General features: G+C 40.0%; 1 protein-coding gene across 1 annotated transcript; it reads left to right on the top strand.

Moving 5' to 3' along the window:
• The first annotated feature begins 3,351 nt into the window (after nucleotides 1-3,351).
• On the top strand, nucleotides 3,352-4,458 carry LOC124164104 (zinc finger protein 593 homolog). The gene is made up of 3 exons (XM_046541276.1): nucleotides 3,352-3,526; nucleotides 3,613-3,713; nucleotides 3,793-4,458. The coding sequence occupies exons 1-3, from the start codon at nucleotides 3,437-3,439 to the stop codon at nucleotides 4,025-4,027; spliced, it is 426 nt and encodes a 141-aa protein (XP_046397232.1). The 5' UTR covers nucleotides 3,352-3,436; the 3' UTR covers nucleotides 4,028-4,458.
• The last annotated feature ends 139,721 nt before the right edge of the window (nucleotides 4,459-144,179 follow it).

Below are 144,179 nucleotides of genomic sequence, written 5' to 3'. Positions count from 1 at the left end.
TGGCTTTCCTTCTTCTTCTTGCGCACTCAGTCGGTGCTCAACTATGCCATCGCCTCGATGCGTTTGCAATGTTACCGCGATGTCACTGTTAATCGGCTTCGCAGTTCAAATGTTATCATCGACGTCTTCATCAGTCAAGTTCTTAACGTCTGGCGGTATTACGACAACATCCGTGGCGTCATCCACAGAATCCAGGGTTTCCTCTAAAGTGGTCAAGATACCTTCTTTTATTATCCACCTACAGTAGTCTTGGCAAATTTGATGAAATGAAAAAGATAATTTTTTTCACTCCTACGTTGCCTGAAACGTTGATATTGAAGATGTAGGATCACCCAGTTACACCCGTCATACCTAACAAATGCGAATAGACCAATGAGACTAACTTCTTGAAGCTTTCTTCTTGCGCTAGAAGGCAAGATCCATTGAACTATACATAGCAGTGATCCGTTTCTGATTGACCAGCGCTGTTTGAGAAACAGTACATTACACACAGTTGAAAACCGATAGGTCTCGTGGCGGGTAATCAAGTTGCTAATTAGTACACAAGGCTAAAAGAAGCCACATTTTAGAAGACGACAGCTGTGAGACCAATAAGATAAGAAAGTACATTTTATGGTATTTAAAACCCAACAGGGATTAAATTGATTCACCGAATAATTACAGGGCGGCGTACAATAGTAGTGACCAAGGCTTGCTACATTTGTCTCTCGGTACGGTGCCTCAGTCCTAATCCGCCATACCCCCAAACGCCAAAGGTGCGAAAACGCACCATTATATACAAGTGTCAAAATTGTACATCTCTAAATATATTATTTGGTTTAAAAAAATCTGAGTAATTAAGCATTATTAGTACACTTATAATTCTAGTAATAATATTCATAAATATTCTTAGTGCTTTCGTAAAAAAATATTAACTTGATAGCCCTCGATGAGCATGAAATTTAGTAAACTAGAAAAATTATAACTAAAAAATCAAGTCAAAATTATTAAAGAAAATGGTTTTAAAAATAAGTTTACCATCTAAAGGGTAATTTACCGTGGAAAAACTATTAAATAACGAAGTAAATATTTTTTCACGAACTAATTAAAAAATGGTGCGTTTTCGCACCTTTGGCCGTAAATGGGTTAAAGCGACTACTAATGTGGACACTTTGGGGCACTTTTACCCAGATGACGTAACCCCACCCCTAGCCATGGGTGTGACCCAACCCAACCCTCGTGGGACTCTTTGGGGCACCCACCCCCACCCCTACCGCCCCCACCCCCTCCATACCACCCCCTCCCGCCCTAAACCATCCCCCTCCCACCTTAAACCACCCCCACCCATAGGTGTGTCGTCAACCCAACCCGCGTGGGACGGTTCAGGGCACCCACCCCCAACCCACCCAGAATGGACACTTTGGGGCATATACCCACCCCCCACCCATAGGTATGTCATTGACCGTGCGTCCTTACGCCACCCGCCCACCTGTCGCCGCCCCGTCTATCCCCTATTGTCGAATAAATTTTGATATTAGAATAGAATGACTTGTAGTGGCCTCGAACTCGGGCATCACCGCTTGGCGTACCCCACGGCTTCTAAATCTCTTGGATGAGGAAAATTATGAGGTTGGTATGGGGAATCGCTGTTCCTCCCGTATTAATTTATTAAAGGCTTTAAAAGGGATGATTTCGTTGGTTGGGCGGGTTGATGATATTGGATATTGTGACAATGCGACAATTAATACAAACGTGCCGTCACACACACACACACACACACACACACACAGAGGATTACAGGTATGACAATGGAAATAAAGAAGGCGGTTTATTTCCTTTTATAAATTATTTTATTGCAGGTATCACCGATACAATTATATATATATCCTGTTCATGAATACAGAAATAAATAATGAATCACTCTTTGAATTTAATATACATAACAATCAAGTCTTCATCGCTCTTCACCACGATTATTCTAAACATTATCTTTTTCAGTAACTAACCAATATTGATTCACTCAATGAAAATAATATACTTAATATTTATGTCTTTGCCACTTTTCACATTGATTTTTCGTTTACAGAGTCACTATTTTGTCTTATTGTCTCTTGAAGAATATCCTTTCCGTCTCGACTATTTAGGATAGATTTAATTTCTTCCGAGAGTGCTTGCACATTCAAGGAAGGTGGCGTACTGCCAAGCTCCCTGAGGTCTATTAGGGCACTGTTTACATGTTCCCACGGTACACATTCAATTTCACCAGCTTCACATTCACGTTCGTATGCAAGGATCACAGAATTCAGGTAGAGATTCAAAAGTTTTCGCGCACACGAGGACCACTCACTTCGCTCTTCCCAGCGGAGACGAATGCATTCGGCATAGTTCAAAAGTCCGAACCACGAAGATTCAGCTAGATACACGCAGGGTGGGTCACTTTTATGATTCACTTCCTCCAGCATCACTGACTTGACGCCGTATATAGTTTTGAATTTAAGAATGCACTTGCCAACGGGGATGCTATGTGGTACGACGTCGTTCCAAAAATATGATGAAATCAGTTTTTCACTTTTCACTAGTTCGCACCAATCTACGTATTCCAGTTTCACACATGACCCACCGACCTTGCCAATTGTGATGAAAGGGAGACAACTATTTCTCACATCCACTCCGACTGTAATTCTTTTCGTGTTACTGGGGTTCACTTTGAATATGCATTCAACGATGGCAAGGGGACCAGGGTGAGATCCATGCGATGGTTGGGCCGTAGGTTTGTCCTCTTCTTCAGCGGTGCGTTCGACGGAGGGTTCGTATGCCGGGCGACGATATCTCCCACTGGTCGGCGGTCGGGGTGAATACGGCCGTGTCGTGGCTGACTTGCCGCCGGTCCTTTTGTCGGTTCTCCTCGAGGTCCGAAAGTCCTTTCCTTTCACTTCCATGGCTGTTGATGTGGTACTGGCGGCGTGAAGAGGAGCGCTTTTAAATGCTTTCCCAAAAGGTGGATGGGGGGTGAGAGGAGAGGTGAAAGGGGCGGACAAGAATTTAAAATAACTCAAATCAAATATACGGGCTCACTAACAAAATCTGGTGTGTAATAATAATTCATAGTTCTTATTTCGGTGGGAAAAACTTTTGCGTAGTGCGTTTAATAGTGCGTTATCTCGTGAGCGCAATTTTAACTATTATGCCGATCCATGATTAGAGCATAAGGTGGAGCCTAAATATTTTGAATTTGCACCTACGATTCTCCTCATCATAATATTTCCATGGAAATATGAAGGTCAGTAATTGAGTGATAAAAACTTAGAAACGGCTAGAGCATTGGTGTATGATTTCTCCAAAAACCGGGTGATTCGGCCATTAGGATTCAAGGTAGGTGGCGTTAGCTATCAACTACCCATTTTAAAAATAGTTCCTAACACACACGTGGAAATTAAGAATTATTCTCCTAAAAATCATGCCTTATAGAAGGAAGAAGTATCATGATGGAGATACGCACTTGAAGAAACAATGGAGAACGAAAAGGAGAAGGAAAGATTTGGATGAGGTGCGTAACCTTAAATAGCAGACGAATCTTCATTTATGGGACAAAGAATATTTATTTTGTTAACTGACCAATTGTTTTCTCTTCAGATTGATGAGGATATGAAACCACAGAATGCTGAAAAGTTATTAAATCAAGTAGTACATTTAGATAAACCTGGAGGAGCTCAGTTTTATTGTCTTCATTGCGCGTAAGTAGAGCCGTGAATGATATTTCTCGATCCTTCACTTTTATCTACTGGCGCTTGGCTTAATGTGTGTTCATTTCAGGCGTTACTTCATCGATGATCATGCATTACAAGACCATTTTAAAACTAAAGTTCATAAAAGACGCTTGAAAGCGTTAGAACTAGAACCCTACAGCAAAGAAGAATCGGAAAGAGCAGCAGGGAAAGGAAATTATGAACCCATTAAGAGGAGGAGAGTAGAGACCCAGCCAACTGGTGGTATTGTCTCGGCTATGGACGCAATTGAGATGGAGAAAAAAGACGTGCTTTCGGACTGATTCCGGGTTTGTTGATTTGTTTGTGATATTGTCAAGAAAGCAGGATCGAAATGGCCCTTCGTACCATTTCCTCCGCGTTAGTAAGAACTAAAACCAGGCGTTTTGTTAAGATTTATTATGTTACACAAAGACGTTATTTAAGCTCTGCATTATTTATGACGGGAGATCAAGCGAAAAATAATTACGCATTCCTATCCCCTGTGCTAGATTTTGATACAAAATTTCAAAATATATCCCAATTAGAGAGAAATGTGCAGCTTAGGGGCATACCTGTGAATGTGCATTCTTTGAAGAGGATGTGGGATTTCCAGGAAGGCATTCGAATGACTAGGAATAAAATTGACCAAAGGCGCTCAGAAATAACGAAATCAATTAAGGAGCTACAGAAAAGTGATGACCAAGTGGCCCGCAGTGAAGTGGAAAAGTTAATGTTACTATCTCAAAAATTACGACATGAATATAAGGTTGTGACCGCGGCACTCTGGGATATTGAGGGAAAAGTAGTTCCCAAGTGCCTATCAATTCCAAATGTTTTGCATGATCGTACTCCCGACAGCGTTGAAGAAGAGATATATAGGTTCATGGAGTCAACTGGGAGGATTCAGGAGTTAAGTCATATTGACATAGGAAGTAGTATAGGTGTGCTGAAGTGCATTGGACCTCTATGTTGTTATTTGAAAAATGAGGCAGTTGAATTTGAGAGGAAATCAATCAAGTTTTTTGGATGTTTTATGCATTCCAATGTCCTTATGAATTTCCAAGGATTTTACTGTTGAATAAATGATATGATCAACTGAAATTTGATCGCAGAACCGTTCCCTCAACAGCCAGGCACTGATCGTAAATAAAACAATACGGGGGGAGAGTGCCTGGATGATGGCGGAATGTTCCTACGATCATATTTCAGTCATCACGTTTCAACAATTTTTCTTAGCATAGAACCTACGCATTGAAACACGGTATTTCCACTGTAGTAAAAACTCTGCACATTATAATTACAAAATTTCATGGATGAGCACGTAATATGCTTGAAGTGCTAAGAAAATTACTCCTGAGGAAATCAATAGTAAATTAAATGAACTCATGTTTGAAAACTGTCGCTTAGGAATCATCCTACGCGTGAGAAAAGCACGAAAAAATCCACAGAAGTAAGAGTTCATTAAATTAAAATTACACGAGAAATTTCATTGATGAGCACTTAATATGCCGTAAATTACTGAAACACCATTTGCTTTGAAATCTTCGTTTTCAATAATTTCGATCTTCAAGAATTTCGCTTGGCATTCTACCTTGCAGGGAAAAACACTGCTTCCTCCGAAATCACACCTCCACGTTTTAAGTGCACACAAATTTCCTTGATGACCACGTAATATAATAAAAGTTATTCAAACATTCTTCAACGAGTTTTCATAATCTCATTCTTCACAACTTTCGCTAATACTCAACCAACGCGCAACAAACACAAGAAATTTCCACCGAAGTTAGAACTCTCTAAAATATACCAGCTCACCAGCTTGCAATTACGAGCACGTAATATATTTGAAGTTACTTGAACTTTCTTCCCGTGAGAGTTTCAGAGAATTTCAATGATGTACGGCTCAAAAAGTTCATTCAGCATAGAACCGTCGCATGGAAAAGCACGATATTTCCACTAAAAATAAGATCCCTCTCGAGTTTAGATAAAAACGAAATTCCATTGATGAGCACAAAAAATTAGAAGTCATTATACATACTTCCCTTTGACATCAAGAATTTTCGGTATCTCACACTTCAAAAATTTCACTTGACATAGAAACTTGGCACGAAAACACGAAATTTTCGCTATATAAGACCTCTCTTAATCACAATTACGAACCGAGTAAATGATGATGACTGCGTATTAATATATCAGAAGTTATTCAAACGTCTATCTATACGAGGTGTCTGCAAGTCGCCATCAGGGTGCGTAGAACGGGTGATTCCACACCAGGCACGCAGCACTCCATCTAGCCTTAATCAGAAACGCGTTCGCTTGCCGAGCACAGGCCAAGCACATAGGACAACGGCACACGGTCAGACCAGAAACCATGAGAATGCTAAGGACACGAACGTGCTACCATGTGAATAAAACTATTAGCTAGTAAAAGAAATCATTGGCATGGTGAGTAACAATAATCATACACGTCTCGTAAAATAAATCCGTGTTCAAAAGGAGAAAAGAAAAAGCGCATCACTATTTTAAAATTAGATGGATACTCAGTGTTTAATAGAGACTGTGATACGTCGCATAAAATATGCATTAATAATAACTTCGATGGCGCCGGGCCATATCCTCAATGAAATTTGTTGATGCTGATAGAACGATTTGATGCCTTTTGAACTCAACTGAATCTACGTCATCATTTGCTAAATTCTGGAAACACAAGGCAGAAATGTATGCTCAAGTGATTCGATGAATCTATCATGTATTCCTCCAATGAAAACTTTGGATTTAGGAAGTGGTGCTTACTTTATACTTTACTTATGAATCCTTTCAGTAACAAATTGCTGAACGCCATTGAAACCAAAAGTCGTCGGTGAAGTGACGCAAATAAAAAAATCTTCTTACCCGCTACCGCGAGGCAGAATTTTGGGATCATATTAAGGTTATCGAATTTATAATTTGCGAATAAGCATTAAACTTCGTTTCGGTTGGCGAAAAACGCGCGCTATTTTCGCGTTAAGTGGAACCAAGCCACACAAGTGAGGAATTTTTCCGATTAACATGCTTATTTCTGCTCCCGAGGAAACACTGCATACAGTTAACGGCTACGTATACACATCGCACTGTTACGATGCCACGAAAGTTTCTAGCAGAAAACGAAAAGTGTTTACGGGAAAAAAAGTGTAGCGTGTAAGCGAACTTGTCGCATTGACCAAGAGTAGGATGAGGGCGCCGAAAACATGAGTTACAGGATTATTGCGAATACACCTTGAGACGCTAAGGTTGACAACACGTTTTGGCAGCAGAGAACCAGCACATGGTGAAACCACCCGAGTTTGACCATCGGGTATGAAAGAGACTTGAAGAGGGTCTACCGTTGCCTAATTAGCTGAGGACCGACGTCTTATAATAGCTTGACTGCAGTCCCATGAAGGGGGAGGCGCAGAGAAGCGAAGTTGAGGAGACAAAATTACCTCACCAACCGATAATCGCGAATTTTGAACGGAGAGACGAGGAGAAAGGGAAGAGTTTTGAATTGATAAACACGTAAATAAATATTGAGGAATAAGTTTTGATGGAATAGTGCTAAAAGGCCGGAACTTGACAAAATTGTAATGTCAATGCACCTAATATTTAGCGGAAATAATGACTCCGCCTATTTAAATCCAGAGAACCGAGGGTGAGATGGAGGGGGTATTAGTAGTCAGTAATATTACGTCAGGTAGTAGTGACTTTAAGGATGATAAAAAATTCCTCGAATGAGCCATTTTAATACATTGTTATACTTGTAATCGATATTTTCCCATTTTTCAATATTATGACACACTAATGTAACACAAAATTATTTACGTTAGCCATTACCGTCTCAAAGATACTCGTAAATCTCTAACAGAAAATAGCAATGCAGAAATTATAGTAGCTTCTCGCTAAGAAGAATTATACTACCGCCACTAATCGTGGATTTCATACATTCCCCCATTATGAATTCAAATCGTGGTGGTGCGAAATCAAACATCTCCATAGTGGTGCGATATTTACTCGTTCGCATTCCTAGCGTTTCAATCCATTGCGTACGATTTTCCATGGCGAAGTGCACTACGTATTATCCTCAGTCGTTTTACGCTGCTTGGGAGAGACATGCGAATTCCGAGCGGTAGAGCGAAACAATAATCTTTTCTCACTACTGCGACGAGACGAAACCTTACCCTACCCCTCCCGTGTTTGCAAAGCGTTTGCAAGGCTGGTAGGTCTTGGTCACTAATGAATGATCACTCGTCATATGGTGATGCCCCTCAGTTTTATTTCCCCCACTATCGTGTTTTGGTACGCCCTCCCCTTCCTCTGGAGAATGGACAATGGGACACGTCTCACTTGACGCTCGCTCGCTGGTCGGAAAATATCCATCTATGACACACAAAGATCACCATTTACTGCAAAGAATAGAAGCCAATCAGAGACTTACCCCTTTGCGGAGAAGTAACGTGAGGTTAGCATTCTGTCGTTTCTTTTCTTCCAATCAGTGTTTCTCATAAATCTTCGTTTCTGATGTTCATTCACTCCCGCAAGTCCTGAGTTTAAAATTTATGTGCCTTCATTTCAGATTCTGATAGTCGACCGTTATCGCAGGGATAATGACAACTTGGATATGGCGATTTAATAGCCCCAGCTAAAAATGAGGTACATTGGTTAACGCCCGGTATGGCAGGCAGGGAATTTCCATCTGGCTTCTGGTCACAGGATCACGAAGGGCTTACGATTCCAACTATTACGGAGGATATCAACTGTGCGGCGGAAACAGAAATTGTCAGCACTGCTCCATGAGCTGAGGCATTTTTCTCGGAATGAGTGCCGGCAGCCTAGCTAGTCTTCTACCCTCATTTGAGCTTTCAGAATCATTTCCCGGTGATAACTGTGTGAGTGTAGTCTCTGTAATAATTGTGCTAGGAATATTACGTGTGATGCTCTCGGTGACAATGCCGAAATAAATCAAAATTTCTCGGATACGTTTGAGAGCGATAAAACCAGACTCCTGGATTACCCTGAATGTAGATGTGTGCGTAACATGTGATAAATTCCTGAGCCCAATATTACGAAAAATAATTTTGAATTACAGAATTATTTTCATAGAAAGAAGCAAGTAATCCCTTAACTAAGTTTTCCTATGCAATAATTCCTGTAAATCTGGTCTCCATCTGGAATTTGGTACCAATAAATGACGATATGAAATGGCAATCCTCTAAAACTCTCACGGGAAGAAAGTTCAAGTAACTTCAAATATATATCGTGCTCGTAATTGCAAGCTGGTGAGCTGGTATATTTTAGAGAGTTCTAACTTCGGTGGAAATTTCTTGTGTTTGTTGTGCGTTGGTTGAGTATTAGCGAAAGTTTTTCCCACCGAAATAAGAACTATGAATTATTATTACACACCAGATTTTGTTAGTGAGCCCGTATATTTGATTTGAGTTATTTTAAATTCTTGTCCGCCCGTTTCACCTCTCCTCTCACCCCCCATCCACCTTTTGGGAAAGCATTTAAAAGCGCTCCTCTTCACGCCGCCAGTACCACATCAACAGCCATGGAAGTGAAAGGAAAGGACTTTCGGACCTCGAGGAGAACCGACAAAAGGACCGGCGGCAAGTCAGCCACGACACGGCCGTATTCACCCCGACCGCCGACCAGTGGGAGATATCGTCGCCCGGCATACGAACCCTCCGTCGAACGCACCGCTGAAGAAGAGGACAAACCTACGGCCCAACCATCGCATGGATCTCACCCTGGTCCCCTTGCCATCGTTGAATGCATATTCAAAGTGAACCCCAGTAACACGAAAAGAATTACAGTCGGAGTGGATGTGAGAAATAGTTGTCTCCCTTTCATCACAATTGGCAAGGTCGGTGGGTCATGTGTGAAACTGGAATACGTAGATTGGTGCGAACTAGTGAAAAGTGAAAAACTGATTTCATCATATTTTTGGAACGACGTCGTACCACATAGCATCCCCGTTGGCAAGTGCATTCTTAAATTCAAAACTATATACGGCGTCAAGTCAGTGATGCTGGAGGAAGTGAATCATAAAAGTGACCCACCCTGCGTGTATCTAGCTGAATCTTCGTGGTTCGGACTTTTGAACTATGCCGAATGCATTCGTCTCCGCTGGGAAGAGCGAAGTGAGTGGTCCTCGTGTGCGCGAAAACTTTTGAATCTCTACCTGAATTCTGTGATCCTTGCATACGAACGTGAATGTGAAGCTGGTGAAATTGAATGTGTACCGTGGGAACATGTAAACAGTGCCCTAATAGACCTCAGGGAGCTTGGCAGTACGCCACCTTCCTTGAATGTGCAAGCACTCTCGGAAGAAATTAAATCTATCCTAAATAGTCGAGACGGAAAGGATATTCTTCAAGAGACAATAAGACAAAATAGTGACTCTGTAAACGAAAAATCAATGTGAAAAGTGGCAAAGACATAAATATTAAGTATATTATTTTCATTGAGTGAATCAATATTGGTTAGTTACTGAAAAAGATAATGTTTAGAATAATCGTGGTGAAGAGCGATGAAGACTTGATTGTTATGTATATTAAATTCAAAGAGTGATTCATTATTTATTTCTGTATTCATGAACAGGATATATATATAATTGTATCGGTGATACCTGCAATAAAATAATTTATAAAAGGAAATAAACCGCCTTCTTTATTTCCATTGTCATACCTGTAATCCTCTGTGTGTGTGTGTGTGTGTGTGTGTGTGACGGCACGTTTGTATTAATTGTCGCATTGTCACAATATCCAATATCATCAACCCGCCCAACCAACGAAATCATCCCTTTTAAAGCCTTTAATAAATTAATACGGGAGGAACAGCGATTCCCCATACCAACCTCATAATTTTCCTCATCCAAGAGATTTAGAAGCCGTGGGGTACGCCAAGCGGTGATGCCCGAGTTCGAGGCCACTACAAGTCATTCTATTCTAATATCAAAATTTATTCGACAATAGGGGATAGACGGGGCGGCGACAGGTGGGCGGGTGGCGTAAGGACGCACGGTCAATGACATACCTATGGGTGGGGGGTGGGTATATGCCCCAAAGTGTCCATTCTGGGTGGGTTGGGGGTGGGTGCCCTGAACCGTCCCACGCGGGTTGGGTTGACGACACACCTATGGGTGGGGGTGGTTTAAGGTGGGAGGGGGATGGTTTAGGGCGGGAGGGGGTGGTATGGAGGGGGTGGGGGCGGTAGGGGTGGGGGTGGGTGCCCCAAAGAGTCCCACGAGGGTTGGGTTGGGTCACACCCATGGCTAGGGGTGGGGTTACGTCATCTGGGTAAAAGTGCCCCAAAGTGTCCACATTAGTAGTCGCTTTAAACTCAATTTTAGCCATTCAATACCATTTAACGGTATTTAGGGACTAGACCTAAACTAGCGGTTTGACAATGGCAACCTTGCATGCACATCCGATAATGGTATTTCCTTTTACTTGCCCAGGAATTTTGATCGTCTCCAAATATATATTCCAAATCGTAGAAAATAATGGCACTTTTGTTTGCGGGGGGAGGCAGTTTATGGCAGTAAATGCTACAGCCTACGTGCGGCTAACAAAGAAACTTACCGTGATCACCCGCCTCCACAAATTCGATTCCGCCCAAATTTTGTTGATTTTGACTGAGGCAGGAGTAAAATATATAAAAGAGATGTAAATGCTTTTATTGCATACGATCAGGTATTCAAAGCATTCCCCAAAGAAAAAACAAAAACAAATATGAGCAGAGCAAGGCTAAAAAAATTCACTCAGTATAAGCGAAGAAGAGCAAAATAATAGTTTTTAACAAGTGGTAAAGGTGGCCAAAAGTTTAATTTATATTAATATATATTATAGTATTCTACCGATTAAGGTAGGTTTCCATGGAGTATTCGAGAAGCGATCTGGGAGCCTCCCTTTCCTTCCAGCACTGCCTTCTTTAATTCACTGTAAGGCCTACTCTCTTTCAATCTATCTAAAAAACCTATTCTTTTCCTTCCCCTCCCTCGTTTACCTAACATTCTACCCTCCAACACCATTTTCAGCATCCCCTCACCACTAAGCACTAACTCCATCCATACCTTCTGTCTCCTGCGTATCTCATCTAAAAGCTGCCTCTCCTCGCCAACCATATCCAGCACTTCGTCGTTCCTTTTCCTCTCCGTCCATTTCACCCTCTCCATTCTTCTCCATACCCACATCTCGAATGCCTCCAATCTTCTCTCGTCTTCTTTCCTCAGTGTCCACGTTTCCGCACCGTAGAGAGCTACACTCCAAATCAAACTCTTCACCAGCCTTTTCTTTAAACTTTTACACAACGATCCTCTCAGAAGCTCCTTCCTGTTCATGAACGCCTCCTTCGCTAATGCTATTCTCTTCCTGATGTCCTTACTACTGTATCCGTTTTCCTCTAACGTACTGCCTAAATAGTTGAATTGCTCAACCTGCTCAAGTTTTTCACCACCCACCTTTATCTTGAGTCTCACATTCCTCGCTCGTGATGCTTTACAAAACCGCATAACCTTAGTTTTCTTGTGATTAAACCTCATCCCATACTCCTCGCAACGTTTGTATAACGCATCCACTAGAGCCTGAAGCCCCCTCGCTGACTGGCTGATCAACGCTTGGTCATCCGCGAATCTCACTGATTTGAAAATCATTCCTCCCACTTTTATCCCAGCTTCTAACTCATCCCACGTTTCCCTTACCATCTCTTCAGCGTACACGTTAAAGAGCAGCGGCGATAGAGGAAAGCCTTGCCTCACACCTCGGCCAATGCTTGCCCATGGGTTGACGACACACCTATGGGTGGGGGTGGTTTAAGGTGGGAGGGGGATGGTTTAGGGCGGGAGGGGGTGGTATGGAGGGGGTGGGGGCGGTAGGGGTGGGGGTGGGTGCCCCAAAGAGTCCCACGAGGGTTGGGTTGGGTCACACCCATGGCTAGGGGTGGGGTTACGTCATCTGGGTAAAAGTGCCCCAAAGTGTCCACATTAGTAGTAAAGCGAATTTATATATGAAAATATTATTGGCTAATAATTTTCACTAAAAAATTAACAAAAACATGAAGATAGTTCATATTTTGCCCAAATTTAGAAAAAAATATTTTTTTCCGCCTAGATTGGGTATTCCGCCCACTGAGGGGTGGGGTGAAAGTTATCGGCATTGCGGTTGCGCAGGTGAAGGCGGCGGCCGATGCGTGCCTGGCTGGGAATCGTCATTGCAGTTTTTGCTGCGGAAAACGCGATCGAGATGTTCTGACTAGTATGGGTGAGAAATCTGGTGGACATTTTTTTTATGAATGACTTGGATTAAAGCTAGAGTTTCCGGAATAATTATGTGCCAATCTATGATGTTTAACGCAGTGAAAGCACTTGTCTATTTCCGGACTTGAACCACTCTCAAGGGAAAAATGACATCATGTACCCAAACCTGGGTCGGTAGTATTAAAGAAGTGTTTAAATAGACAAGTGCTCTCGTTACTTTAAATTACATGAATTACCTGTTTTATTGAAGTAATTGTGAAACTGGTGTACGGTACAATCTTGATTCTAAAGTTAGCGCATTCGAGGTGGATTTTGCAAAAATGTCATTTTCTTCTCCTCCATGCCCGGAAAAAGTGGGATCCGTTTTATTAGGTATGCAAGTCGTGTTTCTCTCAGAAGATAAATAGTTTCAGAATCCAGCTAACATTTTCATTTATCTCACATATGAATCATTCTTCTGTTCTAATCAATCTATTTGGAGTGACTATTTTCAACTTGCTCTGTTCCATGAGTGTAGGAATAAACAATTCACGCTCCATTTTGCTGAGCACCGACCGAGTGCGTTCGTGTTCCGATATAACTTCACTTTTTCCCCTTACTTACTTTAATTTGGTCCTTTTTCCTGGAAAATCTTTCCGAAAGTTAGCTAATGTCCCTATAAGACAATCGTCTGAGCATATATACGGCCACTTAATCCTTTCAGATGCTTAAGATTGCCCCAGAGAATGTCGGTTCTACTGCTCCCACAGTGTGACTGAGGTTAGGATGGTCGAGAGAGTCCATTCCCGCGTGGAAATGACCGAGAAGGGGAGAGAAAAGAAAATTGGCCATTTCCCCTTCGTTTTTTCCTCCTCCTCCTTCAACACCTACTACTTCCTGTCCCCGAAGGAGTCTCGGTGCCGCCGACGCCTTCCAGCCGGAGGCGCCGCGGCCAGCGGAATGTCTCTGGTTATTTCACACCGACTTGCTTCCCGCCGCGAAAAAACTTCCGCCACGATATTATTCCCTCATTGGCACCCGAAGTGCGGATATATGCAAGTGCCCCCACGACGATGATGATGATGACGACGATGTGGTGGTGGACGGCGGACCGCATTGCCGTCGCTCCATCGGGAGGAAAGGGGGTGTCGTGTTCAAAGAATAATTCTGCAATTAATCTTAAAAAAAGCGTGCCAACGGGGAGAGGACTAACCAAGCAGGGATAGGGTGGGAGAGAGCAAGGCATACCGGAATGGAGAAAGAAATACAACGAGGGAAATTGTATGTTGGTGGTGATCAATAAAGGATGAAGAGTCGCATCACACGTAAATTTAACTTGCTGCTGGGTAAATTGTACTTGTAATTATAAGCAACGGTCCTAAAACATTAATATGTGACTCCAGGTGGAGCAAACGATCCCGTTTTTTCAAGGTTGTGAAGGGAATGAACGTGTGGAAGGTGAAAGAGACTAAGGTGAACCAGAGAGCGAAGAAATAGGAAGAGGAAAACAGTAAGCCAGACTGGCTTTCCTCGGTGGCTCACTGGAGGAGGTGAGGCCGGGTAGGAGCAAGAAGGGGATGGAAGATAAATATTTAATTGTTGGACGACTCACCCTTCCCATGAGACTAGACGCCTCGTCCTTCCCACGCCCCTTCGCCCCCTCAAACCACCAAGCTCGCACACAAACCTTAGCGTTGGTCAGTGGAATACGGCTTGAGAGGCCACACTCATATCACTCGGGATTCTGGGGCGGTCACAATGGAAGAGGACGACACATTCGAGTGGCATGTTAGACATGGACGGGGTGGGGGAAAGACCAGCTGAAAGAGAGCTAACGTGGCAGCTTTCAAGTCGAACGCATATGTTAAAATGAACATTTTTCCGAGAAAATAACTTAAGAGATGCATTAATATCGGTCATTGTAAAAAAATAAGATGTGCAGATTTAAAAAGCACAGCGGTTTTCCATTTCAATCACCTGCGTATGCACGTCGATTATGTTTTTTCCAATGGATTAGAAAAAATAAAAGCACAACCATAGCAGCAAATCACTAATATAACAAAAACAGTGCCATATCATTTCCGCCTGCTCCGCAAAATCTGGTATGAGAGCATGGATCGGCAGAATTCCAATTCTACATCAGAAATAGTTCATTGAACCCTTTAAAAATGATAGTTTAAAGGGTGGTGTAACACCCACCTGAATGGTTTCATTTGTTTTTATTCACTTCTCTAAATTCAGCTGCTTGTATTTTATGAGCATGGTTTTACAATCTCTAAAAATAGGTGGTGTGCCTTCCCTTATTTTCTTGTTTGAAGTACGACTTTAAAGAAAACTTAAATAGTTTAATCCATAATTTTCGTTTGCTTAATTTTTTTAACCGAGAATGTGTACGAGATGAATGAAGGAGGATGACTATGAAACGCAGGGCGGAGACGGGATACGGGTGTCCTTCCCTCCCGAGTCGAGAAGGAAAGTGAGCGTGCGTGGATGGGCGGGAGGGGAGGAGAGAGTAAAGAGGTAGAAGGGAATTAGAGGGAGCCAATATCTCCGAGGAAACGTCTGCACGGACGGTTAAAGCTCGGTTAGAGAAGGAAGGGAGGGCTGCGACGAGGGTTGTTGGGGGAGGGGGGAGGTTTTGATTCGAGGGAAAAGGGTTGGACGATGGAGGGGAAGAGGAGCACATTTATACGTAAAAAGAGGAGTGATGCAGCAAAGAAACACAATCGAAAAGGAAATCCGAGTGAGGAATTCTGATGGTTAATGGAACAAAAGAGGAAAGATTTCGAGGAGGGAATAAAACGGAGTAAACGTCACGGCGGTGGATATTGAAGGATACGTGCGGTCAAAAGCGATTGAGCGTGACCACCGCTTCGTATGGAAAGAAAGAGGGAAAGTAACTACACATCAACGAACTATGGACGGAACAACAACTTCGTGAAATTAGATAAGTGGAATGGGTATTCAATCAACTTTTGTAAACCTCACTGTTAAAATATTTATGAAAAACAACACTGGTTTTATAACCTAGTGAGTAAGATAGCTTTCTCTGAGGCCAAGCAATAAATTCAACTCAATGGTACCTTGCTTGAACAAATTGACATCTCTCGCTATTTCTGAATTAGGACACATTGGAAAAAGTTTGTACCGAAAAATTTCCATGTTTGTAACAGTGTAATACACACAGACTGAATTACTAATATAAAAAGTTTAGAAAGCAAATATAACAGAAATCACCGTGAAAAAACATAAATTACTATTTAATCAGGAAGAATCCTCGAAATGTAGGTTTTAATTTAAATTAATAAAGGCAAAGGTTATTTCACCATCTTCTGATCGAGCCACTAATTTGCGAATGGAACAGTATGGCTTGTATGAGTATTTTCCACTAGCTTGCACCAAAAACCTGGGTGAAATGGCAATGCCTTTGAACCTATTCATGTCAAAAAGCCAGAATATAAATATCGAAACAAATTTTGAAGAATTAAAGTTTCTCATGAGGCTACTCAAATGGTGAAAGATTCCATCCCATCAATCCTTCACCTCCGACAAATCGCTGGTATGTATAGCATTTCTGGGCTGGAAATAAAACGATGACAGGCAAGAGAAGTAAATACCAAAAGATATTGATACTCGACTACATGGGCCTATTTCTTTGGGATCATATTTCGAAGAGGGAGGGGTCACTAGAAAAATAGACCCCAACGGCGTTCTCATCGAACCTGAAGATGTGTGTGGGGATGGGGAACCTGATTGTCTTTTTACAAGTTGATTGCGCCACAGATGAAAACCAAAGGATGCCCCGAAAAGCAGAGGGTCGCTGGAAAAGGACAAAGGAAAAGGTGAAGGGTGAAAAGAAGCAACGGAGGCGAGTGTCTCGGAAAGGGTTATGCGGGCGGGGGGAGGTCGGGTAGGGGGGAAAAAGAGAGAAAGAGAAGATGAGAAGGAAGGCAGACCAGAGGTCTGAGTAGCAGCGTGAAGAAAACCTCGAGAACCCGCTGAATTGAAAGTTGGAAGGGCTACGTCGCAAACAAAGGGGAGTAAGTTCGGTGACGGACATAAAGCCAAGCGCATGGAGTCCCACGCTAGAAAGCGCAAAGGACGACACACGATCGAAGAGTCCAAGCCACGAAACTCGGCATTTTATTCTCTCGTATAGCAACTCGTTTCAATGAGGACTATTCCGGAAGTCTCAAACAGCAGCGAAGATGCCCATGCGCCTTATTGTCAACCACGCTTATCAAGGTGTGCTCACGGATGCCTATTTAACCAAGAATAACGACAGGTAACACGACAAGAAAGCATTGAAGAAAGTGTCACACAATTCCCAATGGATTGGGGAAAGTGAAGACCAATAGCATCCGCACTAATAGGGAGAAAAATATTGCAGATTAAGATTAGTAAAGAAAACAAGACTTAAATAATTGTCTCCTTCTGGAACTCAGAGATTTAAGTGGATTATCTATCCCAAGGAATTTATGAAAAAACAACAAGACTAAAACAGAAGCATTGCAATGCACAAAAATCCGAATTACACCTGACAATATTGACAAGAGGGAAATAAAGTTAGGACATTAATGGATATAATTCAAGAATAGGATTTATTTAAAAACCCTGAACGTGGATGAAGCGATAATAATAGACCAAAGATAGGAGGAGAGAAATTGAATTTGATAAAGAGAAGGCCAAGAAGTCGGTCTCTGCAAATAAAACGACCGGGCCCCGGCGGAATGCGGTGGATATTCAAACGAGGATGGGAGAGGGAACCAATAAGTGAGTGGCCAAACGGAAAAAAAGAGAAAATTACTCAAAGAGAGATACAGGCAAAAATGTGATCCAGAAAAAAATCTTTTGGCTCAAATGGCAAGAGAGGAAAGTGGCGATTAAGAAGCATTTGGGAGCTGTGGGGGTCGAGGGGAAAGACGAATGAGAGGCTATAGCGGAGGAGAGTGAGAGATGAACCCCTATTACGAACCCTTCAGTATCTTCACCCTCTCCCCCCCTCCCCCAAAACACAGCAGAGAGAGGAGAGTATTATTACTGTGGGGAGGGAGGAGGAGAAGGAGGGTGGGGAAAGCAGAGAGGGAGAAATCCTGCGAGAAATCTACTGCGGGGTGTGGTTCAGTTACAGGGTAAGTGAAGCGAGTTCTAAGTAAAAATGTTATTTATCTATTCCATTAATTACCCGTGCACAGTGTTACTTCAAAAAATATACAGGGTAAAATAGGTTTACATCGATAACAATGCACATGATTACCTATAATCACCACCCGTATCCGTCCTCATATGGCCATTCTTTTCCCCAGTTCCGCATAAGGTGTGTTACGCTCCACCCACAAACCATAGAAAGAGGGTTATAATTGTATCTCATTATCCCACGACTGTGAAATAAAGCAAATGTTGGCCCAAGCAATGAGTAAAAATTGATTTGCTTGATGCCGGTGTAATGAAGAGGACATTATAGTTCGAAAAAGTATTTTAATAAGCCGCATAATCAATTTCAAAACATATTATCAGAAAAAGTAGCTTCCATTCAGGAAAAAGACGGGAGAATGATAGCAAATCAGAAAGATTTTTTTCTTTGACGGGTAAAAGTAGATAATGGTAATACCTTCATTTAATAAAAGGTTACTACCAAATCCTGATCCGCAAAAGTCCAAGCTGGTCTATTTACAAGCCCGGGAGAATGGGATTTCAGGCCCTAGCTCTTCTGCAAACATCGCTTAAGACACAAATCTCGGTTCTCGGCGATCGATACTGGCAGTTGTTGACACTAAAATATATGAAATGAGGCCTCAATAACTTCCCTCCACGAAGGGGTAACACTCCTCATTCAATCGAGGTCACCCATTTATGCCAGATTAACTGATGTGATATGCAAAAGAAATCGGCAATGTGTGAATATCCCAGACAGTAATAACCACCTCACGGTCACTCGGTGCGCAAACCTACCACCCACCCACGGAGGAAATACTCATTTCTCACGGAGTAGGAAGACAATGGGGATCTGTTGACCAAATTTATACCCCTTAAATCGATAGATATTGGCGCATCACATGGTTGCACACACAAACGTCAAACACAAAAACAAAGCCACTGCCAAATGACCCTCTCTCCCAGCTGAGCTTTACGCGCGTTCACCTGATCCTCCTTATCACATACCCCACTTTCGATTCTCGCCGCTCCCACCGAGACAATGGTTCGCAGGGCGGAGTGAAGGCAGCCGGCGGGAGATTGGCAGGGGAGGGTTATATTACTGTTCTCTCGGTTAGGGATTACGTCCGTCTGGGATGATCGATCATCGCTCACGCGGACCCCGTTGCCCAAGTATGGGGATAAAAAAAGATCTATCGAGAGAACTGCTGGCTTTGGAGTGAAAACTGTGAAATTCGTCCATTCTAGGCACGTCAAGGACTTTTAAGGCGACACAAAAGGGACAAGAGGTCCCGGCTGTCAGACCGATTTGCTCCCGGAAGTGCTAGATTGTACGCTAGTAATTCTTTCGGCAAGCGGTAAAAATACCGAAAAGGATAAATACCGTATATCAAAGCGTAGAAGACAGCGCCGAGGGCATTATATTTCTTCCTATTACGCAACCAAAGTGGCGTAATAATCCGTGGACTGAGCTATTCAAATCAAGCAAATATTATTTTCTTTCGTAAAAGTACTTATCAGGTGTTTAACCTCTTCAGTCCGGAGGTCCACATTTGAGGACCTCATTTCACTATTTTTTCTTCCGAGCATTGTGCTACAAAGTAACAATTTTGACGCGTGTTCCGCTTCGACCAACCTTTTTCCTCAATGTAATAGAGACCGGAGTGCCATTCAGCTCACCGTTTTCAAAGTACAACGTGTTCTCTCAGTCTTGTCCTGGTCAACGTGCAAAATGGCTTCATCTTCCGGACTTCGTCGTGGCAAGTGCTTATTATTCAGCAAAGTAATTCAGTCTTGGTGCTTATGATTTTTATAATTAAAAACTGAATCATGTTCAATAAATATTCACCGCTTATTTATAGTTTAAATTATTTTCACGATCATACCAGCTGTTTAAAGAATGGTCCTCATGTGTGGACCTCGGGTCTCAACTGAGATATCCTTAATTTTTGAAGTGGATTTGTTTCAGGTCGAAAGTTACAAACTGACAAAGAAATACGTGCATTTTAGGACGACAGTGATGCTGATCTGTCAAGTGGCGATGAGATGGAATCTAATAGCATAAATAACAGTACCAGTGGGGAAGAAAATGGAGACGAAGACAATTTTTTAGGACATGAGGAAGTCCAAATTGAGATACCTTCATTACCTCCTGGGCGTAAGAGACCACTTTTATGGAAAAGAGCAAGGTGAGTGAGATTTTGAAATAACCACCGTGAAGATCTAAACACATTTTCACTTATTGGAGATGATTTTCAACTATTATTTACAGCAACAAATTTGTCCGTCAATTTTGAAATTTGAGAACAAGTCGCAGTTATGATATCAATGATATGCAATAATTTGGTTGGATTTCAATATCTGATAATTTTATATCGATTTTGATTAGATATTATTTTCACTTGGGGTGCGGTAATCCAAGTAACAATGGAACATTAATCTTCCTCTCCCTTTTACTCCTCCTTCATTTTCTTTGCTCCAATGTCCTCCTCTCCACCCTTACTTTGGTTACGGATTCATGACCTCTCCTTTGACAGACTTATTTTCCAATATTAATCCCAGGAGTTGTATTTGACAACTACTTTGTTTGTACAAAAACTGTTCTATGGGAATGATTGCCAGTTGAAATCAAATTTGATTAACGCTCTGGCTTCATTTTGAGTTATCAATTGAGTAATGGATGTACGAATTAACTAAATATGTTTTCCCTATATTCTCTCAACTTATTCCACCGATCAATACTCCTTCGCTTATTGCAAAATTTTCTTTATTCCCAGAATGCAAATGAAAGTGCCTCCCGGGGACGAAAGTCTTCTCACAGAACATGATGAAAAGAAAGGAGTATTTTCGTCTTTTCTGGAGTATTTGCCGTTAGAGTTTTGGGAAGATGCAGCAAAAAATACGTGTCTCTATTCTGTGCAGGAAAGAGAACTAAGATCTGTGAAGACTACCGCAGAGGAGTTGATGCATTTTGTTGGGATACATTTAATAATGGGGTGTCTTGGATATCCTCAGGTAAAAATGTATTGGCAGCGGGGCACCGAAGTTCCAGTGATATCTAATTGTATGTCAAGAGACCGGTTTTTTGAATTGAGACATTATTTGCATTTTGTGGACAGTCAAGGTGAGCACGACCACAATGATAGAATGTGGAAAGTGCGTCCATTTTTTGATTTTGTAAAAATTAAATGTGTAGCTTTACCCAGGCCAGCTCACATGTCATTGGATGAACAAATGGTACCATTTTCTGGCAGATGTTTGTTTCGACAGTATGTCCCTTCTAAACCGAATCCACTCGGATTGAAGTGTTTTGTACTTGCAGCCTCAGATGGGTTGGTGTTGGATTTCCATATGTATACTGAAATGACTTGAAAGAAATGGGTCTGGGATCTTCCGTGGTAAAGCTACTTACCCAAAGTGTACCGCAAGATGGAAGGCACTGCGTTACACCGATAGATTTTTTACCAGCATTAAATCCATCAAATACCTCAGGAAAAATAATATCTTTCAAGTAGAAACAGTAATGAGGAACAGAATCGGACCAGTGATAAACAAGTGAAACTGAAAAAAAACTCAAAAGAGGAGAATGGGACGAATTAGTAGAGGAGATGGATAGCACTTGCCTCGTGAAGTGGAAAGATAATTAATGTGTTTTAATGCTGTCATCCTGTGCTGGTAGTCAACCACTCTCTACTTGTAAAAGGTGGAGTAAGGAGGAGAAGAAAAAGATTGAGGTACCCCAGCCATACGTTGTAAAAATTTACAATGAAAAAATGGGAGGTGTAGATTTATGCGATAGGTACATGTCGTACTATAGATGCAATGTGCGCACTAGAAAGTGGCCCGTGAGACTTTTCAACCATTTTGTTGATTTGGTGACTGTAAACTGTTGGATCATGAACCAAAGGCACTACAAAAAGGAAGACACTCCAAAATAGGAAACAACATCGTTATTAGATTACAAAATGCATTTAGGAAGAGCACTGACCCTGTATGACAGAACTGAAGACACCCAGCGAAGTCGAGGACGACCACGATCACACTCGCCATCACCCAATGTGGAGGCTACCGGCGAAATAGAAGAGCCAATGGCTGAGCTACCGAGAAAGATTGTCTCGCATGCCATTCCAGACGTTCGGATGGACAATATTGGGCATATACCCACTTATATAGAAGCGAAAAATGCCTCCAAATGTAAAATGCCAGGCTGTACTTCTAAAACCAGGACGATGTGCAAAAAATGTCATTTGTATTTGTGTATAGTTAAAAATAATTGTTTTGAAAAATATCACAAAAAATAAATTGTTATCTAACGCCAGTTTAAAAAATAGTAATTATTTGAAAAACCCTCACAATGAACCATAAAGAAGTGACGCAAAAAATAAAATGGATGATTTTGCTTTGACCATTCTTTGTGTTATTAGAGCCCTGAGGTCCACAAATGAGGACCTACCATTATGCCGAAATAGGCTGGTGAAAAACATTTTTTTGTAAATTTGGTTTTCAGTACTCCTTGCATGGCCATATTTCAGTAAATAATATTTTTTAGGCGATACTTTGATCTCAGGTCTGAAGAGGTTAAGCGCGCACTGCAAATACGATTGCACAGTTTTGACTAAAAATTAAATTAGCCTACATTTCCGAGAGCAGAGAGCTCAATACTTAAAATCTTCATTCTTTTTCGCATTGCCATCAATATCCTTCTCTTATAAATCAGAGAATTATTTTACATTTCACAACTCTCTCCGACAGAGACCACATTCGGCCAACTATATACGGCTGTTCTACTTTCTTTGAGACTTCTACAATGAAGCGACTCGCACAGCAATTACTTCCTAACTTCACTATTATTCGACCAAAAAATACAGAACACTTTTTTTCATGACCTCTTGGAAATACCAACACGACGTTCTTGCAAGCGCGTGATGTACACCGTAACTTTGTAATATAATACTGAAGAAAACCTCATAAAAAATCAATATCATTCAAATCGAACAGGAAAGAAGATATAAAATAATTTTTAATATAATATTTTTAATCACGCAATTGTAACGGAATGTCCTCTAAGAATAGAGGTCAGTAAATGCTGAAAATATTTAAGGGCGAAAAAAAAATGTGAGACGGGATGTGCGGTCGTATTCAAGAAACTGCAGAAGACGAGGAGAGGAAATAGGAAGACACAAGGTCAATGGCGGTCAAGTGGAGAGGGGTGGGATGACGATAAAGTGAAAACATGAAGGGAGAAAAGCGCGCGGCGCTCGCATCAAACGCGAGAGGAGGGAAGAGATCGGAATTGAATCAAGTGATGCCGTCGCCGCCGCGGTAATACGAAACCGTAAAATTGCGGACTTAACGGATTAGTCCGGATGTACCCTAAATGTAAAACACTCGCTGAGGCGGCAGAGTCGTTTAGAAGGGTTCTACTTTATCTCTCCTCCCTCTCTTCCCACCTAAATACGCATATGATTCCCAAAATAAAAAAAAGAGAAAAAGCGGAAAGAAATGTGGACGGTAAAGATTCCGCCGAGGCGGGTGCAGACAGCGTGATTGGCGGCAATCCCTTCGACGCTCCCGGGAGAAAAGTGTTGATCCGGGGAAGGGAATGAGAGAGAGAAGGGTTGGAAGAAGATCATCATTTACCATAATCACTGTGGGCGGGGCTGCAACACAGGAACGCACTTATTCAGCGATATCGGAAAAAGGAAACACTGCATCGATTGAGTTCTCGAGATGGCTGCTTCCCTCCATGCGCCCCCACACTCTCCAGAGATTTCCTCCTTTTTATGCACATATCGTGGAGTACCAAGATGAAAATTTGAAACAATCAACAAAACGAAACATTTTTGCTCAATTTAATGCGTCAGTTCGTCATTTTACTCCGAAAAGTCGAAATGGGTTTCAAAGAGAGAGAAATAAAACAAAATCCAAATAAAAAACTTAAAAGTATAATGACTGGATTCCGGGAAATCCGTCAACGAATGACACGGCAGATTCTTGACGCTCAAGTGTCCTCCTCGTCGTCCATTCACCGAGCGCACCCCCTCCCTCCCCTCCGCTACCCACTCAAACTCCCGATAAGATGGCCGCCCGCGCATTCATCCTCGAAGAGCGAACATTTCTCAGCACCCCGTCGTCCTTCGCCTCCCTCACCCCCCTCCCAAACCCTGTTTTCGCGCTAACGGCTCGCGCATCCGCCTCCAGGGAAAGAGAAAGAGTGGCCCCATCCTCCGAATAAAAGCAAAAGAATCATTCTTGCCGTCATCTTGAGCCCTTTACCCAGCGTCCCCCCTTCGCTCCTCGCCTGCCAGCCGTATCCCCCTCCGACCACCACTCAGCACTAGAGGCAGCACCATCCACGAACCCAGCTTCCTTCAACGAGCCCAAAAAACACATTCCTCTCGGAGTCGGAGGATCAGCTTAAGTTATAAAATTTGCGATTAACGATTCCTTTCGGAGTGAAAAGTATACACACAAAATTAAAAAGGATTTTATTATGATGGAACCAAGCGAATACCGCCCAAAAAGGAGGCATCATCCCTTTGATATAAGCATAATTCCAACATCCCTTGCTGTGTGAGTAAACTCTTCTCGGGATTCCCACCGGGTTAATTTTTCCATAATGGCCAACTTTTCAAGCTCCGACTCGTTACTCATCCTCAGGGATAAATTACGTTGAATCCCGAGAAGAGTTTACCCACATCATTCGCTAGGAAAGCACCAAATCGCATTTCATCCCTTACAGTGGTCTATTTGCTAATTGCACTACGTTGGATTAGATTTGCGACATGAACATTGGGAGGGTAATCTAGGGTGCGTTCCGAATCACGCATCATGCGCATCAAAGCATGACCTTGATGCAGCCGTTCCGAAATTGCATCAAGGCATTGATGCGCTGATGCTGATGCGTGATTCGGAACGGCTTGATGCGATATGAGCGGGAAGTATTCCGCCGTTCAAAATACCCGCAGGCACCAGTGCTGGAAGATAGTTCGGGTTAAGCGATAACACAATGATTGATATGCCGAAATTTAATATGCATAGTACATATGATGATGAAAAACGTTTATTGATGCGGTCGTTCGCAAGTTCCAAGCCGTAACTTGCAACTCATTTTTACTTAAAATAGTGATAGACTGAGCGAATTGACGGGAATTCGTGCAGCTAACTCGAAAAACGGTCAATAAGGAAGCGTAGTGTATAGTATATCTCAGCCATCAGTGAGTTTTACGGGTTAAATTGTTTTGAAGAGACGATTTTTACGATCAATAGTACGTAGATTTAGCTGCTAGACATCAATTTATGGCTTTCCGATAAGATATACGACTTGAAAACAAATTTTTTCATAAAAACCGGGAACAAATACTTAAAAGCTCGGTAAAATTTTCACAAACGCTTTTTCATACTGCATATATAATGCTTAAAAATAAACTCCAAGACATTTCTATTTTAGTATTTTTGGTATTAAGGTAGGTTTGCATGGAGCATTCCAAAAGTCCCCCCTGCCCTCATGGACTTCCCTCCGGAATTAACAGCTTCACCCTTTTCATGCTATCTAAAAATCCTATCCTCTCCTTTGTTTACCCAACATTCTATTCTCTAATAGTGTTTTCAACATCCACTCCCAGCTCAGTACTCGCCTAATCCATACCTCCTGTCTCCTTTGAATTCTATCCAGTGCCTCTCTTCACTCAACATGTCTCGCACTTTGACCTTCTTTCTTCTCTCAGTCCACTTCACTTTCTCCTTACCAACATCTCAAACACCTCCAGTTTCTCCCATCCTCCTCCCTAAGTGCCCATGTTCCCACACTGTAAAGTGCTATACTCCAAATCAAAATGTTACAAATTTATCAACCGATGTACTGTATGTAAGCAAGCTAGTTAAAAAGACACAGCTGTCTTGTTTAATGAATCTGGGTACAGCTTATTTGATGCCAGATCTTTGGAAGTAAAAGGAGTGATCTAGTCACTAGTTTTGAAGAAAATGGCATATGTTGTCAAGATTTGAAACAATTCAGAAAGTAAAGGTAATGCAACTTGTTACGTAGGATTGACTGTCAAAGTAGCAGAGGAATGTTTACTAAGTCTGTGGCACAAGAGTAGCAGACTTGTTACAGAGTAACATGCAGGTTATAATGTGGTTGTCAGTGGTGTGGATTGTCCCCCTAATAATAAATTTCAGCCTTGTGCAGCATATGTTGATGGCAAGTTAGCAAAGAAATGATTCGAGATAAGTGCTAGAATGGAAGCTGTATGTAATAAATTAAGGCTGACCCTCTCATAATTGTGTGGTCTGATGGTATTATAGGTGAAAATATATGTCTACTATTTATGTAAAATATATGCTCACCTTCACCGATTACTGCACAAGAAAGGTTTTTGTTTTCTTTATTAAAAGTAAGGAGTCTCATTTAGTCCTACAATGCTATACAATTTTTAAGACAAGCATGGAGAATGAGACAGGGAACAATATGAAATGCCTGCATACAGATTATGGGGGTGAATATATGGGTCAGGCATAACAGGGAAGGTTAAGGGCATGAGCGATAAAAGATTAAACTATAAAATCTTATAATATTCAAGCAGAAATGATTAGCTGAGCAAATAGAAAGCTAGGTACAAACTCTCTGGCACCAATTTACTAAAATATTATTGGGTTGAAGCTTGTTGAGCAGCTGTATATCTCAAAACAGTACCATCCAAAGCGGGAGGGAATGCATTACCTGAGGAGAGATGGTCTGAACGAAAATTTAATCGAAGACATCTAAAAGTATTTGGATGTATTTTCTATGCTTACGTGGCTAAAGAGCAATGAAAGATGCTGGATGCCAAATCCAAAGAGTATTGGCAATTGTGAGGAGTGGTATCTTTTGGCTGACCCTGATATATCGGGAAGATTCATCGTAGCATGTGATGTAGTATTCTTTGTAAATATGTTTAGGGACCTCAAACTCTTGGTAACTCTTTTATTCTACCTAGGCTCTTAGGGGGATAAGGGATAATTAGGTACTAGCCTCAACCTGACAGTGGAGAGAATGGCAGTGCTGAACTCACAAAGGTGCCCAAGTAGTGAGGAGAATATCAGAATATCAAGTAATGAAGACTCCATCCCTGAATCAAGTTGTGAGGATAATGACAAAGTTCCAACTAATGTAGACACTAGTTTTGAGAGTAATCAAGAAAATGAGTTAGTGTTTGGAAGCGAGGGAGGAGAAGCAGAAGAGATGTTTTCTTTAAAAAAATGGAGTGGCTCGAAAATTACCAGATCACATAATCTCCTTGTCATCTACTAACTTGACCTGCAATCAACCTTTGTCTCATAGAAGCAGGTATTAATGTAGCTCCTGGTGACCCAAAAACATTTCCTGATGTTCCATTTCTAGTTTTGATTGGTTGTCTTACGTATGCAATGATTTGTACAAGACCAGATCTTGTCTTTGCAGTGTCAAAGTTAAGAAGTTTATTGATGATTTAACAATGCAATACTGGGCATATGCAAAGAGTATATTAAGATATTTGAATTCAATTGAATCCCTTAAGGGAACTATAAAGTATCTTATTTCTTATTCTTAATCAAGAAAGTTTTTGGAGGGATACAAAAATGCTGACTTTGCCATCGACAAAATAGATTGAGTGTCCTGTACTGGATATACGACAAGTTAGTTCATGGAGCAGTAGCTTGGGAAAACAAAAAGTAGTGCTGAGCAGTGGCCATGTATACAATAGAAGGCGAGTATGTTAGTTAGGCAGCTGGAGCAAAAAATGGTACTGTAATCTCCAGAGAATTATAAAAGAAATCATTGGAAAGAACTGCATTTAAAAACTTGGTACTGATGAGGTGCATGTATGCAATGATGACCAGTCTGCAGTAAAAAATACAAAGTGGAGATGGAAGGTCAAAGAACAGAGGTTAGACATCATTTTGTAAAAAACTCTGTTGCCAAAGGAAAAAATATTTTCTGATTACATGCCAAAATATACGGTAGCAAATTTGCTTTTAATTTTTATAATAATTAAAATTTAAATGTGCTTCCAAATGGGCTTAACAATGGTAAGCATTTGAACTGCATTAATGAATAGAATTTTGTAGCTGATGGAAGCAACTAGTTGAAGGGAGGTTGTTGTGCTTGTAACCTAATGGCAAAGTTAAGGAATAAATAGCTACATGTTAAAATAGTTCTTGGAGTGTAGGTCAATGTCTCATTTTTCAACATAGGTACATATTTAACTGTTCCGAGTCCATAAACAAGCCTAAATCACAATAAAATTAAGTACATTTTGTGGATTGGATAGTTGGGCACTGGCCATTTACGGAGTGGCATTCATCAAATAGAATTTAGCATTTCCTTCTGATCTTACAAAATTTTATATGGTGTAATTATGACTGAAAATTGAACGTAAACATTGAAAACCGGTAATCACTATATTTAGTTATGGCGATTTCCGATTTTCAATAATTTTGTTTACTTTCCAATGCTTGATGATGCAGCTTCTTAAGACAAATACCCAAGTTCAAGCGAGAACCATTTTGAAAACCCATTACTTTTGATATCATTGATAGAAGTGTGCCTTTAGTTGGATAGCATTTAGGAGGACACTGAAAATAAGTTGGCCGCGTCATCAATGCGTCGATTAAAGAGTATTTGGAGCCAATTTATAAACTAACTGCAGTACGTATTTATGCGGGCTTACCAAATCACACGCTATAAAAAATTATTGCACTGAATACTCAATCAACTCGATGGGATTCTTCAAGCACACATCACTGTAAATCAAGCACACATCCATGATCCTAGCACAAATGCGTAAATAAATTAATTGATGATGTTAAATTTATCACGGCATCATTACCCTGAGTGTCCCTTTACTTGTGGTACCATAACGTGAACTAATCTCTTTAGCAGGGGAAAATAATTTTAGTACCTACCGAGCAAATTCACTTGCAATGAATGTATAGTTTCGCATATTAAATAGCTAATAAACGTTTGGCAAAATAGCAATAATTTGCAACATATATGCCTTCAAATGATAGACCAGTGAGATTCTGCAAAGCGTAAGCAATTCTAATATTCCGACGAACAAAGTCTTATATAGCTATTTTGAAGATACTATAATACTATAAACCACAGTCTCTGTGCTATAAACACTCCCTGATGTAGCTTTTCAACTAATCTTCTCACAATATAACGTTAAAGTGTCGAAAATTTCCACAAGTTAGGGTACAGAAGCAAAATTACGGTTAAAACTACCACGCCTGCATATCAATGTGTGAAATTATAGATCGTATTTTGCATTTTTTACCACCAATTAAATTAATAACGGTTGTAAACAAGTTAAATACACGCAGACTTCAACGCATCGGATATAGGTTTCACCATTTTCCATTTTATATGGACATATTATTTCAAAAACTAATAACTATAACTCCTTCAACTCTTTCCTATGATCGTAGAAGCACAATAGAGTCGTGTAAACACCCTATACAAACACAAAACAACAGTCACAATTTTAAAAGTTGCGCCCATTTTCGCCTTCGCATCAACTGCATCAAGAATTTCTGATGCGAGCCGATGCGAGTTGATGCTTCCGAAACCTCGAAATATGCTCGATGCAGGGCCGCATCGATGCGCATCAATGCTTAATTCGGAACGGCCTGATGCGCATCGATGCACATGATGCGTGATTCGGAACGCACCCCTAGGGACCCAATTTGCGTTGCTGCAAGGATGCGCTCGGCGACCAATCCGAGATTTTTTAAATTGCTGTATTTTAATATCGACTTCAAGGACTACCCGCTGATGATATATTAGGGAGACACTCCGGTTCCTTCGGCTATATCTGAGCTTAGTGCTGTGGAAATTAAAAATCTATTGATGAACGCTCAAATTTGAATTTAAATATTCCTTTTATTACACATGCGGACAAGAGATTCGCGAAAGAATTTACCAAAACTTTGTTGACAGCAGCGAAAGACGAGGAATGACGCTGACATAAGAAATACAGACTGGAAAGTAGATAATTGAGTAATTCTTTCGTGATTGTTCCTCACCGGACGATGCTAAAACATCAAATAGTAGTAAGACTGACGAAGAAAGACGCATTTGGTGTGCATTTTGGTGCTCCTGGGGAGTTTGAGAGGGGAGGGGGCAGGGGACGCCGGCGGCCTTCACCCAAAATCCATTTCGTCAAAGCTGTTGGACAATACCGGAATAGAAGTGCATATCCTAAGTTCCCACACCTTCATAGCCGCTCGAGAGGCGTCTTCATAGACCGTAGGCTTCTTTCCTGCGCTCGCAGATCTAAAAATATTTCATCAATTCTCTAAAAGCCGTTTTACACGGGACACGTACTTGCACAATCTGACATGCGTACGGAGGCGCAGTCGAAATTGCGTCGTGTGAAGCGGTGAATCGCCAGAACACATGCGACAATGCGTGGATGTGAGACGGCATAATAGCCCCTGTTCTAATTTAGGGGCATAACTTTTAATGCCGTTTTACACGGTACACGGAATTGCGCAGGTTAGAGCTGCATGAATTTGTAAAATGGCGTGGAATTGCGCGAATACATGAACGAAATTAGAACAGGGGCTATTTTGCCGTCTCGCATCCACGCATTCTCGCATGTGTTCTAGCAATTCACCGCTTTACACGACGCAATTTTGATTGCGCCTTCATACGTAAGTCAGACTGCGCAATTCCGTGTACCGTGTAAAACGGCCTTTTAAGGCCATCTCATCCACTCGCGCCGGTGGCAGTTTTTATCTCCTAGAAAACAGTGCGGATACATTTTCATTTTGCCTGATACATTCGCCTCGCTCCGGGGGATATTCAATGGGGAATTTTTCATTGAAGATAACTGCCTCCTTTTCTCTCCCTCGATATAAAATCTTTCCCTTCTCTCCTTCCACCCAAGCGCGTCGCGTCGACCTCCGCCGTAAGTCCCACTAAGTCTTCCAACCAAATGCCCCTCTTATTCTGCCCTAGCCCCGAGCACGAGAAAACGATAATTCATTCTGTAAGGCTACGTGGGTTTAATTTCGCCAATGCCTCCAAGGTTTCAATTTCATTTCAGTTCATCTGAATAAGGTGGAAAAATAGATGTTGCCGTACTAATTTAACTAATGACTTTTGTTACCATCGATTTGGAAGATCAGAGCTCTTAATTGACACGAACCAATCATGACAGTGACGATACAACAGCGCGTGGGTGCATGTAGCCTTATGACGGACAAATCTTCCAAATATATTCAGACATAACTTTATTTAAAAGTAGGAGACACCTGAGAGCAATATAAGTTTTATATCGAGGAGAGTGTCTTGAAAATTTCAATGATAGAAATGGGCGGAATGGCTGGAAATCAATTTCATATTTTTGCACTATTGTACTGTTAACACCTTCAAAATGGTAAAAACTTCACTTACGTAGCCAAATCCATTTAGGTCCCACACACTTAATATCAATCCATACCACGAATGACAAATTAAAGCTGGAGATATAGACCAAACAATCCTTCAGAAGTGAAGTAGAGCAATTCCGAAGTACTGTGACCGAAATTACCAAGCTTTTACCCCCCCTGTCATCTTACTTTCGCCAGTACATTTATTTACTAAACTTTTTCTTCCTCATTCCAGGCAAACCTTCCAAAGCTTTCCCTCTAAACATGGCTGGGTGGCAGCGTTTCCTCCACGCGTCCCCTTGAGACAATCCCTCTTCCGTCGCGGCGGAATCACAAACAAACACGCAGGATAGAACACTCGGAATGAGTGTCTCTATGGATTCCAAAAGTTACCCTCAAAAGGATTCAGCAAACTTTATCCACCAATTAGCCCACTACCTCAAGCACTTCAACAAATATTGCACTTATCTTGAGACCCATCTCCCTAACTTACCCTGCCGAGGCAGTTTTGAGGACGTTGAAGATCTCCCTTGCTCTACGGGACTGACTGAAGAGCAGTGAGTGATAGGAGAAATCACTATCGTGGCATGAAATTCCCTGAATAAAAAATCAAAGAGAGCTAAGCCTAAGACCCGAAAAAGAATAGTTATCTTAAATCGGGTAACATGATTAAAACAAGGTTAGCGGGTAAAGATGGGTAAACGAGGGAGAAGAAGAAAGATAATAGAATTTTTAATAAAAAATAAAAGGGAAATACACGATATTGAAAGTTCGCCATGAAAAAATTTGACTTAGCCGGGATACGAACCCGGAACTCCCGTATTGCCATCCAGTTACCCCATGAAGCCATTTTCTCGGGGTTAGCTTCGCGTGACTGCGTACAAAGTCACTTTTTCCTGCAGTGCTTTGAGAATAGAAGGGGTGTTAGGTCTTACTATGAATTGATGTGGGAAGTTCAGGATTGAAGGTGGGACTGCCATTGTGCTTCTTAGATACTCCATGAAAACCTATCTTAATCGGTAGAACACTCAAATAATAATAATACTTTTATGACATGACTGAAATAAACTATGATAATGCCATCAACTATATTATAGCGTCTCACAATGGTAAAAGTACGTATGCGGTTCCCATTTGTTAGACATGTATTAATTTGGGGGTCCAGTACACATCAAACGCACCTGTAGTACTTTGTATCGACAAATAATGGTGCAAGAGGAAATTCTTTAAAAGTAAGATGTGATAATGCGCGCGTGAATTCACGTTGATCACCTTAATCAGAAGAACGGCACTCAGAAAAAAATCAAAACCCATTGCCATACTTCCTTGTTTTTAAGATTGAGAGCTCTAAACTACACGATTTTCTCATTCAAAACACACTGACTAAATGCAAAGAAGCTGTAAAAAAAGCCGGTGAAGGCCACCACGATTAAATGAAACACGAGGATTTATTTTAACGCGTTTTGTTCCATAAAGCCACTGGAACCCAATTTGTTCGGCGCGGCCTGGCTTTCACGATTCCGGGGACTTCTCCCCCTTCCCCCACCCCCAATGACCTGCAGAAACCAGTTCGGACTTCAATTCAACCCCTCGCTCCCGTAACGGACACAAACCGAGGCGACCCTTGGCGTATGCACTTGACAAATGACTCGCGCTGACAATAATTACGGACGTGGCCATTACGACGTGCATGGTATCTCTTGCTCCCGCGATTACGACATCGAACCTAATGGAACACAGAGGGAGTTTTTAATATGATGGACAGGCTAGAATGCCGATCACAATCTAATGCTAATTTCCAGCCGGCTCGAAATAAACGGTAGACCAGTGATGGAAGCGCTATGAATATAGACAAATCGAAGATCGTGAGATCACAAATAATCTTCAATTGTTGTGAAAAACTTACGATCACCAGCAAACCCTTGTGATATTCAACCTAGGCTGTGGGCATAATTTCCCATCATTACTCACCCGAAAAGAAAAAAAAAAACATTAGGTCCAAGGTTAAAAATGTTCAAAACACAGAATTTCATACCAAATTCGAATTATTAACGATGTTAACATATCAACCTAATAATTTAAATTGACAATACGTGCGTTGAAATAATAATTCAATGCCAAAAAATGTCTTTTAAAATTGACCTTATAATTCATAATTACGAATGCAACTGCAAGATAGCAGATTGAAAAAAGAGAATTGCATTACATACAATACTATGACTTGGCTATGAAGGATATTGAAGTGTATTAAGTTTCGCAGGTTCATAAAATGAAAAACATCGTAAATTATTTTCAAAAGGGAGATAAGGATAAAATGGAAATGAAAATATATGGAAATACGGCAACCAGGTTGAAGCTGAAAGATTTAGTGCTTCACCGGCGTAATAACTATGATTAATTCTCTCAGGTTTTTACCGGGGGATTCTTCTATAATTTCCGAAGTCTTAAGGTCCGAACCGAGAGGCGGGGGAGAGGAGATCAACCAACCCCCAGGGCCGGCGCTGCACCTGGCTCCTCGCCATGCTAATGCTAATTGTACCTTTAATTTGGACGTTAACGTCATCACCAACAAATCGCCTTGCCATGTTATTCGCCCATTCAACCGTAACGGCCAATTTTTATGTTAACTGCGCCGAAGATTGGCCGGCAAAACCGGAACGCATAATAAGGTATTTAGAGGCAATGAAATTAGCCTTTACGAATATTAGGCCCAATTAAAAAAATATACGGCAGCAAGGCATTAATTATAGCACTGCTCGATAACTAACAAGTAGATGATGGTGCCATTCCTCGAATAAAGAGTCTAAAATAATACTATCAGATGAGAAATTCATCCTTAAAATCAGAATTGCACAGGCACTTGGTATGTCAAAATTATACGGACAAAAGGTTCAATTACTGAACACGTACTCGTACAATACACGTGGATTACTAATTCCTCCTTCGTTTTGCACTAAGATTTTCAAATGCTTACAGGTTTACATTGTAATAACATCACTAGAGATCTCTTTTTGTATATTTTATAATTGTACCTTTGATAATACATTCTATTTTGTTATTCTATTCTGCGATGAAGTTTGTTATTTTTATGGACAATATAGTTTAACAATCCGCTACATAATTTAATTATCCTAAAGCCTTTGCTTTGTTTCACTTACGGGCCTTACTTCCTTGTTTATTTTTCAAAATATTACTTGAATTTAGCATGATTTTCTTGCTTCTACTCCACCAGCCGAAATGTAAGCAAGTGTACGGCAGGGCATTTTGGTGGAAAAAACATACCCCGCTAAGTCCGTCAAAGCCTCCGCTCCGCGGTGTCATAAAACGACCGTTTTCGCAGTAGGATCCTGGGGGTCAGAGAACGGAGAGTGAAGAAGGTATAAGGGTACCAGCTGGTGTCTTTATGGGAGGTCTTTTTGTATGAGTCCCAGGGAAACAACTCACTTTTTCGAGGTTTGAATGCTTTTAATAGAAGCATGGTCTTCGATCTTATCGAAAGAAAACTAAATGAACTTCAATGAAACGTGCGCTTACGTTGGCTGATAATTCTCCACTGTCTTCACCATAGACTAATTGAGAATCGATGTCTTGAAGCAAAGCTTAAAAACGGTGAATACTGAGCGTTAAAACCCATAAGTACACTTTAAAAAATCTTACCGCGTCGCGCCTATTCCAACTCCAGACGCGCGGAGACAAACCCGGCCGCGTGATCGAAAAATCAATGTAATTTCCGGCGACGCAAACTTAATTCAAAGATAACAGCTTAAAAACCTCAAGAAATCTTCCAAGAATGCTCTCGTATAAGTTACTTTGCGTGACTTTGCCGAAAACCCATTTGAAACCCTACCTAAAAGTAATATTTTGTCTTAAAACAGTGTTCGCCATTTTGTAACAGCATGGTAAGAATTTATCGATGATATTCTTTAAGATTACGCAAAATTGAAGAAAAAACACCATGCCAACAGATTGTGCGGTTTTTTGTTCCGCAAGAATACAACTATAACTTCATCATCTACTTACTTTGGAAGATTTTCAGAGAAAATGGAACACTGGCGTTTTAATAGAAATTTGTTCATGTTTGAACCTCTGTATCTCAGTAACGGGTAAAAACTATGTCAAACGAAGTACATATCTATAAAGTTCAATTATGTTCTAGTATACATGCTAAGTTTAAAGTTTATAATTCCAAATAAGACATTTTGTAATTTTAACCGGCTTTTTCCGATTTCCGCCCACTGTGGCGATGGAAGGAAATATGAAACATAAAAATGAACGCTTCCTTCCCCGCAATCTTTTTCGCCCGATTCTAAACCCTTACTTTCTTGACCCTCTTTAAACAAATGTTGTTCCTAATCAACATCAATAATGTTTAAATTTCAGCTCTATTTAGGACATATCTAAACTAAATATTATTTTGTACTTACCGTGAACTATAATGACTGACTCTAATTCAGCTGCCAAGATAATTATCATTGAGAGTAAAATTTTCAAGTTTTCAAAATGAAAAATCTTGAAATTTGATTTCTCCCAGAAACAGCTCTGGGTTAGAAAGCGTTAAGTTGATATCATCTCATCACCTTAAAAAAACCTAGCTTTTTAAACTTGAAGATCAGACTAAAAAAAGCTGAAATTTATACGATAAGGTCTCTAGTAATAGCTTTTGAGAAAGATATATCATGCAGCAGACAGCGTTAACGTTAGTCTCCACTGCAATTCGTCCTTTCGAACAAATTATAAATAAAGAACATGATGTATTGGTTATTAATACCAGACATTACTAATTATGGATACAGGCGGAGATGTCAATCACAGCGTTACTCTCTCTATCACTTCAAGCAATGGAGGTAGAGATAAAAACGATGCCCAGCTTACGGTTTCAGAGTCCAGAAATCATATATATTCATCCTTTTTTCAACTTTTGACTTACGAGAGGTAGAAATATGATGGAAGGTGAAAACGAAGCCTTCTCTGATTTAAACGCCTACGGAACATGCTCGAAAAGAATAGTCAATTTTTTAGCGCTTGACTTCTGTCTCCAATACTTCGCATTAGAAAGGGCACCGGATTAAACCGGGTTCGTTCCCATAAATCTCTCTCCAATATTCATAGGCGATGAAATATAATCGGGTGTTTTCCCGGCGTAGGTGTTGGATGAAAAGTTCTCGGAGAAGGATTTTATTACCCGGTGGAAAGCCCGAGAACTATTCATCTATTCATAGGCGATGATTACGGCGAAAGTGAAATGAGGGATTAATAATTAATTTTCCTCAATCCCAACCGATTGCAATGAAGAAGCCATTTCTTATCCTATGAACTATGGAAAGCTCACAAATATGAGCATCTTGACTGCTGGCGGTCGAAAAACTGACTATAGAACATTGCCAATCAGGATTGTGTTGAAACAGACACAAATGAAGGGGTCTACGAACTCGGCGGAAACCAAACCAAAGACCATCACAATAGCAATTCTCTTAGATTTACGCTGGTGAAAGGGCAACTTCAATTTAAGAAAATTTCTTCAAAAGTTCTCTACTGACGGCGCACAGTGGTCCCAAATCGAAAAAAGCTGGCCAAAATTAATTACGCCGTTGTTATTATGTATATATTTGACCTAAAGGTCTATTCTTATTGTTTTTGACCCGCTTATTCTGAATTTATAACTATTTTTTATGTATTTGCAATAATTTTATTGCTATTTCACATTTTGTTTAAACAATTAATTTTTTTAACATTGGAATTTGAGATTATACTGGTGATAGCAAATTAAAATTATACATATCATAAAACTGAATTAGGTATTTAAAACATACATAAATGCATATAAAATGACTGCATTGTTTATTTTTGGACAAATTTTGAACAACTTATTTTGAATGAACCAAGAGAACATTTTCTACTTTCTCATTTGTTTGATCGTATTTTATACGAAAAATAAGTTAATATTAATTGGAAATTTATATTATAAGTATATTATTAATATTATTGTACTGCATTAATTGTTTAAAAATTATAATATCTAATTCTAATTAAGTAGACAATTTTATAGTTCCTTGTAACGTGCCAATGGATTTGGAAGCAATTTTAAACGGGGTTCCGTATTTCACAAGTTTCAACGGAGGCATAATTACAATCATTAAAATGTTATAAAACAATATTTCATAACTCCTATAACTCAAGTTAAACGCCAAATTTATTGATACGCTTGCAATAAGCTCTTTACGAAGGTAGGCATCAATTTAACGAGCACATGATTTGGTACGAAAAATTAAATGAGATTTTCCATTAATTTGGGCTTTTTTAATTATCAAAAAAATAAGTTTATATTTCTCCTTATCTTTCTCAGTCATTGTTACGAAAAAAATTTAAATACATTCATGATCACTATCCGACAAATCCTCATCACAGTCGTCATCCACTCAATTCTTCCAGGATTAATAAACTCTTTACCTCGACTGGTAATTGAAGTAATTTACTTCTTTGAGCCTTAGAAATACTTGATATCATTGCATCTGAAGTTAGGAGTAATCTTTTAAACAGGTCTTCATTCGTTGCTATCCAGGAAAATTTCCTTGCATGATGCTCCCTGAATCTTCTTATGTCCTTATTCCTCGCCTCCATTGCCTCCTCAGACAAGTGGACAATAGGAAGGGCAGCTTCTTTAGATGTCCGTCGGAGGAGCAAGTACTGATGTTTCGTGAAATTACCAGAAACGATCATGGAAAGGGCTTCTTCGTGGGAGATTTTACTTTGCCTCACATCCTTGGCTCTCCATTTTGATAACACTCGCCGCGCTCTTGAGAGAGTGGTTGTTGTCACCTCATTTATTATTTTCGCCACGAACTCATCACCTTTGCTTCGATAACTCATGGATGCTCTACTGACGATGTGCTAGCTCTAAGATCCTCCGTTTTCCATCTCTAGGCCCTTTCACTGGACTTCTCAAATTGTTTAAATAAAGGCGGAGGAAATTTCAACTTCTCATTTAGGCAGTCAGCGAACTTTCTTCTAAAAAACCTGTCATTTCTTTTTCTTTCCTTCCACCGGCGAAGATAACTTGAGAGAAAAAACACTTCTCCGCAATTTTTTTAGGATAACTTTTGAATCAACGTCCTCATCTAACTCTATCTTGTTGCTCCAGCAATCCAATAAGTATTGGTTTTTAAACGATACGGACCCTTTTCCACTTTCAAGAAATTTTTCATGCATCTCAAGACGCGTGAAAATTTTCAGAGTTATCGAACTAAAACACTATGGGCACTCTTCTTTAACCCCACAAGTCTTCTTTAAAAAGTTCGAGGACACTCGAATTTTTCAAGACTCGATCTTCACGCTTGAGGAAACTAACTTTCACGTCTTTCGTTTGGCAAAACTGAGTAAAACTGAGTTTTGGCGAGAAATTTTCGGGCAAGCGATGTCTAGAAGTAATTTGGGGGTTCCACAGTGTGAGGTTCGCGATGCTATTATCTATATTTTCTAGTAAATATCACATTTGAAAGGTGAAAAGGCTTACTCCGTTCATCCCCGGTGGCCAAAGTGCAATTCATAACAAGTGTATAGAGAGCGGTGGTTGTGTTTTCCCGATGGGCCTAATCAATAGCCTAGGCCTTTTCGGCCGTCGTTTGCCCTGCATGTGGTTGAGGAGGCCGCTAAGGAGGCGACAGAGGGACAATGTGCCGCGTGAGGGCGAAAACTAACCCGTCTAACGGAAGGAAAGGGTGGAGTAGCATTTGAGGGATTCTTTTTTGTTTTGAATGCATTCATGTTTTTGAGGATTACTATAAGTACAGCTGCGAACTTTCGTTCCATAAATATATCCTTCCGCTCGAGTCCTTAAGCAATTTTTATCAGAGCATGGGCACGCGTAAATAAAAGGTAAGGTCAAATGGAAACTATTAATGATAAAACGTTCTACGTATGACAAGAGATGTTTATTCATAGGGTAAATATTTTTTGTAGAAATAAAATATCCAACAATGTTGAATAACACCCATAAATACTGGATTTCCTCGAGCCCTACCACGCGCCAGCCAGGCCGCCGCCCGCGTCAGCGCATTGCATCATTATAGTTAAATCAATGCTGAGGTCGGAGTAGCAACTGGTAGCAAAAATTTTCTTCACTACTGCGTTGCATATACTTTTCCCTTTGTATTGGTGCAAAAGACACCGTGCATTCACGTGCCTTTCTAAACGATATTGTACATTTTATTTGAAAATTCGGGTAAAAAACACTAAAAGTTACAAAATATATATAAAATAGTAAACATAGTAAAATCCGAATAAAATTTATGTCCCACTATGTAATAATGTTTATGTTTGTAGTTAAAAATGTTTTTGGCCAAATATATCGCGTAAAGGTTGTCCTGCATGACGCTGAACTTCCTCAAAATCGACCGATTTCACGCAACTGTGATTTTTACGGTGAATGCTCCATGTCTGACGGATCACTGCAGCCGCTCTGATGAACAAAAATACTAACTTAGTAGTGTATTTTGTAGACCATATCCTGTAGAATCCGAAAATAAGGTTCAATCATTCCTTGAAAATTTTCGAAAAAACGACTTTTGGCCAGCTTTTTTCGATTTGGGACCAATGTGCGGCGTCAGATAGATGTGCCGTTTTACTTTACATATTTATAAATGGGCTTGTACGCTAAAATTAATTATGCGTCATTCTAAAGATAATTTTTTCTTAGTCCTTTTTTATTTTTTATGAAAATTTCAAAAATGTGGACACGCCAGTGAAATAAATGACTCCACGCACCGTAAACTTAGTCGCTTTGTCAACTTCATGAAGTTTGCAACTCAACCTAGGGAATACTAATACGTCTACAGCATTCATCTTGCACAATAAGAGGTAGAAATTATTTTATTTTATTTTTATAACGTATGTTTTGTTGCCAATTTAAGAAAACGTTTAAACGTTATCTAGTCGTACAGTTACCCCGAAAGAAAAATAAAACTAAGAGAGACAATTTTTTATTTATTTGCAATTTTTCAATGAGCCATAATGAGCATATAAAAGTAACGATTTGAGTGGATGTTAATAAACTCTATCAACAGGGAAGCTCACTAATTAATTCATTGCCGAATTTGAAAGTTTAGCCTAAAAAAGAAACATAAGTATAGTCACTTTTATTTCCTGCATCTGGGGTATGCGATGCGTTTTGAAAGTCGGAAAAGACATATTCTTCTTTATTTTAAGACAAATCAAGGTTGATTACATTATTTTTGATACATTTTAAAATTAATATCAGTCTCGATTGTTTACATTCGCTCAGCGCCGAATAGCTGGTAACAGTTTTGAGGTATCGTTAAAACTTATGCTACAGTTGCTCGATAACTGCAAATGTAAAAATGACGGCTCACACTGCCTCAGAAATAGCATATAAATGTCCTTATCTTCTGGCTTTGATCTATAGCGAACCGGGAAGTGGTTTAACCCTCTCCTTCCTAAACCGCCCGAAACCGGCCGTTAACATTTCCCCGTCATGCACGAAGTTTAAATACCCACTTGCCCCACTGGTAGACCTATTTTTCTCCGCGATGAGGAACTGACGCAGGTTACTTCAATTAACTTACAATAACTTGAAAGATATTTAAGTGTTTTATTTTAAAATTCGTATACGTTTTAAGAATATGTTGACTTATTGAAAGAAGTTTGCCTTACATTATATTGAATTTAATTCCCTCCTTCAACTCCATTTCCTTGGTGATATTGATGATAACATCCTAATTTGCAAAGAGGTAAATCGCATCCTATGCATTTCCATGACGTTTCTATGCTCCGACCAGTAGGAGTTATTCTTTTCCTGGAGCTGCAATAAGCACACACTTTTTTTCTCCCCACGAACTTTGCAAGAGAGTGTTGCTGTCTCTGTGAAAATGTGCCCATCGGAAGGATTCTTTTACGTCCTACTACTTTACGGGAGGAGAATTTCCCTATCATCTGCCTGTAAAGTGCTAAGTGGAAATTTCTACTCTCTCCTCTTTGAAGGCTAAGTTTTTTGGATGTTTTAATTCCTCAGGCCATTCTTTACAAGATGATCTTTTAGTAGCACATGCGTATGTGTTAATCGTAAGTAGTAATGTCATGAGCGTCACACTTGAAATAAAGCTATCAAAGTAAACGTGATGATATTTCCCTAAATAGTTTTTCATTAAATTCATTACAACTTGCGTCCCAAGAAACATTTCAGGATTTCTTATATCTTTTTTCCTAGGTACACATTTCCCCGCAGAACGTAGCCATGGGAGCTTGCTAAAAGCCAAACTTTAAATCCCCACTTCGTTGGCTTTCCTTGGATGTATTGTTTTATGTAATGACGTCCTTTAAAAGCAACCATCGCTGCGTCAACACTTAATTCCCTACCTGGTTTATACTTTTGATGAAAAGTTTCCAATACATCAAGAACCGGCCTAATTTTATGCAATACATCAAAACCCTCCTCTTCCTGTTTTTTCCTGAGTTATATCGCTAATATGGAAATATTTTGAAATTTTTGAGTATCCTCCAAAGGTCATACAGCCACGAACAATTGAGATGTCAATATCTTGGCTAAGCCAGTAATCCCTGCTTTCAGGCAAATCGAATATTCCTATGTATACAAGCACTCCAATGTATGCCACCATTTCATCGCACGTAACATCTACCCAGTGTTTGTCAGCGTTTCCTGAGGAATGTTGAAGATGTTCTGCATATTTGTTTGTGTTATTGACAATGTTGTAAAAAAAATCTTTGCCCCCCAGCATATATTTCACGAAGGAAAATTCATTATCACCTATCGCCAAATTATGAATAGGCTCTCTCTCTCTACTTTGAACTCCGACGGTTCTTCAAAAATCAGGGTGTCCCTCCAAGAGTTATGCTCCTGAATATCTCCTTTCACCTTTACAATATATCACCTTTTAAATCACTCGCACTTGGGGTAACGTCATCCTTTAGTTCTACTTCACTTGATCTGCCACTATCACTGTATCCTTCTTCTCCATTCAACCAACTAGAACTATCTGAATCACTCGAAAATTCACTTCTGTTCACTTCTTCTGCAATAGCATCCTCACTTAAAGAAGCCATGGTCAGGACTGAGGAGCATTAGGTTTCTTTTCATTTGAGCTGAGCTTCACCTCCTTGCCATATGAGATAGGAAAAGTGTGAGAGTGCGTGCGACCACCCACAAACAGAACTGAGGGGAATTAATTTTCTTTTCATTTGAGCTGAGCTTCGCCTTCTTGCCATGTGAGATAGGAAAAGCGTGAGCTTGTGTGTGACCACACAGAAAGAAATATCGCCATTAGATGTGACCGTCACTGTAAATAACACAGGGCAGGCCTAGGGTTTTCGTATCACACCATTTTAAAACTGGCCCTCGTAAAAATCCCATCGTAATAGCTTAAAAATCTTCTCTCACTACTTCTCAGTTAATGTGCCACGCTGGAACAAAGCATCTTATTGTCTCGGGATTTTAGCTCATGGTGACGACGTTCTGCTTCTTCTTAATGAAACGAGAGATAGGAAGGATGCTTGTGCTAGCAAAGATAAACACTCTCAAGATAAAACAGATGCCAATGAAGCTCAAAAGGCTGCCCCAAACAGAGCAGGGCAGGCCGGGCGGATTCGGCCGGTTTATGAAGGAGCGACTTAAATGGCGGCGGCCGGTTTCGGCCGGGTTAGGACGGAGCGGAGAATGAGGCATTTAAACTTCAATAGGGAGAGGGTTAATTTAAGCTCAAAGATAAAAAAGGCAAGACGAAACAAGCATGCAAGAGACTGACCTAATCAAAACGTGGGAAAAAAACAGAAACTGAAGAAGAATCGGGTGGACACAAGGAAAACGAAAGCCTTTAGTGTTGAATATCAAGCCAAGGGCCAACGACCAAGAGGTTAACAGACAGGAGGGTGCGAAAGGTCATGAAGCGGTGAGATTTCATTAAAAGCTATCGCCAAATGACTAAAGACAGACAGTACGCAATTTCACATTGCTTTAAGAAATTCAACTCGGCTCCATGGGCAAAATGGATAAAAGCTGCGACGTCGACATTGTAAAAATGATAGCAGCGGCACAAAGGTTGGTGAATTTACAAAATGCATTTTATGGCCTTTAACTTCGTCTCTGAGGCATCTGCTTCTTTTACCTATGCAACAGTTGCAGGTGAAATAGTGGAAAATTTATTGTTTAGAATGTGGAATAAATGAAAAATCATAAATCTAGTGACCATCAAACAAGACTTGACGAAATAATAATACGGTAATGAGGATTGTGATATTGCTAGGGAACTGAAGATGACCATAATAATAATAAATTATGCTCTCACCGGTTTCCTGGCTGAAGTTTTCCAAGTATCTAATGGCTGGCCAACAACCAAAGCATCGTCCATGCACTCCAGCGGTATGCAGACTTCCGGCAAGAAGCACAATGCATTAACTCTCACGTGGATAAGTTAAGCACGTAGATAGCCGCAATATGGTTCACAGTGGAATCATCATCAAAGGATATAAGTAAATCCGAATTGCGATGCTGGTTGAAGGGTAACCTCGCTAAACCGAGTAACACTATCCGGAAACATTCACTAGCCTGGTAATTTCACGTTTAAATTAAATTATAAGCGACAGTACCACCAAAATAGTATCATGCTGCAACCAAATTAATGGCCGGGAACGAGAATACAAAATGTTGAACTTGAAAAGTAGCCCATCACTGCACGCGAACAAATGAACGGATAGAAGATCATAAGCGAGCATCTCTACATAGCGATACATGCAAAGCATTTTTTTCCACGCAAAAAAAGAAATATCCACAAAAAACAAGGTCCAGGTAAGTTGAAGGTATTCTTCTCAGGTTATCCATCGCGTCAGGATATCCGTGACCCACGTTTAGATACACGAGTCGAGCATCAAAAACTAAGAGCTAAGAAAAACCTGACCCGGAGGAGAACCAGAAGAGAATTCATCGGACGAGATCGTCGGGAAAGCTTTTCATCGTAGGTATATTTAAGTGAACACTATTTCCTTAACGGCTTTAAAAGTACTCGCTGTCCGTTCCACTATTCTCCCGTTGTTGAAGCGCAAAGAACACGTATCGCTTATTGTGAACCGTGCAAAATTTGGCACAAATAGCACGGCTGTGCACGAGATACCAAAGCACCGGATTGAAATTCCTACGGAGGCGATCGCGGTGGGTGAGTCTTGTCTCCGTGACAGCGAATCCAACACTGGCGGTCGGTGGAGTCGACTCCCGGGATACGCGTGGCCCATTGAACTCCAAGGCCCCCCCCCCCCCAACGACCTGCAGCAGTAAACAAAACCAGCGAGAGCCGTGGGCTTCCTGCCTTCATGAATCCACAATGGAGGAGTGACGATGACTTCTTTGGGATCACTAGGTACTTGTCGGATTGCTCCGGATTTTGATAAGTTAGCTGGAACCCCCTCGATCAGCAGCCAAGCCATCTACCATTTAGACTACCACACTCAAGTGGCGTAGACATGAATTTCGTTGGGGGTTCCAAAACCAGGGGGGAATTTTTTGAAAAACAGGGTACCAAGAAATGGGTAAAATAATTTTTAGCGCCTTTCATAATCGAAAAAACCTCATTTGTTAAAGAAATATTTTGTAAATTCATGGTTTTTCAATATTTTGATTTCTTTTACGAAGGAAAATACTTTATTCAGGGGGGGTCCGAACACCCCCACCCCCGCCCCGGCTACGCTTCTGCTTCATTTCCCTCACTAAAACTACCTATCCTATTTTTTACGACATTCCTTCGAAAGAAATTAATATCCTTGTGTCTATTTCTTTATTTCATCTTTTTCTTATGAGCCTACACCGACAGTCAGTGTTTCACACCCAATGGGAACTCTGATAATTGAGGGTAGGGCTCAACCTGGAGTAAGCCAGAGGCGTGCGATTCTCTGTTATCCAGAGAAGGCAGTTTACTTCCTTAAGTCGCCTCTAACCGAGTGGATTTTCGTTTGGTTTGTCCAAAGGTTATATCAGGGATTTAAACTATCAGACAGTCTTCCGACAACAAAACGATCTGCCCGTAGTGTAAATACGCCAACCAAATCTTCTGCGTCAAATATTCCACATGATATTCCTGTATGACCAACATTATAAAAGAAATTAAAAGAAATTATTTTTGTACTCTTTAAACAACTCTTAAACCTTTAGAGATAGGTAAGTGCGTAGTAAAGCTTTTAAATTGAAGTCATAATCTCAAAATGAAAAAGTTTCACCAGCACACGATGAGTGGAGCTAAATTTAATTTCGAGTCTTCCATTTTGCAAGAGTTGGCACAAAGACGCAATGAACCAGCCGCCATGTCAGGAAAGTTAGACAGACGTCTGCTTCTGCGTTCGCCGTTTGTAATCTCTTGCAGCAATTAACGTGCAGGAATTAACTGTACGAAAGGTTTTCCTTTCCCGGAATCGGCAACAAGAGCCATCGCATGATCATTTAAAAGTCATTGAAGAGAAAGAGTTTGGCTCTGCGTGTGGCGTGCCTCTGATCCCATGGCTAGCACGGCACGCGAACGCATCCACGGAGGTCAAGGAGAGGTTGAAACGTGAATCCCTCTCTTCAGATTTTGGATTCAATACTATGAATTATCTTCTGACAGGCAAAGCTCTATATACCTTACAGTTATTTTGTAGTTCGAATCATTTAAGCACTTTAAGAGCACTTCGAGTGCGTTGGAAGTTGAATGAATAACACAACGCTGAATGAAATTTTAAATTGAGGAATGCAATGGAGGAGAAAAATTCCATCAAGGTCCTGAAAGAAGAGGATTTCCTTTTTCGGAAGATATGAACATAAAAATTAAATTCACGCAATTATCGCTGAGGCAATGTGGAAGATTACCATCACTCAAAGAATTAGGTGTGCAACTACGTTTCTACCATTTTTACATTGCCTTCGAATTCAGCCGGGCGGCCAGAGAGGTCATAATATCCTTTCAGTAATTCGCATAGCAATCTCGAGCCTTTCTTTCAGCTACAGCACCCACTCCATACATAGAAAATATGTTTCAAAAAGCTTCTGTGGCCTTTTATTTTTGATTGAAATCAAAAAGAATGTGTCAAAAATGCTCATTTTTCTGAACTTGACAATCCATTTTATCGATTTGAAAAGTAAAGGAAATTTATCTTCAAAAATCTTAGCCTACATTCCGGGAAAATTTTTCCTTTCAAATTACTTAATATATTGAGCTAAAATTATTTAATGACACGCGGAATGTTACAATTAAAAAAAGGCGGGAATTCAGTTGACAAACTAATAGTAACCTTTCTTTTGTTTTTATCGCATTAAAATTTGGATAAAAGTATATATTTGCTTTCGCAAGCATATCTTGTTTTCGGAGGAGTATGTTTGAGTCCATTCATTTCGTATGTTTAAAGATGTCAGTGAATCTTATCCCGTGGAGTAGAACAGATTAATAACATCAAGATCTAGTCTTCTGCGGTAGGAAGGTATGTCACCGCAAAACCTGCAGATCCACGTTCTGATCCGTGGCTTACAACTCTCAGCCAAATATTACTTTTCCGTCCTCGGCGGCGGCAGGGTGAAGTCCTAGCCTGCTAATTCGAAGGACAAGGGCTCGAGTCCCACCTTACCTCTATCCTGGACATTGGAGTTTGAAATCGTCTTACAATCGTAGCTGTAATGACCATAAGTGCGCTTTTTCGCGGCTGTGAAAATATGTGAATCAATAAAATAATTGAAGTATGCAATTATTCCACTATTTTTTCTGGAATTTTGTATTTACCTATTACATCCCACCTTCCTTTAACATAACATGGTTCTCAGTTATATTAGGGAAACGCCGAAACGAATAAAAGAGGAGGAAACCACTTCGTCAGCCAAAACCTAATGTCGCAGATTATTCCCGGCTTTGAAGGCTAAAATTCTTAAAACGTGCATACAGGCAGTTGAATTTAATAGTGTATCATTATATTTTAACAATGATATCGATATTGGCGTAATAAGTTTATTACTAGTAGAGAAACTGTTTCTGAAGCATAATGAAGTAGTACTCGAAGGAAATGTACGTAAGGGAATACACGATAAAAGAACACGAACAGTATGTTCCACGCTTTATAATTCCAAAACTCAACAACCGACCATGGTTTCAACACATTGTGTCATTTCCAAGTACAAGTACAATGTGTTCAAACCACGGTCGGTTGTTGAGTTTTGACATTAAAAAGTGTGGAATATACTGTTAGTGTTCTTTTATCGACTTCCACCCAATCAAGCCAGAAAGATTTTATGCGTAGAGGACTACCATGAGAAAATAAATCCGGCAATGTAAGTAGGATTTGGGTAAAGAGAACTGTAAGGAAGTACGAGGGTCAGTCAAAAAGTAATGCCTCCTATTTTTTTTCTATGTTTAATTGTCAGGAAATTTAAATGCAATTACATAGGTTGAAAACCACAACATTGAGGATCATTTTGTCATTTTTCAATGTAATCTCCGCCCATCTCTACAGTTTTGGTCCATCTTTGAACAAGGGCATGTATCCCAGCACGGTAAAAATCACAGCTCTGCTTGCTAAGCCATTGACGCACGGATGTTTTGACGGCCTCCTCATCTTCAAAATGAATCCCACGATGAGCTTCTTTTAGTGGCCCGAACAGATGGAAGTCTGATGGTGCCAGGTCAGGGCTGTATGGGGGATGAGGCAAAACTTCCCATCCAATTTTGACAATCTCGTCAGAGGTGTGACGACTGGTGTGTGGTCTTGCATTGTCATGCAAAAGAAGAACATCTGCCATTGATTTTGTTGGGCGAACTCGCTGAAGACGTGCTTTAAGTTTTTTGAGGGTTGTGACGTATTGAACAGAATTTATTGTGCATCCCTGCTCCAAAAAATCAACCAGAATCACACCCTCTGTATCCCAGAAAACTGTTGCCATAACTTTCCCTGCCGATCGCACAGTTTTGAATTTTTTCTTCCTCGGCGAGCTTGTGTGATGCCACTCCATTGACTGCCTCTTTGATTCGGGTTCAAAAAAATGCACCCATGTTTCGTCCCCGGTCACATTTTTTTTCAGAAACTCATCTCCCTCCAAACGGAAGCGCTGCAAGTGTTGGGAGGCTATTGTTTTCCTTGCCTCTTTATTCTGATCGGTTAACATTCTTGGAACCCACCGTGCACAAACTTTTGAGTACCCCAATTGTTTAATAATCGTGATCACACTGCCTTTACTGAGAGAAATAATGCGACACACTTCATCTGCAGTCACCCGACGGTCACCACGAATGATGTCATCAACTTGCTGAATGTTGTGTGGAGTCACTGCACTCACCGGCCTGCCGCTCCGCTTTTCGTCAGTCAACGGTGTTTGCCCTTCAGCTTCCTTACAACGACGAACCCATCGTCTAACAGTGCTGACATCCACTGTCACAACACCATACACCTTCTTCAGTCTTTCATGAATGCGTATGGGCGTTTCACCTTCTGCATTCAAGAAATCAATCACACAACGCTGTCTCAAACGAACATCGATGTCGGCCATCTTACAAACTTCTGCTGTGCTGCCACCTGTTGACACAGAAAGTTACTACTGCAGTGGATTGCAGAAGAAGGTTTGAGGAATGGCGCCAAATTCAAATTTTTCACTTAACTTAATTTTTTTAAGTAGAAAAAAAATGGGAGGCATTACTTTTTGACTGACCCTCGTATTATGGGAGTGGCACGCCATTTGAGGAAATGGAGTGAACCAGTACTGGGATTGAAGTAGCGGTTACATCTATAGCATTGCTTCCCTTGCGAGAGACGCTAAGTAGTGCACTTGGTTTTGAAGTGAGTGGAGTTGAACTTAAGGGTTGGGTGTAGAAAAAAACGACCGATTAAAAAATTATTTGGATCGAAGGGATGAACACGAGATTAAATCCGCGAGTGATCTGCCGACGGCCAGAACACCAGACGATTATGGCAATGATCACGGCTTGAATTCACATTTTTCTGGCCTCGTTTTCAGTAGGTTAACGTCCTCGCCCGACAAAACAACGATCGCGGGTTCACATCCCATTTGAGCGCTAATTAAGCTTGAATTCGCCAAACTTTTCCATTAGTTAATTTAAACAATAGGTAGGTAAAGCATTCTAATTTCAACAGTCACAATGGCGTTACTATATGTGTTCATGTGTGGCGAGAGTGGGTGTGTCTCCGCCGCTGTGGGGGAAGGGAAGATGCGGCGGGCGGAATGCGAGGAATGTTCCGCCCCTCTTTCCCCACCCACGCCCTCCCCGTCCCGTCGACGACGCCAGCAGATCGATACGCAGGTGCGGTGCGCGTGGATCTGGGGAGTTCCACGCCCCGCGGTCGGTTGGAGGCAGCGGAGCGATCGCAGGTGGAACACGGCGTCTTTCCATGCGCAAGGCTCGTGCGACGCGAGACAAGGCTCCTGCGTGCGAGAGCCGATCTGACGAACATGCTTCAGCGGAGAGAAAGACAGTGTTTGCTTTCAAAACAAAAAATATCACGCCTGTCACTGCTGGCCCTAATAAAGAATTTGGAATCATTCTACCGGCGTTGCCTGATACGCCTATACATATTTATGTACTAAAAGTGGGAGAACTGCTCGGAGGTGGGAAATCCATCTCGCATGCAGCCCGATTATCTCATCGGCGTATTTGCATCTACTTAAAATCAAAAGATCTGGTAATTTCAATAAACAATAATTGGGTCGAGGCCAGGAGAATGGTCACCAAAACTGAAAAAAATTATTCTCAACAATGTCCCCCCGGAGGTAGGCGATGATGATTTGGTAGAGATATTACGTCAAGCGGTGAGAGTGGTTTCCCCTATTTATCATCTGACTCTGGGTATAAAAGATGAAGGCACATTAACTCATGGTAGAGGATGACTTACGTCGTCAAACGCGATGGTGTTATCCTTGCAGACTCATTCCAGGTCGAGATTGGAGATAACCCGTATCGCATATTCATCGAGTCTAATGATGAAAAATGTACCTTATGCAAGAGACGAGGCCACACCTCGACAGACTGCACTCGCTCCCTTTCTTCTTGGGAGATTTACTCCCTCAATCAACTCAACAAGATCGAGATCACGAGAGGATCTGCCCTGGACCGCTACTACCTCCTCCTCCTCCACCACCACCTCCTCCCATCCCAGCATCCTCTGCACTGATTTCGATGCCTCCGCCTCACCCTAATACTGAGCATCAACCCCTTTCCTCTTCATAGCCCATCCAAGCAACAACGATGGATGATACAAAAGGGTAGTTTCCTATTATTTTTTATTGCCTAAATCGAAAGATTATTACTCCTGGAGTATGTATTTCACGCTTTTAGATTTTTAAATGACGATATCTATTATTCGCGATTAAATGAAAAGTGAAAATGTTCAAGCGCGCGAAAACGCGACGGGTAAGTATGAATGCCGGGAAATCTTTCCGTGTGACGTCTTTCTGGTTCCCGCAGCCACCCTGTGAGGTGACCTTGAGGCGATTCTTAGCGCTGATACGACGCAGGCTGCTAGCGGGTAGCTGAGTACCCTGCTGGCTGGTAGCGCTTGGCTTAAATAAGGATTATTAATACCTAATCAAACGAAGAAAACTTTCTTTTTTCTTTCGTTTTCTTTGATGAAGGAAACTACCCTATTCCACCGCTTAACCCATCGCAAAAACCTTGACTTCTTACGACCTTATCCCCGACTCCCTCAATGAATCATTAGATGGTGACTCTGAGATTCAATCCCTTACCTTTGACATATTACACACCAACAATGACGACATCTATGATAATATTATAGCCGGGCCATCGACACTGGATAGGCAAGGCAACAGTGGCGCCCGCTCCATAGGGCCTGAGGGGGCCAGAGCCCCCTCAAAAATTCGTTATGGGTTTGAGAAAAAATGTGTCAGGTTTGTCGACTTTCCCCGGAGTGTCCAGATATCGAGATTCGAGTTATCAGGGTTCTGATGTTCATCATATGACTCTTCTTAAATTCTTAAAAACTCAATACTTAAAAAATTTACCAAGGCAAGATCCCTGATTTGGGCCCCCCAATATTTTTTGCAAGTTGGCACCCCTGCAAGGCAAACGAAAGATCTCCGAAGATGAGCACCACCACTACACAGCTCAGTCACCAGAAAGAAAGAGGGGGACAAAACTTAGATCTTCCGATTTGGACGGGTTACGCCAAACCGATGACTTTCATGCTGAAAAGCCAGATTGTAGCTCGATACCCTTCGCAGTGCTAAAATCCTACTCATAAGATGTTAGATGGACCCACATAGAAAGGCGAAAGAGCTTCTAATAGATTTGCATCAGCTCATTGAAACCCTTTGTGAGTTACATGACAGAAAAGGTTTTAAAATACGGGCTCTGGGAATCAGGTTACAGAGGCTGATGAATGCCCTCCACAAACGGAGAACAGACTCTTCTGACAAAGACTGATTTTAAATATTTTGTAAATAATTATTTTAAGTTCTTCCTCTTTCGTCAAAGTGTTGAGCATTTTCTACACGTGTTTTATGGCGAGATTGCCGTCTGACATTTTGAGAATAAGGCTGCATGGGCTTGTGATCTCTTATACAATTATCACATTCATCAGCGAAGGGTTTTATACAATTAACTTTATTATTAATTGCGTTTTTAGCGTCATCTCACGCATATCTTATTGAAGAATTTGGATTTTTAAATCATTTATAGATTATTTTATTGGTTAGCTTATAATAAATTAATTTATTTATTTATAGTTATGAGTGATGTACGGGTGATGACAATAAATGCTTGATCGGTACGTAGCGAGTTGAAATGGGCTCAGATGTCCTTGTTTCTCAGGCGATACGAACCTGAAATCGCTTTTACTCGGGAAACAAATACTGACTCACCTACTATGCGATCCCTACCAATGCATGATTTTTATTTCACCACTCCACACGTTCCACATGGAGGGACCGCTATAGCAGTGAATAAGAGTGTTCGTGTCTTCTCTGTGCCACGTCAGATAATCACACCGGGCTATGCATTAGCACTTTAAGAGTTTCAACTAATTACCCTGACCGACAAAATTTCCTTGTTATCAACATATATGGCCTTCAAATACAGGATAATGCAGTTGAATTAATGCATTTAGTTAACTTGTACATTAAAAACACCATTTCAACTCAGGGAATTCAAAACAAATAGGTAATTGTTGGTGGTGATTTCAATTGCACTCTTGTTCCCAGAGCTAATAGAAAAAATTGGAGTTGAAAGATACCCAAGGTATGCTGACGTTTTAAGACATCTTGTTAATCAACATCGTCTCGTTGATGTTTGTAGACGCTTTGGATCCAATGATCCAGGATACACCCACCTGAGCCACATGGGAATAGTCACTGCTTCGCGATTGGACCGCTTTTATATCTCCGAGGAGAAAATTGAGCGTGTCCGACTGGTTGAAACATTGCCTTCATTTTCTGATCATAAAGCCGTCATGATGTGGCTGGCAGTATCACACGCCACTCGTAAGTCACCTTACTGGCGTTTTGACAACACACTTTTTGAAAATGAAGAATATTGGAAACACGTAAAACTATTACTTTCACCCGTGCCAACATTGCGATCTTGTTGTGACCCTATTTCTTTTTGGGAGGTGATAAAGTCAGAAATTAAAGAACATGCGATTATTTATAGAAGCCGTATCAAGATGAATGCTCAACATGATGAGGGCTACTATGCACGAGAGGGCAAAGCTCTGGTGGCCACGGTGGGCTGGGAAGGCATCTTGGCAAATGATGCACCAGCTACCGCTCACTTGTCACAGTGGGCATCAAAGTAAATACCGAAAACCATTACCAGACTTAAAATTTGCGGGAGGTGGGAAAGTGATCCTTCAAAACTTGCGTCTGAGGCTCGCCGACATTTTGCAGATGCTTTTACTCCACCAACACCTTCAAACTGTGAGTAAAAATAAATCCTCGGTTAGATGGCCTGAATCCTGAATTTTACCTCAGATTTAGGGATGTTTTGAAAAAGCCCTTCCTAAAAATGGCTCATACCAGCCTTGAAAGAGGAACGCTCCCTCAAACATCATCTCCACCGGCAATACCGCTAATGACAAAAACGGATGTGGTGGAGACAGTTGACTCGGTTAGACATTTATCAATTACTAACGCTGACTACAAAATTTTAGCTAAGGGCCTATCAAATGGACTATCGAAATTTATACCTTCTGTGGTGCCTGAGGAGAAATCCTATTGTATTCCCGGAAGAACAATATATGACTCTAATGCATGCACTCGAGATCGTATTAATCTTCATTAAAATGGCCAAGAACCTTTGGCTGTTATATCCTTAGATCAAAAGAAGGCCTTTGACAATGTAAGCCATTCCTTTTTATTTGCAGTTTTGAACAAAATGGGTTTTGGTGCGATGGTTAGTGGTAGTTTTGTGGGGCCAAGATATGGTCAGGTACGATGGTCGAAAGGGCGACCCTTTTTCGAACCCTTTCTCGGAGTCTCAGGGATAATCCGGGTGCTCGGGAGACGAGCGTCACAGTATGAGGTAACCGCTGTCGATATGACCTTTCGTAGTACATTTTTTACTTTACTAAAGCCAGTACTTGGAGGTAAACAATTACACCTATCATACTCATTGCCGTTGGGCGATTAAATGCGTCCTTTGATCGAGGTTCTACGATGAGAAATAAGGACTTTACGAAAAGTGATCAAATTTACGCCCATTGCGTCCGCTGAATTGGCAACGCCGAAATTTTGTGAGTGGATGGGGGAACGCGAAAAGCTCCTTTTTCTCCCCCCACCCCAATTTTTAGCTTGTCCACGTGTTTCAGGAATTCTGGTGACGAGGTTCCTCAAAGGTGTTTGGCAGGGTGTGCGCTTTCGCTGACATTCAGTACTTCATTTATTCTTCTACATCTGCATAACTCCATGCGAGTAGCCTCTCGGGTATTTGGCAGGGGGTGACCACTAGGGTGGTGCGAAAAAACTCAAGTTACAAATTCAGTGTCGTAATAGTGCGGAAAAGTTGCGATACGTTAGTACAAGAAAAATAAAAAAAGAAGTATTAAAATCGGACGTCATATTCCGATCCCGCAAAGCACCTGAAAAATGACAAAAATGAAAAAAATTGTTTTTTTTTTGTTGTAAAAAAAATTAAATAAACTTTATATTTTTAACGCTATAGCTAAAAATGATTACAAATAGGGTAGATTATTAGTAATATATACATATAAATGGCTTTAAACAATTATATCTGATCGCGCAAGATCATTAAAAATGTATAAAAATTGCAAATTAGCCGATTTTTCAGAGTTATGTAATAATTACTTATGACAAATTTTAGTGAAGTTTTAGTTAATCCAGTAGATCGAAAAGAGACAATATAGCTGACCACTAGACTTGAAAGGCAAAATTGTGCTTTAAAAAGGCAGCATTTTAACCCTGTTGAAATCGAGAGTGAAGATGTTGAGGTTTTAAATGACGCCACGCAAAATTTAACAATCAAGGAGCAATTTGATACTTTGAAGATTAAATGTCTAGTACATCCAAGAAAAATTTGTCACCCCGGCAAATGAGGGTAAAATTACTAACTACAGCTTTGCATTGTGATTGTGACCGTGCAGCTGCTGTTATAGAATCAAGTGCACTTGAAGACATTGGTGTTATAACTGAAGGAGATACTTCAAGTTCATCGAATGATGTGATATTAGAAGGGAAAGGAGAAATACTATAAGCGATTTACAGTAAATCAAGAGGGGTAAAATTACAAACTACAGCTTTGCATTGTAATTGCAAATTGATTTAGGTGAACTACACGGGTAATACTTGGAGGGAAGGATAGACGATACCCTAGTAATAGAAATTATTGATTCGAAGGAGTACCGCTGGACAGTTAAAGAGGAACACCATTCCCAAATAAAAGAACCGTTCTCTGTGTATCTAAGTCATGTTTATCCAAGCTCCGGGTCTGCTAAAGACATTTGGCCTTCATATTATCTCATTTCTCTGATCAAGGAGTATCGTTGAAGTACTTAGATTTAGTTTTCTGTGATGGCACAACACCAACATTGGATAGAAAGGTGGCACTATGAGAGAGATCGAAGAACACATTGGACATCCGCTGCAGTGGGCAGTTTGTTTACTTCATTTCATTGAATTACTTTTCCGCCATCTTTTTCAGTATTTGGATGGTGAATTAACTGGCCAAAAATATTTAAGTGGGAATTCTAAAACTGAATGATTATGGAAAGCTTCCAATACTGCATTTCCAAACAATTGAATATGAAATTCTACAAGTGGATGGATAAATTTTGAGCAAGGGCCAAAGATATCTTATAAACATAAGTCAAGCAATTATTTGTGGTGGCTTTCCAAATGACTTAGCAAACCGTGATCCAGGACCATTTTCACATGCTAGATGGCTTACCTATCCAAATCGAGTTCTCCGACTTTATGTAAGTACCGAAAACCCCTCAGATGCTTTTAAAGACGTAGTTACTTTTATTTTAAATCTTACATGCCTGTTCGTGTGTACAGAGCAATAGAAACCTCTTGATTCTTGACTTAAGATTAAAATAAAGTAGTTTTCCCGGTTATTGAACGGAACTCTTACTTTGCTCACCCAGAGAACGTATTGATGGCGATGTTTTTTTATTATAGAAGGCACATTAGAGAGCAAGGGCTAAAAAGAGTATTAAAAGCCACAGACTTAACCAAAAGGCAAACCCATTGGAAACTTCATTACTCCTACCATGGACTTCAAAGCAACTGAAAATATAGAATTGATTGACCGGAATATAGTAAAACTATCTACTCCACCTCTTCTTCGGAGAATGACCAATGAAGAAATAGCTTCCTTCATTGAATCAGGCGATAAAACAGATTGGGATATTAAATCTTCCCATGTCACACGCAAGCAGTGGAGCCGTGAGTGAAATCGGTAACAGAGGCATCCCTTAAGCTTTGTGGTTATCTATCCAGAGATGGATTTATTCGGGCTATATTCAAATCAAGGTCCATTATGTCAGACTTCACCACCAAATCGTAGTATAAAGTAGCGTTCAAAAACTAAAAGCTAAAAGTAGGACAAAAAATGTAAATACTGTAAGTAGCACTAACCCTCATTGGTTGGATTGAGGGAAGGGAAAGGGTTGAACCCGAAGTAAGGCCACCTCCCCCCGGAGAGTTCTGGGATGTTTAAATATTATTAAATCATATCATAAAGGAAGAGCTGCATAATCAAACATGTATATTAGACTAAAATATTACCTCAAGTAAGTATTACACAACACTGAAAAATCGGCTAATTTGCAATTTTTATACATTTTTAATGATTTTTCGCGATCGGATATAATTGTTTAAAGCCATGAATATGTATATATTACTAATAACCTATACTATTTTTAATCATTTTTAGCTATAGCGTTAAAAAATATAACGTTTATTTAATTTTTTGTACAACCAAAAAAAATTTTTTTTTCATTTTTGTCATATTTCCAGGTGCTTTGCGGGATCGGAAGATGACGTCCGATTTTAATAATTCTTTTTTTATTTTACTTGTACTAACGTATTGCAACTTTTCCGCGCTATTAGGACACTGAATTTGCAACTTGACTTTTTTCGCACCACCCTAGTGACCACCCACCAGCATGCAGCATGTAAAAGAATCTTCACTAGCGCGCTCTCCAATGGAGCAATGGATAAATGAAAGCATCCAATCTGCATCATTTTTATATGTGCACATTCATTCGTAGTAAAAGTAGATTTATATCATTGACGCTATTATCGAGGCTCTTCTATGGCCTAGGGAGACAACAGAATGAAGCCAATATCTACTGCTACATATTACTCTGCAGGCGTACTACAGAGGTGTTTGGCAGGGGGTGATCAATCACACGCATCCAGTAAGCAAGAGGCTACCTTCTGGCTACTTTCGTCGGAAAATAAACTGCCCTTGGATTAACATATTAGGTTTAATCTAGTTTCCAGTCAAGGGTCAGACAGAGATTCCTCTCGAGTTGTTCTAAGAACCTGGCAGGTTCTTAGAACAAATCGTGGTTAGTTACACTAAGAACCTGGCAGCTCTTCTCTCTACGCGTTATAACTCCTATGCTTAAAGCCTATTGTATAAGGATGACAACATTGGTAGTTATTCATCCCCCACTGCCAAACAGCCTAGTGGTGGCTCGCAGGGTATCAATTACATTAAGATGTATTCCGAATGGGATCTAACTAAGCGCATAAGTGGCTTATTTCTCTCACTTAGTCGTCACACTCTCCTAGTATCCCTTTAAAAAACCCAATATACGATTATCTTGACCTGCCATTTCCCGAATATGTTTACTCCACTATAGATCATTATTGAGTCTAACTCCTTATGTCATCTTTTGAAGGGGTACAGATAATACAATAACTGTTTGAAATTGATTCATGTCGCAATACTTTAACATGAAGAGTATTTTTATTCCCCAAATATATGCCTAATTTTATTAAAATATTCAATTTGCAACACAATGTATCCCACTACCTATTATAAGCTAATACGGCAAAAAACATAGTCGTAACTGTTCATCTCAAATACCGCGGTCCAAATGATGATAGAATAATATTTATTGCGTTAGAAAGAATCAAAGCGGCTTGCACAGCGATTAAATAAAAATATAAAAGCTAAGCTCTTCATCGCAGAAACGTCTACGACATGAGTTTGTGTGTGTAATTTTTTCAACTGCATAATGCTTATGTATTTAATATTATGTTAGGGCATCAGTTTTTTCCAACTTCACGCCTAAAAGGAATGAAATGACACACGGGTGCATAGTCACTGTAATACCTAAAAGCAATATTAACTTATTCGATAAATGCCACTTCATTAAATTTGGCGAGATGCCGAACGACTCCTACACAAAAATTCGTAGCTTAAACAGAGGACAGAAGTTGAGATGTATGATGGGAACACTTCTCAGAAGTTCTGCGCCAAGGAATTAACGACTATTTTCCGCAAAAACTGAAATGTGATAATATATAACCTCGCTGGTAAACAACGATGTAAGGAAGAACCTTAGGAAACAGAGAAAACTGTACAACTTGTACAAAAAGTCCATCGCACTAGATAAAATATCGAAGGAACTGGAAGCATAGGAAATTTATGATGCACAACGCTCAATTACCAAGAAATTAATGCAAAACGTACTGAGAAATTTCAAGAAAAATGTACTCGGCGAATTACTCCAAGAAAACCCGAAATATTTTTGGCCATATGCGAGAGGGCTTCAGGGAAAATCTTCAACGGTAGATTCGTTATTTGATAAAGATGGTAGCCTTGACACCAAAAATATCGACGAAGCTAACACGTTAAATTCCCACTTCGAATGTGAATTCACTACGGACGTTACTATACAGACGTAACGAACGATTAGACATCCCATTCACTGAGGAACCGATGAGAGAAATCTCTCTTAAACGCGATGAGCAGCTACAATCAATAAAGAATAGTTAATCTCCAGGTCCGGAAAGTATACCCGCGTATGTCCTCAAGGTGTTGTCACCACAGATCGCACCGTTCTCAGAGAAAATACCCAAGAAGCCACAGTCTGAATGAAAGTTACCGCTAGACTGGAAAATTTTTAGCGTTACACCGATATTCAAAAAGAGAAACGGAGATGACCCAGACAACCATTGAAAACATACATTTGATTTGACTATGCACAAAATTAGAAAAGATGGTTCGATAACTGTACTCAAGGTAGGCATGGGAACTAATTTGCATTGGCCTTAGAGCAGGATGCTCGATTAATTAATATTCCGAGAGAGGATGCGAGTGGAATGCCTTTGTTCCAATCGATGGAATCAAAATGTTTCATTAAAAGAGGTTTCCTGCCCCGCTATTGGATTCCCGAGTCCTTCCCCCTCCATTCCCCACGCTCCCCGTGTCTCCGCCAGACCAATTTGCCATAGAATACGTAAAAAAAAGGGGAGTAGAGGTGGCGAAGGAAAAAATACAGCGAGGGAATGAGATAAAAGACGCATCGTACTTCCTCTTTACTCTAAAAAGTTCGAGGAAGTAAGTTGAGCAGCAGGAATGAATACGGGTGACGCGGGGTGAATACATTCGAAGTCATCTAAGTTCCGCTACCCCGAAGCGTTGAGGGAGCTTCCGGTGGACGTAAGGGTAAAAAAAAAGAACTTTAATAACGCCTTTAGCTACCGTTGATTTACCAGTCTCCCGTAAGTCACGGAGAAGTAACATACACCAACGCTACCGAAACGGATAAGTAACCAAGAATGTATATTGGAGCTTCAGGAACGCTTGAAGGTTATTTCAGGTTTATACGAATATATATGCATCTGAAAATTATGCCGATTTAAAAGAATATTATTCACGCAAAACACGATGCATATGAACTCACTTTATTCATAAATTGACATTATGTAACCAGGTCTTTTACCGAGTTTAAACTTCCCTCGTCGACTTATAGAATGAAGCTTCTACGGGACGGACTGGGGCCTCCTATCCATGGTAACCCAAGAGAATATGGGCTTCCAAGAAACAAATAACGAAAGGTGAACACCATTCTAGCGTTAACACTGTACTTGGTGGTAAATACGGTTCATTTCAAGCCTACCGCAAGAACGGCGGTGAAATTCACACAAATTGCCGTGATTATGAAGAAACTACGTGCGACACTACAATTTTAAGCTACGTGGTAAAATTTTCAAATTTGAGATAAAGAAAATGTTGGAAATGGTCTAATGTATGTTCCATTATAAATTCAAGATATTTTAAGATTCAAAATTTAGATTCAAGATATATTAAGTCCTAAGCGAGTCATATGTCACAAACAAATACCAAAACCATCGGAAGATTATCATCCCCTTAAAATCTATGAAACCGTACCGCCATTATTTCCGAGGTGATGAGCGCCCAGGGAGAACAGGACAGAGTCTAAAGACGTGTACTCCTGAGCAGATGCACAAGGATAGAGTGACTCCTGACGCGAGTAGAGCGACGACTCCGGGCGGGGCAATTTCTTACCAATCTATGCAAATTGTCTTCGGCAGATGCCCCGACCCGCCCCACGGTATCTCCTTTCCTCTCCTGCTCCACACATTACCCGTAAAGCCTTAGCTATCCGCGACTATCTTTCCCACTATTCTCCTCACTCGAGTGCACGAATGCCATCACCCTAATACCACCTTTCCACGGGGGCAGAAGGTAGCCTGGTTCAAGCGATGAATACCACCCCACCCCTCCCCCGATTTCTCTTTCAATTTCCCCAATCGTTACGTTTTGGCTGTTCCCAATTTAAAAAAAAATTCTCCTTTTTTTCCTTAAGCCTTCGGAATTTTCGTTCGGCCCATTCATTTATACCCCCACCTCCTTCCTCCTCATACCCCCAAACCCACCACCCCCAATGCTATATCCTCTCCTTACTCAACGTCATTCAATTCTTCTCTTTATCTTGTCTCCTTGTTCCCATCCCAATAGATATCTACACACTCATTCCATCCTCACACACCCCATAGCTCTCCCTTGCAATTCACTTTTCCATTTTTAACTTCAGTTCAGGTAAGTCCCGGCCCCTTGACCTCTGACCACACACTTGTCCACCCTTCCCAATACCCATGGCGACCAAAGGAAATTGTTCCTCCTCTTGGAGCATATTAGAAGAGTGAACTCACGCAAAAATACTGCGTATAAGGTTACAAGAATCACCCAAGATGATATTAAAATCCTCAATAAATGATAAGGAAGCACAGAATGGTACTTACGAAAAAATATCTAAAACGTAGGATCTATAATGGATACTAGATTGATTTAATAAATTTATTTTACACAGAATATCTATTTGACTAAAACAAGGCATACAAATTCATTATTTAATTATTTTCGTGAGTAAGGGAAAAAATTTGAGATACAACTGATCGTGAGCCTATCATTGAGAAATTACGGATCTTAATTTATCGATAGAAAAACAAAAACATGCCATTTTAAATACTTTATAATTCACAATCAGCGAGGAAGATTACCAGCTTGAGGGGAAAAATAGAATAAAGAACCCTAGGACACGGGGCACAAACAATTGGAATAGGTGGAGATTGAGGACATGGTTCCCCCAGCGACACCCCTTAAGGCCGTATCACACTAGCGACTGCGGCCGGCGCTGCGGCTGCGACCGCGACTGCGACTGGCCCGTCGACCAATCGGAGCGAGGCAGTCGACGCTGCGACTGCGACTCCGAAGAATAGCCGACCGGCTATTCTTCTGAGTCGCAGTCGCAGCCAATCAGAGAGCTCCATTTCAATCTCGCGCGCTTGCGGCAGACGTGTTTGTTTGTTTTGGTTACCGTAGCGAGGGAAGTTCAAGAAGGTTATAAGATAACGCTGAGATAATTTCGGATTTTTAAAGTGAAGATGGAAGCCCAGTATATTGGATATTGCACCCGAGTACACAGGTGAATGAAAATGAAGTGCGTTTTAACATATTTTAGGAACATTTTCAACAATTGCTGCTCTCTATCTATTCTTTGGGCTTTCGCAAACAAACAAGCCACAAGCAGAAACGTTCATACGTGCTCATGCGCGATCGTGGCGTCGGCCGCAATGTGTGATGGGGTGTAGTCGCAGCCGCAGCCGCAGTCGCGGTCGCAGCGGCGGTCGCAGTCGCTAGTGTGATACGGCCTTTACACAACGCGCCAACCAACAGAGGCGGCTGCCCAGCTGACCCCTTCCCCACGTCGGAAGATAATCTTACCACTAACACACGCGCACTGGTCCACCCAAACCCCTTGAACCCCCTTTCAATTCTTTCGGGAGTATCGATTTTGGTTTTGACGCTGTCCGATTTCGCCCCTTGGCCTCCGCTCCTCCTCCATCAGCAGCAATCCCATTAGCCCCTTCCGGTCCAATCTCCAGAGCACAGGCCACATTCGACTACACCGCCTCTGCCGTCCTCCCCCGCCGCCCAATTCAACTCCCCCACCCACCACTCCCCACTACAGCGGCCCCTCCTCATAGCTCCATTAAGCGAGGCACAAAGGGCAATGAGAAGCCAGGTGCAAGGAAAATTCCGGCGAGGCACCCAGTGGCCTCCATCAACCATAGTAGCTGGTCGCTTAAGACAGGTAAATGTGATTCACTGGCGGCGGAGAGTGTGACGCAGTGCTTCTAACACGGCAGGGAGTAAAAGAAAATGTTCTGAGTAACTGGCTAATGTAAAATGTTTACTGCAGCCGTAGTTTTCGAGACTTAGCGAACTTTAATAAAAGCTACATAGTGTGCATTCTAGATGACGCCGTTCAGTGGTAAAATAGAGTGACGGAGCATGAAGAACTCACCTGTCAATCAGATATGTTGGTAAATATTTAAAATACTGTAAATACTTCTGCCCTTCTGATAATTAGACAAACGGCGTACTCCAAGCAGAAACACCGCGATAAATGAGTTTTAACATTTGCTGCAAAGTAGTTAGTAGGAAGAAAAAATATTTTCAAGCCTTGATATAGCCTTTCAAGCCTTGATATATGATATAGATTTCAAGCAAAGATAAGATAAATAAAACAAAACGCGTAATTTACAAAAGAGAATCCTTAAATTCCTTTACTATGCCTAATAGAAATAAGTTGAATAAAATAATGACATTTCCAGTACGGAATTGGTAAGCAGGCTAAATTCTCAATCGAGACCACGGAAGTCTCAAACTTAACAATACCGCACTTAGTACATGACGAATAACTAAGGCGTATTCAATGTGTCCGAGGATATTGAGAACATAGTTTCATTATTTGCACCAACGAAAAAATGCTATAAACAATTCCCAACGACGCAGACGATGAACGAAGCAGAGTCGAGAGAGAACTCATAGTAAAATATATGCCAGTATTCAAGCGTATGTGAACGACAAATCAACCACGAACCGTGGAAATATAAATTATAGCTTGGAGATTTGTATTCGATTACACGCGCCGAGCGCTACAATATCTCTTTACCATATCCTCCATTTACACTTATCCGAGTCATTTCCACTCCGTGCACCCGATGGATTCACTCGCGGACGAAGCTTACAATTAGCGAAATTCCAAGTCAGAGCCAGTGAGGCGCAACGAGGATCCACTGCCTTGCGGGGATGGGCGCACGAGCGAATAAAAAATATGCACGTTACGATTCCGTTTTACGCACCAAAAACTCAGTTTTCCTTCAAATTAATTTTTCATCGTATAAAAAAATTTATTCCACAAGTATTCAAGCATTCCTGCACGTCACTTTATACATCTGCTCTCGATACAGGAATAGAATCAAGGCTCATATTCTAAATGTTATTCTACTCGATGGAACAGAATATTCAGAGGGAAATATATTTCTGAAAGCCACAGGATTTTTTATTCCTCAGTGTAAAATAAGAGTGATACAACTAGATAGGCCCGGGAACAACTACGCGGGCCCCATAAATGCACGGCGTATTTAAAAAACCGGCACAAATTGGAAAAAAACAAAAGAAGGAAAACGCCGATATCGTTGATTCATTCGTAAGAAACATATATCTGGCAAGAAATCAAGTCTATGGCACGAACTATATAAATTGCGAAGGTAAAGACCTTACCAAACCGATAGAAGGCTGCTAAATCAAGCCCAAGGTGAATGAGCAATGCGTAATTTGGCCACGAACTTTATTCTGTAGCGCAATATAACACAGTATTCTTGATTACAGGTAAAGATAGGAAAACGAGGAAGATATGAAACAGTTAAAAGGTAGAGACAACTACGCAGAATTAGAAATCTACCGAAATACCATCGGTATGGAATCCAAAGATAAACAGAGAGACTTTAAAATCTCAATAATTTTCCTGAGAAATTCGATATCAAAAGTCGGCATCGAAAAATGGAATCCATGGTTATCGATCAACGGCAGTCGTCTACTGGCGATGGAATATAATAGAAATGTTTGCAATGAATTTTCCACCATTGATACTCTCTACAGTGTACATTCAGTCGGTAAGAAGAATTGAACTATCATGGACTTAATAAGCTATGAGACCCCTGAATTGGTCATCGCATAGTTAAACCGTCGGAAATCAATCAATAAATGAAATCGTAGGACTACTATATATTTGGCAATAGATACAATGCTGAACGTCGCACCGAATGTAAGAATACGATCGCCGTTCAGCTAGAGGATGTCGCTATCGAATACTTACATCGATCGAAACGTATCTCACTCCTGACGACGGAAGGACCTTCGAGACAGGGGCAGGGGGAAGGCGAAAGAAGCCATGAGGTGTCCGTAGGCAGAAGGCCTCCGCAACGGTCAAAATAAGTCGATATCAAACCGTATTAGCCGGATTCCTACTCGACCGCTTTCAATGAGGTTTCTTGTAGGAAATTGCCGAAAAAAATAACATCGGCGTAAGGGAGGGATGAAAATAGGGGGGGAAGAGACGAAGTAAGAGGACAGGGGATAAAAATTATCCTTTTTTCGGGAGATGAGGATAACACGTGCATAGATATGGGGTGGGGATGGGAACCGTTTGAAATGAGAGCGCGAATTGGAGGGGAGAGAGAAGAGGTGAAATTTGCAGGACGATATGTGTGGCGTGGGGCGGGGGGGAGTGGAAGGGGGAACACTGACGAGGGGAGAGGGAGGACACACAAGAGAGGATTCGGAAGTTATTTCGCGGAGCAGAAGGAATATATTTTCATTTGGCTGGCTCGAAAATCGAGTTTAAAATAAAATAAAAAAAACGATGGAAAAAGGCAATTCATTTATTCTTTGCTCAGTGTTGAATTATGTTACTTAGTGAACGAGCTTCTCTTTCATTATAAAAATTAATTATAAGTACTACTCATTCTCCGACCCAGCCGCGGCCCCGCTCTTACCTTCCTCCTCCACTACGCCCAATATATATATTTCCTCTTCCAGCCACTAGCTTTTCTCCACCACTTCCTTCCCCCAACCTTACGACACACATAGAGATACCACAGCACGCAATAAAGTACTCACCTCGTCAAGAAACCTGCTCGCGAAAAGTAAAGCCAAAGACACAAACTTTCAAGATACGGTCATATCGGTGTCCAATGCGTACCTTCAAGTTTCGAATGAAATAAGGTAGTGATTTTTTCATACTGTTTTACTGCCCTTCACCGATATCGACGCAACACCGTTATTTTCAAGAGATAAGATATTTATCATAGCTTCGAAAAGGCAACTTTATGATAACCTCGAAAGGTTATCTTAACTTTTGAAAACATTTCACTCCAAACAATTGAAGTATTCCAAAAAGTAAGCCTGTCCACAATTAAAATTATACGTATCCACAGCTCGTCATTCCTCCCGATGGTAGCTAGTGATTACAACACATGCGTCAAAATATATAAAAACAATATTCATTCACTTATTAAAGTTTAATTTTCGCAGAAACTTGGACCAATTATATACATTTTTCAGCTAGAGCTTCGATACCTCTTCAATTTTACAGCTGACATAGAAGTCAGAGCAACGAAGAACTAAACTGAGACGGTAACCATGTTGCGATAAATGGATTCTTGTAATGGAGGAAATCTCAGCGGTTTTCAGCCATTTTTCTAGGCCCTTACCAAGGGTACGCCGATGTAAGGCAAGGAAAAACCGATAACAGGGAATTGAGAAAGAAAAAAATTTTACATGTTCCTTTTTAAATCAAAAGTTGTGATTTCACCAAAGGTAACTACGGATAGGAAAAACGAAGAGGTCAAAACATACATAGGGAAGAATTCTTCGCCTATTATTGGCGTAAGGTAATTAGACAATCAATATTTCGAATGTTGGACCTGCAATCTTAATTGAGGGTGGTGAGAAGCCGATAGGTACAAGTGATTTCTTATTGTAAAGTCATTTCTTATCATAATCAGAGTTAGGTACAAATATTAGGTAAAGAAAACAAGCGTGATCTACTAGATTTTTAATATGTAGTGATTTTGAGTTTTCACTCTATGTCAGCACAGACCAGAGACTCACTAACATCTGACTACCAAGATTTGTCCATTTATTTTATCAATTTCTGTACCTAATTCTGCTCGGAAAGAAAATGACTTGGCTTCTCACCCCATCAATTGAGACTGACAGCAACAATAAAAAAGGAATCATACTGGAACTAAGAAAATTGAGCTTCCAGAATACATTTCGACTACGTAGGAGACCATGAAACATACACAAAAAGATCCCTACAGAGATAAATCCTCAGATTCTTCACATGGAAACAAATTATTGTTAACGCTCCAATGGTCTACTAACTATGCAAAACTTCCTTCCTTGACGGCCCGTCGCCACTTTCATCTGACCCTAACAACAACTTTAGTTCTATCATCGCAACCGCAAACCCCGCCTTATTTCGACACAACACTTGGACGATCAACTGGATTCTCGACCGCCCAATTCCGTCAGCTAGAGAAAATTGTGGCATACGAGCTGATGGCACGGCTGGCACGCACCACCGAAGCTGAACCAGCCCAGACCGGTACAGACCATCTGCCGGTTAGTTTAGCGGACGCGCAAGGCCTGGGGCCCGAATCAAACGCACGGCCGGACTCCGGCAGCGGCACACATTTCTTTCCGCCTCTCTTTTTTTCATTTAATTTTACCACCGAACCTTTGTTGAGCGACAGATCGGTCCTTTTATTTCTGTTTTTATTTAACGATCCCGAAATGGCTGGGGTTAATCCGGCACCCGAGTCCGCTGTGAATTTCAATTGCTTTCAATTAAGTCACACGAGCAGAAAAGGATTTGTCACGTTTGCGATGAACTTATACAGAACTGCAAGCGGGCCGGAGCACGCTCCGTGCATCCGAATAAATTTTTATGAACCTCATAAGTTTTCAAAAGACTCCATCCGATAGAATTAACTTTATAAATACATGCGGCAGAGCAATGCTGAAATTTTGAACGCAACACAATGATGATGAGCTGACTTTCCGTAAAGTCTGTGCGAAATAATTGACCTTGATTTCGACGAATTACCATCCTAAAGATGGATATTTTTATTGAATCAAAGTTATACATATAAATTTCGTTCCGTTATTGTCATCCAGCGCATTAAAAATTTAAAAAACACGCGGCGAATTGGAGGAAATAATGATATTTTTTGCCTCTTCCTTTAGCCGCTCATCTTCGGTCGTAGGTTTCTCTTATAAGTATTGGGAAACTATGGGGAAACCTAATTTTATAATGAATTCAGGAGGCTTGCAGTTACGGAAAATATAAAAAAGGAGTTGGAAAAGCAATGTGCGCGTAACTATTTAAAACGCAACCTCAAGCAGACGAGAAAAAATGGTAGTCAAGGAGAAGATGGGTAGTACTTCGCGGGAATGCAAGTAGTAAGTACCCACAACGGCTAGCCTGGCTACTTCTAAAGAATACCAAGATTGCCCAAACCTCTGCCAACTGTCTCGGAGCAACATACCTACTTCACCAAGTGTTTCCCGTTGGACCTGTCGACGACAAAGACGCAACATCTCACGGATATCATCCATCAGGGAACACGAACGGATGGGACAAGCATTACAAATAGCAGAATGACTACTATTTATAACATATCCGAGGAGATTCAGAGATGAAAAAAAAATCGCGAAATTAAATTCATCACGAACGCTATGGAGGGATCTGAATTACATGTTATACATTCGCGCGAATCTATGGCCACTGTTAAACCATCAGGAGGGTGAGGAATGGAGAGAGAGAGAGATGAAGGTGGCATTACGGAGGACTCGTTAATGAGCCAAAGGGGTGGCAATGTGTGCGCTGGGCGGGATTAGGGGCATGCAGTGGTGGTGGTGGTGGCGATATAGTAAGCGTAGGGGAGGGGTGGTGAAATAGAGCCGAGGGAGGGGGTATTAAGTTGGTACACGCAAACGCACATGCCGCAGCACACGCCGCCGTTGGAGAGAAGGATGCAGGGAGCACACGGTGGCATTCGGTGGTTTCTCAATGGTGGTGGTCTCAATGTCAGGCGAGTGATTTAGTAGACACAAAAATGACCACGAAATTTGAGAAAAAAGTCGAGATCAGCCATCAGCTACCATACCTGATGATAGCATAAGATGCAGAAACCCGAGTTGTACTATTGAAAATAAAGTGTGGAATAGAACAAAGTATTTTTATTTTATTTTCAGATCAAACTTTCTCCTCGAACTGACAGTTGAATAGCAAATTTTTCTAATCTCATGCATAGTTCCCTTGTGTCCTTACCATACATTCAGAGTTAAATATTTTTTTTAACTTTAGTCAATATTCTGCAAAAGTGTGGAGGAGGGACTAGAAGGGTAGGGCGTGAGACGTGAGAGCAAAAAGGGAAGGAGTTGGAAGAGGCTATCTCCGACGACAGAGGCGAATGGAAATGAAGCACAAATGAATGCGATGAGTGAAAAAATGTGAGGGAGAGGAATGGAATGGCGAGAAATGAAAGAATATCAATTTTCGGGGAGCGGGAAAGACGCGAAATCGGCAGAACACACGTTGGAACCATCACCTTCTAACACACGTGCGACTCGACGGCCGATCCAAGGTGACTTCGCAGAAGAGGCCCAATTCCATCCCATACAAGGACTATTTCTGTCGCCAGTTCGGTCTACTTTTAATCGGCTAGCAAAACTTTACGGAGCGCGGTGATGAGAGCAATGCGACCCAATTTTTCTACATTTTCCAGAAAAATTTTTGTAATTGCGGGATATAGCCTTAAAGTGTTATTAATTTTATAAATAACATCATCATGAGAGTAAATTTCGGTTGACACGATATGCCTTATTTCCCCGTGAAACTCGGATCAATTTGTGAGTCAGCGACGCCAGTGGCGATTTCTGCATAACCATTTGAATGTGCTTAGGGCGACAACACATTATCAGGCCGACTTGAGGATCCTCCATAGTAATATTCGCGGCCCGATCTCTTAGCGCCTGCTCCCTCGTGGAAAAACGTATCAAACGTAATGTTTTTACAAAGGGCGGATATGCCTTTCATGGGAGGAATTGTGCACGAGTCGCCTTCCGTTGCTGTCACGGAGTGAGGGACGCGGGTGGTGAGAGAGTGTGGGGATGGGGGAGGAGGGGAAACACCTCAGCCAATGAGGATATTGCTCGTTTCGCGAATCTACTGCGGCCACGCCTCGTCTCATTGGCGCACTCTAGATGGGATGGAATCAAAAGAAACCCAAGCGATCATACAACAGCATCCTTCATTCGAGTCCTCCGAGCGTTGACGACAGAATACTGATGAATCCTCAATAGGCATTCTATCTGCTTCTATTACGTCAAGGACTTATCGTTTCCCATTTCCGTGCTCGGTTTTAAAGCATTTATCTTTCGTTTTACTTCAGACATTATGTGCTACTTTGGTCACACATGCACTACTTTAGTTATACTAATATGCAATAGAAACCACGCGGAAAAATAAGCTATCGAATGTTTAACACTTGGTGAAATAATAAGTTACTAAGCATTTCAAACACAATTAGAGATCAGCTAGAAAAGAACTCCACTCGAAAAATTAATTTTTAGAATAATAATCTTAACACCACCTGAACTTAATACAAACACGTACAAAATCACATCATTTTCAGCCATTCTCATTAAGAATAATTTAGATTGACATCTATCGCTAAGTTCAACAAAAAAACGTTCTCCTCGGTCTCATATTTGATTTGGTAGATTTCTTAATGCCATGATTATTTCCCATAACATACGTTCACATTGTTTTCCGACCATACTTAAACTTCGAGACGTATCAGAACTCTGCAAGGAAATATGACAGAAAAGACTGAGCCCTGGCCCTGAACTCTTAAGAAGCTGGCGGCATCATCAAGAGAACTTAATATTTGTTCCATTACTCTGGAAGAATCGGGAAAATAAGTAGTTTCCTGCACTCTGATTTTAAGAATAAGCCGTGATTTATTACAACTCGAGACGAATGGGCATCGAGAACTTCTGTGGCCACGTCCCACCGATGCAAAATTACTCATGGAAGCCCTTCTTCGAAGGAATCAGCGCCCCACCGACTCTGTGACATTTCTCCGCCCGCCCATCTGCCAATCCGCGCGCCGCGGAAGGGACGGTGACTTCGTGCTCGTGGGGCGTGCAAACCCGTGCTTTATTGCAAAGATTACTTCGCACAAGGGGAGGTGGGAGGATGTTGCTAGCGGTGGAGACAGAGGGAAAGAAGACCTGCGGTGGAAGGGGCCGAAGCAAAGAACTTGTGGAGGGCACGCGGTCGTAAGGCAATTGTTTCGCTGTTCCTTGAGTCGCGAATTAAGGGAGGTTGGGGCAAGGAAAAAAGATTACGGGAAGGCGGAGGATTACAATGAGGAATTGAAGCTATTAAGAATAAGATTCTAAACAGGCGTCACGTAAATAATTTGGTTACAAAAATTAGTAGACATTTTTTTCGCAAGCCGTATAAGGCTCCTTCCTCGTCGCAAAGCCATGAAATGTATATATAAAACGATGAAAATACTTATGATTACTTCTAAGTCAACACAAAGTGACGCGTTGCTTTCGTATATAATTGAATTCTATAATGCTTCTAGTCTTTAAGTGGTAAGCCAGGTAGCACTAAAAATTAGAAAGTCCTAGAACAGAACCGTTTGACGAATTCATGCCAGTTAACCATGAACTAGCAGGTACGTACACTGCAGGAATCTAATTATGAAAAGTCATCATGATTTCACCACCACTAGTTTTTGAGTGGTGGAACAGTGATCCCATATCAGATTATAAACACCCTCCATAACGGAGTACTCACGGCAGGTAATTCAGCCAGATCTTTGAATTACGGATATCCGGATTTAATAGATTTTCTACCCCTAACCTGCCACAAATCTAAAAAAAATACATAAGTACTACTCTATTTCAACAATTACGAAATACTCCTCCGTACTGAAGTCGACATCAACAGCTATACCTACACCTCTTTCCAAATGCAACCAGTCTTTTACTACTCCCCGCGGTAGTGCATGAGGTTATGTGGGCAAGCCACAAAAAAAAAAGACATGACAAGAGACAAGGAGAAGAAGCACCTGACAAAGCGACCGGCACGTGGTTGTGTCGGGAGGAAAGGAACACCTCCGAGGCAAAGAGAGCGAGGCAATAAACAATTCACGGGGCAGAAAAATGCGTCTCCGCGACGCTCCGACCGCGACGGATTCCAGGTACGGCGGCTCCGGAATGGCTTTATCAAATGCGCGCGCCGGGGCGAAGGGATCAAGTTACCCTTTTCGCACTCTGGCCGCATTCCTCATCGCATCGCGGGGTCAATTGGAGGGGGAAGGAAGAGAGGAGGGTATAACGCCGCCCGCCACGAAACCTATGGAATGCCATCTCAAAGGCGAGGCTCACTGAAACAATTACGCGAGCGAAAAAAAAAATTGATGTGATGCCACCGCCGGCAGACAACTCGGTTTGCCGTCATCGCATCAGGTGAATGCATATTCAGATGAGCGGCTAATGCATTCCGCGCCACATTTAATGACTATATATAAGTTGCCTCATGACCTGAAAGCGTTTTATGACGTAATTAGCAATTTTATAACGTGTTTACTTTCGCGACTCTGTGCGCGCTCGCCTGCGGAGCAGATATTTGACCCAGAATTGGGGATTACGCGTCAACTCATTGTGACGAGGAAGAAAATAGAGTCCCACACCTATTAAGGGGATGAATTAAGCCAATTAACAAAATCACTTCTATGACAAGGCCGATCATCAGCCCGGAGTTGATTTGAAAAATTTACGACAACAAAATTTCATAGACTTAGTTACAAAGGGTGATTTTCTGACAAAATTGGCATGGAGTCCTGTTTGTTGATGAAAAGCTAGGTCCGCTGCATTAGGCACAGGAACAAAGAAAAATGAGACTGTAAGCATGATGACTAAGTCTATGAAATTTTGTTGTCGTAAATTTTTCAAATCAACTCCGGGCTCATGATCGGCCTTGTCAAACGTATATAACGTGTATAATATATAAATAGCATTTATTAATTCATTCATTTGTTTTCCTTTTTACTTTTCGGGGGAATCCTTGCACGGCTGGAAGGACAGGCGCGGCTGAAATTATGTCTCCCGTCCCCTCCTTGATGTATCCATAACGAAAAAGGGGGTGACGAAGACCGAGACCTGGGCTGGAGTGGGGTTGGTCAAACGAAATGCGAGTCCCGACGAATATCGACACGGGATTTACATTTCGAAGGGGGAAGTCCCGTACAAAGTGGTCGCCTGGTGACAACGGCGGCGGTGATAGCAGCGTGAAAGATAGGCATTGATTTACAGGAACAGTAGATTTGCTAGGAGGAGGGGATGGGGTGGGGGGTCTGCGACGAAAAAAAAATGCATAGCCAAACTCGAAAATGACGTCGGCAAGGGAATGTCCCGTTCCCGAAAACGAGTGTTTTCCCTGGACATCCATCCTTGCACGTCATTTTGACGCGAACAAATGGAGTTTGAAATACGATTCTGAGGGAGGAAAGCAAAGAAAAAGTTGGTGCAGCGTTACGAACCAAACAGCGAGAACACACTAAAGTAGGGGCAAAAATTGCCAAAAAAAACTCTGTCTATAAAACATGTTATCGTTTTATTGAGAAAGTAACGCCTTATTTTCACTGACTTATAGCCTTTCCTTCATAATTTTAGATATCTCCCTGTGTATTTTCCCCTAAGTCCTTCACAAACTCTTAAAGAAATAATTAATGTAATAGTCTCTCCGTTGTTTTCGAGAATAAAAATGGGGCAAGGTTCCATTTTCGGCTCTGTTCGTATGCTCTGCAATGATAAAGAGCCTCACCTCTTCTTCTTTGCTATCGAATTGTTATTTAATTCACCATGTCTTTAGTTATTCTACATGTAAATTCAATTTATACTTCCTCAATAGCCACATAAGAAAATTCTCTCAAGAGAAAATACTTAAGTAGGGTATTCAGGGCACTTAGAAGCCCCGAATTTAATGCAATATCGATCGTGATAATACAACTTAAACAAGGGCCGTTGTGAGATTCTTCCTTTTTAGGAAATTTCCGAATTATCCGCTGACCAATGTTAACTGGTTTCGCGAGGCAAAGCTTCTTGGCTACAAAACGGAACGGAGGAAAAACCAACTTTAAGAAACACGATTTATAATTGTATTCACCCGTCGAAGGATCATTTTATCCCAGACAGTTGAAGTGTAAGACCAGTGTTTTTTCTAGTAATAGGTGATTTTAAATAAACGTTTGATGGATATAAATAAAAAATACCGGCGATGAGAACCGAAATATTTCGCATATACTCTCCTCTTCTAATATTATTTTAGTACAAAAAGACAGTACAAAAATAAATATAGCAAGTAAATTTAAACAAAGGGAGGAGTAAATGAGTTTGGAGGGAAAAGCGGGAGAAAAAAAGATACTAAATCACCTACCGTCATCAAAGTTACATAGGTGTCGCGCCGAAAAAATTATTTTAACCCCGAGGAAAATATTCTTTAAAACATTTTCGCCAGTTTCCTCGTTTTTCAGGCGGAGTGTCGACTCCCTTTTTAACAGAAAAAAGGCCGGATTTTTTTATATTATTTTCCTTCGAAAGTCCCTGCCCTTAATGCCAACCCAATCCAGAGCCAAAGGTGGCGCCTGTACACCTCCCCCACAACCTATCTCTTACTTCCCCACCTTCCTCCGACTCCGTCGCTCCCGGATATATTACATCCTTTCATCACCTGACCTGAAACGCTGCCAAGGTATGGGAGCAAACGAGAGAAAAATACGAAGCAAGAAATAGATAAATATCCCCGATAATATTGCAAAAGTTCATTCGCGTCCCTCCGCCAGTCGCTACGTACATTAATTCTAAATCACCTACCACTGCACACACGTTCAAGGCATGTATCCGTGCCCAAATAGGGAAGGCAATAAAATCGATTCCGAAAACTTTTTCGTACGTTTCAAAACATAAATCATGAGATACAAGGTTGGAGACAGGGTCCCACAAATGCTCTCTTTCCTATTTCATTCTTCCAGGGACAAAACGACTACGAGGAGATTAGTGGGACAGCAGGAAATTAACTTAAAACGCGCGATTTTATCATATTAGCAATATATACTTCAACATATGAGGGATAATTTTACTGGTACACCTTCAATAAATACCACTAAACGACAAAATATTAGGAAAAGATGACAAAACCTTCAATTTATATTTGCTTGGAATTTTAATAAAAAATAGCAACACTCCACTAAGGTGAAAATAAAATACAATACAGTCTTTCCAAGAGGAAAAATAACAATATAAGTAATTATTGGACTAATTCTATCTCACATTATTAAGGTTTCTTTTCAAGACGTTTTCCACGATAAAATAAAAAAGAATTGTTTCGGAGCGTTATTTAGAAAATTAAAGATAGTATGTTTCAAAACAGGATAAAGAGTATAGCCAAACTTATGAGAAATGAATGGAAATAATATGCAAGATATATCACCAAGATAATCGACCAAATGTTTTCGTCATTTTCAACATGCAACAGTAGCATTTATTTGCCAATTATAAAATAATATTTCACTTACCGCCTTACCTACCAAATATTCATTAAAGGAATTTCATCCTAACGCCCGTTAATGAAATTCGAGGGCCAAAAAAAAATAAAAATAAAAATCTCTCGCAATATAAAACAAAACAGACTGAAATGAGTACTGAAGTTCTCTCAAACTTTCTCTTTAAAATAAAACCATCAGTAGGTATAATATTCTTCTCGCTGATAAAGGTACAAGATAAAGAAGACCTTGCAAGAGGCACAGAAAACCGCAACGTATTGAAGACACTCCATACGATCTCAGCGCTAGCAGTACGGCGGAGACAATACCAATATACGTGGTGTGATTGTCGAGTGATAACTTTTGCTGCCCGGCTTATTCGCGAAACGCGATCGCTAAGTGGAAAGGCAATGTGTGTGACCACATGTCGACTCGCCGTTAACTGAAAGCTTCCTTTTCCGTCTGCTTGCAAAAATGTAATATTATATAATAAATTTATTCCAACCATAATTTTAGACAATTACAAAGTATTACAGGTATTTGATTGGAATATAGGTGCCCCATTGGTAAAAAGAACCGAATTGGGGTCACCAAGTCCGAGCCACCTTCTCAAAAATAGAGTTCAGTTGCACAGGAGAATCCCATTTGCTGTTTTCATCGATATGAATACCCATACATTTTATATGGCTTACTGTTTCAATCGACAAACCAAAGTGGGAAACCAAACCAAAGTGGGAAAGTAATTGATTGATTGGGTGATTGACACAAATTAGTAGCAAAAACTGTGATATTTGTGGGTATATGGAATATTGGACGTAAAAGTAAAAAAATATTCATCGGGAGGAAAAATCTGAAAAGTTGAAAAATTCGATTAGTTTTCGAGATATAACGACTTGGATTAACATGGCAGCCTTATGGGACTACGACTTTTTCGCTTTAATTTCGTACTTTTAAACGTCCTAGGATTATGATATTCAATGGACATGGACTAGATTTTTTGGTTGATTTTTTGGTGTGGTTGTCATAGCGACGAATTGATATTTAGTATTTTTTATTACTGTTTGAATGCTCTCAATGCTTTTCTTATGGGAAAACTTTAGGAATTTTTTTGACCAACTTGCAATAATCGCACGATAAATTCCTTTGCCAAAAAGGTAGAAAATTCTTTGGTTAATTTTTTGGCTATCTTGGAATTTTCGTACGTCGAAACGATTCCGAGGAATAAACGATTTCGATTTTACATTGTCGTGATGGGCGAATTTTCAAACACGGATTTCAGCCTTGAGACATGTGCCATATGAAAATTTGGAATCTTCTGGAAAAACCGTAGAGGGTACTTTGTACCCTCACGTTTACGGTTACTTTCGCCGTAACCCTCTTGGTTAATTCATAATTAAATTCCGAAAAATATCCTGCACGCGAAAAATCATTGTCGCCATTTTTTTGTGAAGCATACAATCATGAATATCATAGCAACCGTTCCAGCAAGATGAATGAAATTTTTAGGGTAATACTTTTATCAAAATTGTCAACTTTTGCAATGATGACCATTTCGCTCGATCGATTCATGTGCGAGTTATAAGGATACCAATCTCCTTGGTTACGCTTAAATCGCTAATAACTTTTTTCAAAATCAAGTTACGAATATGAAAGTCATATATTATACTACTGTTAATGTCATTTCTCCGACAAAAGTTAAATCAAGCGGATCGAGCGATTAGAGTCGAAGTTATGATCGATAAAAGGTTGCATTCGATTGAGCCATTTTTCAGACCTATTTACATAGTTACGGGGATAAAAATTATAACATTATGTAAGGGAAGAAATGAATTATGCGTACACATAAATTATTTAGATGAGTATTGTTTCCTAACGAAGATATATCAATATGAATTTATATCTTTTTGCAATAGGCCCCCGTAAGAAATACACGCATCGCGTCTATCTACGTCATCAATATAAGAACATAGGCTAAATTTTGAAAGCGGGGATAGTAGAGAAGGCAGGGATAACGGAGTGACCATAGAATGGAAGGGATATCAATAGGATTGCGAATTTATCAATACAGGTGTCAGTATAGTCGAAAGTACGATTCGATTAGTATAGCAAATACGCAAATTGCCATAACTTGATTAGTGTATACGTTGGACCAATGAAATTTAGTGGATGGGTACATCTTGGTATTCCTCACAATGCGCAATGGAAATATGTTTTGTACATAGTCTCACCCTCGATATATATTGAATCTACTTTTTTTTAATATATCGAATTGCTATAACATATAGGATTTTACATCTAAGGATTTACTGTATTTACTGCTTTAATAACATACGCAGAAATATTATCAACACCTGTAGATTTTTTAGACTTTAGTTTCTTAATAATGCTGCTTATTTCTTTCGCATCAGTAGGAACAAAAAACAGTGAGTCAGTTAAATTGTAGGTTGGGAATATTTCTTTGTATTTATTCGTATTACATTCAAAATAATTGTTCTGGGTCAATGCTTGAATTACTTTACCATAATGTGAACTAAATTCGTTTACAATTTCCTGGCACTCAGTGATAACGGTACCATCCCTGGCTCTAATTTTTACACAATTCTCATTTCCTTGCTTTCCTCCCGTGAGTGAATCTAAAATCCGCCATTGAGCAGCTGTATTATTGACGTTACTATCAAAAAGGTCCCTGTAATACTTCTCTTTGTACTTTTTAATAACATATTCTAACCCTTGTTTGTACGATACGTAGTACCTATTTAGCTTTTCATTTTCAGGGTGATTCTTCATTTTTTTATACAGGAAATTACGCCTAGAAATTCTGCCGCACAAAGCGTAAGTCATCCACGGCTTTTTTATCTCTCCCGATCTGTTACTGCCTAAGACGTATTCAGCTTTTTCAACGCAGCATTTTAAATAATTTATAAATATTTCGTAGGCTTCATTGACATTTTGCTGTGAATAAACATCATTCCAGTCGCATCTTCGCAAACTATTATTTAGATGGTTGAAGTTTATCCGGCAATGGCTTCGATGACCTCGTTCGTAAATGTTAATGGGTACATTAATATTTAAAGTACATGATACAGCATGATGGTCTTTTAAACCCCAATCGCCCGCTCTTCCCTCATACTTATAGTTATCTCTACTTCTGCAAAAAATATGATCTATACATGTACTACCCATTTTACTAATTCTAGTTGGGACTCGAATAAACTGGTCCAGTCCATGACTAGCCATAAGGGCTAGATATTCAAAGGAAATATCGCTGGGTTGTAATATACATAAATTAATATCACCAATTACAATTAAATTCCTCTCTCGAGAGATGGTTAGTACATTCTCCAATTCACTCAAAAAATGTTCAACAGGGTTAAAATGAAGTCTATATACACCAATAATGCTTATCCGAGAAGAATCATTTATCACTACTGATATTTAAACCATATCAGCAGTTTTTAATTCACCCAGATCAATAGAAGAACACTCATAAGTGTCTGCTACATATACAATAACTCCTCCAGCCCTGTAGTTGTTATTACACACATCAAAACTTCGATAGCCAGTTATTTGATACATAGATACTTCAGTGTCATTGACCCAAATTTCTGTCAAAACTATTACAGCGGGTTTTATATAGATATTAACTAGATGAAATACAAATTTATCAAAATTAGCTCTGAAACTTCTTATATTTTGGTGCAAGACCAAGAACTTGCCACCATTAAATCCACTATTATTAACAGGACTTTGCATTTTTGAGCTTACTTATTAGCTTATTAATTATTTTTTATTAATTATGTATTACTTATTCCTTATTAATTATAGCTTTCTGATGTCGTCCATGCATAAAACCAGTTTCGCAGGATGTTTTTCTGCCTTTCTCAGATATATTTTACCTACACGTATCCACAAGAAGCCGTAATTTTTTGTCTTCTTTGCCTCCCTCGCTGCACTGAAGAGTCTTCTCCGGCCGGGGCAAAGTGACTCATTGATGTATATCGGTGAGTCTGTCGGTGGAGTTCCTTCCAGAGTTAGATGTCTGGTGGAGAAGTTCCTCTTGACTCTCCGCTTAAGAAGTATGTCCTCTTTAGTGCGTCGAGAAACAAACTTTACGTGAATTCCTCCTGGTTTGTCATTAGACATAGACTTATACCTATAGCAAAAATCAATGGCTTCGTCTTTTATCTCCACTCCTAGCTCAGCTCCAATTTTACACGCGACTTGGGTTAGGTTTTCATGATCACTACAGGGGACACAATGTATTTCCACGCTATTTTCTAGAGCACGTTGTTCTATGCCCGCAGAGCTGAGCCCGTCCGTGACCCTAATCTTGTGGCAATAGGTTACTGGTCTCCGAGGCACTTTTATCCCCGCGTACAGCCAAATTTAATAGCCACTCGTTGCTCCAGCCGTATGGTGGTGCGGTGACTGAATTTTACCATGCAGATTGCGGTGAGTACCGAGGAAATATATCAATACGCGACGCAATGAATCCTGGTATTTCCTCAGCTCTTAAAATGCTGACTTAAAATTTGAATACATTACGGCTGTCACCTTGGCCTTTACGAAGAAATAAAGAAATTTCGATTCCGCGAGGAAGAATACATCATTTGGCTAAAATTCCTTACAAAGCGCTTGTACAATTCTAGTGACGAAGAACAAGAAAATACGATGAACACCAAGGCAATGAAGCAAAGCGCTTCAATAGGAAAATATATGTTACAAAGGCTGAACATTTCGATCGAGCTGTCACGAAAGTAATCTAACTTATGCGACTTTATAGAGTAGAATTAAATGGTGGCTTTCACTGTAGCGGTAATAAAAAATTCTCAAAAGGTTAAATTCCGAAAGAGATTTAAATACAGGCAGACGCTGGATGAGGTACTGGTGAGGGTATGCCGACCTCAACGATGGAAGAATGTTAGATAACAATGGAAAAGAAGAAGGCAAGCTTTTACAATGGTAATATAGACAAACCTTGATAAGACTGAATAAGAATTGATAAGATATAATACAATGTATAATACTCCCAAAAAGAGAGATGGAGTAATTCTAAACTATGTCTTTAAACCCAAATATCACGAAATAATTGAAATTTAAACGAGTAAACGCATTCATGAACAGAGATGAACACGAAAATAAGAGTTTAAGAGCAAACAAAACCCTTACAACTCAAATAAAAACCTACCACTCCAATACACTTAAAAGCAGGATATAATCCTAAAAATCCAAAATTGCGCCAAGTTATCTGCATACCACTTGATTTATATCCGCAAGAAATCGTGGCATTCAAAGATTAAAAATTTGAAATCAAATGACAAATAACTTCGGCTGGCATTTTTATTGAGAAAGACATTTTTTTTCAGAACCAACGGCTGAAACATAAAGTTGATTACTGAGCCAAAAACTGAAATGCGGAGTTCCGCGTGGGCGAGGATATATTTTCAACTTTTACCACGAACATATCTCAAGAGGTATGGGGAAGAGATGGGCGGAGAGATGAACGGAAGGTTGGACTAAAACAAAAGTGGAAATGACAGAGAGAGAGAGGAATAAACAAAAAAGAAGGTTAAAGAGCATGAGAGAATGGAAAATACGAGATGAACGTATATATATATATATATATATATATATATATATATAAATAGTTCAAGTTAATAACGATAAACACAGAGACACAAAAAAGAAACACTCACATTGAAAAAATAAACTCGTCGAAGCTATCGAAGCACTTCAGGCTTCTTCGTCAGCTGAAGTATGAATGGTGAGGAAAGGAGAGGGTTGGAAGAGGGAGAAGAGGGGTAAGGGGAGTCCTAACTCCCCCCTCCCCATACACCTCTCCCCTTACCCCTCTTTTTCCTTTTTCCAACCCTCTCCTTTCCTCACCATTCATTCTTCAGCTGACGAAGAAGCCGGAAGTGCTTCGATAGCTTCAAGTTTATTTATCCAATGTGAGTGTTTCTTTTTTGTGTCTCTGTGTGTATTGACATTAACTTAAATTATTTATATATATATATATATATATATATATATATAAATAAATGCCATGATAGGCCACAAAAACACAGACACAAATAAAAGAGGACTCACACGTTAGTTTCTTTCAAATTTTCGACCTCTTAGGGTCTTCGTCGGGAGGGAGGCAAGAAGAGACTGAGGACGAGGACAGAGGATGCCTAAAGGCTGAGGAGATTAGGATAAGATAGGGGAGGATGGGGAATGGGGGATAGGAGAAGGCTATGGAGATCAGTGGGCCCTGTTAAGGCCAGGCGGGTTGAATGCTTGGTGTAGCCAAATGGAAGACAATTCAAGCGTTTTTAATTCTAGCGGTGAGGCGGAGGGTGGGAGAGAGGCAAGTATTCCTATGTGAAAGCAGTCATCAAATTCTAAATTATGGGAAAAGGCGTGGGTAGGGACAGGAAGCGAAGCAGATTGGGAAGTGGGTTTGCAAGAAGCTCGATGGTTGTTAATCCGTAGGTTGAGTGAGGTGGTGGTTAAACCAATGTAGAAGGCGGGGCAGGAATTACATAAAAGGATATAAATTACGTTACTGGTTGTACAGGTGGGGGATGGAGTGGAAGGAAGCGGAAAAGTGAGAAATTTGTTAGGAAGTGGCTGGGTAATGAGGATAGCACACGTTTTGCACCGGGGTCGTTGGCAAGGGATAGGTAAAGAGCTAGTACGGGTGGTGAACCTTGAGAGTGGTTTAGTCGTTTTGAGAATGGAAGATAGATTTGGCGGCCGACGGAAGGATAAGGATGGACAGCTAGAGAAGATTTTTCCAGTAGTGACATTGTTAGAAAGAATCGGAAAAAGGCTTTTGATGATTCTGTTCAAAGCCTGCACGCCCGGGAAGTATGTGGTGGAAAGGGAGAGATGTGTGGTTTGTTTCTTGGTATGAATTTTGGGTTTGTAAGTATTGTGTAGGATTTTCTTACGCAGAAGGTTCTCAGGATATCCTCTACGAAGAAGGGAGTGGTGAAGATTATTAAGAAAAATGTCCAAGGATTCGGGATTATTGCAAATTCTGTGGCCTCTTACTGAGAGAGAGTAAGGAAGGGATTGTTTAGTGTGTGAGGGGTGACAGCTGTTGAAGTGAAGATATTGTTGTTTGTTAGTAGGTTTAATGTGGACTGAAGTGATGAAACTTTTATTTTCTAGGGAAATGGTAACATCGAGAAATGTTATTCGGGAGGGGGAATGGTTAGAGGTAAAAGATAGTTCGGAGAATTCATTGAGTGCTGAAATGAAAGAGCTCAGTGAGTCTTCTCCATGAGGCCAGAGAAGGAAGATATCATCTATATAGCGAAGCCAAAGTGCCGGTTGAAGTGGGTAGGATGATAGGAAGGATTCTTCAAGGAGACCAAGAAATAAATTTGCGTATGAAGGGCTGAATCTGCTTCCCATGGCGCAACCTTTGATCTGCAAATAATGTTTATCGTTGAAGGAGAAGGCGTTTTTAGTGAGGATTAGGTGAGAGAGATCGATTAAAAAGTCAGTGCTGGGTATCTGAGGTGTAGGTCGATTGTCAAGAAAGTGTCGAAGGGAGGCAAGGCCTTCTACATGAGGTATAGAGGTGTATAGTGAGGTCACGTCGATAGTGACCATAATGATGTCTTTATCAACCGGGAGAGAGGTGGAATGGAGGCGATTGAGGAAATGGTACGTATCTTTAATGTAGGAAGGAAGGGAGTGTACAAGAGGCTGAAGATAATAGTCAACAAAGGAAGAGATTCGTTCTGTGGGGGAATTTAAAGAGGAGACGATTGGGCGACCAGGGTTGTTGGCCTTGTGAATTTTCGGTAGAATGTAGAAGTGAGGGGTTCGCGGATGGGGTGGAGATAATAAGGAAATGTCTCCACTAGAAAGGCCCTCTCTTGGTGCTTTCCTTTTTAAAAAGGATTGGATGTTTCGGTGAAAGGCAGGGTTGAGATCATGCGAGGTAGGTGTGTAGGAAGAGGTGTCAGAGAGTTGTCTTTGGGCTTCGGTTAGATAGTCGGTGGAGTTGAGCACAACAATAGTAGATCCTTTGTCTGAGGAAGTAACGACAATATCAGAGTTTTTTCTCAGATTGCTCAGTGCTCTTTTTTCGGTAGTGGAGAGGTTTGTTGGAGGATGAAGAGAGTTAAGAAAGAAACTAACGTGTGAGTCCTCTTTTATTTGTGTCTGTGTTTTTGTGGCCTATCATGGCATTTATTTATATTCATATCACCTGTGGTGTCTTTCATAAGTAACATATATATATATATATATATATATATAAGAAAGTACACGAGAAAAAGAGAGAGAGAGGGAAGTTCCATTGGAGGAGATAGAGTAGGAGGAGGATTGGAGCAGAAGTGATTGGTAAGAAACTTAAAAAATTCAACCGAATGCGTTTATGCGGCTGGAAAATAATTCGTCATCACTTCCGGAGCGTCCCATTGGCGGAGGGAGATGTTGGGTAGGGGGAGGGTACCAACGTAAGCCTGGCCGATATCGTAAGTGACGTAGAATCCGCGTCAAGTCTCCCGATCCGCTCGGAAAGGGAGACTGAAACACCCCCCTGCTCCTGCGTCGTATCAGCGCTAAAAGCCTCGCCCCAATGTCACCTCACTTGCGGCAGCGGGAACCAAAACGACGTCACACGCGGTTTTCCCAGCATTCATACTTAGCCGTCGGGTTTTCGCGCACTTGAAAATTTTTCACTTTTCATTTAATTGCGAAAAATAGTTATCGTCATACGAAAATCTAAGACCGTGAAATGCGCACTCCAGGAGTAATAATCTTTCGATTGAGGCAATAAAAAAATAATAGGAAACCACCCTATTGGCAAAGGAAAATTTAGTAAAAGATACGGAGCTGTAAGCTAACCTTTCCTGGAGCACTAATAGGCGTGGCTATTAGCGAACAAGTTCCACCTTAGAAAAAGACAATTTCGAGATTGCTCCATAAATTTCGTTCGCAAAGCTTTCTTCTAACATCACCAGCAGAATGTAAATAACTCAAAACTGACCTGACGACGAAGGAGGGAGTCTAACCTCCACACTGTGCAGCATAAAAAAAACCCTCTCGAGAAGCGCTAGAGGAGGAAAATTGAGCATAGAATGTCCCCGCACACATGACGAAACGTTAGTGCTCTTGAGGAGGGTGAGAATAGTATCCGATGCAGAAACAAACGAACTGCAGCAGGGCGAGAGCGTCCACCGATGAATCGGCCGATAAAAAGGCCGAGGTGTGCGTGTGTGTGTGTGGGGAGGGAGGGAGAGAGAGAGAGAGAGAGAGGGGGGCGAGGCCACGGGTTGCACGCCTATCGTACGTCACGGCCCCACTCTCCCTCTCTTTCTCCCCCTCCCACCCTCCCAAGGCACGGCCTCGCCACGGGGGAACGCTCAAACACGCATCGAATCGGCACATCACCCGAGCCAAGCTTCCTCGGACAAATATTTCAAAAGAGGATCCTCTTAAATGTGTTGTCACCCACCGCGCATTTAAATCTGTTTACAAAAGTCGCCACCCGCGTAGCTGACGGACAAATTGATCCGAATTTCACGGGGAAATAAGGTGTAATTAGGGGTTTCAACCGAAATTTACATTCATGATGATGTGCTTTATCAAATTAACAACTCGTCAATGCAGTGGCGTAAGTAGGAATATGCTTTGGGAGGAGGGAAGGGATGACCTTGGTGGCCACCCTTTTTTTATTTCTCTAAGACTTTGCGGGGGGGGGATCCCTCATCCCCCCCATAGTTACGCCACTGCGTCAATGATATTCCTAGGTTCAATTGAAAATATTTGGCAGCAAAATATTGAAAAAAGAGGATGGAATCGTACTCGTCACCGCACAAGCAGACATTTTTGGGAACTAACGAAAATGCGACCGAAGCATAGAAAAAAAACCCTCTGTGGAATGGAGTCGGGCTTCCTCTCTACAGTCCCCTTGCCCGAAACCATCACCTGAGCGATGCTTTTTCACCCCGGGGTAAACATTTACACGGGTGATTCTCAGCCACTATGCACGGGACAAAACTTGAAATGGCGAAACCTGAGATCGCGAGATGGGATTGACTGACTCACTTCAACGATTAGCGTAAGTTTTCTTATAGTTACTTTCCATTCGAAATTTTATTTCCATAAAAGTTAATGCTCTCGGCGGAAAATTATCAGGGTTTGAATGGATTCTATTTATTTTAAGTTTAATTATAATTATGTATAATTAAGTAATTTATCATATATATAAACTATTCATCTGCAACATTTTTCCATCACCCATAATTTTCCAGTTTTCAAGAACACTGAAGGTGTTGAAATGCTCTGCTATTGGCACCTCTAGCGCTCTTGCATAAATGCACTCTGACATCCCTACACCCACGAACACAGAAGCCAAATCATAGCATTTTCCTTCTCCAATGAGTCCAGGATTGAATGAAAAACCAATTACAGCTCGAAATAAACTCATCGCATAAACTCAAACCTGGTATCGACGGTATCGCCAATTAGCTGTCTCTACTGCCGCAGAAAGCTCGAGTAAGAGGAGCTGATGATCGCATGAGTTTTGAGCTTTTCATTTTCATCTTGGCCGCAAGCGAAGACGCTAGTGCTGCCTGCGAGTCGTTTCCACTCTAGTGTGAACGAAACAGGGGGAGGGTGATGGCGGCCTTTCGCGACGCATGTGCCTGAGTTCACATTTGGCCTGCATGCTGATTGTCTCAATTGAGCCCACCATGTGACGTCACCAACCTTTTGGATTATTATACAGCGCTAAGACATATATCCTCAAAATACCCTTCAAAGCGTCCGTGCGATTAAATGATTGGAAAGTTTTTTCAATATTTCACAGGCTCAAATCAGCACTCCTGTGTACACTCAAAAGAGGATTTTCTTGAACATGAACCTATTTTATGCACAAACGAAAGGTTAAAATCGCACGATAAACAATTTAATGCAGACAGGGGAAAGAAATCCATCAGAGTCTAAAAGCATATGGTCCCATAATCCGGATACACTTCAATTCCGTATATCCTTACCGCTCTAAAACCTCATATTTACGCACAAATGCGGGCATATACAGCCTGTGTCAGGAAAGAAACTCAAAAAAAGTGTTGCAATGAAGAACAATGAACCATGCGATTATAGCGCTAACGGAGGGAGGATAGAACTCGTGATGACTCAAACAAAATACTGGCTAAAGCCTCTGATACCTATGCTTTCAAAACGTTGAGGGTGTCATCAAACAGATTTTTCACGTTATAACGATGCCTGGTAAACGATCCGGTACAACTTAACAACGTTATCAGAAGAGATCGTGTAAAAAAACGCAGCGGGAGAATAAAAAAAACGAATCAACTTGGAGTGGTATAGCAGCGATGGCGCTACGAGGGTGCCATTTCTGCAGCGGTCGAATCACCTATGAGAGAGAGCCATCGATAGAAAAGAAACATTAATTGGCGCTGGTCACGCCTCGGAGGAGTGGGATGCAAGTTAATCCAATTTCAAACGACTGCGGTAGGGAGGATGGGAGGAGGGCTCGTATCTGTCGTTAACGCCCGCATATACGGTCGAGAGCAGGTTTGGGTCCCAAAGGGAAAGAAGAGCTACCTCTAATGAAAAAAAACCTCGTACTACCCGATCGGGCGACATTATCCAGGCTATCTGTAAATGAGATTTACCCTCCCCCCACACACAAGCTGCGATTCTATCGAGATGATTCATTACCGAAGCTCACGCAAGTAATGTGATACAGGGAGATGAAATCGATTTTCCCGCAGCATTCGGGATAAAGCGATAGCGGGGATAGGTATGCGGGAAAGAGCGACCGCTATCGGAATGGCTAGATGAATCTCCGTGTTTCAGAGATCGGGTCTCGCTCTCGCGGGCGATAAAAATCTCCGTGAGTGCCGCGGCACTCCGAGAGTTACACACACACGCCGCTTGGTATAATATGATGCCACTCGCGGAAACTCCACTTTGCAATCAATGGTCTCGTGCGCGTCATAACATAAAATCTGACAGTGAATCACCTCTTTATGAGTGTTCGCTCACTATAAACTTCATTCGGCAGGAAGGATACATGGGGTGAGATTGCAAATGATACACTGGAAGACAAAATTACAGCTATCAATCGAAAATTAATATAAGGATGAACAGTCACGAGCAATGAATGTTTCTTCCCTCGAGAAGAAAATATACGCTGCGATACTGCAAACGTCTCACGATGAGAGCACACTCACCATAAAATAATTTTTCTTTTAAAATATAATTCAGGAGGAATTTTTATGTACCTTCAGCCACATACGTTTTGGCCTGAAATACGTTACAATCAGTAATGCCCAATATTTCGAGGCGCCACGCTAATTATTCAAACTGGGAACCCGCATCGCAGACCACTTGTCTCTGCAGTCATTTGAAAAATAAACTGCGTCCCAATTCATACGGACAAAATGTCTCCAAAAATATTCCTTGGACGAGTAGTAATTAAGTTTCAGAGAGAGATCAACTGGATCCTATATCGGAAAAAACGTATATTTCATCAGCCTATTTCCACATGCAATTTAATTGACCAAGAGGGAGAATTTCTTCCCAAGACCGAGGAAGGAAAATACACACCGGAATGACCTGACATTACTTGCACCCCCTGACGCTGTCTGGGCGACGAAAAATTCTGAACGACCGCTTTCTAAATTATCACAACCAGCGACAACTGTGTTATCTCAGGTACCGGAAAACGTTTCGAGCCGCAAGAGACCGCTAGTGGCAGTTTTAAACTTCAAGAGGAAAGTAGAGCACTCGGTATGAAAAAAATTTAAAAAACGAAGGATTAAAAATTAAATTAGGGAAATCTTATGAAAAAAACTTTAAATTGAGAAGATATAAGATATGCAATCGCCTCAAACAATCCGAAGAAACTAGTTAACTCAATGGGTGCTTTTTAAGATCTCCAAACGCTTGTTTCCTCGCTCTGCTCAGACCATTAGCCAGAGCTAACATGAGGTGGCAATGAAGGGCAAGAGAACCCGGTTTTTCAAGAGGGGAATCCACGAACGCACCTTCCGGTAATTATTCAACTGCATTTCGTCTTCAGCACTGATTATGACCGAGCCGACAATATTGCGACCTAGACGACGATTAAAGGTGAAAAATTACCCCCTTAACAGACATTATACTGGGGAATAGCGTACACACAGTGAAGGTAGAACTACATCTTTTAGCATTTTTTAGCATAAACATTAGAATCAACTGAGTTTCTCTCAAAGTGAGTTTAATCTAGGCCGGGTGACTATAGATTTCTCAAGGAATACAATCGCACAAATAAGTTGATGCTTAGTCAAATATAGAGAGATACATAGAATTTCAATGGAAATTGAATAATAGATTGAGAAAAAGTACATATCACTCGATATGATTTGCATCGGCAAAATAAAAATTAAAATAGATGGAACTAAAAGAGAGTATGAAGAGTAGTAAGGGGAGTTCAAATTAATCGCTTAACGAGCAACTACTAATTACCTCTCCTTTATGGAAAACTTGACATCTTTTAAACGAAGAGCGTCCTTTCAACTACTATACCCATCCATCGGTCTCATATAAAAATAAAATATCCGTGGTGTAGGCTAGAAATATTCAGCGAGCTGAATGTAAATTTAATCAACATCTTTACATTTACATATTAGTCAAACTGCTAGCAATTAAAGAAAACCTCTGCTGAGAGTAACACGATTAAATGATTTGTGAATTTATTGCAACTTTACCGACCTAACCTAATGGATATCCAACAATGGCCTCTATTGAATTCGTTGAAAAGGTTGAGGACAAAGTTGAAATTTTAAATAATCTTCTAACGTATCTTTTGGATAAATTTGCCCCGGAGAAATTGGTACGTATCTCTAAACCAAATGCACCTTGGTTGAATGCGGAAATTAAACAATCAATGTCAGCCCGAGACTTAGCCTTTAGAATTTTTAAGAGAACAAATGATATCAATGCATTCAACAGGTACAAATGTCTCAGAAATAAAACGAAGCAGCTAGTAACGAATGCAAAAATTAAATTTTTTCAAACTGCTACTAAATCTAAAAATTCACCAACCATTCTCTGGAAGCAACATAACTCAATCGGCATAGGTAAAAGCAAGAACATTCCCAGCCCAACGAATCGATAGATTAAAGCCCTTGATAGATTAAATCAAACATTTTCACAGCCACCAAATGAAATTCCAAATGAGGACAAGGAGCGAGTCATACAAACATACTCCATCAAATCAGCCGCGACACATAACCATACTAAGAAGCTTACTTGGAAACCTGTGACTCAAATGCAAGTACACTCTGCGTTTAAGTGCATCAAGTCTAAAGCTCAAGGCTCAGATGGTATTCCCCTTGAATTCATTAAATCATTACTCCCATTAATTCTACCATACCTCACCAACATTATCAACTCGTCACTATCACAAGATCATTTTCCCATTCAATGGAAATCTGCCCTAATTAAACCCATACCAAAAAAAGGAAACACTCAAGATCAATTAACTTTTCGCCCAATTTCTTTTCTTTCAATCATTTCTAAGGTTCTAGAAAAACTTGTTCACGAACAAATCACTACCTTTCTTAAGCAAAATAAAATACTCAATGATTATCAATCTGGCTTTCGGCACGGACATAGTACCACCACTGCTTTAGTTAAAATAACGGATGATATGCGACGCTCCATGGACAAGAAAGAGATCACAGCACTCGTACTGCTAGACTTTAATAAAGCCTTTGACTCGTTAGACAAAGACATTCTTGCAGCTAAAATCCATTGCATGGGTTTTTCTCCTTCTGTTGTTAAATGGATTACTTCTTATCTCTCTGATCGGAAACAGATTGTAATTGCTAATAATTTGGAATCCTCTTGGATCCACCTTACTAGAGGAGCCCCACAAGGCTCCATCCTCGGTCCACTTCTATTCTCACTTTACATCAATGATTGCTCATCAGGACTAAATTGCAAGTATCACCTCTATGCAGACGATCTACAAATCTATTTGCATTCCACAGTCAATAATTTAAGCAATAGCTTGATGTCTATCAATGATGACTTAGCATACCTCCAAGAATGGTGCAATAATAACTTCCTATGCATAAATCCTAATAAATCTCAAGAAATACTAATTGGTTACCCAAGAATTTTAGCGAGTGTGCAGAGGGATAAACTGCCAAATTGACGTATCGCCGATTCCCCAATTTCTTTTTGCGATGAAGTCAGAAACTTAGGATTAATTATTGATCAAAATCTCTCTTGGGCATCACATGTAAATAAAATCACTAAATCTGTTAATCAATCACTTTATCCCCTATTAAAATTTAAATATGTCATCCCTACATCTCTTAAAGCGCAATTAGTGTCTAATTTTATATTACCTTTATTTGACTATTCTGACATTGCCTACCAGGACCTTTCTCAAGAACTTAGTCTTAAGCTTCAACGTTCCATGAACAGATGCATTAGATTCATATTTAACTTACAATTATCGGACCATATAACCGATTATATTAATAAACTGTCATGGCTGAAACTTGACTCTCGACGCCGGCTGCATACTCTTTCTCTCCTATATCAAATTCTAAACACAAAAACACCTCCTTACCTATCATGCGAATTCAGGAGTCTTGACACTGTCCATATGACTAACACAAGAGGGAATCACAATCTTTTTATACCTCATTACCGAACTGTCATTTACAACAAATCATTTACCGTTACTGCATGTAGGGAATGGAATAATCTTAACCTTTCAATTAGGAACTCATCATCATTGGCATCTTTTAAGAGGAGGCTACACAAAGCACTTTTCACCTCACAACAAGTAGGTATACATGACACTGAGCAGCACCTGCGACAAAGTGATATGCATCACTGAATGCTTGTATATATATACATGTTATATTTTATATCTTAATTGCTTGTGTAATATTTGTGTATCCTATGTATCTCATGAACTATGTTGTATTTTGCATGTAACATGACATTAGCTTTCACTCAGTAGGTTTTCGCAGGTTTTTCACGCCCCCCTTCTTGTGTGGGCGTTTTCCTGCAGTGGGTTTTTTCGCTGAAGGATATTACACCCCTATCCTCATTTTTTTCCCACCAACTTAAATCTTTTTTACACAAAAATTTCACATATAGTTGTTTATATTTTTTGACATTTCACAAACAGTGTATATTCTTGGTACTGTAAACGTTTGTCTAATATTTTATAATATGCTTGCATTGACGTTATCGAGGGGTTAGGTGGAAGAGGGGACTTTCCAGTCTCAACCTCGCCCGAATAAAGGCATTTTATTATTATTATTATTCCCCACCTCCAAATTCACAAAATAGCAAAAAAAACATAGAAAAAGTTTTAGAACACCTTAGAACCATATTTTAAGATGTACTATCGTTTTCCAAAGTATGTAGACACCCACGAGCCCCACTTAACTGATGTTGTAGGGTCGGTAAAAACTTGGAAGGTTGGCACATGAGGTAGCCTGCACCTCTCGTCAGTACGCCGACAAGAGCCGACGAGGACGGACGCGGGGGCGATCGGGATAGCGAGGCAGGAGTCAAACTACAGGTGCAATAGCCCAAGCGAAAAGTAGCGAATGTAGCAGTAAAAGGTAATGTGGAGCGCGCCGAGCGGGTCGGAATGTTGGTGTTCCCGGAAAGGGGAATGACGGAGAGGAGAGCGGAGAGGTCGGGTTGGGTAGCGAGAGAGAAGCAGCACATTGATGGGCGAACGATTACTTAATTGGGAACGAGTATGGAAAACTGAATGACTAACAATGCCGGGTTGAGGGTTCAATGAGGAATTTTTTAAAAGAAAAGTTACAGAAAAATGCGAACCTTCCAGTAGGCTAAATAGGTAGGTATTATATGTAGGATATGAAGTAAAGATACTGTGCACTTTTTCTTAAAATATCTATTTTAAAATGAGTCAACGTCTTTCAATGCACTTCAGCATGAATCCTGATGATTCTGTAGCACAGCGAAACCTACAAACTAATTTTTAATGATTTATGTGGAAAAGTTAAAAGTATATTTACTGCACGTCCTACAATGGACTTCCACAAAGTTCCAGCCTCAACCATTCATTCCATGAATATTTTTTGCCAGTTGGCGGGAGTGACAAAAAAACTACAAAAAAGTGACTAAAAAGATGTTCATAAATATATGTAGAAAATAAAAGTAAAAAAGAGAGCACACTCACCATAAAATAAGGCACCACGATTCGTGAGCCATGTGCTGGAATTATTTTTTCTAATGAAGGCAGTGCGTTTATAGAAACATGAAAGAAGTAATCACTCACTCGCACCGATTTAATATTTCAAGAATAGACTCGATTAACAACGGGTAAAAATGAAAAAACGCTGGCATGAAGCTGGAATTTAACTTTTATCAATCGATCCAAAAGTAGCGCATCATTGTTCTAGAACACCTAGAAGCTCATTCACAGCTATCGATCTTAATTTATGTCCATCATGAGTATTGAATGAAAAAATTCAGAAAATGACGGCAAATTTTCACCCTAAAACTTGAGTTTTTAGCAAAAAATACCAGAGTTACTTCCCTTGGTGAGCGGATAAAACAAAAAAACTGTCATTTTTTAAAATATAAGTATTACGATGAAATACATCAAATGCATACTATTAAAGTATTCTTCATGGAAAATTTTACATTTATCGATAATTTTCTTTTTATCTATGAGCTGCCATGCTTCAATTTATGTAGTTAATCGTGATAACACATAAACTTACAAGACTGAAAGGTTTTTAGATGACCCTTAGGGTGCATGAGACCCGCATACTTACCTTTATTTTTTTCGCATATATGCCTTATATCACCCTAAATAAGTATTTTGTATATTTAAGTCCCAATTTGCGTCAAGGCTTGCAATTATTACTAGAACATAGGGCAATAGAGGTTTGGGCCAGTTTGTTTTTAGATATTCACCCACTATGCGACGGGACGCATGTCTTGACTACAGCGGCGATGTCAGGGCTCAGTCCGGACTTAGCATTACGAGGTTAACTCTAAAAAAATATGGCTCGGGAGGTAGTACCTTTCTTTGCACTATCTGAAAAATTATCAAAGCCCTTAATTTTTCATCACACATATTAAGTGTACCGCAAAATATTTTAAAGCAGTTAAATATCCAATACCTATCAAGGAAATTAATAGAATTTAGAACTATGTCCATGGTTGAATTCTCGTCGATATCCGAGAAACCAGGAAGACCATTAATATTCATTTACACATAAAACCCCATAAGAGCCCCTATTATCTAACTGAAATCTTTTTTTTGTAGCTTATACCGCCTTCTTGCTACCATTTTGCCACTTGGCAGCACAGCGGATCCATTAAACGCTAATTATAAAACACGCACTGTAATTAACGCATAAAAACCAAGAATTCGCATAAGATGGAAAATATTCTGCTTAAATTCTCAGCCCTACGCACGATCTACCACGCGTTTATTTCCTTGGGTCACATGCGAATATTAATTTCGTTATCCGTTTTTTTTATTGACGTCGTAAACTTGATAGCGGACATAGGACAAAACACTATAATACGGGAATGAATGTAGTCGGCTAGGCGAGTCTTTCCAATGCCGGCGAAATGTCCCCACGTACCGTCATCGTACCGAGCATCGCATTCTGTTGGAAAATCAGTTCTCCGCGCACTTAATAGGGCTTTTTTCGGGAAAAATAGCAAAGAATCTGCATTGAAGAAGAAATAAAATAGGCAGCAGAAGAAGTTTTTGGAGTATATTCAAGATGCAATAAAACGGATACCATTCAGTAGTTGCAACAGATTTTTGAATAAAAATTTTAATTCGACGTTTAATGGATTTTTACAACAGAATGTTAGTACACTGCCATTTCCATAACACTTCCCAAATTCTGAGAAGGTTCATCATTTCTTGAACCGAAAAGCATTTATGATGATGTCTTGAGCGATAAAGCAGAGAGAATTTTTCATACGTTCAATTAAAAAACATATTTACAACACAATAAAAACCACACACAATACGAAAAAGGGTTGATGAACTTGAAAACACACGACATACATATCCTAGGAGAATATGTCAAGTGTGTTTCTGTTGTCAACAGCTCTTTGTAAAAAATGAGCTATTGTCAATAAAGCGTAGAATAATATGAACCATTGTTTTAGATAAATGTTTAAAATCAATTATACGAACTCAAATTATTTTTCCGAAACTAAATCTTCTTCCATTAATGTGAGCATTATGACTACGTATTATGTGTTGCGCTGCAAAAAATTATTTCAAATTTCCTTACAAACATGTTCAATGCAGTGAAATAAACAACAGAAGAATATATTCAATCACATGTGACACCTGTTAAGCATCCCTTCAACGGTATATTACTTCATGGGTATTTTTAATTTATGAAAAGTAGGATGTGTGGCGATTGTCGAAAGGCAAATAGATATCGGATGAATAGTTTCTTTCTCCCGATTCCCTCTCTTCTCCGTTAACAATCCTACCGCGCCCTCAGTAAAACTCTTCTTTTCTCTCCACTTATGAGGTATGCCCCTCTCAAAACTGTAGAAAGCATCAATGATTGACGAAAGATCACTTTCAAAACGCATTACTCGCGGGGCAAATAAACAAAAAAACGCCCTCTCGCGAAAGCGGCTTCGATTAAGGGAACGTCTTGTCTCTCCCCTCAAGAAGGTCTCCGAGGCATGATCACTTGAAAGATAAAACAACCGGGTGTACCAGAAGGGGTTTCTGGCGAGTGACGGAGAGTGAGAATTGAAAGAAAAAAAAACACAGTCGAGCAGAAAGAATTTAGATCGGAAGCGTTTAGAAAATATCCACCCACGATTATCTTGCATTGTGTTAGAGAAGAAATCTATTGATAATAACCGACCTTCCTATTACACTGGTGCAATCTGATTTATTTGTATAAAAATAGGTACAAAAATAGGCAAGTCATGCTATTATTTACTCTTTAATAAAATTAATTGAAAAAAACATTTTGTTATGGTTTAAGAAAGAGGACGTAGGTTTCAAATGTCAAAATACGCCACCTAATGATTACGGCACTTACCACTAGTGATGGGCAAAGTCGATCATTTTAGTGATTCAATCATTTTGACTCGAGTCACATAAGTGATTCAATCAATTGATTCAATCACTATGATCGAAAAGACTCAAATGAATCAAGATCGAAAAGACTCAAATGAATCAAGATCGAAAAGACTCAAATGAATCAAGATCGAAAAGACTCAAATGAATCAAGATCGAAAAGACTCAAATGAATGAAATCACAAAAACATGTGGATTTCTTTTCAAACAACTAACATAAATCAACCACCTTTTTTACTCAATTCAGCCAAGTAGCGCTCGAGCGCTACAGATAAAATTACTCTCAGTACAAGAGATTTCGACATATCTTGAGATACCACCCAAGATGATTATTGGATCACCTAGAGTTACAGATCAAGAGATAAAGATAACGCAGAGAAAATTATTTAAGGATTAGTGGCAACAGAACCGTTGCTCCAATAGGGAAGAACGTAAGTTGAATAAAACTTGATTTTGTGGATAATTGCGCTCCCAATTTATTGGAGCAGAGGAGAATCGATTAGTGGAGAGACTGGTGGAGATCAGTCATCGAGAAGAGAGCTGAAAGAGGTGGAAAGGTTATAAATGGCAACTCATTTTCAACGAGTTCGCGGAACAAGTCCAAAATTTGGATAAAACAGGTAGTCCGGCAGTTCCACGAGTTTTCTCCACTTGAAAGGGTCCACCAACATTTAATACCACGGTCACCTGTTATTTTCCACCGCATGGAGCTTGCTAGGACATTCAACGCCAGTCATTTGTGTGAACCACCCTCGATCCTCAAGTAAATACGGTACGGAGGTCATAGAATTTATTAGAACTAAGAAGGAAGCATGCTTTTAAGTAACAACATATATTTGAAGTGTCAACTCACTACCTCTTAAAACTATCAAAATCGCTTTTTTAGTCATAGGGGTCTCCTGAAAGCTATGGAACCTGCCATAAGGAAATTTAATGAATGAGCAAACAATGAAATAGGATAAAAGGTAAGATGTTATAAGTTTATTCTCTACTGCCTAAAAGGCTTCATCTTCTACCTAATAGGAACTTCATCACAATACAATAAATAACGGCATAAGATGACAATAGATGTGAACTTCCGGAGTAATAATCGAGAAAAAGCGGGAAATAATTTCACTTGCAATAAAACCACGCAACTAAGGCGACATAAAATAAACGTTTCTAGAAATTAAAAATATTAATTTAGCTCGAAATTTCGTAAATTAACGGGCAGTTGAAAATTTTACCCATCAAAATCTACGTATAACGCACTCTGTAATTTTTATTTAAATTCGCATTTCTTTAAGCTGCTATCGTACTCCATTTGTTGCGACCCTTTCATTAGATTCGGACGTTACTCAATCACCCGGCCCAAATGGGAATTTCCCAACTCCAAAAACGTCCGCAGAGTCAACTTCAGATCCGTCATCCATGAAGAACCCCAAAAAGAGAAGAAACTCACCGGAATAGCATCAAGTGGGCCAAACGACGGGGCTGACAGTGTCCAACTACCTCTTCAACTATCTCTTCCCCGTCGTTTCGACTGCAATCTTCCATCTGTTGGTCTAGGAGAAAAATCACAGTAATGACAGCACGAGAAAACCACTCGTCCCGCGATACTCCGTCCGCTCAGGCTAGTGGGGGGTCCTTGTCGCTGAATCACACAGCAACACTAGAAACACTTAGTAGTGGTGCTCTCCTGCCACGTGGCACAGTAGCCTCTAACACTTCCGCGCCCAACACGGGGACCCAACGAAAAAAAAGAACCACGCCGCGAGAACAAAAATAACAACAATACGTCGGCGCGTGACGTTCGCGGACGCCGAATGCTTGCTCTTGCTGGAAGCCGCCGGCACAGACTGAGGCGCTAGTGGGAGTGCGAAGCCGTCCCCGGTGAGTTCCTCCCCTTCCATACGCAGTCAAAGCCACCTCCTCCGAGAACCTCTTGGTCCGCCCTCCACTCCCGCGCTTATCCGCTCCCCACCGCCCTTCCCCTCCGAGTCCTCCGCCTACCACCCTCTACCTCCCTGCCACCAGCATAACCCCGCAGCGCAAAACCTTCCCCTCTCCGCCGTTTGCCCAACTTTACGTGCTTCCATATCCCCTCAACCTCCATATTCCTTTACCTCGGGTGTAGCAGATATGCATGGTTCCTTACGGGAAATTCGTCGAAGGACACTCAATATTTTCCCTACTGACAGCCGGGAAAAGCCGTTCCCACCTATGAGCGAAAATTATTTGTTGAATATAAAACCGGAAAATGCATTTTTTGGATGAAATAGATGATTAATCACGGTGCGGCAAATTAAAAATACGACTCACGTCAAGCAACTTTGCGACGACTGCAACTAATTTTCGGCTGTAGGCTGAAAATAACTGATGAATTCGTGTGGAACACATAGTATATAACTTCTGATATTCACAGTAAATTTTTTAAACCAAATTCAATTATAAGAGTAAATAAAAAAAGGATAAATGGACGAGAGAAGATAGGGAGGATACTGAATGCTACGATAATTATCACGTTTAGCTATTGCTTGCATTGCAAGATTTTATTAAGCTAATCAACATCATCACTGGTCAACAATCCTTGGATTGGTTTGACGCAGCTATCCACTCAGTTTTCCTATCAGCTGATCATTTCACACCTACGTATTTCTTCTCTTTCACATCTCTCTTTACTTGTTCCATATATTTTGTTCGAGGTCTTCCTTATCCATTCTTGCCTTCCACTTGTCCTTCGACGATTGTCTTCATCAGGCCATCATGTCTCAAGATGTGGCCTATAAGGTTGTTCCGTCTTCTTATTAAGGTTTTCATGAGGCTTCTCTTCTCTCCTACTCTTCTTAGGACTTCCTCGTTACTAAAGAGCGTTCCACATTTAGTTCACAGTACGGGCCTTATGGATAACAGTGTTGCCAAGCTTCCGCTCCGCCGGCAAATATTCTGATAGCGTATCTACATCTACATAATACCCTGCGAGCCACCTCTAGGGTGATTGGCAGGGGGTGATCAATCGCCAGCATGCAGCATGCAATTGGACTCCCACATGCACACCAACATTACAAAAAAGTCACGCATACTAACAAATTATCCTACTATATGCAGTTTGAAATAATAATAAATTTGAGAAACATGCATTAAGTTTTAAATAGGTTAGTTGGCTACACCACAAGTCATGCAATCTATTTATGAGTTCTATCTCTGCCGTTATAATCTCTTATTGTTCGTGGAAAAAATGACATTCTGAATCTATCTGTTCTACAATCTATCTCACTTATTTTATTCATATGATCTGATCTTCCGTAGTATGTTGGCGTCCGCAAGATATGGTCAACTTCCTCAGAAAAGACACTGCTTTTGAATTTATCTAAAAGGTTTAGTCTATATTTCAATCTACGGTCCGACAGAGATACCCATCCGAGTTTATATAAGAGGTCAGTTACACTAACAAGACTATCGTAACGACCTTTCACATACCTGGCAGCTCTTCTTTGCACGCGTTCGAACTCTGTTATTAAGCCTTTTTCATGAGGGTCCCAAACACTGGCAGCGTATTCCAAATGTGGTCTAACGAGGGAAAAGTAGCTAATATCTCTCACATTGTCGCCGCACTTTCCCAATATTCTTTTAACAAAACCCATTTTACGATTAGCTAGACCGGTTATCTCTCGAATATGTTTATTCCACGATAGATCATTATTGAGTTGAACTCTAAGATATTTCTTGGATTTAACAGTCTCTAATTGGGTACCCCGAATTATATAGCTACGTTGTAGGGAGTTATTCTTCTTCCAGAAATTCATTACGACGCACTTTTTCAAATTAAATTCTAACTTCCATGCATCGCACCACTGTGTACTACTGTGTACTACTTCGCCAATGTCGTTCATGTTTGATGCTCATTCTTGTTAGCAAAATGACCAATTCTTTGGCATATTTTCGCGATGCAGAGTGAATTAGGCCTCAGAGGAAATGTAACCTACTGTCAACCATACTTCTGGTACTAATACAATTTCAGTTGAACCAAAGAATTATGACACTTATTGCGATTTAGGCGACCTACGAAGCCCATGCTTATATCGAAGAGTAGCATCGAAATGGAATAGAGAAGTTGCTAAAACTGTTCTATATGTATTCTAAATTATTATTGTACCCGCAAATAAATATCCCCGGAGTGCAGAAGAAGAAAATAGAGTGAAAAGCTGACGTCAATGTGAGGTTTTGATTGAGAACCAGTCATTGGTCAAAATGATCCATAGCCGTCGATCCTGGTATAGCATCTATTACAAGACTTACCATTAGGAATTATGATATTTTCTTTCCACACTAGTATCGTATGAGTAAGTTCACACAAATTTACTTATGAGTAAGTTCACTAAATTTCTCAGGAATAGGATAGAAAAGGATGAGTTAAATTTGATATTAAACATGGCATACCGTTCAAAAAGAGCCATTCCATTCCCCTCAATTAAATTATCTCATCCCCATGACGTAGCCCTGTTTTCATTAATCCCTCCCTCTTCTGTGGCTTCAAGTGCACATGGCCAAGTCAATACAATGTTGCTGCTGATTTACATCTCATATAAAAATCTTTTCTAAAGGCCATACATAAAGGCCATTTAAGGCATTATCCTTCCTCCAGTTGTCGCATCGCGTTTGACCTTTATCACTAGCCCTTGACGTCTTACACCGTAGCCTGTAATCGGGCACGAATAATTATAATTTCAGCAAAAGGATCCGTATAAATGACGAGCACCTAAAATTCTTGCAACAGGAAAGACGATTCAAACGCGTCCGATGAATGGCGAGTCGATACTCAGAAAATCAATGAATGAAAAAATATTGTTATACGTTACTAAACGGTGTGAAGCGATACTTTCTTCGACTGCGGACGCGATGATACAAGTATTACGATAAAATGGCTATCTAATGATAAGGATTTAGCGTAGGAGGTGGTTGCATGATATGGAAGAAGACCTGACTGAAATAGGAGTGATGAGATGGTGAGATTACCATGCTGTCGAGAGGAACCCCTGAAGAGAAGTGACCGAAGTGGCACAGACTCTTTCAGGGCTGTTATGCCAGTGGGTAAGGTAAGTTTAGGTATATTAAAGGAAATCGTTTGTCACCGAGCAATAAAAGATTTGAACGTACTCTGGATGGTACTCAATAGTAACATTTCCAAAACGTACCTTCATTGCCTTTATTTGTAAGCGGATGGTCTCCTAACGCCCCCCGCTAAATGCCTATAAAACCGGCTCAATATAGGGTATTTGGTATATATACATTTAAACTGACTTTATTACCCAAAGGGTTGTGGGTAAAGGGTTTATCTATATCCATGGTTATATTTAAATCCCGAATTCGCGAAGTTATCCCACGATATTCACCCCATTATCAGTAATTTGAAACTCTATGTCCACACAGTCGATGACCGATGGCCACCATGCCGGTAAGCACGATCCCCCTCCCCCACTCTCCTAAACTTGTCAACCGGGACTCAACGTCACAATGGGAGCGTAAACGCGAGGTGGGAGGCGCCACGCGAAGATTATTAGCAGAGACATCCGTTCCATTTTGCCGCACGGCCTCATTAGAGCAAGGTTAGGCGCTTCCATTTCGATCCATCCGACCACTCGCCGTCGGGAATATGATACGCGAGCGCCAAAACAAACATGAGCCAACGAACGATACACACGACATGAAGGAGGGCGGCAACTGCCACGCCCATTTCCACCTGGATGAGGACATGGTGCGGGGAAACAGGAGGGTGGCTCGATAGGGGGGGTGCACATTAATTAATTCAGCCGTTTTTAGGGCGGGGAGGGGGGGAAGAGGATCGTAAGAATCTTATGTGGGGGATAATGGTCGCGGCGAATGACATACCTTTTTTTATAAATGGTAAAATTGCGAGAAACAGTTAAGCATATTATTAAACTCGATCTTCACAACTTGACACCAGAATACGTTCTCAATACTGTTAAATACTAGTCGTAACTAATTTAAACAAAAATAATTATAGAAAAAACCCATCATTGATTAACGCATTAATACTTAAAATGCACATTTTGAGCAAACTTCACAACTTCCATACCATCTTAGTATTTGCCGCGGGAATTACACATGGAAAGTGACACAAGAATGCGAGAGAGACAAAATAATTGCGCGGGATTTACTAAGTTTATTGCAACTATTTAACCATGAACTCGACTTTCCACAAAGATGATTCGCGAACCATTGCAGAGGGACTACTATTAGAGAATTTCACTCCACTAGACGCAATAATGGCAACATTTTCCAGCAAAAGCAAAAAAAGATACAAAAATGGAATGAGAATAAGCAATCACAAAAAAATTGAAACCTTCAGTTTGAAAAGATGGAAGACAAAATAAACAACATACCATGCCTTATGACCTCAAACATAATGATTCCTAGAGACCAGACATAAATCAGTATTACTTAAGATGTGAAAGATAAAAATATGAACCGATCGATATTACCTGTGATGCACATTGATATCGAATTTGGAACAAACGAATAAGCGCTTTTGTTTCCCTTGAGTGAAACTCGCCTCTTTGAGAAAAACATCGAAGTTTAAGAGACACATTTCGCGAGACTTGTAGGACACAAAAATAGGCTAATTTCCTATTATTATTATTTAAAAAATCACACATGTCACTATGCGAGCTACCAATTCATACTGAAAATAAGTTTCCACAAAAACACAAAGCAAACGTACCTTCGTCTTGCACTAAAAAATGCATCATCTCAACTAAAACGGATTCTCGAGACTCCTTTTTTTGTCTCCGAGCATTACTTACTTCCCGATAGGATTTTCGGCGCTCCTGTGAATGAATTCCGGGAGCGGCAGACACAATGACACGACAAAAAATCAATCAGACACATAAAAGAAAATTCCAAGAGCCTCATAGCATTCGTTCACCACCATGCACAAAATAGCATTCCTCCATATTTCTTATCAATAGGCTCTTTCAACAATTATTATTATTTTTTAATCGTATTAATGTATTAAGTCGATTATGTTAATTATTTTTTATTGTGATAGTTACAAAAATAAAGACAACCCGCACTTTTCTTATCTTCGGAATCCATCGCCTATTTCTCGAGTCACTCGCGACGAAATATTGACGGAGTTATCCTTCTTACGAGGATAAGTTGATGACTTTACCGACACTGCATCTCATCTACCTTATTTCCACTTCGTAGTTAGTTAGTAGTTTGTCGTTGTTCACAATTTCTTAAGCGTTTCTTCTCTTCAATGAGCGGTTCTCTATGAAGATATTAATTAACAGAAACTACTAACGAAACCCAAATAATGAGAGGTAGGCGGAAAAAAAATTCGTTTATCATTTTAAAATTACGGGAGAATGGATCAGTAGAGAATGTATTTTTTTCGTTACTTTGCATAATTATTTTTGCATTTGCATAATTATTTTCATGAATCACAATTTCGTGTCGTAGTGAAAAAACGGACCATAGCGACTACTTTCCATGCCACTGAGCATGACACGAATTAGACGCATTTCGCCGTCAAAGCACAGTTAAAGACTCAAGACTCATGAATAACCTTTCTTAATAGGCGCGAGGTCGTAATCTGCCATCATATCCGCGTAGTGGCGGGCGCGAGGCGTATCGTGTATTGTCAACGACGAGTGATGGGGGGCGCTAAGTGAAGTTTCTCATCATTCCATTCTCACCGTCGGGCAATAGAAGGGAGCCTCAATGAATTATGGTCCATAAAGCGACACGTCCGGAGAGCTGTAAGTAGCCACGGATGAAGGCGATGTACCTGGATGAGGCTAAGTTATGTACGGCGACAAAAGCACGTGCCTCCTCGATGGCGCTTTGAAGATCGTTCAAAACAGAACCCATGTGTGAATATTACAATAAATTTCAAACATATATTAAAAACCAATTTTTTTATTCGAACTAAAAAGAAGAAAATAAACCAACCTTGCCTTGGCCCAAGGTCCCACTTTGAAAGATGGTGGATAAAAGGCTATTTATACAAATAAGACATGGGGATTCACTTTGCACTAGTCGTTGGAGCGATATAAATTCAACATAATATATTTCAGATTTTGATTGAACACTTAAAGAGAAAGAATATTATTTAAGACGTTGAATCAATGTGCACCACGTTCTCGGTTTCGAACAGTTTTATATCCGTACAATTCAAACATGGGACCTTGAGTCAAGGGAGATTTATTTTCCTATTTGCAGGTCAAACAAAAAAAAAAGGTTTTGAGATTGATTTTTAATATACCTACTGTAATATTATCCCTATAATGTCATTTTTTTAAATAGAGGTCCATGACGGCATCACAGTGCTAAATATATAATCTTAACTCCATTGAAGATGGGTAAAGACAATTTGTAAAAAAAAACCTTTGAAAATATACGTAAACTTCACCAACCCTGCCGGGATTGTTACCTGGATTCTTCTCTTCCGAAAGCATACGCGATATCTGCTGCGCAAGAGGGCAACTTCTTCCATAACGTAGAATTAAATCGTTAAAACTTATTCTGCAGCTGAGACAAATGCTAACAGTGGAAAAAGGTGGCTCATACTGCCTGTGCAGACCCAGAAATAGTTTAAGAATGCATTGTCATTTGGTGGTGATCTGTACTGAAAACATAACACATCATCAATTGTAACAAGTAACAAGTGGATTCAATCTGGGTTGCAAAATTTCGTTCGAAAGGACAAAAAAAGGCTAGATAGTCATTTTATAAATACGAAGTATAAAGGCATAGATTGTGCCAACTTTTCTTCAGGAAGTAATCCCTCACTCACGACCTGTCGTCTTTTTTGGAGACGGATTGCTCTCTTGAGACCTACGCCATCATTTCCAAATTTTTGCAGCACGAAGAGGGCTTCAACTGCTGAGGTAGTGACTAAAATTCAGAGTAAGGGCAGAAGACAAAATGAAGCTCACCGTCCAGTATTTCATGAATTGAATTAAGGACGTAGTCTTTTAAAGTCTTTTTTCCTAAAATATACCTCATCATCAACATCATTAGTCAACAATCCTAGGATTGGTTTGACGCAGCTCTCCATTTCTCTCTCCTATCCGCTAGCCTTTTCATAGCTACATATTTCTTTTCTTTTACATCCTTTATAACTTGTCCTATGTAACTCATTCGGGGCCGTCCCTTGCCCTTTTTCCCGAACCGCCATGCTGTGAGTTCGCGCACAAGCGGGTATCCAAGGAGTAAGGCGTGAGATATTCTGGGGATGAAATAACATTAAACAATTCCTCGTGCCATGCTCTACTCGCCGCAGACATTCCTCGTCGGTCGAGTGAAATAGTTCCCCAAGGCCGAACTCCTTAGTGAGCGCGCGCGTAAATTGTCTAGCTTCGTTTTTGTATTTTACCGTGCGATTGTGGTCACTGTCATGAGAGAAATCTTTTGCAAACCTGTCTGACATACACGCAGAAATTCGTTCTGCGGCGCAGACCTCTTGCAAAACCAAGTCAACGAGGATGCCCTAAAATATGTCTTTCACATAAAGTAAATGCGATTGAAAACGAGGAAAGTGCTGCAGACGACGAGCAGACCCTTACGCGATATTTCATTCAAAAATGACACACGAGAATTGCGAGGCCGAAGTAATTAGAGAGTTCTTCTTTACTGCATACTTATACGGCAATGAAACGGTGGGGGTTGTCTGGGTGACCTCACAATGGGAGGTCGATAGAGGCATGAGTCAGGTGTCGCGAGTGAAATGGATGGAGTGAGGGATATCAGCCACTCCATAAAGCAGTGGGGTGAACATCCCGCGCACGAAATCCTCTACGCCTTTGAGGGAATGGACACTGTAGACAACGACCTGCAGAAAATATTTATCAAGAATCTTCTTAAAAGACGCCGAGGTATCCGACCATTGAGGAAGTAAGGAGAACAGCGAAGAGCAATGGAGCCGACGACGTGAAAGCGAGCGCGCCCGTGCTCTTCGGACGTGACGCAAAAGAAAAGTAGAAATGTGGAAGGACCTCCCAAGAAAAACGACGGAAGAACCCCGACGAAGACGTAAACAACGCAACGTTGAGCAGCCGAAAGGAGCAGGCTCCAAGGACAGAATAGCCGAAACACCACCCCCAAGGAATACGAGAAAGACTGGAGAAGAATAAAATTCGCTGACGAAGCAAATCAAGGGCTTGAGAACATGCATGTCTCCAGCTCAACAAGTTTTTTTTCGCGATGGATTATCAGTCTAAAACTTTATCTATCATTCTGAAACTACTGACATTTTCAGAGACATGACCAAAGTCAACATTTTCAGGTACCTCAAAATGGAAGATTTCCTTAGGTTGTTTCTCAGATGCGTAAAAGTTTCTAAACTGAGATGTGCGAAAATGTTGAAAAAGATTGATTGTGCATTGATACCACGAGAGTAGGCATGCCTCCCTATCGATCACCCATTTTGTTAATGAATGATTGCTGACTTTAAACTTAGGCTAATATCTAAAAATTTTCTGAGCATATAAAGTGAACCCTTTTCACATTTTTGTGCATCACAAATTTGTAAATTGTGCTCCTGAATTTTTTCAAAATAAATTATAGTAAGCCCAAGGTTCTTGCCCTTACTACAAATGTCTCATTCTATGTATCGCTGTAAACGGCGTCAAGTAGACTCCAAAACTCCACCAATTTAGCGAATGATCACATTTTTATGTTGTCACAGTATAGGCCCATTACAACTACCCCATAAAAAGCCATTTTCATTGACGCATTATTGAAAAAAATGAGTATGCACGACGTGAGAACCAACCAATCAACCACTGGTATATAATAGGGTGGTTTCCTATTATTTTTTTATTGCTTTAATCGAAAGATTATTACTCCTGGAGTACGTATTTCACGCTTTTAGATTTTTAAATGACAACATCTATTTTTCGCGATTAAATGAAAAGTGAAAATTTTCAAGCGCGCGAAAACGCGACGCTCAAGTATGAATGCCGGGAAATATCTCCGTACGTCGTATTTCTGGTTCCCCCTCCCACCCGGTGTGGTGACCTTGAGGCGAGACTTAGCGCTGATACGTCGCAGGATGCTAGCGGATAGCCGAGTACCTTGCTGGATGGTAGCGCTTGGCTTAAAAAAGGTTTATTAATACCTTATCAAACGAGGAAAACTTTCCGACCTTAGCCAGTTTCAATAAGTGTTTATTAAGACATGTTTCCCTGAGCTCTGTGCCTCATGCATGCATTGGTAACCTCAGACGATGTATAACTCCTATCCTCTCGTGTAGAAACTAGGTCCCTGTGACGTCATGCGGAGTGGAATCGTATGGGCGCCAATCTGGCCTTTTTCAAATGAGGATAAAATTTGACCCTTGCCATTCGTCTAAACCGGTATTTCAAAAACCAAACAATTTGTGTATTATGAATACACTAATGGTGGGTAACGAATCGCAATCAATGCCTTTGGTTTTCTTTGATGAACGAAACTACCCTATTCAATGTGCGATAAATTTTCTCGAGAATAATTCTCTGCCTTATGTAGTTTCAATTCACATTACGTCTCTTCAGAACGCATTTCCTACGTCAGAAAAAGGGAACGAATGAGAACGGAATAGCAAAGGTTAATCGGCGCCGGAAAGAAAAACTAACCTCCCAAGGAAGGCACGCCACAGTGCGCCAGAAGGATCGCTGTTGAAGGATAACTTTTGATCCCTTTCACATGAATGCACTCGGAATGTATCTCGGATAAGTGAGTATATAAGAAAGCAACCGCGAAAGAAAAAAAGAGTTATTTTACACGCCATGACAAATTAAGGCCACTTTATAGTAAAAAAAATTGAAAAATATGCCGTAGAGAACGAGTTCATTAGCGTGTGGTTAAGTTGATTTTGAAATAGCGGGAATGTTTCGGAACGAGCAGTGTCTGAGTCCTATCAGTATCCCACGCTCATACTATTTAGTGTTTTGTTAACTTAAACAGTGAATCAAGGTAAAAGACATCTCTGAAGACAAATCGCATGTAGATAATATGAAGAGGAACATTAAACTCCGACAAAGTCATTTCAACAGTTTGTGCAGCAGTTTGCCATTAGCACTTCAGAAGAATGATAAATTGCGACCAGTCCGCGATAATCCAGATTTCCAACGGACCAGAGATAATAAAATAATTTTTCGTGAAGTTCTTCGTTTAATTTTTTGCCATTTTTTCTGTAAACTACCTTTAGGCCAAACTGTGGTGGTTGTCGCGTCATAATTGTATTTTTTTTTAATAACCCACCGCCAAACCAGAATTCGACTTTCTTGAGGAGTCTTCGTCAGTGACGTAACTAGGAATATGATTAGGGGGAACGCGGGGACCTTGGGGTGACCCCCCCACCCAGGGAACGGGGGCAGGGGTCACCTCACTTCAAACATTTTGAGTCAACGGTCGGTATTCAGTGACTAGTTTCATTGTCATGATGTTAATAAATGATCTTTGACTTTAAGCATACCTATGCAGTTATTATAAGTCAAAACTATTTTAAATAATTGTTTTTATTTCTCTGAGGCTTTTGGGGGGATCGATCCTTCTAATCCCCCCATAGTTATACGTCACTGTTCTTTGTCAGGTTGAGAGTCAGGTTGATAAGAAAAAACTCGAGAGATACGACGACGAAAAATTCGCGAGCACCTGTAACCGAAGCACTGAACGCCGCTACGGTTTTTCGGGCCACTGCGCAGATATCTATACAACAACCATCTGAAGGAGGAGAAGCAGGGCGCTCTCTAATGGCTCCGTTAATGCCCGCTAGTCGGCGAAGACTCACTGCATTCAGAGAGAGAGAGGCGCACTGTGGCCCGTGTTGCCCTTTGGGGCATGTTCCCTTCACTGCAGAGAGGTAAGCGGCGAGTGGCCACGCGTTCGTTTGGATTCGGTGGGCGGTTGAAGCGGGCAGCACGAAGGCGGAGCCGAGTGCTCGAAAGGAAGTTCATTGCATCGCCGTCGTAACGGAATCACCGATGACCGCATCCAAAGGAATAGCCATCGCATGTTGACCAACCGGAGTCCAATTCCCACAAGCGATTTATATGGAAAAGGAGATAATTGCCAAGAGAGGGCCCCGCAGTGGCGTAGCCAGGGGAGGGGGGGTCCGGACCCCCCCCCCCCCGAAATATAAAAGCACAATTATTTTCCATAATAAAAGGAAAGGATACTTCCCGAACAATTATTGAAAAATCATGAATTTACAAAGTATTCTATTAACAAATGATGTTTTTCGATTGTGAAAAGTGTTAAAATTAGTTTAAAACCCATTAATTACTAATAAGTATCCTGTTTTTAAAAAAATTTCCCCCCTGGTTTTGGACCCCCCCCGGAACGAAATTCCTGGCTACATCACAGCCACACCGCATTCTGTCAGATTGAAACTTGTTTAATTAATGGACGAAGGCAAAAAGCATTGTGGATATTACAACCATTTCATCTGCCCACCCTAATGAATTCGTAGTCATATGGTCGGAGTATTGTAATATATTTTTACTGCAATTGATTCGAGCGAACATTTTGTTGCAAGAATATTTAGCAATTCCTCGTCTTTATTAATATTTTTCTGGGACAATTAGATACTGCACAGCATAACTGTTAATGATAAAATCTATCTGTGGTCATATTTGAAAACCAATTAATAACCTGGGGGCCGTGGCAGAGTTAATTAAGTTTATTGGACCATTAAAAATGGTAAACGAAAAGAATTTTGCACATTTCAAACATATTTGCATGCCTTCTCTCCGATCAAATTCAAGGGGGCTGAAAATGACGTCTATTTATGAAAAGTAATTGAAGAATATACAAAACTGTGTGAAATGTACAAATTTTGTTTCATAAGCCATTATTTATGTTCCTATAAACTTGATTGACTTTGCCGATGCGCTCAGGAGAGGGTTTGTCTTATCCATATGTTTCAAAAAGAGTACCTAATTGTTTCCAAGAGAAAAAGCACTTAAAATGTACGAATTGGAGAGAATGCTTCTTATGGATATTACATGTTGATTAATACCCATGATTTTACACTGAAGTCCCTTGAAATTGCGATCACTGTCTCATCAGAATTACAAGAGGTAACTTTTGCAAATCCATTTAAACGCCCGACGGGTAACAAGGTATAGTAATTAAATAATGCTTCACTAGAATAAGAGAATTATGATGATAAAGTAACAATGTACTAGGTAAAATAATAATATATCAATTAAGAAGCTGGTATCTAACCCTCGAGCGGGCGCGCCTGATATTTTTACACGATCGGGCACGTGGCGTACTTTGTCCACGATACATGCATTTATATGATAACACTCGATTTTTGTTGAAATTTATCTTTATTTGTAGAAATTAGTCCAAGCTTGAACATTTATAGGTTATGCAGTTATAAAAGTATCCAGGCGGTACTTGGCTGGTCGCGCGGCGTAATTTGTAAACCACGGGTGTCGGGTTCCTCTTGCCGATCTAAAAAAATTGCCACAGTACCTCATGCTTTAAAAAATCACACTATAGACATTGAAAATATGACAATGTAAGAATACACGAGGCCATTCAAGAAAAGCGAAGCACGAGGTACACGGCCGGTCGCGCGCCTTACTTTGTAAGCCACCGGCGTTCCACGTGCCGATCTAAAAATAAATTAGCTACAATACTTTGAGCTTTGAAAACACGCACAATAGATATTCGAAGTACATTTTAAGAATACATGAGGCAATTGTGGACAAGAATGTGCGTTAAATGTCAAAATCCTTGGGTTTCGAAGACTGGCGTACTTTATACGCCAGCGCGCCCGCTCGAGGGGTAAAGCAAATATAGGTAACCTCGGGCAAAAGAAAACAGTGTTGCTCCAAACTTGACGCATTGTTATGGATTACTCGAATAGTTTCCTGCTAGAGACAACCAGCTGAGAATGTCTGATAGATCGAGACAATGATAATAATTCTAGAATTGTCTTATTATGTTCAGAAGTAATATTCTTGATATAATTTTCCCTCACCACTTGACAGAGCCGCTACTATCGCAGCAGAGGGGAAGTGCTAGACGTGGGTGAGGAGGCTTGAAACATGATCAAGAGATGAAACAATGCGGAGGACCAAACGTGGTTCACAGCCACTAATGAGGTAGCTCAAAACAGAATGTTAGGATTATATGGTCATGCATTGCTCTTTCTGTAGTATAAGAGAGGATACAGTAGAAAGGACATTCATGAAATGAATTGCAATGTGATAGGAGACAGTCATGAACATGAAGGAGATGATGAGACGATCATTACGAGTAAATTTTTAGATAAGGCTCTCGAGTTTCATTTAGAGTGAAGCACTTAACGACGCGAAAAACATGGATGTTGAGAAAGAGGACGAGAAAAGACTAGAAGTGATGAAGAAGCAGGAGCATTTTCCACAAATTTTAAATTTTAAACTTTTTAAATATTTAAAATTAAAAATAAGATTTTAAAAAATTTAAATTTAAAATTGTGGAAATTGCTCCTGCTACTTCGTTGTGTACCGTTTCCACTCCATCTCGCCTGAAACCTCAGAATATAGACTATGAGAGTTTGAAATGCGTGATTGGATGAGAACTGGGGAGTGGACGAAGAGGTGGAGGTACGACGAAGTGCTGAAAATGGTGGGTGAGAAGAGGCAGCTTCTAAATGAGAGACGGAGGAGACATAAGGTATGTATAGTACTGTATGTAGTAGGTAAGTACTGAGCAGGGAGGGGATGCTAAAAACAGTGCAATAGGGTAGAATGCTTTGTAAACGAGGGAGAGGAAGGTGGAGACTAGAATTTTTGGATAGGATGAAAGGGAATAGGTATCATTGTTAACTGAACAGGGATCTCAATGATGGGAATGGTGACGCCCGGAAAAATTAGCGAACGCTCTATGCAAGCATACTTTAATCGGAATAAAACCATTATAAAAATTATTCGTTCAAAACTCCGCTATCAACTTAAAACTTTTACTGCTTAGAGATAACACCGTTTTCAAAATTTGCTTGCAATTTAAATGCAAAAAACATTAACTGAGGCAATGTGGAGACAAGATTTTTCAGTTTGAGATAGAAAAAAACAGCATGCTATACTGCCTAAGAATATATAGTTACCGCATTTAATTTAAAAATGAAAAAAAAACTCGAAATACACGTCTAAATTATTCTGTGAAAATTCAGAATTCACAAGCACCTAAAAGACGTATATTTGATATAACTCTCCGAGCGTAAGGCTAAGGTGGTGATCTTCCTCAGAAGGAATCGTCACTCCGTCTCAGTCGGTCTTTTTCGGTGACTGATCACCAACGACAAGCTTACGCTATCACCTTGAAAGTTTCGCAAGTCGACTCGCGTGCGGCGAATCGGCTTTGAGGGACTTTGATCCCGGGGCTCTACGCTGATTCAGTGCATTGAATGTAGTCCTTTCATCAAATAGATTCAATAAGTGAAAATTTTCAATTTTATTCACCGCCGTATGCCCTAAGCAACATTTGGCGTTTAAGTTTTAAATTAAATAATTTGGAAAGTATGAATGATATTAATCAGACAAATGTTAGAGGAATACTCAGAGGACGCAAAAGGCAGTTATTCAGGATGAACGGGGAAAGAAATTAAAGAATGTCGTATGACGAATAAGACTTGGTAGAGGCAAAAAATTCATCGCTGAACAGCTATCGACCACAACATTTGGACATATTTTTATATTTTACAACTATACAATTTCCGAAATATAGATGATTTTTATCAGGGAAATATTACAGGAATACTAAGTAGTTGATGGTTTGAGGCGTTACTGAGTGGAACTTACTCACGTTGAAAAAAAAATTTTAACTTGGTTTTTCCACAGAATATTAGAACATATTCTGTGGAAAAACAAAGTTTAAATTTTTTTATTCTTCATACTAAGTAGTCCCAAAAGGCATTTAATCTTGCGTAGAAGGGTAAAAGAAATTAACTGTCGAATGGTGACTCAGAATGAGGAGAGGCAATCGATAAATCGCTGGACAGCTAGGTATCGATCACAAAATTGGAAAGGAAAACTCAACTGACACCGCGCAGGGCTATCGTTTCACCCGACTGATGCAACAACGACGACGGCCTCTTCATTTCCAATCCGAGAGATGCGGATTGCAGCGCCAACTATCGAGTGGGATATTGCACGGATTCCCCTGGAAGCCGCGAGCTAATCCCCATCTCCTAATTGCCACGATGCTGCCGCTTCGGCTGCTTCTGCTTTTTTACGGACCGACGTAATCTCTTCCTGCTCGTCGGCCATTGTCCACCCATCGCGCTTGAATGCTTTTCCTGATTCCAGTAATCCAACAATGCACCGCGCTCCAAGCGCAATGGTGGGGGCCACGAGCAAGAGGTTAACAGACAGGAGGGTGCGTAAGGTCATGAAGCGGTGAGATCTCATTAAAAGCTATCGCCAAATGACTAAAGACCGACTGTAATCAATTTCACATTGCTTTAAGAAATTCAACTCGGCTCCATGGATGGGAAAACGGATAAAATGGGCAACGTCGACATTGTAAAAATGATAGCAGCGGCACAAAGATTCGTGAAACGAGATCAATTTATAAAACGCATTTTATGGCCTTCAACTTCGTCTCTGAAGCGTCTGCTTCTTTCGCCGATGCAACAGTTGCAGGTGAAATAGTGGAAAATTTATTCTTTAAAATGTGGAATAAATGAAAAATCATAAATCTAGTGACCAACAAACAAGATTTGACGAAATAAAAATACGGTAATGAGGCATGTGATATTGCTAGGGAACTGAAGATGACCATAATAATAATAATAAATTATGCTCTCACCGGTTTCCTGGCTGAAGTTTTCCAAGTGTCTAATGGCTGGTCAACAATTAAAGCATCGTCCATGCACTCCAGCGGTATGCAGACTTCCGGCAAGAAGCAAAATGCATTAACTCTCACGTGGATAAGTTAAGCACGTAGATAGCCGCAATATGGTTCACAGTGGAATCACCATCAAAGGATATAAGTAAATCCGAATTGCGATGCTGGTTGAAGGGTAACCTCGCTAAACCGAGTAACACTATCCGGAAACATTCACTGGCCTGGTAATTTCACGTTTAATTTAAATTATAAGCAACACTACCACCAAAATAGTATCATACTGCAACTAAATCAATGGCCGACAACGAAAATACAAAATGTTGAACTTGAAAAGTAGCCCATCACTGCACGCGAACAGATACAAGATCTTAAGCGAGCATATCTGCATAGCGACACATGGAAAGCATTTTGTTCCACGCAAAAAATAAATATCCACAAAAAACAATGTCCAGGTTAGTTGCAGGTATTCTTCTCAGGTTCTCCATCGCGTCACAATATCCGTGACCCACGTTTAGATACACGAGGCGAGCACTGAAAGCTAAGAGGTAAGAAAAACCTGACCCGGAGGAGAACCAGAAGAGAATTCATGGGACGAGATCGTCGGGGAAGCTTTTTATCTTACATCTAAGTGAATACTATTTTATTAACGGCTTTAAAAGTAAACGCTGTCCGTTCCACTATTCTCCCGTTGTTGGACCGCAAAGAACGCGTATCGCTTATTGTGAACCGTGCAAAACTTGGCACAAATAGTACGGCTGTGCACGAGATACCAAAGCACCGGATTGAAATTGCTACGGAGGCGACCGCGGTGCGAGAGTCTTGTCTCCGTGACAGCGAATCCAATACTGGCGGTCGGTGGAGTCGACTCCCGGGAAACGCGTGGCCCATTGAACTCCAAGGCCCTCCCCCCCAAACGACCTGCAGCATAAACAAAACCAGCGGGAGCCGTGGGCTTCCTGGCTTCACGAGTCCACAATGGAGGAGTGACGATGACTCCCTTGGGTTTGATTAGGTAGTTGTCGGAGGGCTCCGGATTTTGAAAAGTTAGCTGGAACCCCCTCGATCAGCAGCCAAGCCATCTACCCTTTAGACTACCACACTCAAGTGGCGTAGACATGAATTTCGTTGGGGGTTCCAAAACCAGGGGGGAATTGTTTGAAAAACAGGGTACCAAGAAATGGGTTTTAAACTAATTTTATCACCTTTCATCAACGAAAAACTTCATCTGTTAAAGAAATATTTTGTAAATTCATGATTTTTCAATAATTTGTTTTCTTTTGAGAAAGAAAATAACTTTATCTCAGGGGGGATCCAAACCACCCCCCCCCCCCCCCCGCCTACGCTACTGCCTCATTTCCCTCAATAATACTACCTATCCTATTATTTTACGACATTCATCGGAAAGAAATTAATTTCCTTGGGTCTATTTATTATTTCATCCTTTTTTAATGAGCCAACACCCACAGTGAAATGGTTCACTCCACTTGTGAATTCTGATATCTGATAGTTGAGGATAGGGCTCAACCTGGAGTAAGCCTGAGGCGTGCGATTCTATGGTATCCAGAGAAGGCAGTTTACTTCTTTAAGTCGCTTCTAACCGAGAGGATTTTCGTTTGATTTGTCCAAAGATTATATCATGGATTTAAACTATCAGACATTCTTCCGACAACAAAACGATCTGCCCGTAGTGTAAATACGCCAACCAAATCTTCTGCGTCAAATATTCCACATGATATTCCTGTATGACCAACATTATAAAAGAAATTAAAAGAAATTATTTTTGTACTCTTTAAACAACTCTTAAACCTTTAGAGATAGGTAAGTGCGTAGTAAAGCTTTTAAATTGAAGTCATAATCTCAAAATGAAAAAGTTTCACCAGCACACGATGAGTGGAGCTAAATTTAATTTCGAGTCTTCCATTTTGCAAGAGTTGGCACAAAGACGCAATGAACCAGCCGCCATGTCAGGAAAGTCAGACAGACGTCTGCTTCTGCGTTCGCCGTTTGTAATCTCTTGCAGCAATTAACGGGCAGGAATTAACGGCACGAAAAGTTTTCCTTTCCCAGAATCTGCAACATGAGCCATCGCATGTTCATTCAAAAGTCATTGAAGAGACAGAGTTTGTCTCTGCGTGTGGCGTGCCTCTGATCCCATGGCTAGCACGGCACGCGAACGCATCCACGGAGGTCAAGGAGAGGTTGAAACGTGAATCCCTCTCTTCCGATTTTGATTTCAATGTTATGAATTATCTTTTCACAGGCAAAGCTATTTATATTTTACAGGTATATTGTTGTTCGAGTCATTTAAGCACTTCAAGAGCACCTCGAGTGCGTTGGAAGTTGAATTAATAACACAACGCTGGATGAAATTTTCAATTTAGGAATACAATGGAGGAGAAAAATCCCATCAAGGTCCTGAAAGACGACGGTTTCCTTTTTCGGAAGATATGAACATAAGCCATTTTCAGTTCAGTCGGTTAACTGCGCTTTAAAAAAAATTAAATTCACGCAATTATCGTTCAGGCAATATGGAAGATTACCATCACGACCATATTTGCAATAACTACTGCCATTATCAAGTTCAATTACATACCCGTATAACATATTTTATGTCTAAATTCTATTATATGTATATTCTTGATAACTGCGTGTGAAAAAAATCCCCTGGACCGGGAATCGAAACGTCCGTGGTTCGATCGCCAATCCAGGATATTTTTTATCACGGAAATTCACGAATAATTCACTGTTGTTCACGCAGAAGGCTAGAAATTTTTATCACTTATTTATTTTCCAACTTCCCCGTGAACAGCGCATTGAGGCCTTTGCTGCGGAGGACTAAAAACGCACGGCAATAAAATTCATGCCCTGGATAGGGACCACCTACCCAGGCGGGATTCGAACCCGCGACTAACGGTTAATATTACACGATCACAGGCCATGGTTGGAAAAAAACAGAATGTGGCATGTAGGAGAGATAGATTAATTTTCCTCAAGTATAAGGATTACGCACATTTTTTAGAATTCCCAGAGAGGATATATGCCCTCAAAACAGGCTATTCAATCTGCACTTTCAACATCGAACACTGCAGGTACATTTTCCATGAGAAGAGTCGCCGAGGAAATTGGCCATTTAAGTGAAGCACTGGAAACCACGGTGACAACCCTTGCAAACTGGACTCGCGCGCAAAAAGGCGAAGTGAAGGGCCGCGGGGCGTTCGTAGGGCACGATGCACGACGGCCGCCGTGTTAGGGAGTAGCAATGTCCGTCGTGTGATGGTCCCGTTACGGGAGAGGGCAGACCGCGAGGGTGTAAGCGACCGTGTAACGTCATGGTGCATCCCTGGTGGCGGTGTTCCTCAGGTGACGCAGGCGGTTGGTGCGGCGGTACGGGGCACGAAGTGCTCCAGACTGCGGGTCGTGGCTCATGTCGGCGTCAATGATGCCACCTTCCGTGGATCTGAGGAAATTCTAGATTCCCTCCGGGATCTGAATTCCGAAGTGAAGCGGGTGGGTGGGACCATTGGAGTCGGCATTGAGCTTTCGATTTGTAGTCTTGTCCCGAGGATCGATCGTGGTTCTCTGGTTTGGAGCCGAGTGGAAGGCATAAACCAGAGGCTGCGTCGTTTCTGCACGGACATCGGAGCCTCCTTCGTGGACCTTAGGCCGGCAATCCGATCGTGTCGGATCCCTCTGAACCGTTCGGGAGTCCATTACACGGCCGAGTCGGCTAGTCGTGTAGCGAGTAGCATATTTGAGCACTGTAGGTCTTTTTTAGAGCAGAGTGTAGGGCAGAGTGTAGATATATTAGTGGGTTGAAAAATAAAGGGGTAAGTTCAAAACTTTTCACAGACAAAGATTCTTCCAGAAATGATAAAAGAGAAGTAGAGAGAAAAATCAGCGTTTCAGGTATTACATTTAAGCACGAGAAGCGTCAGTCGAGCAACACGTTCAAAGGCAGTCAAGGCTCAAGTCATTTTGATAGTGTGTCAATAAGACATGCATTTCCATTTATCAGCGGTATAGAGCCTGTGAATAGTCTATTCGACAAAAGCAAATCAGAATTATTCCCGAATCGCAATATTACTACTTCCGAAGTTTTAATCGTGGCTGTGGTTAATTGCCGTAGTTTAAGAAATAAGATTCCCGAATTCCACCATTTAATTCATAGTACGAAGTGTAACGTCATTTTTGGAACAGAAAGTTGGCTAACAGATGATGATTCAGACAATGAGATCTTCCCAAAATCGTTCACTGTTTATCGGAAAGATAGAATTAATCGAGTTGGGGGCGGAGTTTTTATTGCTGTAAAGAATTCAATCGTCAGCCAAGCGATAACCGTAACTGAGACCAGCGTTGAATCTGTGTGGTGTTTTATTAAATGTCCAAAATTCAAAACTATTTTATTATGTTCGTATTACAGACCACTTAACTCAGATATAACGTCAATGTTGGATTTTCAAAATCAAATAAACAGCGTAGCATCCAAGTATCCTGAAAGAAACTTGATTGTGGGTGGAGATTTCAACGTACCTTCTATAGATTGGGAGACTTATAGCTTCATTCCTGGTGGGAGGGATAAAGTGATCTGCGAGGCTTTATTACACACTTTCACATCTAATTCATTGTTTCAAATAGCATCCGCACCAAACAGAAGAGAAAATATTCTTGATTTATTAGCGACAAATATACCACATCAGGTAATAAACGTTGCCACTGTCGAAGGAATAAGTGACCATAGGGTAGTAACTGCAAAGTTTTCTCTAAATACCGCTGTAAACTTTAAAAAAGAGCGTAAAGTTTTCATTTTTAAAAGAGCTAATTTTGATGGGTTTAAGAGTCATATGAAAAATGCTTTCCCCGAGTTTCAAGAATCAGTATTAAAGTTAAATGTAGAGAATACTTGGAAAGCTTTTCTTTTGCTCGTAACTTCGGGAATAAATGGCTACATCCCTAGTAAAATAGTAAAAGAAGGCAGCGAACCGAGATGGTACGACGCGGAAGTGAGAAAATCATTGAGGCGACAGAGAGCGTGTCATGCTAAAATGAAAAAAGTCAGCACGGATTTATCCGCTAATGAACGCGAGCTAATAATTAAAAAATATAGGATGACTAAAGCCGCCACGAAGGAAGCGTTCAGGAATGCGTTCACGAATTTTAAAAGAAAAACACTAGTAGAGCAGTTACAGGATAACCCAAAAGCATTTTGGTCATATGTTAGGGAAGTTCAAGGTAAACGATCTACCGTATGTTCGCTGAGAAACGACAATGGAGATGTGTTGACAAGCAGTTACGATAAAGCCGATTTATTAAATTCCTACTTTAAGAGCGTGATCACGGAGCCTTCCGAAAACTCACCCGAGACCGATGACAATCCCTGTCTACATAAGATGCCAGCTATTGACATTAGTACGCTCGGAATAGAAAATATATTGAAATCGCTTAGTCCAAATAAATCACCTGGTCCAGACGAAATCCCTTCTCGCGTATATAAAGAACTAGCCTCAGAACTTGCCCCCTACTTGCAGTTAATACTCAGAAAATCCATCAAGCAACACGAAGTACCTAATGACTGGAAAATCGCTAATGTAACGCCTATATTTAAAAGTGGAGACAAGGAACAGCCATCTAATTACAGGCCGATATCTTTAACGTCCATCTCTTGCAAAGTCCTTGAACACATCGTAGTCAGCTCGGTAATGAAACATCTAGACGCGCAAAACTTATTAATGGGAAATCAACATGGATTCAGGAAAAGCAGATCGTGCGAAACTCAGTTAGCGCTTTTCGTCCACGATATTTTAGTCTCCGGGGAAGACAACATTCCAGTAGACGCGATTTTTCTTGATTTCAAAAAGGCATTTGATAAAGTACCCCACGGAAAGTTAAAAATAAAACTGAAATCTTATAGTCTAGACGAAGATGTAATTTCCTGGATTAGAGAATTTCTGAGCGGCCGCGTCCAAAGAGTAGTATTAGACGGTGCAGTCTCCGATGAGGTTAGAGTCACTTCTGGCGTTCCTCAGGGTAGTGTCATTGGCCCACTCCTATTCCTTCTTTATATAAACGACATTGGCGAAGTAGTGCAGAGTAAGTTACGATTATTTGCAGACGACGCTGTAGTTTACAGAGAAATTCGTTCCAGCAAAGATATAGATGAACTAACGAATGACCTTGCTGCTATCCAAGCTTGGTGCGATGCTTGGCAGTTAGAATTAAATTTGGAAAAATGCGTCGTAATGAATTTCTGGAAGAAGAATAACTCCCTACAGCGTAACTATGTCATTCGGGGCACGCAGTTAAAGGCAGTTGAATCTGTGAAATATCTAGGGGTTAGACTCAATAATGATCTATCGTGGAATAAACATATTCGAGAAATAACCGGTCAAGCTAATCGTAAAATGAGTTTTGTTAAAAGAATATTAGGAAAGTGCGACGACAAAGTGAGAGAAATTAGCTACTTTTCCCTCGTTAGACCACATTTGGAATACGCTGCCAGTGTTTGGGACCCTCATGAAAAAGGCTTAATAACAGAGTTAGAACGCGTGCAAAGAAGAGCTGCCAGGTATGTGAAAGGTCGTTACGATAGTCTTGTTAGTGTAACTGACCTCTTACATAAACTCGGATGGGAATCTCTGTCGGACCGTAGATTGAAAAATAGACTAAACCTTTTAGATAAATTCAAGAGCAGTGTCTTTTCTGACGAAGTTAACCATATCTTGCGGACGCCAACGTACTACGGAAGATCAGATCATATAAATAAAATAAGAGAGATAGATTGCAGAACAGACAGATTCCGAATGTCATTTTTTCCACGATCAATAAGAGATTATAACGGCAGCAATAGAACGCGTAAATAGATTGCATGACTTGTAGTGTAGCCTACTAACCTATGTAAAACTGAAAGCATGTTTATGAATTTCTATTCTATATTCTATTTCTAACAGCATATAGTAGTATAGTTTGTTATTATACGGGACGTTTTTTGGACGGTGTGGTGTGCATGTGGGAGTCCAAATGCATGCTGGTGATTGATCACCCCCTGCCAAACACCCTAGAGGTGGCTCGCAGGGTAACTTGTAGATGTAGATGTAGACGCCGCCCGCTTTGGGGCGTAGTCCAGTACAAGCTACCAGTGCTCCGAAGCGCTGGGAGCGAGTCTTTGCGTGGTCCAGTAGAAGCTACAAAAGCTCCCGTAGCATTCTCGTACGTCACGGGTGGCGTCACTATTTTCGCTTCTCTCTCACTACAAACGCTCCCGCGAAATACGTGGGTGAGCTGGAGCGAACCGGTTTTCAGCGCGAATTTGAACGGGAAGGAAGGCAATAGAAAATGATGTCCATAACAATTGTGGACCTGGCCAGAAATAATATGACCATTTGGAGTTGACGGAAGAAGTCGCTAAGAGAGCCAGGATGGTAAATGCTAAAAACAAATGCTTAAAGAACTATTCGGGGGATAAATGGCTGTAACTCAATGGTTTTACAATTCAGAGCCAATGTTCGCCACGGGCCAGATCGAGGAAGAAATTGAGCGGCAAGTCCAAGGTATCTTATAAACTTTGTTGTTGTGATAATTAATTATAAATAATATTATTTAATTATTAGTGGTTTAAGCTTGAGCTAGCGATAAGTGGAGATAGAAAATGACTATTCGAAATTAATAAGGCATGTGGTGAGTGAACTTTCCGGTCGAAGCATTCCGTCTGTTACTTTTGTTAATATGTTACTTCTGTTAATTTTGTTAGTTATTTTGATTTATTTGTTATTTAGATCAATCATTAGTTATTTGAACTTGGTATTGCGTGAAATTGAGATAGAATATGACTTCTTAGGCCAGGGTACGTGAACTTCCCGTCAAAGTATTCCGTTTGTTGCTTTGCGGCGGCCAACCTTTCTCCATGAAGATTGTATTCTCTGTTAAATGATGATATCTTCCTCTAATCTTCAACTTAAGTTTAATCAATTATTGATGTTCGGTTGTATTTTACCTGTGTAAATTTCTTAAGGTCAGGTTGGCACGCATTTCATCGATGCTTAAGGCTTGTTGTTGACGAGATGGGTCCATGGCTAGGACTGCTTTTGAGACTATCATTCAATGTCATGAGTGCATAATAAATCGGAAAAAGGACACTCCACTTAAGGCCTTTTTACACCTACATAAACCCGTACGAGTCTAAATGTATGAACGCGAGAATGAACACGAAATACGTACCGTACGGTTGCGTTGTTGCACGTTATGTGGTTACACGTGTAACCACTCAACTTGTGCAACGCATGATCGAAAAATTGAACCTATATTAGCTTGGTTCAAACATTCGTACATGTTCCGTTTCGGTCCACAAAAATCATTCACGCAAACAGGCATTAACTTGTACGTGTATCGTTTAAACGCAGGCTTTTAGGTGAGTTAAGTTATTTAGGCTTATTTTTGGTTTCATTGAAATTCCTCTAATAAGGAATTTAATCAGTGTTATCTTCTTTTATATGTATCATGATCTGCTCTTAGTTTAAGTTTATCACCTTGGTGTTAGAGGATTTGCAAACCAGTGGGTAAAATCTTCAGGACAAGCATCGGTCTGTTGTGGTGTCCGATCATGGTATCCAATGAAGATCTAATATTAATTAGGTTTCTTGTGGTGTACCCCATGGTCATATTCTTTTTGTCATTTATATTACTGACCTCTCTAACAAGCTAAGTAAAGTACAAGAGGCTATAACAATCCCTAATTCAGGCGATCTAATATCCGAGCAGACGATACTAGTAAAACAAACGACTAACAAATGCTACAATCCCTCCAGCCGTGATCCAGTAGGGTAGCACTGGGAGCGATAGAAGCGAAAGTGGACCACGAATCTGTAGCGTCTGAAGCAGGAGCACTCGGGAGCATTGGGAGCGTGTACTGGACTACGCCCTAGGTCATAAGAAAGAACAATAGTGCGTGGGGACGCAGACCGCACTTCGGTCGCCCGGCAACGCCCGAGTTACAGAGGGAAATTTATGGAGTGGCGGTTATCCACGACTCATGGGACCAGCCCGGAGCGCAAAGCGAAGAGTTAAGACTGCGGTATCCACCCCCCAGCACGCGTAATTGTGCTTGCGGAGGGAGACCGTACGACGAGGGAAATCTCTGAAAACGACCGACAAATGCAAGAGAGAGAGACGTGTAAACGCTGAAGGAGGAAGAGGAAGTGTCCCGGAGTAGTATATGGAGGATGCATGGTAGATGGGGGGAAGTTTTTTGAAGTGGGGCGAAGAGAGAAAAAAAAATGAGTACACAAATCCATGAATAAACAAATAGGAAAAGAGAGAGTGGCCAAGAGTTAATTAAAGCCTCAGTAATGCACACAATCGTAGAAGACAAAGATGTCCATTCACAGAAACACTTAAATGTGCTGTGTAATGCTTCATAAATTTACAACTAGTGCTAAAACATAACAACAGTAACTAATACTAATATATGCTTGTTTCACACAGCAATTTCACAAAAAATAGCGAAACTAAGCAGCCGTTATTTTTATCAATAGAAGCACTCTTAACCCTTATTATCCTTGACTTTTTTATATTTCAGCGCAGAGAATCGACTGTAGTATTAGTGATGATTAGTAGATACTTAGCGCAAATTTAATCTGCAAAGATAATTATGTTTTCAACCACGTATGAGGTGAGTAAGTCTTTGAAATAAACCTTAATTTGTGCTGCTGGATTTAGAAATATTATCTGAAATACTCATTACATTGGAGAGAGTACAAGGAAAACAAAAAACGCTTGTTAATTACACAAACAAGAACAGCAGCTAAATATCAATCCCCGAAGTACTGGTTGGAGGAGGGATAGCGAAATGTCAAGAATCCCTTTCCGTCACTTTCATACTTTGACCAACTTATTGACTAACAGACTTTAACCATAATTACTGCAAAACAAGGTAAGAACCAATTTTTTGTTTTTACTTATATTATGGCGTATGCTATCGCCACAGGGCTAAAAATATTCACTTCCATTGGGGCGAGTCAGAGTAGAGATTTTTACGAGGTTTGCGTGAAAAAAAATCATTACGAGGTTTACGTGCACTTAAATGTCCAAAAAGACAGTTTCCGCTACATGTTCGTAAAGTTTTTTTGAAGTAGGGCAAGGAGGAAAATATGATAATAAAAAAATAAGTATATCAATCCATTAATGAAAAAAGAAGGAGAAAAGAGAGAGGTAGTAAAGAGAGAAAAAAAGGCGAGCTCGGGGCGTTTAATTAAATCCCCAGACCTACGCAATTCCCTGAGTGTGCTGTAATGGAGTAGTTCTCATTCCTCCCCTCTTTTTTTCTCTGCTTCTCCATCCCTGACGTCAGAATGAAAAAAAAGCGTGGGGGGAGTTTGGTGGTGGGCAAGAGAACGATGGACCCCTTCTCTTTCGTTACAGCGACGGGAAGGGAAGATTATGCGTCGTGACGTTTTCGTCGGATTATGCCCGCGAATGGGTCTGAAGTCGTTGGAAATATTTCCGAGATATACCTCCACACGGTTGAAAAAATTATAATCTCACCATCACGCAAACATTTTTATCATTGCTATTTTTTTAATTCCTACATCCAACTTACGAGAGAGAGATGGGAGCAAGACATATAAGTCCGAGGGGACAATGATGATTGCTCAAATCCGTCGATTGACCTGATTTGACATTACTTGAGCGAAAAAGCTCTAACGTTGCCGTCCCGCATTACGGGTTACATATTTCTTAACGTTAATTGAGCGCGGTAGAGCAGATTTACAAGTGAATAAGAACAAAAAGTTATTACGAACATGAACTCAGGACATGTTGGAAAGATTCCCCACTGTGATTTTTGAGAACACAGAAATAATACGATGCACCATTATTCGCAACTTCCTCAGCGTATTTTAAAGAGCAACGTACAATTATCTCTCAAGGGGTTTTAATATTTACCATGCAGACAACACCATAGCGCCCAAACACAAAATAGCGAAGTCTCTACTTCGAATAATACTTTTTGAGTTAAACGTTAGGTTAAAAGGCACTGTGTAGTGAATGGTGGTCACCATCAGGAATCATATCCATCAATGGAATGAAACATTTCTTTAAGCGGTTTCTATTGCTGGTAAATTGAAACCAAGATTGCAAGAAGACAGTGATGGTATAACGATGAGACACATAGGCAGTGGAATTATTAATAGGAAGTTTGATCTAGCATACCTAGTTTATATATGGCTTCAGGAGATTTAACGACTGTTTTTCACTCATTTTTCACTCCGTGACATCGTCCCAAGATAATTGTTATCGATCATAATTTATTTGGCGAAGGAAGCATTGCGCGGTAATATATGGTGGTAGATATTTATAACATCAAGAAGTAATTGCAAATTGTTCACATTGAACTGGAAGGTGTACGTTCGTATGAATTAAATTATTGAAGAAAGTGCTACCACCTTTCACTTCAATATGTCGCACTTCCTCTATAAAACGCCTGAATCAATTGAAATTATCCAAATTCTCCATTATTCGGTTACAGCAACGTCGGTTGCTGTGCGGTAAAAGACATATTTACAACAGACACGATGGATACCACGGAAACCCTGGTTGGCGGAGGCTATTGAAATGGACAAATAGGACTGCAGCAACAAGAACTGGTGAGAAAGCATGTATCAACAACGGAGGCTTAGATCAAGGACCAGCCAGTGGCGTATCTAGGGGGGGAGAGGTGCGGGGGGTCCGGATCCCCCGAAATATAAAAAAACATTATTATCCTCCTTCATAAAAGAAAAAATATTGAAAAATCATGAACTTACAAAACATTTAATATATCTTTAACAAATGAAGATTTTTCGGTTATGAAAAGAGTTTAAATTAGTTTAAAACCCTTTACCTAGTAAAACCCTTTTTTTTTCAAAAAATTTTCCCCCTGGTTTTGGAACCCCCCACAACGGATTTCCAGGCTACGCCACTGGGACCATCATCCTCTACTTGAAGTCGCTGACGGTACTGCCTGTGAAACTGTTGTCGTCACACAGCAACCGACGTGAAAGAATGCGAGAAATTGAGAACTTTGGAATCGCATTACCGCTCAAGTAGAGATGGGTCAAAAAGAACCGAACTGCCAAAACGAACTGTTCACTGAAATGAACCGGTTCGAAAATGAACCGTTCTCTAAAACACCCTTTTCACTGTTCATGAAGGAACTGCACAATTGCGGCGTACTCGGTACAGTAGGTATGATCATCAAGAGGCATTTTGAACTGCAGCTTACTCGAGCAAGTGCGTTGTGGGTACAACAGACGGCGGTTTCGAACCGTTCGAAACAACTAATATTTGAACTGATATTTAAAATATCAGTTCATTCGAACCGTTCGAAATATTAGATCAAATATTAGTTTCCTCGGGGCGTTCAGTTGGGATATCGCGTTCATTTTGATTTCGTATTTTGAACATTTGTGGATTTGTGGATACATCTCCAAAAATATTGTTTAAAACGCGATTCATGAACTTAAGAAACAATTAGTCTTTGGACTTAGTTTTTTCAGGTGCATCATCTAACTTGGAGTTAAATCGTTTCTTAAGTTCATGAATCGCGTTTTAAACAATATTTTTGGAGATGCATCCACATTTCACATCACATCGCACTTAAAAAAAATCATCGTAGGCGCCAAAAACTAAGTCTATAGCTAAAAAAGAGTATATGATAACAATACAAAATGTGTACATTGTATCCACTATTTATGTTTTTCTTAGGTTGGTCGTACAGATATTTACTTTTAACTGGTTTAATCTATATTTTACCCTGCGTCGCTTAAGAGTTCTCAACTGTGGATAGTGGGAATGGCATGGAACGCCAGCTGATGGCTCGTGCCTAGAAGGAGAGTTTGTTTTTCAACAAAGGAGCACGTTTCCTCCCCTCCGCAATACTTTGTAGCAAAGGATAGTAACTGCACTGAGGCGGCGTGTCAGAAAGTATGTACTCAAAATATTTATATAGAATCGCTAGCTGTGCAAAAGTCAAAGTTTCTTATAAAAGGAGAATTTTAAAACTTGAATAACATCATAACATCATTTTAAAACGTGAATAACATCTGGCACTGACTTGATATGTAAATATTAAGTCTGGCCTATTCTAAAGTGGACAGCACATATTTTCTTGCGCGTGGATGACCAAGTAAAGGCTCGGGGCAGAACTTGCTCGAAATTACCATAACACTCTCCACAAACCTTACGATACCACACTAAGCTTTCATGTTCTCTAAACGCATGATAAACAATATTTTCTATCGAATGACCCTACCTGTTCACTATGAACCGATATTTTGAACTGTTATTTTTACTGAACAGGATCAAAGTGAACGGTTCATAAAAATGAACAGTTTAACCCACCTCTACGCTCAAGGCTTCGTCCTCACATCAAGAATAAATTTTTCAACTGCAGATTTTTAGGAACACGTTCAAATGCTAGCCCCATTTAATGGTCATTTCATTCATAGTGTTCGGGCCTTCGAAGTATATTCATTAATATGGCTAATGTGTTCAAAGCTAATGAGAGAGAATGTTCATGAGTTACACAAGGTAGTCTAGTATGATTTCTCATGCACGCAAACTTTCACAAAGAATCGGTACTGAGACTTATTATTATGCTATAAAGACTTATAAAAATTAGTCTATTCAAAAGAAGTTTTGAGCAAAAAAGTGGACATTTCAAAGTGGAAATGCATTAAAAACACAATTCTGACATAGCAGAAGTAAAACTTCACAGAATGCAAAATTCCGAGCGCCATTCACTTTATATGGAATCAGAAATTCAAAGAAATTACAAAGTGCAAATTAACTAGATACGACTGAGCCATAAAAAAATAGAAGCAGTACTAGGGTCATTAGGTTCATAAAAAAGATGAATTATCTTTCTAGGATAAATTGAATTTTATTTCAGCTTAGTCATCAAGCATTAGAAGCGACTGCCATAAAACATCAGCTTAAGATCACGCAAACGTATCATTTGGAATGGATAAATTTCACATTCACCGTGTTATGTTAGCTGTAATCGATGGCTGGAAAGGTCGCAAAATGCAAACTGATTTCTTCGGTATATATTCATTTCCGCTATAAGGTTACCAAAACGTTTACAAAAGCATTATCAAATAGAACAGATATTTCATCTACACGCTCCATGAATACAAAAACTAACTTCTTTACGCATAATCGATTACTTTGCTTGTTCTCAAAGAAACTTTTGCTCAACAATATTTGTGACGCGGGGTATTGCTCTATTTATCCAGCATAAAATCACCACATTCTCACAGAAAATTGTCAATGCTCGCAATGCGAAATAATCTGTATTCATTCCCGTAGTTTTTCCCCCCTAGCTGCTACAATTTAGTCCCAAAGGGCTCTTGGGTCGATATTCTCCGCGCAATCCTACCTAATTCTTTCTCACAATTCACTTACACTACACTATCTTTCGAGAGACTATGTTTCGGAACAACACCTGGGTCACTTAAAAAATGACTTTGCGTCCGACGGTTATTCTTCAAACATTTTGTCGCTTATTAACTCTTAGTCCAACCTACTTTATCACAGCTTTTCTTCAGCGCGTTAAGCGGCGTTAACCTCCGTCCCAGCAGAAATAAGCAATTAATCGTTCTACAGCCGTTTTTCACAAATTTTTAATTCCTCGCTTTCATTTATCCCCGCATATTTCCGACAATTTTTTTCCCGAACCTGAATTACCTGTGAAGTGTTTGCTATTTGAAAGATAATCCAAGTAAAAAGTTTTTTCTTGATATTAAACGTTCTTATTTGGCTTGGCATAACCTTGGCTTCCGCATCCATCCCATTTACCAGGAACTACACCTGCCATACATATATAAATAATAATCATCAGTACCTAAAGATGTAACTATGTTACGAAACTCGGAACTCGTTCAATTAACATAAATAGTGAACCTTATGAAATCTAATTCCTTGATTTACCATAGAGGAAAGGTTTCGCAGAGGAAAAGCCTTGTTATCAAAATAATCCAGCTTCTTTTACGACTTTAAAATCATCATTTTTATCATCTCAGTGCAACCTACAACAATTTCCTTCAGCAACAATGACCTTAACCCTTTGACAACAATCGACAATTGCCATTATTGCCAAGTGAAACGTGGACAGGTGAGCAGAGAAAAGAAAAATGACAAAAAAGTCCCAAAATTAATGGAAAGTAAGATGCCTTTCTTCACTACAGAACGATTGCCGAAGTTTCCATATAAATAAATTTGAAATAATGACGATGGGAAATCTGTAATTAGTCCAATACAAAATGTTTGGTAAAATATTTTGCATTGGAGTAATTGTGGTGGTAAAATATAGCAAGAAATAATGCTAACAACAAGATGATTTCTTTCCTCAGGGAAAAATTGTGATCATTCGATCAATATTGATTCATTCACCTACAAAAATAAATTAGTGAATGTCCTCAGATGCAATATCTATAACCACGCACTCCTAATAAGCCTCTCAAAATTTAAATCGATAAACAAAAGCCATTAGCGCAGGAAAACTCAGGTGTCATTCAAGCGATATGGCACTCGCATTGAATTTACAATTTTATCTTGTTAGTGATGGAAAATAAATTCGATTATAGCGTGAAATAAAAAACCCAACATTTTTATCATGATGACCTCGCAAAAAATATAAGCATTTGGGTCTACGAATTGCCGTGTATCCATCTATATATTTAAAAATTTGAAGGCAGCAGTGCAAATTTGAAGTAGATAGAAGGTAAAAACGAGTGTTAAAAATAAAGAATGATTAACATAGATTAAATATAGTCAAAATGAGCTTCCAATGGAAACAATATTTAGTAATCACTCATTCCATCAACTCGCGTTGGAAATAATACGATACGATAGCTGTAGCAATCAAAATGAGATTGCATTTTAAATGTAAATAGTACCACATAGGGAAGAATTCATAATTAATGATCTTCATTAATGTATTCCGATAAGTACTTCTATATTATTGCCCCATTAATTATGCAGTAAAAACAATGTCTTTTTCTTTCACGCAACTTATAAAAACTTTCTTCCCGCAAATTAAATTAGGTCTAGCGTAATTATTTCTTCCCTAGGAATACTCAAATGTTTATGTTAGGTTGCCATGCTCCAATAGATGAGTGAACATGAGGAAGTGGCGAAGCCTGGTAACTTCTCTCAAGAAAGTTGGACAGCGTAGTAGGACAAAGTAAAACCGTTCCACCGTTTGCAAAAAAATACTTGGATACAAGTGGGATAGGCATGGCTGCACACAAATTTGAGATACAGATGTGGAGAATAACGGAGAATATAACGCAGGAACGGAGAGGAAAATGTGGAAATACTATCATACGAATAAAAAAATCGGAAAGTACTGACAACGGCTATTGGCATGACTGGTTAGGAGTCTGACATAAGCGCTGATAATGTGAGCGAGTACATCTGTGAAAAAGGGAAGAATACGACAGATAACACAAATACATTCAATAAATATAAATTAATGATTACTAAAATTACGAAATGCCATGAATGCCAAAACCAAATGCCATGTTCATTGGATGGCCTCGTCCATATTGACTTTCGATAAGAATTATTTGCGACTGTGTTGCCATATCAATGAAGTATAGCATATGAGAAACCGCGATATTTTCTCAATTATTTTTATAAACAGGAGTGTCATGGTCTCCACTAAAAAAGATGTTTCTAGTCGTTGCATAAATTTGCTTTAGAAGGAAGGCATAAACTACGACAAACAATTTTCAGATATTTTCACCACCGAGCGGGCAGGACCCTAAAATTCAATTCCAAGAGGATTCCAATGGCACAAACCTAAGGCACAAACAAACACAAACTAAGAACCACCTATAAAAATATTATCTTCCCATTAATGCCCAGACGTATCTTTAGATACGTCACACTTTAAAAACTCCTAAATACTCTTTTGTTTGTTGTTTATTTATATTTTATTAATATGCAATTTCTTTACGTAATATGACAGAAGAAAATCTTCTAATGGTGTACAAGTGATTTAGATTATTTAAGCCTATATTTGCAATTCTTATGCTTACTTACATATGGCTGGTCATGAACTACTCAGAAACCGCTACGATACGGCCATGTGAAAATTAAATTTTCATATAAAGCATTGAGTTTATGAATCCAGATTTTACCTGTTTTATTTTAAATGTATAAGGAATATTGGCTTTTTAAAGACATTCATTTTTCTTTCAAGCTCATGACAATACTAACCAGTAAAGTTTTGACGTATTTAAAGATACGTCTGAGCACTTGTGGCACTAAATATTCCAGTTTTGACTTATAGGTATGTGTTCATTCTGTTTATTGATTAAATAAATAAATAAATAATTATTTTATAAACCTAATTATGTGATGCATCGAAGACAATTTTATATTTCTGCAATTTCATAATGCATAGCATTTAACAATTAGGTAAATACAGCAAAAACAGGAATTTTCTCATAAATGTGGTGTATCCTCTTTTCAATTGCGATAAAGTACCTTGGTTGTGATGAAGTAATTCGAAGCATGAAATGAATTGGTATTGGATTTCCGGAAGCGCAAATACTCGCGATATCAAGTTGCCTATCCTGGCACAGTAGCGGATATGGAAAAAATTCAAGGGGGGCACAAAAGATATCTTGAGCTACCTTTGCATGTATCTTAATGAAAAATAATCAAGTCACATGCAAAGTTTAGGAAATTTCTATGTGAAATGATTATACATACATTCACGCCGGCCTCGGTGGCGGCGGGGTAACGCTCTCGCCCGCCAAACAAGAGGTCGCGGGTTCGAGCCTGGGTAGGTTTCCCCGGTCCAGGACATGGTCGTTTGTGTACATTTACTAGTTACACTTGTTGAACACCCCGGTGTAAAATGGCCAATATGAGCTGTATCCGGTGGTTTGAGAATAAAATTTAGAAAAATAAAATATACAAGGCAATGCCATCTTATGATATGAAAGAGTTACAATTGTAGTTCTGCAATGTTAGGTAATACGGGAGGCCACGTAAGAGAAAAGAGACCGCGCTCGCCCCCTTCGCCCCCCATATGCATCCGCCAGTGTCTTGGCATTATTTGTATCCTGTATGCCCCACGGTGGAATAGATTGATTACTTCGTTTCTCGTTAAACTTTCTGCTGGCAATGATATCCAGATTGCAAACCGGAAATCAGTGTAGGAAATAAGTAACTTTGGTGAACATTGGCAATGAAACTATGTACTACGCTACGTCACCCAAAACTTTGTACATACTTTGTATTCAAGTTTTAGCCTCCGAAGGACACACCTGACATTAGGAGGAACTGACGCTTTAAAAACTTCTCAACCGTCTCTTTAGTAAATAATTTTTTGTTACTTTTGTTGCACACTCCTTGCTATATATGCTTCCCATTTACCGCTGAGAAGAGAAGACGTACCTTAGTAACGGAGCAGAGGTGAAACAAATCTGAAATACTTTTACCATCAACGCTGTCAGCAGAAAAATTCAAGACCAATTTTCTGAACAATTGTAAAAAATGTTAGTACGTTATTCGTACGTACAAATCGAAGAGATTTTTCAAGTGTTTGGAATATTGCTACTCTCAGTTTATCACCGTCTACCTAATAGATGGCTTTATCGGAGGTCATCTCCAGACTATACCATCGAAATAGTTTCTAAGTCAATGCGAAGGGACAGGTTTGAAGAAATTTAAAGGTTTCTGCATCTGGCAGATAATTATTATAATGGGAAGAGTGATGGCAAAGATAGGCTATATAATGCTCAACCTTTGTTTGAGATTTGAAACTTGACTTTCAAAATTGTAAGCGCTGGATGATACTGTTTGGTGGATGAATCAATCAACCCCTATTATGGTAGATATGGCTCCGAGTAATGTATTACAGAGAAACGAGTAAGAGATGGGTTAAAATTATGGTTTATTTCGGAATATAGTCAACCTTTGTCATGCTGTGGCCAACCTTCAGAGAACAGATCTTAGTCAAGGAGGATATGTGGTTTTAGGACTCGTTGATGAGTGTGAATTACCACCAGTTACAAACATATTTGTTGGCAATTCGTTCACATCAGAAAAGCGGCTCAGAAATGTTAACTGGAAGGAGCTTGTGTGGCACTGGAACATTTCATGAAAATAGAATCAATAGTGTATATTACCTTCCTGAAAAAGCTGCATTTCAAAAATCAAAGGGGGACCGCTCTAGTTTAATCGAATAGTTTATAACAATGATAAATACAGAGATACCATGATTACTAATAGCATACATAATACAATGAAAACTCCTGTTTGTTATCCTGTTTCCGAAAAGAAAAAATGGATGTATCAGTTGTACAGGGATGGATACTAGGGTGGTGCGAAAAAACTCAAGTTACAAATTTCGTGTCATAATAGTGCGGAAAAGTTGCGATACGTTAGTACAAGAAAAACAAAAAAAGAATTATTAAAATCGGACGTCATCTTCCGATCCCGCAAAGCACCTGAAAAAATGACAAAAATGAAAGAAATTCTTTTTTTTTTCGTTGTAAAAAAATGGAATAAAATTAATATCTTTTAACGCAACAGCAAAAAATGGTTACAAATATCATAGTTTATTATTAATATATGCATATTTATGGTTTTAAACTGTTATTACCGATCACACCAGATCATTAAAAATGTATAAATTTTGCAATTTTGCCAGTTTTTCAGAGTTTTGTAATAATTACTTGAGGATAATTTTTGCGAAGTTTTAAATAGTCCTTCAGATCAAAATGACAATAAAACTGGCCACTAGAATTGAAAGGCAAAATTGCACCTTAAAAAGGCAGCATGTTAACCCTATTGAAACCGAAAGTGAAGATGTTGAGGTTTTAAATGACGCAACGCAAAGTTCAACAATCAAGGAGAAATTTGTTGACCAGGAAGATCACATGCCTAGTACACCCTAAAAAATATAAATCACCATGGCAAATTGGGGTAAATTTATAAACTACAGCTTTTCATTGTGACCTCACCGTACAGCTGCTGCAATAGCATCAAGGGTATTTGTAGACAATGGTGTTATAACTGAAGAATATACTTTTAAGTTCATTGACTGATGTAGAATTAGAAGGGAAAAGAGAAATATTATTAGCGATATACTTAGAAAATCCATCTTGATCTAGGTGAAGTACACGGGCTATACTTTGAGGGAAGGATATACAATACCATAGTAATAGAAATGATTGAATTGAAAGAGTACTGCCGGACAGTTAAAGCGGATCACCAGTCTCTAATAAAAGAACCGGATTTTGTGTATTTGAGTCATGTTTCTCCAAGCTCCGGGTCTGCTAAAGATATAGTGGTCTCCATATTATCTTATCTCTCTGATCAAGGAGTATCATTAGAGCACTTAGGGTTAGTATGCTGTGATGGCACGAACATCAACATTAGATGGAAAGGTGCACTATTAGAGAGCTCGTAGGAAACATTGGACCTTCACTGCAGTGGGCAGTTGGTTTACTTCATTTCATTGAATTACTTTTGTTATATTTTTCAGTATTTAGATGGTGAAACAAGTGGCCAAAAATCATTTAGTGGGCCAATTGGACTAATCTGAATGGTAATGGAAAGCTTCCAATTCTGCATTTCCAAGCAATTCAATGTGAAATTCTACAAGTTGATAGATAAATTTTGAGCAAGGACAAAAGATACCTTATTGACATTAGACAAGCAATCACAAGTGCTGAATTTCCAAATGACTTACCAAACCAGAGCAATGGAAACCTCTCGATACATACCTGAATATTAAAAGAAAGTAGTTTTCCCTGTTATTGAATGGAACTCTAAATTTGACCACGCAGAGAACGTATTGATGGCGATGGTTTTTGATTACAGAAGGCACATTAGAGAGCTAGGGCTAAAAAGAGTATTTAAGACCAAACAGACTTAACTAAAAGCAAACCTATCGTAAACTTCATTACTCCTGCCATGAACTTCGAAATAAATGACTGAATAGAATTGATTGCCTTGAATAGGTGCTTTCCATTCATTGACACAAGTCAACTTGGGTCGCGGTTTTCGTGTTCCATTCTGTGTGTGTCGCCGACTGTTGTGACACAAGTCAACAAACGGTAACGCACAGGAATAGGAGAGTTATAAACAGTTTCCGTGAGTCGACACAAGTCGACTCGTGAGTCACATGAATGGAAAGCACCCAATGTAGTCAAACTATCTACTCCACTTCTTCTTATGAGAATAATTGCTAATGAAGAAATAGCTTCCTTCATTGAATCTGGTGATAAACAAGATTGGGATATTTTAACTTCCTACATCACAGGCAAGCAATGGAGCCGTGTGTGAAATTGGTAACAGAGGCATCCCTTAAGCTTTGTGGCTATCGATCCAGAGATGGATTTATTAGGGCTATATTCAAATCAAGGTCCATTATGCCCGACTTCACCACAAAATCGCAGTACAAAGTAGTTTTCACAAGCTAAAATTTAAAAGAAGGACAAAAAAATTTAATATTATAAATAGCAGTAACCCTCATTAGTTGGATGGAAGGAGGGTGTGGGTAGAACTCAAAGTGCAGCACCTCTCCGCGGTGAGTTCTGGATTGTTCAAATATAATTAAATCATATATAAACAAAGGAAGAGCTGCATAATCAAACATGTATTTTAGCCTAAAATATTACCTTAAGTGATTATTACACAACTCTGAAAAACCGGCAAAATTGCAAAATTTATACATTTTTAATGATCTGGTGCGATCGGTAATAAGAGTTTAAAACCATAAATATGCATATATTAATAATAACCTAAGCTATTTGTAACCATTTTTTGCTGTGGCGTTAAAAGATATTAATTTTATTTCATTTTTTTACAACGAAAAAAAAAACATTTTTTTTCATTCTCGTCATTTTTTCAAGTGCTTTGCGGGATCGGAAGATGACGTCCGATTTTAATAATTCTTTTTTTGTTTTTCTTGTACTAACGTATCGCTACTTTTCCGCGCTATTACGACACGAAATTGGGAACTTGAGTTTTTTCGCACCAACCTAATGGATACGGTATAAAAAAGTGGGATACAGGGTCACGCTGCTGTAAAATGTCAAAATCAAATTTAAATTGTTCATGTAAAAATGCTATAATAATACTCAACATTATATTATTACTATTAAATTACTGATGAAGGCATGAGTAATTAATTATATATCAAAAACGCGCATCAACACCGTTAAATGATTATGTACATTTTTGACCCCGTAAGTGCCCAGATGTATCTTAAGATACGTATAGGATTAAGTACTATGCAAATGTTAGGGATTTTTAAAACATTTTTTTCCGCATCAGATATGATGTCTAATCATAATTTATGCAAAAAAAGTAAAATGTTTTCAAAAAAATCTTCTGGGCATTAATGGGTTAATGAGGCGTTTTCAAAATTCCTTTCCTTAAACTCACACATTGCTCAGGTGCACCGGTCGGAGAGTCGAAATGGGAACTGAGCCTGCAAGAGAGTGTAACCTGAGCTGAACGATGGGGGGATCGCTCGTACGGAGCCGAAGTCACAATTCATTCCAATAATACGGTACATGGTAAGGATAAATAAATTAAGACGTATTATAACCTTCGCCATTCAGCCATTCCTTTTTAAGTTTACTACAATAACAAAACTCGGAACTTCTAATGCATTTTCGACGACATTAGAGTTCTGGTTCATTGATTCGCATAGAAAAAACTGTTCAACGAGGGATTTTAGAGATGTTGAGGGAGTGGTAACCTGAAGAGTTTCGTCCACTAGAGCCATTAGCGTCAATTTCAGGAATTTTTAATAGTGAGTGCATATCCAGAGGGAATCTTAAGAAAAATATTAGCTAAATCACATAGACATTATAAATAAGGAATTGAATTACATGCATTACGAACGAGATAATTAGTTTTTTTTGTATTTTGTAATGTTTACCCGAGGATGACTACTCCTTTAATTATAATGACTTCGTATTCTATTCACTTGAGGCCAATGATTTTTTGAACTCTAACACAGATTGTGAGAATAATGACTATTTACCTCCAAGTTCTGAACACTCCGCCTTCTCTCGCATTTTCAATTTAAAATCAGAATGTTTACGTTAATAACATTCATAGTCCAGAGGTAGTTTTTATGAATTCCGCCTGAAGGCGCTGCTAAAGTAGCTTTTGTAGGTCATCTCTCTCTAACAACGGCTCATCACTGTGGTAACGAATCTTCCTCATGAGGGTAAACGACATCGAGCCACGAGAGTTCGGTTCACGCGGCCGATGATTTACATATATGCAAACCGCTATGCAAAAGTTAGTTACGTCATCAACTGATCGGCAAAAGGGCAGTGGCAGTTAGTATTTCGCCAGAAATAGCTTTTAAGAAGACGACGGATCGAAAAATAGATAAATAGAAGTCTTCTCATGTTTCGCACTCTATCAATCACAGCGGGCAATTTTAAAAATATGTGAAAGAGCCAATTCTTAGAAAAGAGCGACCCTTTTCACGGAGGCCGATTCCTTTTATTGGCCGAAAAAAACACCCGTCCACAGGGAGGTCACAGCCCTTTCAACATCACAAGGCACTGACGGGATTGATGGCTAATTAGCGCTTAATTAATTTCTGGAAATCATTTCCACTCAATGCGTCAAAATGCCTGTGTTTTCTCTCGATTCCCACCGTTGATTTATCAAATAGCTGACTCTTCGCCATTCAGTTGCTCTTATTCCCTCTCCCCCATCTTCGCGAGATCTCTGTTTGCATTATATAGGTCGACGATTTCTAGGAAAGGGGTTTGCCTCTGCCGTCCTCGTGATTGATGAAGTTTTTAAGGAGAATTTATATTTTTTTCCTCTAATACTACTCCGCTCCTTCCAACTTCTTCCGAGCTGTCTTCCGGCGATCAAAAAGCGTGCAACACATTACGGCCGACGTAATAGTCCCAGTTGATTAATGTCCTTCAAGGGTTCCAGAGGTGAAAGCGAGAAGCGGACGAAAGTTAGTCACTATACACAAAAAGGGGCTATACACAAAAAATAATAAACATTTCCTGCCTATTTGTTCTCGTTTGAAGAAAATGTACCACCGGAAGATATGAACCCAAGTCTGAGATGTACACGGACACAATAAGCTTCCTTTCTGGAACTCATCCCGTAAGTACTTATCATACTTCACAAATTATGGTAACTTGAATCCCCTTTTCAGCCGGACTTCAAAAATCGCTAAATACTTCATCGTCCTCCTCAAAGTACCGAATTTCAGTTAACTAGCGCGCATAATTACTTATCTCAATTATCACAACACCCTTCGGCTACCAACAGATTTCTCAGGACTTTCCAGTATTCCTTTTTTAAAACGTCCAGCCGCTATGACTTGGAAAAATAGGTGTAATTCAACACATTGGAATTTATTATCTTCATGCGTAACTCTGATTTGAAAACGAAATCCATACCATGAATTCAATAAATGGCTTGAAAAACAAGAGTTAATGCGAATGCATTTGTTCTGAATTTGACCACTACCACCTCGATCAAAAAATTCACACATTAACCCAATGATACCTGCTTTTTTATCTTGTTTCTCGTCGTTTGGATGAGCGGACAAGGAGGAAAATGTATTATGCCTCAGAGTAGGGACATAATAATGTCCTCAAAGTAAAAGTAGAGGCCGACGTAGTCTCTCTAACTAGAATGTAAGTATGGGAATATCTAGGACGAAATGAAAAGAGATAGCATGCAAGCAAGCGCTTTATTTCCATATCTCATTGTCCTACAAATGTTGGGGTTATAATGATGGCCTCAGCCTTTTGGCTACTACCTACGAAAACTATCTTCGCAGCTTGCCAATCAGACCTATCACTTGATCTCGGATTTTGCCCCTTTCAACCTTTCTCCCATGCGCAGTACCTACCCTTAAATCGTTCATGTATATGCATATATTTGCCCTGAGGATCATGCTGAGAGAAGAGAAGAATTCGGGACGGCTAGGAATCGTTAACAGGGGTCATCAGCCTCCCTTGATCTCCCGAATGGTTCGTCAAATTACGACGGGATGTATATAAAAGAGTTGAGAAGGAGGAAAACGGAAAAACGTCTAAAAAGAGAGTTGGCTGTATAACTTAATAACTCGTATACTTTAATAACTTTATAAGTCGTAAATTAATTGAAATACTCAAAATACCCATCCTCCCCACGACCCCAATGCCGACCCGAGGGTAAAAGGAAGCGCGTGAATAAAAAAAGCAAGTCAAGTATGGTCTCTCTAGGTGGGGAAGTAGAGAGGACAACGGGGTTTTTGCGACAAGTTGAACCTTTTTAAAAATCGCAACCCGCCTTGCTTTCACCTGCGTGAGCACCACTGACTGGTGTCGGCGAGGATTTCGAGGAGCCGGAGGGTGCCGGAAAATCCTTTGAAAGCCACCGATACGGGAGCGGGAAAAATTGCACGCGCCCAAGAGGGGTGGGGCAAGTGGCGCTTTATGCCGCACCCGGCTATGTGTGACCCGTCGCACAGTGGTCCCAAATCGAAAAAAGCTGGCCAAAATTAATTACGCCGTTGTTATTATGTATATATTTGACCTAAAGGTCTATTCTTATTGTTTTTGACCCGCTTATTCTGAATTTATAACTATTTTTTATGTATTTGCAATAATTTTATTCAAACTATATGCTTCACGACCCACATCTCGTGATTTAAAAAAAAAAAAAAAATATATATATATATATATATATAATAATTTTATTGCTATTTCACATTTTGTTTAAACAATTAATTTTTTTAACATTGGAATTTGAGATTATACTGGTGATAGTAAATTAAAATTATACATATCATAAAACTGAATTAGTTATTTAAAACATACATAAATGCATATAAAATGACTGCATTGTTTATTTTTGGACAAATTTTGAACAACTTATTTTGAATGAACCAAGAGAATATTTTCTACTTTCTCATATGTTTGATCGTATTTGATACGAAAAATAAGTTAATATTAATTGGAAATTTATATTATAAGTATATTATTAATATTATTGAACTGCAATAATTGTTTAAAAATTATAATATCTAATTCAAATTAAGTAGACAATTTTATAGTTCCTTGTAACGTGCCAATGGATTTGGAAGCAATTTTAAACGGGGTTCCGTATTTCACAAGTTTCAACGGAGGCATTATTACAATCATTGAAATGTTATAAACATTATTTCATAACTCCTATAACTCAAGTTAAACGCCAAATTTATTGATACGCTTGCAATAAGCTCTTTACGAAGTGAGGCATCAATTTAACGAGCACATGATTTGGTACGAAAAATTAAATGAGATTTTCCATTAATTTGGGCTTTTTTAATTATCAAAAAAATAAGTTAACATTTCTCCTTATCTTTCTCAGTCATTGTTACGAAAAAAATTTAAATACATTCATGATCACTATCCGACAAATCCTCATCACAGTCGTCATCCACTCAATTCTTCCAGGATTAATAAACTCTTCTGGTAAACCTCGACTGGTAATTGAAGTAATTTCCTTCTTTGAGCCATAGAAATACTTGATATCATTGTATCTGAAGTTAGGAGTAATCTTTTAAACAGGTCTTCATTCGTTGCTATCCAGGAAAATTTCCTTGCATGGTGCTCCCTGAATCTTCTTATGTCCTTATTCCTCGCCTCCATTGCCTCCTCGGACAAGTGGACAATAGGAAGGGCAGCTTCTTCAGATGTCCGTCTTATTGAGGAGCAAGTACTGATGTTTCGTGAAATTGCCAGAAACGATCATGGAAAGGGCTTCTTCGTGGGAGATTTTACTTTGCCTCACATCCTTGGCTCTCCAATTTGATAACACTCGCCGCGCTCTTGAGAGAGTGGTTGTTGTCACCTCATTTATTATTTTCGCCACGAACTCATCACCTTTGCTTCGATAACTCATGGATGCTCTACTGGCGATGTGCTAGCTCTAAGATCCTCCGTTTTCCTTCTCTAGGCCCTTTCACTGGACTTCTCAAATTGTTTAAATAAAGGCGGAGGAAATTTCAACTTCTCATTTAGGCAGTCAGCGAACTTTCTTCTAAAAAACCTGTCATTTCTTTTTCTTTCCTTCCACCGGCGAAGATAATTTGAGAGAAAAAACACTTCTCCGCAATTTTTTTAGGATAACTTTTGAATTAACGTCCTCATCTAACTCTAACTTGTTGCTCCAGCAATCCAATAAGTATTGGTTTTTAAACGATACGGACCCTTTTCCACTTTCAAGAAATTTTTCATGCATCTCAAGGCGCGTGAAAATTTTCAGAGTTATCGAACTAAAATACTATGGGCACTCTTCTTCAACCCCACAAGTCTTCTTTAAAAAGTTCGAGGATACTCGACTTTATCAAGACTCGATCTTCACGCTTGAGGAAACTAACTTTCACGTCTTTCGTTTGGCAAAATCTGAGTAAAACTGAGTTTTGGCGAGAAAATTTCGGGCAAGCGATGTCTAGAAGTAATTTGTGGGTTCCACAGTGTGAGGTTCTCGATGCTATTATCTCCATTTTCGAGGAAATATCACATTTGAAAGGTGAAAAGGCTTACTCCGCTCATCCCCGGTGGCCAAAGTGCAATTCATAACAAGTGTACAGAGAGCGGTGGTTGTGTTTTCCCGATGGGCGCAATCAATAGCCTAGGCCTTTTCGGCCGTCGTTTGCCCTGCATGCGGTTGAGGAGGCCGCTAAGGAGGCGACAGAGGGACAATGTGCCGCGTGAGGGCGAAAACTAACCCGTCTAACGGAAGGAAAGGGTGGAGTAGCATTTGAGGGATTCTTTTTTGTTTTGAATGCATTCATGTTTTACTTACTATACTATAAGCACATCTGCGAACTTTCGTTCCATAAATATATCCTTCCGCTCGAGTCCTTAAGCAATTTTTATGAGAGCATGGGCACGCGTAAATAAAAGGTAAGGTGAAATGGAAACTATTAATGATAAAACGTTCTACGTATGACAAGAGATGTTTATTCATAGGGTAAATATTTTTTGTAGAAATAAAATATCCAACAATGTTGAATAACACCCATAAATACTGGATTTCCTCGAGCCCTACCACGCGCCAGCCAGGCCGCCGCCCGCGTCAGCGCATTGCATCATTACAGTTAAATCAATGCTGAGGTCGGAGTAGCAACTAGTAGCAAAAATTTTCTTCACTACTGCGTTGCATATACTTTTCCCTTTGTATTGGTGCAAAAGACACCGTGCATTCACTTGCCTTTCTAAACGATATTGTACATTTTATTTGAAAATTCGGGTAAAAAACACTAAAAGTTACAAAATATATATAAAATAGTAAACATAGTAAAATCCGAATAAAATTTATGTCTCACTTTGTAATAATGTTTATATTTGTAGTTAAAAATGTTTTTGCCAAATATATCGCGTGAAGGTTGTCCTGCATGACGCTGAACTTCCTCAAAATCGACCGATTTCACGCAACTGTGATTTTTACGGTGAATGCTCCATGTTTGACGGATCACTGCAGCCGCTCTGATGAACAAAAATACTAACTTAGTAGTGTATTTTGTAGACCATATCCTTTAGAATCCGAAAATAAGGTTCAAAAATTCCTTGAAAATTTTCGAAAAAACGACTTTTGGCCAGCTTTTTTCGATTTGGGACCACTGTGCGTCGCCCTTGGGCGCAGTTCAGTGCAGCATGAATCATCAGTCACCCTGCTAAAGTACGTATTGAGATAATTTCAGGTTTTTTCCACGTTTTACTTCCTTACATATGCTTGTGAAGAATGTTGTTTTTCGAACATTTGCAAACAAAAGAGTCCATCAAACATATTAGTATCGCTAGTAATTTAAAAAAATATAAATATTTATTCGTTGAGAAAAAAATTCGAAAATGTGCATGTGGAAAAATTAAGCATAAGTGCAAAAATTTAGAGTGAAAAAATTTGCGACACAAATTCGCTCGTATTACGCGTTCCAATGCACGCACACATCGTGCAGAGAAAAGGGAAAGCAATGGGATATTGCCCGAAAGCAAATAACTAATTTATGACATGTTAAAAGCTGTCATCGTAAACTTAAAAATACTTTTGCGCCATTCCAGCACGAAAGGCCCTGGAAAATTGAATAAATAGCGTCATTTAAATTTAATGAATGTAATTTTGAGTGGACTGAAGCTGCTATGAGTCTCCTAAATTCCATGTGTGTTGCATTCAGCGTGCAATACTAGCACTATACGCACACAGATATCATTGTCTTGTGGTCGGACTATTACCACCGAATACCCTAAGAAAAAACAAAGCGCCCCCTTATCGGTTGGAGTTATGTGTGTTTGCTTATCCACAGCCGCGCCCACATACTGTCCACACGCGCGTAATTTTCCCGCGAAGGCGGCGTCTCGCGGCGTGGGCCACTCGGCGCCCCTGGTCCTCTCTCTAACCTGGCTGCCCCAAAGGACGCCCCGAAATAACAAGCCATTTCCCCACTCTTCTCCGGGTCATGGGGGGCAAGCAAAGGTGTCGAAATGAATGATTTACAAATTAGAAGCAAGTGCATAAGTTCGCTTCTACGGAGATAGAAAATAAAACTAGCCTACCTGTGGAAAGCGAACTCAGATAAATGGTAGTTTGGAATTCAAAACAAAAACGAAACGACTTTGCAATTCTACCATACCCGAAATTTGCATCTGAACGCCAGAACATTCTTTAAATTCAGGAAACTATTTCCTTCATTGATTTTTCAACTCCTTTCTTATAAGGAGGTAATCCTCCATTCTTTACTTTACTTATAAAATTATTTGCCAAAGCCTTTCCTTTCCATTCATTTCTATGGGCCATTAGTTACAAACCGAACCTTACTGTTTTTACCGCAAAAATTTCTCCCTCTTTAATAACTACCGAATATACCTATAGCGGCTAAAAGATCCCTTTAATATTCTTCTCTGTATCTCTTTCATTCTTACTTTCCGTCGATAGCCAGTGGACCACAACTGTCACACTCTCAGATGTTGTTCCTCCATTTCCCCTCGGCTTTCAATATCACTCAACCACTCTTTAGGCTTCTTTAGTCGTTATCACTTTTTACCGAGAAGACATATCTTCAAACAAGCCACTATGTGGATCCATGGTAAATATACCTTCTTTGAAAATATGATTGAAAAGAATCCAAGAAAAACGTTAGTAGAAAATTCTGTCTGGAATAAAGGAATGGTGGAAAAGTATTTGATTCGTCAGAACTAAGAGGCTTCCATCATTATGAAACAGGTATTTTATTATTTGTATCACAACCTGTAAACATTAACAACCGTTAATTAAATCTGGTAATTTATTTCACAAAATATATTTTTTAAACTTTCAAAAAATTTGTAAATGAAAGAGTAAGTCGCTTCAAATTTCGTTCCGGAAAATAACTGTGGCTGCGTAATGGATTCAAAAGACAGACTCAACAACATGAAAGCGATAAAGATGAATTACCAAAGTTATTGTGCTATAATTTGATATTTTTTTAAAAGTTTTATGGTTTAAGTTTAGATAAGTTAAAAAAAATTTAATAAGTATAATTTAAAGTATTGTTTCCACAGCACATATAGCTCAATGAAAACCTATCCTTTCTTAACACTATATACGCTACTCGTAGAACTTTAACTACAAAAACAGAAGCAAATAATGCCAATAAAAACATGTACTTTTTCCATAATTTAGAGAGCCTCTGCCAACATTAATTCATAAAATATATTACAGTTTTAAATCCTATGTACATAGTGTATGTAAAATACATCAATTACATGCTGTAAAAAGTGCAGAAAACTATGCAAGTAATTGGTTATCGGCAGCTATCACATAAGAGAATAAAAATATTTCAAGTCTCATGTAAACATCTCTGAATGCAAACGTAGTATTATATCATGAATCTTATAATCAGATTGCAATGTACAACGTCGAATAGAAATTAGGTTGTTTTTATGCACCAAATATTAAACCAGAATTTCAGACAGTTCCTCTCTGGCTAAAAAGGACCCCTATCATCCGGGCGGAATCCAAGCGCGCCTCTCCAATGGAACTGATTCCAATATTATTATTATGGTATTCTACCGATTAAGGTAGGTTTCCATGGAGAACTGATGAAGTGATCTGGGAGCCTCCCTTTCCTTCCAGAACTGACTTCTTTAATTCACTGTAAGGCCTACTCTCTTTCAATCTATCTAAAAATCCATTTCTTTTCCTTCCCCTCCCTCGTTTCCCTAGCATTCT

Source organism: Ischnura elegans, chromosome 8, assembly GCF_921293095.1.
Source record: "Ischnura elegans chromosome 8, ioIscEleg1.1, whole genome shotgun sequence".
In the NCBI taxonomy this organism is placed as follows: Eukaryota; Metazoa; Arthropoda; class Insecta; order Odonata; family Coenagrionidae; genus Ischnura; species Ischnura elegans.
The sequence above is the reverse complement of the archived record's forward strand: the minus strand, read 5'-3'. Positions and strand labels throughout refer to the sequence as shown.

Bases quoted from the DNA above. Each gene is read 5' to 3' on its own strand.
- LOC124164104 (XM_046541276.1), top strand. From the start codon at position 3,437: ATGCCTTATAGAAGGAAGAAGTATCATGATGGAGATACGCACTTGAAG. The intron at 3,527-3,612 runs GTGCGTAACCTT...TTTTCTCTTCAG, and splicing joins GAAGGAAAGATTTGGATGAG to ATTGATGAGGATATGAAACC. The intron at 3,714-3,792 runs GTAAGTAGAGCC...TGTTCATTTCAG, and splicing joins TTTTATTGTCTTCATTGCGC to GCGTTACTTCATCGATGATC.